The 144,179-nt window shown below is 42.9% G+C and overlaps 5 protein-coding genes across 5 annotated transcripts; 3 read left to right on the plus strand and 2 right to left on the minus strand.

Annotated features, from left to right (window-relative positions):
* Positions 1–454: 454 nt before the first annotated feature.
* LOC307054640 (dolichol kinase-like) lies at positions 455–2,443 on the plus strand (the record flags this gene model as incomplete). Its single annotated transcript, XM_079706441.1, is given in 3 exon segments — positions 455–574; positions 578–1,867; positions 2,093–2,443. Coding segments are annotated over 3 exon segments (1,614 nt in total). The 3' UTR covers positions 2,297–2,443.
* Positions 2,444–36,971: 34,528 nt separating this feature from the next.
* SLC31A2 (solute carrier family 31 member 2) lies at positions 36,972–41,349 on the plus strand (the record flags this gene model as incomplete). Its single annotated transcript, XM_079706534.1, has 3 exons — positions 36,972–37,038; positions 39,930–40,119; positions 41,181–41,349. The coding sequence occupies 3 exons, from the start codon at positions 36,972–36,974 to the stop codon at positions 41,347–41,349; spliced, it is 426 nt and encodes a 141-aa protein (XP_079562660.1).
* A 4,127-nt stretch (positions 41,350–45,476) lies between these two features.
* FKBP15 (FKBP prolyl isomerase family member 15) lies at positions 45,477–103,287 on the minus strand. The gene is made up of 28 exons (XM_079706883.1): positions 103,215–103,287; positions 94,179–94,294; positions 89,108–89,192; positions 88,589–88,658; positions 85,077–85,151; positions 84,500–84,598; positions 82,589–82,738; positions 81,632–81,700; positions 79,972–80,118; positions 77,352–77,494; positions 76,811–76,868; positions 71,252–71,359; positions 68,190–68,292; positions 67,598–67,704; positions 65,997–66,111; positions 64,052–64,161; positions 63,642–63,749; positions 63,033–63,127; positions 62,065–62,167; positions 58,926–59,097; positions 56,658–56,794; positions 52,786–52,941; positions 51,884–52,036; positions 50,774–50,902; positions 50,050–50,157; positions 49,094–49,737; positions 47,589–47,685; positions 45,477–46,126 (listed from the first exon to the last, which is right to left on the minus strand). Exons 1-28 carry the CDS (start codon positions 103,265–103,267, stop codon positions 46,049–46,051), a joined length of 3,588 nt encoding a protein of 1,195 aa, XP_079563009.1. The 5' UTR covers positions 103,268–103,287; the 3' UTR covers positions 45,477–46,048.
* Positions 103,288–125,980: 22,693 nt separating this feature from the next.
* SLC31A1 (solute carrier family 31 member 1) lies at positions 125,981–130,189 on the plus strand (the record flags this gene model as incomplete). Its single annotated transcript, XM_079706356.1, has 4 exons — positions 125,981–126,142; positions 126,651–126,723; positions 128,089–128,257; positions 129,988–130,189. Exons 1-4 carry the CDS (start codon positions 126,011–126,013, stop codon positions 130,187–130,189), a joined length of 576 nt encoding a protein of 191 aa, XP_079562482.1. The 5' UTR covers positions 125,981–126,010.
* Positions 130,190–135,477: 5,288 nt separating this feature from the next.
* Positions 135,478–141,487, minus strand: CDC26 (cell division cycle 26). Its single transcript, XM_079705759.1, has 2 exons — positions 141,371–141,487; positions 135,478–135,906 (listed from the first exon to the last, which is right to left on the minus strand). Exons 1-2 carry the CDS (start codon positions 141,449–141,451, stop codon positions 135,730–135,732), a joined length of 258 nt encoding a protein of 85 aa, XP_079561885.1. The 5' UTR covers positions 141,452–141,487; the 3' UTR covers positions 135,478–135,729.
* Between the last annotated feature and the right edge of the window lie 2,692 nt (positions 141,488–144,179).

The following is a 144,179-nucleotide window of genomic DNA, read 5'->3' on the forward strand; positions in this document are numbered from 1 at the left end:
ACGTAACATGCTCTTTCATCCTCTACAACGAGTGGGATAGACCCAAGCACTGGAGCCAGATTTGAAGCCATATGTTGACAATGGCAAATCCATAAAAAAGATGGTCCTGGGGTCCTGGATCATTGTTGGGAGAAAAGCCATAAGCAGAGTCACTTGATTTTGAAAGCCTACATTTAGGTGTTATATGAAGCAAACATAAGCTTGTATGGTGTTCAAACAATATTCACATGTTTTTCTGTTGCAGAAGCTAACTTCACCTTAACTGACAGAAGTCTGTACACCAAAGAAAGTTTTCCATAAAAAATATATATATTCCCTTCTCGCAGCTGGAGAATGGAGAGAGAAGGTGCTGGCTGGGCGAAGCTACCGCTCTCTGCCTGGCAGGGATTAAAGGGCCCAGAGTCCAGGGCGTTCCTAGTCACCCCAGTTTCCCCAGTGTCTCAGGTCTAAAGACATGACCCGAGAGTGCGCTTCCCCGGCCCCTGGGCCTGGGGCTCCGCTGAGCGGTTCGGTGCTGGCAGAGGCGGCAGTGGTGTTTGTAGTGGTGCTGAGCATCCACACAGCCATGTGGGATTGATACTCGTGGTGCGCCATGGCCCTCGCGGTGCAGGCCTTCTACGTCCAATACAAGTGGGACCGGCTGCTACAGCAGGGAAGTGCTGTCTTCCAGTTTCGAATGTCTGCAAACAGTGGCCTACTGCCTGCCTCGGTGGTCATGCCTTTGCTCGGGCTGGTTATGAAGGAGCGCTGCCAGGCTGAAGGGAACCCATACTTCGAGCGGTTTGGAATTGTGGTGGCGGCCACTGGCATGGCAGTGGCCCTCTTCTCATCAGTACTGGCACTGGGCATCACTCGCCCAGTGCCCACCAACACCTGTGTCATCTCGGGCTTGGCTGGAGGTGTCATCATTTATATCATGAAGCACTCGCTGAGTGTAGGCGAGGTGATCGAGGTCCTGGAGGTCCTGCTGATTTTCGTCTACCTCAACATGATCCTGCTGTATCTGCTGCCCCGCTGCTTCACCCCTGGAGAGGCTCTGCTGGTATTGGGTGGCATCAGCTTCATGCTCAACCAGCTCATCAAGCGCTCTCTGACTGTGGTGGAAAGCCAGGGGGACCCCTTGGACTTCTTCCCGCTGGTAGTGGTGGTAGGGATGGTGCTCATGGGCATCTTCTTCAGCACCCTCTTTGTTTTCATGGACTCAGGCACCTGGGCCTCTTCCATCTTCTTCCACCTCATGACCTGTGTACTGGGCCTTGGCGTGGTCCTGCCCTGGCTGCACTGGCTCATCCACAGGAACCCCCTGCTGTGGCTTTTTCAATTCCTCTTCCAGACAGAGACCCGAGTCTACCTCCTAGCCTACTGGTCTCTGCTGGCCACCTTTGCCTGCCTGGTGGTGCTATACCAGAATGCCAAGCGGTCATCTTCCGAGTCCAAGAAGCACCAGGCCCCCACTATTGCTCGGAAGTATTTCCACTTCATTGTGGTAGCCACCTACATCCCAGGTATCATCTTGGACCGGCCACTGCTCTACGTGGCCGCCACCGTATGTCTGGTGGTCTTCATCTTCCTAGAGTATGTGCGCTACTTCCGCATCAAGCCCCTGGGCCACACTCTGCAAAGCCTCCTGTCCCTCTTCCTGGATGAACGAGACAGTGGACCGCTCATCTTGACCCACATCTACCTGCTCCTAGGCATGTCTCTTCCCATTTGGTTAGTCCCCAGACACTGCACACAGAAGGGTAGCCTAGGGGGAGCCAGGGCCCTAGTCCCCTATGCAGGAGTCCTGGCCATCGGTGTGGGCGACACGGTGGCCTCCATATTCGGCAGCACCATGGGGGAGATTCGCTGGCCTGGAACTAAAAAGACTTTTTTTTTTTTTTTTTTTTTTTTGCGGTACGCGGGCTTCTCACTGCTGTGGCCTCTCCCGTTGCAGAGCACAGGCTCCGGACGCGCAGGCTCAGCGGCCATGGCTCACGGGCCCAGCCGCTCCGCGGCATGTGGGATCTTCCCAGACCGGGGCACGAACCCACGTCCCCTGCATCGGCAGGCGGACTCGCAACCACTGCGCCACCAGGGAAGCCCTAAAAAGACTTTTGAGGGGACCATGACATCTATATTTGCCCAGATCATTTCTGTAGCTCTGATCTTAATCTTCGACAGTGGAGTGGACTTAAACTACAGTTATGCTTGGATTTTGGGGTCCATCAGCACCGTGTCCCTCCCAGAAGCATACACTACGCAGATAGACAATCTCCTTTTGCCTCTCTACCTCCTGATATTGCTGACGGCCTAGCTGCTGTGCAGCAGCAATGAAGGAAACAGGGACATGGAGAAGACAAATGGTCCCCACAGCAGCCAGCCACTTGGGCTTGAAGAGCCAGGAGGGGAGAAGCAGATTTAATTTTTCAATTGATTCAGATTTAAAAAAAAAATCAAAGCACTCCCGGAAAAAAAAAAAAAAACCCCAGCAATCCCACTACTGGGCATATACCCTGAGAAAACCATAATTCAAAAAGAGTCATGTACCAAAATGTTCATAGCAGCCCTATTTACAATAGCCCGGAGATGGAAACAACCTAAGTGTCCATCATCGGATGAATGGATAAAGAAGATGTGGCACATATATACAATGGAATATTACTCAGCCATAAAAAGAAACGAAATTGAGCTATTTGTAAGGAGGTGGATGGACCTAGAGTCTGTCATACAGAGTGAAGTAAGTCAGAAAGAGAAAGACAAATACTGTATGCTGACACATATATATGGAATTTAAGAAAAAAAAATGTCATGAAGAACATAGGGGTAAGACAGGAATAAAGACACAGACCTACTAGAGAATGGACTTGAGGATATGGGGAGGGGGAAGGGTAAGCTGTGACAAAGCGAAAGAGCGGCATGGACATATATACACTACCAAACGTAAGGTAGATAGCTAGTGGTAAGCAGCTGCATAGCACAGGGAGATCAGCTCGGTGCTTTGTGACCGACTGGAGGGGTGGGATAGGGAGGGTGGGAGGGAGACGCAAAAGGGAGGGGATATGGGAACATATGTATATGTATAACTGATTAAATTTGTTATAAAGCAGAAAAAAAATCAAATTAAACTTATATATATATATATATATATATATATATATATATATATATATATATATGTATATTTCGAATTGGGGAAATATCAAAGACTCCCTGAAAATTTGCAAAACTAAATGATAAATGTAAATCATAAAGGTAATTATTTAAGGAATATAAATCATGTTCTCTCTAAACTTTTTTTTTGTGGAAATTGAAGATGTACAAGCATGATTTTGGTTTCTGGTATTTTAGATCTGATACAGAAATACAAGGGTAGATTGCCTTCTTGTACTTAGCAAACAATAATAAAATTAAGAGTGTTCCAATTTCACTTTCTTCTTTATTTCCTGATTTTTCATAGGGATTTGTTAAATGGGGGAAAAGCTCACTTCAATTTCCCCTCTGATAAGCTCCAAGGCACACTGGCTGAATGACCCCTGATTCAGAGAGCTACTGAGTTCTTGGAAGTTCCTCTGGACAATTCCAAGACAGGTACAAGCCTGAAGAGATTCTACCTTTATCTTCTGCTCCAGTTGTTCCTGATTGTGATCAAAGTTAGAGAGAGATTTATCAAGGAGGCTCTTATCTCAGGCTGCACTGTAGTCCTCTGTCAAGCAGGTTGAAAAGCGACGGATGGTCAAAACAGGTGCTTCGGTGCCTTTGGGGTTTTTTGGTTTTTTTTTTTTGGCTGTACGCGGGCCTCTCACTGTTGTGGCCTCTCCCGTTGCGGAGCACAGGCCCCGGACGCGCAGGCTCAGCGGCCATGGCTCACAGGCCCAGCCGCTCTGCGACATGTGGGATCCTCCCCGACCAGGGCACAAACCCGCGTCCCCTGCATCGGCAGGCGGACTCTCAACCACTGCACCACCAGGGAAGGCCCGCCTTTGGGCTTTTGATATCCCCTGTTCTTCTCCTAAAACTTGAAGTCAGTCCTGACATTATGGAATGACTTAGAAGAGATCCTTTCCAGATATCTTAAAGCCATGAAGATTTCCTTGCTCTCCAAGCTATGACACGAAGGCTTGTCCCAGGAAAGAGAACAGGTATGGCTAGAGCAGAGCATCTCCAGGGCCATCAACGAAAACCAGGGCCTCGAAAATTTCCGTGATTCTCCGAGATGGCCGCGAGGAGGCGCTTGGCTTTGTTCGCCACTCATCAACGGCCTGCAGAGGGCGCCCGACTCGCCCCGGGACCGATAGGCTCCTTAGTGGGTGCGGGATCCACGCCCTGGGTCCGGGATCCACGTCCTGAGTCCGGGAGATGTGGCGCCTTTTCCCGGACGAGAAACCCACTTACATTTATCGCAGGTCCGCCTGCGTGACCCCTGGGGGTTGCGGAAATAGTGAATAAAAAGTTGCTTTTCCCAGGCCCTGACTGCCAGGAGGAGCTCCGCCACGGAGATCTCTCGAGACTATTTTCTGAAAAAATGAGCACAGAACCTCCCGTTTTCCGCGCTTTCCCCATCTTTTTACTCTCAACTTTCTCGTATAACATTTTAGCGAGACTTATTTTACAAAAGTATCCATTCATTGAGGCATTTGGAGTATCCATTTGTTGAGACATTTAGAGGCTAGAAATCATCACGTGCTGTACTAATTTTTCCATATTCAGGGTTGTTTCTTGGGAGAGATCCCGACACAAATCCAGAGAAAGGGAAAACATATCCATGATCAGGGCAAAATATACAAATATTGGGGATTCCAGTTGAAAAAGCTGGGGCCAGTGCCCACAGAGTCATGTGACATAATCACTTTTTTGGTGGAAATAATGGATTTTACAACCTTGTGTGTACCTGTCACCACTGTTCCTTATATAGCTGATCACTAGCATTATGTCAAGATCATCTTTTTCTGTAGTATCAATGATTTCCTAAGCTAGATAATATCTAAATTTCTCTTTCATTTCAATAAAGTTAATAAATCTTTCTTCTGTTGTTATGACAGTATTCTTAAAGTGAACATGCCTTATAATCTGACATTTCTGCAGCAAGGAATGCATCTGTCATACAATTAAAAAATAAGTATAATATTTTGCGTCTTACTTTCTCCATGGTATTTCAGATCAAATGCGATTTCTTACCATTATAAATTCGTTTGGAATTTTATTACACAAATAAGGTGGGGGAAAGAAAGCAATACTAATGGAGAAACACATGTAATGGTCATAGCCTCCCGAAACAGGCTCATTCTAAGACTGAGATTTAATCAAAGGATTATAGAATGCTCCCCCTCCCCCCCAGTTTACCACCATACTAAAAGGAATTCAGTATAACAAGAGTGGATAACAGCTGAAAGAGCTACAAGACACAAACTCTCTCTGAGGAGGAGAATTTATGGAAGCCCAGAGTCCCAAGGGAATGAAAACAAGGACACTAGAGGTGTTTGAAGGCTCTAGAACCTCGAGTTACAACAAACATTAAGAACAGCTCAACTTCTAGCCCAGTTAACATAAATCTTCACACAAAAGGCCTATTTACCTCAGTTCATATGATTCAATACAACATGTCTGGCTTTCAACAAAAAAAATTACAAGGCATGCCAAAGGGATATTTTTTTAAGTCAATATCAGTAAGAACAGTGAGCTTTGTGGCATTTTAAATTGCCCTCTTCCATCCTTCTCTTCCCAGTTCCATGGCAGTTTGAAAATCAGCAGGTTCACAACCAAGGTAGCTGTGAAAAACAGCAGCCTACCCGCCACAGGAAGGGACAATTGGTTCAGGAGCTCCCCAAAGCCCCATCTCCGGAGAACTGTCACTATTTGAACTATTTTTCAGCTCCCCGAAGAGGCCTCATTCACAGGCTTGTCTTTATTTGACCCAACTCGGAACTCACTCCATGGGAGGAGCCCCTGTCCCCAGAGAGAGGATCTAAAACAGTCAGTGACAGTTGTTTAACACCACAGCTGCCTGAAGCATTGATACTGCTTGGGGCAAACAGAGGCCAGCCAAAAACATAAGGAAAACCTAAGGAATGAGATGCCCATAGGAGGGTTGAAATGCTCTCACATATTCTTGGGGATCTAAAAGGTTACGTGTGCGTGCAGGACTGTGCACACACCCAGGAAAGACCTAGGAAGGCCTAATCACTCACCTCTGGCTAACCTTGAGACTGTGCACGAAGAGCAAAGGCTAGGAGAGAATTAAAAATTGCTGGAGGATTGAAGACGCGCCCAGAAACACACAACAGACCCTCAGCAAAGACTATGAGACTTATTGGTTCAGTTAATTTAAGGAAATCTCTATCTAATAATTGGCAGACTACTAGGCTAACTGAGTACACACTTCAGTAGCCAACGTGATATAAAATACGAATGTTCAGCAGTAGCCCCAGAAAGTCACAAATCAAACAACAACAACAGCATCAATAACAAACCCTAAGGAGATCGAGTTCTGATTTCCAGACTTGTCACATTTTATTGTTTAAAATGCCTAGTTTTCAACAAAATAGTTAAAGACATGCAAAGAACCAGGAAAGTATGGCCCATACATAAGAAAAAAGCAGTCAAGGGACTTCCCTGGCGGTCCAGTGGTTAAGAATCCACCTTCCAATGCAGGGGACGTGGGCTCGATCCCTGGTCGGGCAACTAAGATCCCACATGCCGCGGGGCAACTAAGCCCGCACGCCACAACTACTGAGCATGCGAGCCACAACTAGAGAGCCCACATGACGCCCACGCACTCTGGAGCCCACACGCCACAGCTATGGAGCCCACACGCTCTGGAGCCTGTGCAGCAGAACTAGAGAGAAGCCCACGCCCCACAACGAAAGATCCCACATGCCGCAACGAAGATCCCGCATGCCGCAACTAAGACCCGGTGCAGCCAAAAATAAATAAATAAATAAATAAATAAATACTAAAAAAAGAAAAGAAAAAGCAGTCGAAGAACTATCCCTAAGGAAGCCCACACATTAGACTTATTAGACAAAGACTTTAAATCAGCTATTTTATATGATTAAGAACTCAGGAAAACCATGAATAACTAACTAAAGCAAAGTATGAGAATACTATCTCATAAAATAGAAAATATCAATAAAGAGATAGAAATTACATTTTTAAAAAAGATCCAAATAGAAATTCTAGATCAGCTACACTGGTGATCATTCATGTTTACATGACTGATCTCCAATAAAAACCTTTGACACCAAGGTTTAGGTGAGCTTTCCTAGTTGGAAATACTCCATGCATATTGCCAGACCCTGTTGCTGGGAGAAGTAAGCACAATCCACACAATCCACACAATCCCACTGGGAATGGACAACTGGAAGCTCATACCTGGCACTCTCCTGGACCATTCCCCATGTTTCTCTTCCTTTTGCTGATTTTAGTCTGTATCCTTTCACTGTAATAAACCATAACTGTGAGTATAACAACTTTTCATCAGGGTTCTCAATAATTGCTCTTAATTCTTTTAAAAAATTAACAATATATTTTTCCTAATTTAAACATAATGCTTGTTATACTAGATATTCATTGTAGTGTTATTTAAGGTCTTGACAAATTGGAACCAACCTAACTATCCAACAACGCAGAAATGGTGTCTCTCATAGATACAGAAAAAACATAGGTAGTTGCCAGAGGAAAGGGGGTGGAAGGAGCTGAAATAGGTGAAGGGCATTGAGAGGTACAAACCTGCAGTTAAAAAATAAATTAGCCATGGGGATGTAATATACAGCATAGGGACTATGGTCAATAATATTGTAGTAACTTTGTATGGGGACAGACAGTTACTAGACTTTTTTTTGGCTGTGTTGGGTCTTTTGCTGCACGCGGGCTTTCTCTAGTTACAGCAAGTGGGGGCTACTCTTCATTGAGGTGTGCGGGCTTCTCATTGCAGTGGCTTCTCTTGTTGTGGAGCACAGGCTCTAGGTGTGAAGGCTTCAGTAGTTGTGACTCACGGACTCTAGAGCGCAGGCTCAGTAGCTGTGGTGCACGGGCTTAGTTGCTCCGCGGCATATGGGATCTTCCCAGGCCAGGGCTCGAACCCGTGTCCCCTGCACTGGTAGGCAGATTCTTAACCACTGCGCCACCAGGGAAGTCCACTAGACTTATTATGGTGATCATTTCATAATGTATGCAAGTGTCAAATCACAATGGAGTACACCTGAAACTAACATAATATTGTACATCAACTATATTTCAATTAATTAATTAAGAAATGCCGTCTGTAACAGGCAGCCTCTAACATGCCCTACAGTGATCTCCACTTCCTGGTAGTCACACCCTTGTGTAGTCCCCCCCCACACTGCCCGAGGGAGGAGGAGAAGGCTGTGGACAAGAGAGGTGAGCATTATAGTAAGTCCCCTACATACGACCCTTCAAGTTGCAAACTTTCAAAGATGCGAACATGTGTTCGCATGTCCAATCATGTAAGTTAGTTCATGTGTATGGCATACATTGTCATGTGCGTGCATCCTCTACAAGTGGTTGTGCTTTTGTATACTTTACTATACAGTACTGTATAGAGTACACTAGCACAGTATCTTTATTTCAAACCCAGGATGTCTGGAAGCAAGCATAAAAGCAGCGGTATATAGCCGATTTTATTAGTTGGGTACCTAAGCTAACTGTGTTGGACTTATGAACAAATTGGACTTATGAATGTGCTCTCAAAATGGAACTCGTTCATATGTAGGAGACTTACTGTACATGTGGGAGGGTTGGGGGAAAGGGCAGAAAGCAGTGAGGAAGAAGAAGAGGCCAGATGGCACAGCTGAGGTAAAGGGTCCCTTCCAATCCTAAGGCAGTGTTTGGCCAGGATTGATCCCACGGCTTTCCTTTCTCTTTTCAGTTCTGTTTTCCCTGTCTGTTCTTTCCCAAGAAGAGAAGAAAATACCCAAATTAGAGGTGAGTCACGGCTGCCTTTTTCCTGAAATACCATCTCCAGTTTTAAAGATCTTTCTCTATCTCTCTTTTCAAGAATAGAATAATGGTATAACATATTCAAGAGAAGAATAATATAACAAATATCCATGCTGCTTCCACTGAGAATTGTCACCTCTTCCCTTCCATGGGGCTAGCGAGATCAACCATCATTAATTATCCATGTCAGGTTCTCTGTTAAACAGTTTACATCAATTACTCATTGAAGAGTATATGTATATGAGATGCAAGAGGGAGGAGATACGGGGATATATGTTTATGTATAGCTGATTCACTTTGTTATACAGCAGAAACTAACACACTATTGTAAAGCAATTATACTCCAATAAAGATGTTAAAAAAAATAAAGTTAAACTACAGATTAAAAAAAAAAGAGTATATGTATACGTAGCGGATAGTATTACCCCCATTTTCAAGATGATGTGAAAGACACAGACCCAAAGAAACTTCCAGGATCATAGAGATAGTAAGTGGCAGAGCCAAGACTGGAATGCAGCTCTCTCTGACCCTGCCACTGCACCATGCTGTCTCCTAGATCTGTGTCCAATTTACAATCCTATCATCACTGATTCCCCTCAGTGATGACAGGATTATAAATCCTACTGTTGGCAGTGAGACTATTTTTTTAACTCCTGATGTAAGAAGCAGAACATAAAGCCTTTTGTTTTGAATGACATATCTTTAAGTTACCCGGAATGATTTTACCCGTGTGTGTTAACTAGTTGTTAGTGTGTTTTTTCCTTTGTAAATTATATAGCCCATTTATTTTAAATCTTAGTGTTTATTTTCATCATCTATATGAAGCCTTGCCTTTCGATGTCTTATAAAAATTTTTAAAAATACAGCAGTTGGGCTTCCCTGGTGGCACAGTGGTTAAGAATCCACCTGCCAATGCAGGGGACACGGGTTCAAGCCCTGGTCCAGGAAGATCTCACATGCCGTGGAGCAACTAAGCCCGTGAGCCACAACTACTGAGCCTGCGCTCTAGAGATTGCGAGCCACAACTACTAAGCTCGCGCGCCTAGAGCCCGTGCTCCGCAACAAGAGAAGCCACTGCAACGAGAAGCCCGCGCACTGCACCGAAGAGTAGCCCTTGCTCGCCACAACTAGAGAAAGCCCGCATGCAACAAGGAAGACCCAACACAGCCAAAAATAAATTTATATATAAAAAATAATAACAATAGTTATGTGTGCCTTTTGGATAAAAGTTGTAATTACTCAAAAGTGTTTAACTGGAAGTCCAATACCCTCAGGCACTCGCGGGGTTTAAACTGTTTCTTCCATCCCTCCCTGTCCCCAGTGCTTGACTCTTAGAAATGCCAAGTCCAAGTGGCAGGAAGATCTCTGGGTCTGATAATAAGTAAAGACTCACCAAAGCCAAGGGCCTTCTAGCCTTAGAAGTGATCGCTAATGATAGGGAGTCTCTTTCCACTAGGAATGGTGGAGGGTCGTCCAAAGACTGCAGAGTCTGAGCAGGGCCCTTAGCTTGCCTTCATGTGGCTTAGAAATAGATGCTTCCCTGAGGAAGACCCAGTTTTTTGGGGGTGGCACATCTGAACACAACCTTACATTGAGCAAAAAATCTGGTGATAAATGAGATCAATTCCTCAGTCAACCAAGAGAGCTTGTTCTCCTTAGACTGGAGTGATGCTTGACAGGTCTTGGAGAGCAGTGACCAACCCCAAAGATTGATCAGACCCTTTCCAAAGTTTGAACTTCTTGCCTTATAAAGATGCTCAGGGACAAATTCTGCTGTTTCTTTCCTCCTTAAGGATTTTCTTCTCCAATCTTGAAAACATTGAAAATTCAATAACCTGAATCTGTTAACACTGTCTAGTAACTTTCATTTCTTCTTTTTCATTTGTTGTTCTAACAGCAGTGTGACCAACTTGGAAAATAATGAGTCAGTAATCTTTGTTTTCCACATTTGCCAAAATCATCACTTTGGTTTCATTCCTTAAGACTATAGAAAAGAGTTCAGAATTAGGAATTAGAGAACTCTCTTCTTGCTGATACACCTATAATGGATTTGATCATGGGAGAATGTCCCCATAACTGATTCATGTAGCTCCTCTGAATCTATTTAGTCAATGACATTTATTAAGTGTCTACTGTTTGTCAGGCAGCACCATGTTATTAACTGGGGGTATTCGACCTGGCCTTAAGGAAGTCTACAGTATAGCAGGGGAAGATGTAGAGACAAGGGCAACAAAGTATTATAGAGGCTGTGAAGTGTTTACAAGGTATGGTGTCAGGGGGTGGGGGGCAGAGGAGGGAGTGGTCAATTCCATTGGGAATAGAGTTTCTGGAAGTTCCTCATGGAAGATGTGATGCTTAAGCTTTGCTTGGAGAAGGCATTTGGTAAAGAGCAGACTTTGAAGCCAGTATCCTCAGTCCAACTGTGAAGCCTGAGATTTTCTAGCTGTGTAACACTGAGCAAGGGAACCTCTGAGCCTGCTTTCAGTTTCTGTAACATTAGGATCATAGTAATAATCTCATAGTGCAGTGGTGAAGTTTACCTTAAACATATATTTTGAACATTGTTGGTGGAGGAGATCAGCAGGGAAAGGGTATTCAGATCCAAACTACCAGGGCTGGAAGGAACTCCTCTGGGTCAATCTAGTGCCTGAAAAACTGTCTGCCCTGGGAGCTGTCTCTGGTGCTGATTTCACCAGGGCTTCACACTCATTATCTTGGGAAGACCTGCTCAGCACTCTGCCTGTGTCATTCTTCAGGGGTCTGAACTGCTGTCTCCATCTCAGCAGAAGCCTGGGCTCCAACAAGTGTGCAGACCCCACCTCCTCCCTGCCCATTCCCAGCCTGCCAGTTCAGCCCTTCTGTGAGCCTTGTGGAAGAAGGGCTGACTCAGAACCATATGATGGGATAGGGGTTCTCAGTATCCATACTCCTGGCTCTGTAGAGGTAGAATGGGGCAACTATATGGGTTTGTCCACATCCTCCACCTGTCTGAGAAGAGTGCCAGGCTCCAACTCTAAACTTCTGCAGAGGAAACTCACCACTCCCCGCCAAAGCCTAGGAAGTGTTTACCTCCTGCTAGAGCAATTGGGGAAAATTTTGTCCCTCGGGGGACACTTGGCAATGTCTAGAGATATTTTCAGATGTCACTACTCAGGGGTGGGGGCATTCATTACTGGCTTCTAGAGGATAGAAGCCAGGGATGCTGCTAAACATTCTACAATGCATAGGACAGTCCCCTACAACCAAGAATTATCTGGCCAATTAGGCCCAAAAACTAGTGCTGAGGTTGAGAAACCCTGCTCTAGGGTTTGAGCCAATTTGGTGTGGTGTCTAGAACCTTACTGGACATCAAGGTCTAGCTCAATGTTCTTTATTTACCAGCTATGACCTTAGATAAATCATTGAACTGCTCTGAGCCTCATCTTCTACATATGTATGTTTAGGTTCCTGGACTAGAAAGCCTCAAAGCCCATTCAAGTTCGAACTCAACATGTCTGCATAAATACTTGCTGAGTACACTGCTAGGAAGCAACATTCTGTGGTACTATGTACATAAAGTATCAGGAAATGCATAAAATATCAAAAGGAAAGGAACATAATTGGGGGAAGGTGAGAGCTGATAAAAGGTTACTACCCAAATATACACAGAATTTATGCAAATATAAGTGTTCAGATAAAATACAGGCTCTTAGGGGCTTCCCTGGTGGCGCAGTGGTTGAGAGTCCGCCTGCCGATGCAGGGGATACGGGTTCGTGCCCCGGTCTGGGAAGATCCCACATGCCGCGGAGCGGCTGGGCCCGTGAGCCATGGCCGCTGAGCCTGCGCGTCCGGAGCCTGTGCTCTGCAACGGGAGTGGCCACAACAGTGAGAGGCCCGCGTACCGCAAAAAAAAAAAAAAAAAAAAAAAAAAAAAAAAAAAAAAAAATACAGGCTCTTAAACTTCAGGTGGTGACAAAAAAATGACATCTTCACTAACAATTAAAGAGACACAAAATAAAATAACTATGCCATGTTTGCTAATCTTTTGAAAGAAACAACTCAAAGTGCTTAGGAATGCAAGGTAGTATATGTACTTAGATATTCCTCTGTTTCCCTCTGAACAAACCCTCAGCCTGGGACTATGAAATAGTAGCTACAGAACTGGTTATGCTGCACAATCAAATCATTCCATCATAAAGAGGATACTTAAAGTTTCTTTCTATATCTATAAAAATTTGTGCCAGCCTTTGGACAGTAACTGAAACATCAGTTCTCCTGGATTTCAGACCTTGAGACTCAGACTGGAACTACACCATCAGCCCTCCTGGGTCTCCAGCTTGCTGACTCACCTGCAGATCTTGGGACTTGTCAGTCTCCAAAATCGCGCGAGCCAGTTCCGTATAATAAATATCTTTCTGTATATATAAAAAATTAATGAGGGACTTCCCTGGCAGTCCAGTGGTTAAGCCTCTGTGCTTCCACTGCAGGGGACATGGGTTCCATCCCTGGTCAGGGGAACTAAGATCCTGCACACCACACGGCATGGCTAAAAAAAATAAAAATTAATTAATAGGAACTTAGCATTCTAAAGTAAAGAACAAGGTACTAGATTACCCTCCCCCCTCCTTATTCACCAAACAATAAAGCACTGGATTTAAAGAACTAATTTTCAGAATTAGGAATAAACCGCTTTATCACACCTTCCTTTCACCTCTTAATTATCTTGACTACCACCTTCAGAGTTAATGGAGCCGAAAAGGGTGTAGAGATCCCAGAAGGAAAGGACTGTGAGTGTACTCTTTAGGACAGGAAGATGTAAAGCTGCTGGTGTATCTCTTTCCATGTGGAAGTCCCTGTCTGAGGCAGTCAATGTGGATCTTCCTCATTTGTTCCCGTACAAGAGGCTCTTTTATAAGAAAGACCAGAAAGAGGTCGCTTCTAGAAATGGCACTTTCAAGCTGATGTAATTTAGAGATGGAGACCTCTATCACACTGGTTTCAGTCATTTGACAAGGATGGGCCACCCTAGCTGTGCCAAGAGGGAGAGGGCACACAGCACAGGAAACAACTTTAATTACCCTTCTTAAAACCATCTTTTCATGATCCTCCATTGCATCACTCTGAGTGTGAGGAAACAGACCTCTTCACTCTGCCTGTAGGTCAAGGAGAGAGAAGTAGCAGACACCTCCGAGGAAAAGGCACTACCAGAGGAATAAGCCTAGGAAGTACTCCTCTGCTGGATACAGAGTGAAGGTACAAAAGGTGCACATATTTGGGCCTCAGAGAGAGAATGCAGGCACTGCTGCTCACTGAGCAGTCCTTTATGTGGTACCGAGGACACCGCGTGACTTGGGAAGTGTCAGCTGGGAAGAGGCAGAAAAGCCTTACCAGCCAGCAAGGTGATGTGGCTTCCCAGTAAACTGTCAAAACCTGCCAGGGCTTAGGGCTTCACTCTCTGCCAGACTGTGAATTCATGTAGACAGGGAGCCATGAATGACTTGTTCACCACTGCCTCCTAAGCACAGCTCTGTGCTTGGCACATAGGTACGCTCCACAGATGCTTTAAAAAAAAAAAGGTTAAATATTTAATGGAATCTTTTAGGTGAACATTCACATGACATTGGAAAGCATGCACAGGAAGAGGAAATTCTGCTTCTGGAATAGCTATGGTATGATCATGGAATTTGGCCCTTTTAAAATCAATAAATGTGTCTTAAAATTGGGTGAAACTCTCTTATTAGGAAATTCAACTACTTTCTGCAGGAGCACAACTGTTGCACTTCTCATCAAAGTGCTTTCTTTGGTCCCTTACTTCAGTTATTTGATTTTTTTTAATGATGTAATACTTTGAAGGTTGACCAAAAAAAAAAAAAAAAAGGCTGATAAAACCTGTGACCTGGATACAATGTCATAATTAAACTGAGAAGTAAAATGTAGTAAAGGAATATGCTTTTATCACTTCACCTAATAGTCCAAAGAATAACTCTTAAGAATAAGGGAACTCAACTTAAACCACACATAGTCTAGCTCAATTTACCAACCACCACCAAGCAACATAGGTAAGTACTATAAAGGACTCACCCAACTCAACAAATCCACCTGCCAGTTTCTACTACATAATTCACTTAGGCTTTATACCCCTTAAATGCAAATGTTTCTGGAAGATGAAATACTAAAAACGCAATAATTAAAATCAAGCCCCATGAACTTCCCTGGTGGTGCAGTGGTTAAGAATCCGCCTGCCGATGCAGGGGACACAGGTTAGAGCCCTGGTCCATTAAGATCCCACATGCCGCGGAGCAACTAAGCCCGTGCGCCACAACTACTGAGCCTGCGCTCTAGAGCCTGTGAGCCACAACTACTGAGCCCGTGAGCCACAACTACTGAGCCTGCGCTCTAGAGCCCGTGAGCCACAACTACTGAGCCCGTGAGCCACAACTACTGAGCCCGCGTGCTACAACTACTGAAGCTCGCAAGCCTAGAGCCCCTGCTCCGCAACAGGAGAAGCCACCGCAGTGAGAAGCCCGCGCACCACAACGAAGAGTAGCCCCCGCTCAGTGCAAGCAGAGAAAGCCCGCGCGCAGCAACAAGGACCCAACGCAGCCAAAAATAAATAAATAAAATTACTAAAAAAAAAAAAAAAAAATCAAGCCCCATGATGTTCCCTCACCTTTTTTTTAGCTCCTTGATATTGTCCCCACCAGGAGCCTGTGATTTACTGCTAACTCCAACATTCTGGAAAACTACTAGATAATAAACACTGTGCAAGTCAATACTTAAAAGATGTCAAATTCATAAATCATCATGTGGCAGTCTCAGAATGAAGTTCACAAACAGAAATTCCTAAAATGCAACAGAGTCTAGAGAACTACAGGACAGGAGTAAAACTGACGATGCACCAATACGCCAGCTGACTTCGGGCACTGACCTTCCCCCTCTGATTCCAAGATCAGTACAGAATCCTAATGCACGCTGCAGACAGAAAAACACAGTCATTGCTTCACCTACCCCTCCTCTGAGAATCTGGAGAAATGTTTCTCTTCAGAAAAACAAAAACAAAAACCAAACAAACAAACAACCCCCCCCCCCACATTTCCAAATTCAATTAACCGGATAACCTGGCAGCAACCCCAGGCAAATTGCAGAGCTCCAAAACAACCCTCTCTCTGACGCCTGTCAACTTCACTGGGCAAAGGGAATCGGCAAACCCTGACTCTCCGGCTAGGTCGGGCCCCATCCAGGGAGGCTAAGCGCAAGGGGAGCTTCATACCAACCCGTCGGTGATAGTAGGCTGTGTGCCATTCATTGGGGCCCTTAGAGAGAGGTCCTCCTTTTATCTAATTTGCATCTTACAGCTGACACCACGCCACCCCCAGCGCTCCAGGACCAGGCTCAACTCTGTCAGGCATACAAGAGACCAACTCAAAACTCCATTCAGTCACCTAGAACGTCCGACTGGAAGAGGTCAAGGAAAGGAGATGTGGGTGGGAGCGAAGCAAGTTACCTCCCAAAGCGAACCAAGCAAGTCCGCCAGAAGGCGAGCCCTAGAGCTAGAGAGCGATCCTCCTCGGGAAGGCACAGGAGAAAACTTCGTCACGGAGGGAAGTCGGCGAGCCACGGGGAAGGGCGCCCGGGAGTCCCTCCGGGGCCAGGGCGGGATTGGCTCAGGGCTGGGTGTCGGCTCCTGCGCCGGGTATCGGGGGCCTGCAAGTCCCCGCCGCCGGGCCGGGCCCGCTAGGCTCCGCTCTCCATCTGGGGCTGCAGGCCGGTCGTGGCCGCAGCCTCGGCCGCGTCTCGGGTCGGACTCCACGCCGTCCCCGCCAGGTTCCGGGCGCCGGAACTAGCGCGGCTGCGGGAAACGGGGTTCCGACAGGCGGAAGTGACCGGAAGCTGTTCTCGCAGCGCGGCGGTATATTCCCTATGTCTCGGGGCCGCGGACTCTTCCGCTGTCTGCACCAGCGGCGGCGGCGGCGGCTCCTCCCACACATGCGGGTAGGCGGCGGTTGCCTCGAGGGGCGGGAGGTGCCCGTCCAGCCCCGCCTGGAAGCGCCTGCCTCGGAGACCGGCGGCGACGGCGGCGACTCGGAACGCACGGCCGGCTCCCCGGGTTCTCGGGCCCTCGCGGGAGCGCGCTCGGCGGGCGGAGGAGGCCGCCGGCGATGGGGGCCGCGCGACAATCCCATGGATGCTTTTCAAATATGTGAACCTATCATGTGAACTCTAAAGTAGTGTTGTAGAAATGAAAGACATTTTTACGCATAAAACTGAAAGTAGGTTCAGCTTAAACCATGATCTTACTTTGTCTTTTTATTTTCATAGGTGATATTCTTGAACCTCAGAGGTTCCTCAATATTAACTCCACCCAAGGTAGCGCGGTTGGACAGAAGATGAGCACCGTGGTTATCCTTCCAATCACTGGGCTTGCTCAACTGGTTTGGGGTAGATGCACCAGAGGGGTGGTTTAGTGGGAGGGAAAATTAGGTGGCCTGGGAGTTAGGAAACCTGTTTTCCAGGTGGCACCAGGAGCTGTGTGCGCTGTAGCAGGCCCAGCCCCAGGACACAGGATCCCTTTCCACCTTTCCCTCCCCACAGTGCCCATCCCCCTCCAGGAGCTCACACGCAATGACATCCCTGTACCAGGGCCACTTGCAACCCCTCTCCATGTACATGGGAGAGAATTGCTCAAAAAGAAAGCTGCCATGCTGGGCACTTTCAGGATCTGGCCCAGTGTGTTTCTGAACTCAAGGGTTCCAGATTTGTCAGCAGCAAGACTCTGGCGAAGGCAGGTCACTTCTTGGTATCTCTCCGTGAAAAGAAGAGCTGATTCAGCTCCAGAGTCTGGACAGAGAGGGCCAGCCACAGCACCAGGTAGGTCGGGGAGCCTGGGTCTCGGAGTTGGAGTTGAAAGAGCACTGAGCAGGCGTCGGGAGACCCGGAGACTGGTCGGTAAAAGCTGTGAGACCCGGACAAGCTGTTTAGTATCTCTGGACTGTCAGCTTTGGAAAAGTTGGTGAGATGATGTATATAAAAAGCACGTTCCTGCACGGCAAGGAAACAATCACCAAAATGAAAAGGCAGCCTATGGAATAGGAGAAAATATCTGCAAACCCTATATCTTATAAAGGATTAATAACCAAAATATATAAGGAACTCCTACAACTCAATAGCAAAAATCCAAATAACCTGATTTTTTAAATGGGCAAAGGATCTGAGGAGACATTTCTACAAAGAAGTCATACAAATGGCCAACAGGTATATGTAAAGGTGCTCAACATCACTAATCATCAGGGAAATGCAAATCAAAACCACACTGAGCTATCATCTCACACCTGGTAGGATGGTTATTATTTAAAAAAAAGGGGGGGGGGCTGTTGGTGAAGGTCTGGAGACCTTCACTAAGGTCTCCAGGGAACACTTGTACACTGTTGATGAGAATGGAAATTGGTGCAGCCATTATGGAAAGGAGTATGGAAGTTCCTCAAAAAATTAAAGTTAGAACTACCATATGATCCAGCAATCCTATTCCTGGGTATATATCCAAAGGAACTGAAATCATGATCTTGAAGAGATATCTGCATTCTCATGTTCATTGCAGCATTATTCACAATTATTATAGCCAAGATATAAAAAGAACTTAAGTGTCCATCAGTGGGTGAATCAATAAAGAAAATGTGGTATCTACATACAAAGGAATATTATTCAGCCTTAAAAGAGAAGGAAATCCTGCCATTTGCGACATCATGGATGAACCTGGAGGACATTATGTTAAGTAATATAAATCAGTCACAGAAGGACAAATACTACATGATATGAGGAATCTAAAATAATCAAATATACAGAAACAGAGTAGAATGGCGGTTGCCAGGGGCTATGGGGAGAGGGAAACAGGAAGGTGTTGGTTAGAGGATACAAAGTTTCAGTTATACACCATGAATATGTCCTAGAGATCTGCTGTACAGCTTAGTGTCCATAGTTAACAATACTGTATTGTATACTTAATATTTTGCTAAGAGGGTAGATCTTAAGTTATATTCATATCACAAAAAGTAATAACAAAGAGGACAGGAGGAAACTTTTGGATGTGTTTACGGCATAGATTGTGGTATTGGTTTAATGGCTGTATACTTATCCCCAAACTCACCAAGTTGTATACATTAAATATAGTCAGCCTTTTGTATGTCAGTCATACCTGAATATGGTATTGGTTGTTTTTTTAAAAAGCATGGTCCTTTACTAAACAATTGTCAAATCTTAAATATGCGTTGCCTTGCCATGAAGCCTATTTTTCCAATAAGTTCTACCAAGAACTTTATTCTTCCAAAGTTATTCTTTTCACAACCCCCTGAGTTCATTTATCCCCTTTGCACAGAGAACTTTAGTGCAGGAATTGTTACCATTTTCTTTTTTGTGAGTCTGATGGACTATGGCTTCTCTCTCCATAGAAATGCCCTGTGTGCTTGCATGCATAGACACACACACACACACACACACACACACACACACACTGTTTTGCATATAATTCCTGTGGCTTTTTGACACCCAGAAGTCCATGGATCTGAGTTTTAAAAATCCAGAAAAGGAATGTTTGAGTCCTAAAGTATCTCAGAATCCAGGATTATGATTCTTTTTTCATACTGGCCAAGCCAGTTTAGATAGTGTCAATATCCTGCTCTGCTTCTCAAGCCTGCTCCATCTCCAGGGAATGTTCACTTCAGACCTACTGAAGTTGACTGTCCTGCCAGAGGTCATACCTTCAAATATCTCTTCCCTCACCCTCCTTGTTCCTCAAACGTCCTCAGCTGGCCTTGGCTTATTGCACTGGTGTGCAATGGGGAAGCAGCTGGGGGCAGGTGGAAGCCTTCTCATGGTAAATCAGGGCTGGGCTACAGCTCATTTCTGCCTCCAGTGCTCCTGGGTCATAGACAAGCCTGCTTCCTAGATCCCTGGCCAGCACTCCTCCCTTCCTGTGCTCCACCCCTGCCCTGGGTCCACCTGCAGGGCCACACCTAGAGAGTCACGCTTGAGGAAATAGACTGCCTCCTAACAGTGGACTCAACTTGATCAGGGGCTCCCAGCAAACACAAGAAGCTCAGAGAATGGTCACAGTGCACATGGTAGGAACTCACACTGAGCTTTCTTTCACAGATGGTGGCAGGTGTTCTACATGACCCGTAAGTGGGAGAAGAATGGAAGTGATTCCCCCTCAGCCTTCCAAAAGTTGGGATCCAGAGTATTGCCCCCACTGTGGTGTCTTTTTGGTGTTTCAGATCTCATGCTAGATCAGTGTCTGAAAGGTAAGAAACTTAGAAGGACAGTGTTCCCAATAGATCAGAATGCAGACGCAGTACCGAGGCTGTGTGTGTTTCAGCCCTTCAATTCACACTTTTCATGCTGCCTCTAAAATGGGTAGGGATACCCAGATTCATGACCCATTCACTGGACTGTCTCAGCCTGAGAATAATGAAATTCCCATGGACTACTCTGTCTTAGGGTGAAACTAGGCAAACTCTATTTGTAGGCTTAGTCTTCTTAGATGCAAAGTACATTTGTAATGAATTTCTGTACTCCTCACCAGAGAGCAAAGAAAATATTAAAGCTTGTTTGCAAAGTTTACACAAGAAAGAGCCTAGTGGCTAAAATTCCAAAGACCTCGTGGTTAGCTAGAATTTCCTATCAGATTATTTAGCTTCTTTCCAAATGATTTTTCTTAAGAAATGGGTCACAGGTGTATATTCTGCCTTTTCCTAATAAAGCTTTGATAACATCGACTTGGATATCCAAACTCCTTTGTAAAATTCTGCACAAGTTTCTTGTAAGACAGCACCTCTCCTTGTGTAACCTGGAAGCCTGACAGGACTCGAGGGCATTTGGCTCCAACGGGCATCCCTACCCATCACCTGGCTCTGCTGAACTGCCCCGACGCCCCAGCCGCGTGTGAGAACTCAGCTACTGCGCTCTGGGAAGTCTGTGCCTAGGCTAGGCGGCAGTTCTTTGTAAGTGGGCCTTCTGAAGGAGGGGGAGGGGCAGGGGAAGGCAAGGACAGGGTAATAAATACCTTGCTTTGGCCTTACTCCTGTGTCTGAGTCTTTTCTCAAGTGCGGATCAAAACGGATAACAGCGCCACCCAGTGGCCAATCCCCAATAAAACAGCATCACGTCTCTCTCAAGCTGCAATTATCTAGTTCGACAGCCACTAGCCACACGTGACTATTAATTACTTGAAATGTGGCTAGACAGGAAGCAAACCCAGGCAGAGAGTGGGGCCCAGGGAGTGATGCAGCATTCTCTTCTGCAGGTGAGCATCTTGATGCTCCAGGAAGAACTGACCCGGCATCAGCGAGCCAGGGCTGCAAATTCCAGCTCTTCCTTTGCTCTCTAAGTGTCTTTGGAGAAAGCACTACCCTTGCTGGCATCAGTTTTCTCTTCTATCGAATGGAAAGTATTTAACAAGCTGATCTCAAGATCCTATCAGGGCAAAATGTCCCATAATCTCTGTTGTTTCTTCTATTCACTCCTGACCAAGTGAACGGGGAACCTGTAAGGAAGTGCCTGGTTTCCGGCTCATCACAGGTTCCCACCATTTCCTAAGGGCTCAGGGGCCCTGAGGAGACACACACGCAGTATCTCAGCACAGTTCCCTCTTCACAGGACGCTGTCACAGCAGCACCTAGCCAGGTGATGGTGGTTCTGCCCATTCTACAGATGAGAAAACAGTTTCAGAGGGGCTATCTGACTCATCCAGAGTCAGACACGGACTCACACGATGTTGATGCTGGAAAAGATGTCTAAAATTAAAGGGAGGTAGTCCTCACTGTCATTTTACTGGTAGGGAGACTGAGGCTCAAGATCATGTGACCTGGCAGCAGCCTTGGTAGTGACAACAATGGAATCCTCAGTTTCTAAGACTCCTAGTCCTACCTCATGCTCCTCATCTGTAAACTAAGGGTAATAATAGTGCCCAACTCATAAAATGGTTATGAGCACTTAGCACTCAGAGGTAGGTTCTCAATAAATACAGCTGGTATGTGATGTTGCCTGCATTCACCTTTTGTCTCCAGTTAAGATCTCTTCCTGAGGTCTTTGGCTAGAACTACCCCAGACAGACTTTCCATAAAATAGTCACCTTAGGTCATCTGCAGTGGTGGACCGAGAATGAGTTGGGTGATAAAGATCAGCGAGGGACAAAATTGTTGAAGACATACTGTGTGGAGGGCGGGGAGGTGGCTGTGATTCGGGGAACGATTTTCCCGCAGGTGTAAAGGAATAAAGAGCCTGACAGTCCCCCATTGCAGAGATGAACACAATGGAGAGAGGTATCTGGGTCCAGCTGGCAACTCACAAAGAGTTACTGTCACTGTGTGTCTGACCTTGCCCGCAGTCCCCTGAAAGAAGGGCATCTGAGTCCTCATGGCAATAAGTGCCAGTCATCGGAGCACAAAGCGAGCTCTGTGTGTGTTCCCGCTTCTCTCCACATGGTGCTATCTCACATTGCACAACACTTTACAGTTTATCAAGGTGAGACAGGTAGATTTTATCTTAGCTCATCCTTACAGCACCCCTGTGCAGGGGGCAGAGAATGTCTGTCTTTGTTTCACAAGGTTTTCCTCTCATTTTACAAGCTAGAAACTGAGATGCAGAGGTAGTTGTGCAACTTTGTATGAGGTCACACAGGTAGGACATGGCTTAGCCAACACCCAACATGTGGTCTGAGAACCTCTTAATCCTGTCGAAGTCTTTACTCCAAAGGTCTGCAACGACCAAGTGATTTTGCTCTGCTCAAACCATAAGTGCTCTGAGAAACTTCATACAGTTCTGTCAACAGGTCATACTCTTTCTTTGTTCTCTTTTTTCTGTGCCTACTCGGAGCCCTGAATATACTGCCTAGTGTGCCAATTAAAGGAACACAAAGCATTCATGCTCCAGGAAATCTCCAGGCCTTATGATGATGATGTGCCATTTTAAGTGGTCACATTTCTGAAAAATAATTTGTTTCTAACAATTACAAAGGACTCTGGGTATCAAAGAAAATAGCCTGACACAGCAATTCCACTTCTGGGTATTTACCCAAGAAAAATGAAATCATAAGCCTACAAAATCACTTGTACATGATAGTTCATGTACAACCCAAATTTATACTGACAGGAAATAATATATCCACACAGTGAATACTATTCAGCAATGAAAAGAATGAACTACAGACAATATCATGGATGAACTAGAGACATTAGGTTTACGAAAAGAGCCACATACAAAAGAGTATATACTGTATGATTCATTTAGATGAGGTTCTAGGACCGACAAACAAAACTATAGTGATAAAAATCAGAACAATTTTTGTAGAGGGCAAGGGGTGGGAAGAATTATCTAAAAAGGGACACAAAGTAACTTTTTAGGATGTTGGAAAAGTTTATATCTTCTTTGGGGTGATGGTTTTACAGGTGTATATATTTGTCAAAACTCATCAAAGTGTACATTATACCTCACTGAGTAAATTAATAATACCTTATTAAATTATACATTATTTCTGAAAGTCAAAATTGAGGAAAGACTGAGAGTTGCTTTAAGAAAAATGTGTTTTCCCCATAACTCTACTTACACATTTTGTTCTGCATGTATGATTCCACAGGTCAGTGGTTTTATATATGTTAATTATGTGGTCACTTTGGGGATATTTTCAGAAATCATCCTTGGCTTTTTGCTAGTCAGTCAAGCCAGTATCAACTGAGCACCTACCATATACCTAGAAACATCTAGGTAGTAGACTGGGAATAGAGAAGTAGGTAAGACACAGGTCCATCCTGGAGGAGCCCACAAAGGCATATAGGAAATAAGTCAGAGATCACTAAGGTAAGAATAAGGAAAAAGCACCAAAAATTGTTTAAAAAAAGGTATCCACAAGACAGTACTGTGTCCTTATTATGAGTCAGGGAAACCGAGCCCTGAAAAGGGATTAGGCAGACTGGGAAGGGGAGGGCATTCAGCTGCAGGGAACAGCTGCTTTCACTCAAACAATATTTAATCCTCATTTATTGAGCACTGTGATATGTCTCCTAAGGAAGGTGATTTTGTTTATGCCTAAGAAGGGGGCCTCTGGAATCAGACTGCTTGGGGTCTTCCCTTTACCAGCTGGATGCCCTGAGCAAGCTATTTGGCCTCTCTGAAAAGATGGGGATCATCATGGCATCCACATCATCAGTTATTGTGCAGATTAGAAAAGATAATCTGTGTGAAGTGGTCAGCATAGAACCAGGTACAGGAAATGTACAATAACTCTAGGTTCCATTATTGCTATTGCCATCCTTAAATATATGCCAGAAACTTAGGCAAGCCCTGGAAATACTGAAGAAAACTCCACATTTGCATTAGTCAGCTTGGGCTGCTTTAACAGAATACCATAGACTGGGTGACTTAACAACAGACTTTTATTTCTTGCAGTTCTGGAGACTGGGAAGTCCAAGATCAAGCCAGCAGATTTGGTTCCTGGTGAGAATACTCTTCCTGGTTTGCAGACAGCTGCCTTCTAGCTGTGTCCTCACATGGCAGAGAGACAGAGAGAGAGAGTGAGAGAGAGCGCGTGCAAGAGAGCTCCAGTCTCTCTTTCTCTTCTTATAATTACACTAATCCCATCATAGGGGCCTTACCCCATGACTTCATCTAAACCTACTTATCTCCCAAGGGCCCCATCTCCAAATACCATCATGTTGGGGGCTAAGGCTTCAACGTATGAATGGGGGTCAGGGGGACAGGAACAGTCCATTAGGTTTTAGTGGGGGAGACAGATAAGTTTACAGATCATTAAAATACCATGTGCTAACCACTTGGAAAAGAAGAAAATTTAGAGATTCTGTGTTGTATCTTTATTCCTACAGAGGCCCAGAGGAGGGAAATGACTTTCCTGAGTTACTAAGGCAATAGCACAGTCTGGAGTCAGGCCTCCTGGGTCTCAATTCAGGGGGGACATCCCTTACTGTTTATCCCTCTGAAAGAAAAAGACATATCCTTGCTCCTTCAAATTCCCTGGAGCTCTGATTATAGTTTTCTAGAGCCAGGTATCTCTCTGTGAATGGAGAGACCGGCCAGGTGACCTCTTTACCTGGTTCTTGTGCTCAACCCACTTATACAGAAGCAACTCTAGGCTGCTTTCTGGAAGGTGACAACCCCATCTCCCCCTCTGCAAACGAGGCAGGGGCCTGCAGATGGAGACAGTCTATCAAGGAGAGGTCTCAGGGCACAGAAAAATAAGAGGAGGCTTCAAATGCGAGTCTGAGAGTAGGAACCTGGACAGACTGGCCTTGGATCTAGAGAGGCACATTATAATCAACCCTGGCTCTAGCTGGAAACAGTGCCAGCCCTGGGGCTTTCCAAGTCAGGGACCAGGGAGGTGGTTTCCCATCAACCCTGCAGCATTCGTGTCCCAGGTTTACTTCCTGGGGGCTTTCTCATGGCCAACGGTGAGCATCCAGCCCTTCCTCCTTTCCCCCATCATTTGAAGTGCCTACATGTTCACACACACACACACACACACACACACACACATCAGTCCAACATTTCCCCACATTCTCAACTCACACATTAGCTCACACAAACTCAGACTTGCCACCCACACTGACTCACAAGTACAGAATCATAAATCTACCCAATGCACCTGCACAGTTACACATGTGCTCAATCACACGTACTCTGACATATACACACGCTCACCATACGCACATCCACGTCCTGATCCACGTACAGGTGGCCCCTCATCCTCTGCTGACCTCTCCCTGCCAATCACGTGTGATTTCTCAGAAGGGGACATTCAGGCATGTTTGGGAAAGCTGCCTGGATGTCTGTGTACTCACAGCAAAAAATCTCCCTGAACTGTAAACTTCCATGTGGTTCTTTGTTTTGCAATACCAAACCAAACAGTACAAGATGTCTGAGCAAACAAATAAAGTACCAACTGCTTATTATCTGATTTTTAGATTTGCCTCTGAGTCACTGTTGGGACATGACATCATGGGCTAACTTCAACTTGATGGAAAGTCTTCGGGGCCCCTCAGTCTTCCTGCAGGAGGCAGGTGTGCAGGGCCTGGGAGCCCTTGGCAGTTGGAGTGGACAACCTCATAGAGGTGTCAAAGGAGCCCATCAAGACAAGTCCAGGGTCCCTGTGAAGTTGGGCAGAGAGCCTGTGCCTAAGAATTCTTAGAGGTGTTACCTCCTCAACAGTGGCTTCAAGAATGAATACATTGGGACTTCCCTGCTGGTGCAGTGGTTAAGAATCCGCTTGCCAATGCAAGGGACACAGGTTTGAGCCCTAGTCTGGGAACATCCCACATGCTGCGGAGCAACTAAGCCTGTGCCCCACAGCTACTGAGCCTGCGCTCTAGAGCCTGCAAGCCACAACTACTGAGCCTGTGTGCCACAGCTACTGAAGCCCGTGCACCTAGACCCCATGCTACACAACAAGAGAAGCCACCACAATGAGAAGCCTGTGCACCACAACGAAGAGTAGCTCCCGCTCGTTGCAACTAGAGAAAACCCACACACAGCAACAAAGACCCAATGCAGCCAAAAAAAAAAAAAAAAAAAGAAAAAAGAAAGAAATACCACACAGTGAATGGTCACAACTGTGAAGAAAGGAAAGCCCTATCTAAGCAAGAGATGGCTAGTGCTTCATCCAGCCAAAGAGGTTGAAGTGGTTCTGGAAACTTTGGTGGTGGTCGTGGAAGTGGGATCATTGGTCGAGGTGGCTTTGGTGGCAGCCGCTGTGGTGGTGGCTATGGTGGCAGTGGGGACGGCTATAATGGATTCAGTAATGATGGAAGCAATTTTGGAGGTGGCGGAAGCTACAACCATTTTGGCAATTACAACAATCAATCTGCAAATTTTGGACCCATGAAAGGAGGAAACTTTGGAGGCCGAAGTTCTGGCCCCTATGGTAGTGGAGGCCAATACTTTGCCAAACCACGAAACCAAGGTAGCTATGGTGGTTCCGGCAGCAGCAATAGCTATAGCAGTGGCAGAAGGTTTTAATTGCAAAGCTGAGCAGGAGAGGAGAGCCAGACAAGTGACAGGGAAGCTACAGGTTACAACAGATTTGTGAACTCAGCCAAGCACAGTGGTGGCAGGGCCTAGCTGCTACAAAGAAGACATGTTTTAGACCATACTCATGTGTATGGACAAAAAAAACCCTCAAAGACTGTATTTGTGACTAATTGTATAACAGCTTATTTTAGTTTCTGTTCTGTGGAAAGAGCCAAACATTCCAGCAAAGGGTTTTAATGTAGATATTTTTTTTGCACCCATGCTGTTGATTGCTCAGTGTACTAGTCTGATCATGACACTGAATAAATGTGTCTTTTTTTTTTAATGTGCTGCATAAAGTTAGTCTACTCTGAGGCCATTTTGGTAAACTACCCCAACAGTGTGAACTAAGAATTCCTTCAGGGTTATGCCAGGTTCTATTACAACCTGCTTGGATGGAGAAGCCATTGTCTTCAGAAACCTAGGTATAGTTGAACTGAGAGTTACTGTGCTGTAACCTGGAGTTCACCATTAAAAGGGTCACCCAAGCAAAGTCATGGAGTTTTTTTGTTATTAATATGGTTGTTGGCACATCCCATGCAAACTATCTAAATTGAATTATGGTACCAGATAAAGTTATAGATGGGAATGAAGCTTGTGTATCATCCATTATCATGGGTAATCAGTAAACGATTTAGTACCCTCAAAAAACAAAACAGGGGCTTCCCTGGTGGCGCAGTGGTTGAGAGTCCGCCTGCCGATGCAGGGGACGCGGGTTCGTGCCCCGGTCTGGGAAGATCCCACATGCCGCGGAGCGGCTGGGCCCGTGAGCCATGGCCGCTGGGTCTGTGCGTCCGGAGCCTGTGCTCCGCAACGGGAGAGGCCACAACAGTGGGAGGCCCACATACCGCAAAAAAAAAAAAAAAAAAAAAAAAAAACAGGGGCTTCCCTGGTGGTGCAGTGGTTGAGAGTCCGCCTGCTGATGCAGGGGACACGGGTTTGTGCCCCGGTCCAGGAAGATCCCACATGCCGAGTGGCTGGGCCCATGAGCCATGGCCGCTGAGCCTGCGTGTCCGGAGCCTGTGCTCCGCAACGGGAGAGGCCACAGCAGTGAGAGGCCTGCGTACTGCAAAAAAAAAAAAAAAAAGGGGGTCACCCAAGCAAAGTCATGGAGTTTTTTTGTTATTAATATGATTGTTGGCACATCCCATGCAATCTATCTAAATTGAATTATGGTACCAGATAAAGTTATAGACGGGAATGAAGCTTGTGTATCATCCATTATCATGTGTAATCAATAAACGACTTAGTACCCTCAAAAAACAAAACAAACCAAAAAACATCGTGCAAGTAAAGCATGAGATCTTAAGGCCCTGTTTGGGGTTATCTCGGGAAGCATCTTAGGTACATTTGGGTAAAATGTGTGCACCTCTCCAGGGCCCCTTTTCCCACTGTAGTTGCGGGGAGTTCTCATCCTGCACATGCTAGTCTGAGGTTGTAACAGCTGCTCACAGCCTTCCACAGTTGGACACAGTGCTGGGCCAGGTGCAAGTTGGGGGGGTTTTGTCTGCCACTGACTCACTGTAGACCCTGGGAAGTCCTATCCTCTCTCTGGGTGGCCACGTCTGGCCTTCTGGCCCCTAGATTGCTGCAAAAATCCAGGTTAACAGCGAGAGCCTTTGCAAACAGAGAGAAAGTGATTGCAGGGGGACTTGCTCCATGTTTACCCAGGAGGAATCAGGCTGATCTAAATGCCTGAGGTGATCAGTGAAAGGGAGTCACAGCCCAGACATGAGCAAAGGAGAGGGCTGAAAGGTAGGGTGCCCTCCAGGGATCTGTCTCCCACCTGCCTGTCCTCTGTTTAAGTTTTCCTAAGACTTCACAACTCAAGACCAGGGCTTCCTAAAGAAGCGCTCATCTTTTTTTAACCCCCTCTAAACAGGTTGTATGTTTATTTGTATGATTGGTGGTCTCTCTACACCTGGTCCATGATTTTGGGAGGCAGGGCCACACTTGGGTTTGCTATCATTGTCCTGACTGCAAGGTCTCTTGACCTCTCAGTTGCTCCTTCCCCAAGCTGGGGCATGGCCCTCTGTCCTGTCTGTCGCCATTCCCTCCAGGGCCTTCCCCTGGTGATCCAGAGGCCCCTTGCTCCAGGCTCCCTCTTCTAGGCTGAGGTATTCTGTGGGTTGGGGAAGGGAACCCCGCTTTACCTCATGCTGCTCCACAAATTATTTTCTAACTTCTCCCACAAACCGCCCCAAAGCTGCCACACTCTCATGGAGGCTGCCTCTGTTTCTGCCACTTCCTTCCTCTGAAGCAATGACGCACAAGCGTGTGCCTGCTGGGGTTCATTCACTCATTCAGTGATTGTTAATGGACAGTCTGTGTTGTGACATGAACTATTTAAGGGACTGGGAGTGCCTTCTTGAATAAAAACACAGAAATCTCTCTTTTCCTTGAACTTCCATATGAGTGCAGAGAAAGGAAGAATGAATAACAAAATTAAACAGGATGCTACGCAGTGATGCATACCATGGAAAAACAACAAAGGAGAGTAAGCAGGGCGAAGGATACAAGAAGGATTGTAGCTTTAAATCAGGTGGTCAGGGTAGACCTCACTAAGAGAGTGACATTTGGGAAAGAAAAGGGAAACTGCAGGGAGAAAAACATACATTAAAAACACTTTGGTGGGCTTCCCTGGTGGCGCAGTGCTTGAGAGTCTGCCTGCTAATGCTAGGGGACACGGGTTCGAGCCCTGGTCTGGGAGGATCCCACATGCTGCGGAGCAACTAGGCCCGTGAGCCACAACTACTGAGCCTGCGCGTCTGGAGCCTGTGCTCCGCAACAAGAGAGGCCGCGATAGTAAGAAGCCCGTGCACCGTGATGAAAAGTGGCTCCCGCTCGCTGCAACTAGAGAAAGCCCTTGCACAGAAACGAAGACCCAACGCAGCAAAAATAAATAAATAAATTAATAAACTCCTACCCCCAACATCTTCTAAAAAAAAAAAAAAAAACATTTTGGTGATTCTCTGTCCCAGAATAAGTTCCCCACTTTACACGTGGCCTTCAGGTTGTCAGTGGCCTGGCTCCTGCTTTTCTCAACCTCACAAAGTCCATGCCACACACACACACACACACACACACACACACACACACACACACTCTGTCTCCACACTCTGATCAACCTCTGATGTGCATACTCTCCCTGTGCCACACACACCAGATGCATAATGCTGTGTTATGTATTATGTATGTATTATACATTATGCTACTCATAGTATAAATATAAAATAGTAGGTTTGGAACTTCCCTGGTGGTCCAGTGGTTAGGGCTCCATGCTTCCAATGTAGGGGGTGTGGGTTCGATCCCTGGTCGGGGAGCTAGGGATGCCACACAGCACAGCTGCCCCACAAAATAAATAAATAAATAAAATAAAGTAAAATAAAATAAAACAAAATAAAATAAAGTAAAATAAAATACTAGAGGTTTGTGGAAGAACGGGGGAGGTTAGCTGGATGGAGCTACATGGAAAACATGCAAAAATCCTAGCCATAGAGTGTTCAACCCCAAACTCAAGCTCACTTATAATTGCAGATCATCAGATGTGAAGAGGCATTTAGAGGTCATCCATTCCAGAGAGGCCCAGAGAGGGATAGTGGTGCCCATGGGGTCATACAGCCTTATCTGTGCATCAAGGCCAGATATTCTGCAGAAGTAATATTTTGTGCATGTAGGCTTTTCATGAAACCTCAAGTTCCTCTACTGAGCCTCAAAAGGAGAAATGACTCGTTGGATTTCCCCTCCACCAACTGACCACACATGAGCTGAGCACCCAATTTAAAGGGCCCCTGGCTGATCTCTGTGGCACCCAAGGCAGCACCATCTTTTCTGGCTGGGGATTCTGTTCTGTCCCAGGGCTCTGGGTGTGCACTGGAAAGACAAGGGCAGACTCTGTTGCTCCTCGGGAGAAGGGGAGTCTACAGGTTGTCAAGTACGGAACCTGGAAAGAATCTCTTGCCATGGACAAAGGCTTGGCCATCTGTGGTATTATCTTATGAGCTGGGATTCTGTTCCCTGCCTGAGAGGCAGAGGAGGGGAGTCTCTGGTGGCTCAGAAAGAAAAGGGGCACTTCAGAACTTTAGGACTGTTAGAATCCTAACACACACGAGGAAGTGAGAACAAAGTGTGAAGGTCATCAGACTGTAACAAAGCCAACAAAAAATAGTAAATGAATAAAGCTGTGTTGAAAATCCTTTGATGGGGGGTGGGGGAGTGGGAGAGTGCATGGGTGCCTGCCAGTGTGAAGGTCAAGTCTTCTTATTTCTGTTGCCCAGGTAAGACCCAGAGAGGTGAGAAGTTACACCCAAATCACCAAGCCCTTGGAGTCCAGATGCTTCAAGAATACCTCTTCTCCCCATTGCTTTCTCCGTGGCGCCTAGCACATCCCTGACAGCAGCAGCCCTCCCTCCCAGACCTCCTCACAGTGCTGGCCCTGTACTCTTTCCCTGAGGCTGCCCCAATCCCTGATTTCCCTCAACCCTCACTGTCTTTCAGACTGAGGTCCTTAAAAGCTGTGTGATCTTGAGCAAGTGGCTTGACCGTTGAAGTGGCTTCCTCTCTCAGTGTTGTTGAACCCAAGTTCGTGTGCCTGACGCACAGTGAGGCCAAACAAGCCAAAACGTCGGAGTTTGGAGCAGACCTAAGTTTACTGCAGGGCCGAGCAAGAAGAACAGGGCAACTCATGCTCAAAAGACCCAAAATCCCCGATGGGCTTCAGGGAAGCATTTTTAAAGGCAAGGTGAGGGAGGGGCATCGCAGGGTGTGTGATCAGCTGGTGCACAGTTCTCTGATTGGTTGATGGTGAGGTAACAGGTTGGTGTCACAGGGGTCTCAACATTATTAAGCCTCAGGCTCCAGTGGGTCTGAGGGTTACATGCTCATGATCATCTAGTGGTTAACTTCTTCCGTTTGTTGGGGTTTTAGCATCTGTAAAACAACTCAGGAAATTTGCATCAGATACTGTTATCTAGGAAACTTCAGGGAGGAATTAAAAAGATTCTGTGACTGCCACATGGCTGATTTACTGTTTAAATTCTTACCTGTTTCTCCTGGCCCAACTGCTATTTTTGTCACTACATGTTCACCCTTTCAATCACTAATTCTTGAGTCAGGGGAGGCTTAGGATAATGGCTATCATTTTTTGAGCAAGTTCCCACTGCCAGGTTCTATGCTGATAATTTAACACACAAGACTTCATTTAAGCCTTACAATACCTCTATGACATAGATTCTACTATTCTTTCCATTTTACTGACTGACCAGGAAACCAAGGCTCAAAATATAAAGCTGGAGGTCCCATAGCCAGTTCTTGCTGGCTCAGGATTTGAACTGAGGTCACACTCCAGGTTCAAGGTCTGCTAGTAAGGTTCAAGGTCTCTGGAAAGGTTTCTCTAAGAAGCCACTTTCCTCATAGAAGGACTGGCAAAGAGTTCTTCTAAATATATTTAGGATACTAAATATATTTTAAATTAAATACTGTTAAAAGTCCCTCATCCCCTGTAAAACTTCCCCCAAAAAACTGGATGGGTGAAATGGACAAACAATACAGAAAAATAGAAATACCAATAAGAAAAAAGTTTCCCATCCTAGTAATCAAAGCAATACAAATTAAATTTACAACTGTGTATTGCTTTTCACTTATCAGATTGGAAAAGAAAAAAAAAAAGAAGAATGGCTACATTAAAAGCCCAGGGCATAATTTCTTTAATTTACTTCTAATTTGTTTCTATTAAGTCCATAGGATGGACTCTTCAATATATAACTCAACATGTGTTAAGCTTCGCACGGTTTATTATAACAAGCAATAAGTCTTTTTATGATAATTGCGAAGACAAGTCAAGTGCAAAACAGAAAGGGGCCAAACGGAAGGCAGGAGGGAGTCCGCTGTGCTGGCGGCTCTGGCCCAGCGACCCGCTTGGCTTGGGACCTGGGGCTCGGCAGGGGCTCGGCAGGGGGTCCGGCACGTGGGTGCGCCCGAGGACGCGCTGAGTGGGGCGCGCCGCGGGGACCACAACTCCCAGGCGCCCGCGCGCGCCTTGCCCCGACCACGTGATCGCGCGGCCTCTGCTGCGTTCCCGGCGGCTGCGGGCGGGACTTGGAGCCCGGAGACCCGAAGACCCGAGCGAGCAGACGCGGCCCCGGCGCCCGGCCGCCCAGCCTGCTCACCATGGCGGTGAGTCCGGGCGCCGCCGAGAGGAGAGGACGCGGGGTGGGCGCTGGGGCGGGGTCCCAGGAGCAGCCGACCTCTGGCATCCCGAGGTGCCGCCGCCCCTGGCCAAGGGCCGGTGAGGGGGTGTGTTGGCAGCTTTGTCAACAGCGGGAACAGGGCTGGGGGCACGCGAGAGGCAGAGCCGGCCGCGTCTTTGGGGTTTCCTTTTTATTTGTCCCTCCTGCTGGGAGTCAGTCCGGCTCGACGAGCAGTCATTACGCGCAGCTGTGGGGCGGCTGAGGGTCGGGGCGCGGTGGGTGAAGACGGAGTCGAGGGTCCCCAGCTCTGGGCGCAGTGACTTGAGAAAGATTCTGGGAAGGTTCCCACGAAGAGGGAGTGCCGAGAGCATTTCAGCCTGAGGCCGGGCGCGCACACACCCCCGGGCTAGTTCCCTGTCTTGGCAAGTTCGTGGTCTGATTCTTTTGGGGAAAAAAACCCCAGACCCAGCTACTTTCCATCTTCCCTACACTTGTGTTAGAAATAGCGTTTCAGATAAACTAGTTTTCTTGGTAGAGTTCACCTGGGCTGGAGAGAATGACAGCTTGCAAACCTCTTTGGTCTTTGAATAAATCATATACGCAATTTTCTTCATCCCATGAAAAATGTCGTAGAATTGAAGATTCAGGAAGCCAACGCACGTCATTTAGTCAAACGCACACACCCACCTCCTGCAGGTCCTCTAAAAGGGGAAACGGATGGGAAGAGCTTATGTGAAAAGTTACCCAGGGACTTCCCTGGTGGTCCAGTGGTTGAGACTGCGCTTCCAATGCGGAGGACGTGGGTTCTGTCCCTGGCCGGGGAACTGAGATCCCACATGCCACTCTGCGCGGCCAAATAATTAAAAAAAAGAAAAAAATCCCCAGTCAGCGGCAGGACAGCGACCTTAATCTTCCCCTAAACTCTTCGGGTTATAACTGAGGGCACTTTTCTCAAAAGTGTAAGTAACCCCAAATGAGAAAATGAAGAAAGCAAGTCCCATGATTGCTCTCTTCTTCACCACAGCCCCTCCCTAGCAGGGTGGGGCCCTGAACAAGGCGCAGATAACTCAGCTACTGGAGGCTCGGATTTATCCTAAGCAGTGAAACAGGATGAGAGGCCCGCCCCTTGCATATCTGACCACGGGACTATTTAACTGAAAACTGCAGCTCCAAGTCAGGGTGTGCTGATTTGAATCTTTGTCTGCTGTGAAAAGGCAAGAGAGGTGAGTCTTTGTCCCTCCCTGGCTCCTTACTCCCCAGTGGGGTGGACACTCTGTATGGACACTTTCAGCTTGGAAATACTGGACTGTCCATCTTCCCCTAGCTGCCTCCTGCTTCTCCTGCTTCAGAAGATGTCCTAGCCACCTGCCTTACTGGATGGGTTAGGTGTCCCCCAGGGGTCTTCATCCCCAGTACCCCAGCTGGCTCCCCTGTGCCTCTCCCCCTTGCTGAATACATACACCCCGTTGTAATATCTGTTCACTCCCTCTCCCCTAACAGATGCTAGCTCCTTGGGGGCCAAGGACTTGTCTCATTTATCTCTCTATCTCCAGCACCTGCACCCCCAGCACAACAATGCTTATTGATTGAATTAATTGTACTGTTTGGTGGGTGTTCCGGTCTATTGCAAAAACTGTTTGGGGCCCCAGAGATACCTGGCTCAGGCCCAAGGATGACAGAAGGAACCCAGTTATGGAACCTCTCTGATTAATTAGCCACAGGGGACATTCCAGTCATGCCAACTGCTTTATCACGTGAACTCAGAGATGGGGTAGGCGCCTTTAGGCTCCACACCTCCCTCCACCCCACCTGCAGAGATGGTGCCAGAGGCTTCTGAAATTGAATGAGCGCACCTCCAGTATAAATGGAATTTCACAGGATTATTTGTACCTGTTTGTTTTTGCATATTAATCTTTTGTGAACATTTTGACACCTCAACTGATATTCTCTTTGAAATCTTAACACGGGATGTCTCTGGGTAGTAGGACTCAAAATTATTTTCACTTTCTTTTTGGTATTGTTTCAACTTTCTACATTGAGCAAGTACCACTTTCATACTAGGGAGATAAAAAGGTATTTTTAAAATTATTCAACATGATTTTTAAAAGACTGCCTAGGTTTCCATTTTTGTCTTATGAGGTCTCGGACAAATCCATTCCCCTATTGGGACTCCTTTTCCCCATCTGCAAATGAGAAGGGGTTAGAAAGGGACTAGAATTGGACTAGATCAATGTTTTCCACACTGAATTTCAGCAGAGCTCACATGTCTCTCCCCTCTTCACCCAGAGCCCTGCGTTTTATATAGTGGAGTTACAAGGAAGATTTTATTTGCTGGTGTTCCCGTGGAAAAAAAGTGAAAACCAGGGGACTAAAAATTCTCTGAGAAAATAATTAAGTCCTGGAGATGTAATGTAACAGCATGGTGACTAGTTAATAATACTGTATATTTGAAAGTTGCTGAGGGTAGATCTTCAAAGTTTTCATCATAAGAAAGAAAAATTGTAACTGTCTTGATGGATGTTAACTAGGCTTCCTGTGGTGATCATTTTGCAATATATACATATATCGAATCATGTTGTACACCTGAAAATAATGTTGTCAATTATATCTCAATTAAAAGAAAAACAACTTTCTGAAGACACTTCTAGCTCTGGCGTTTGAGTATTCTAATATTTGGCCTTTGTCTTTGAAGGCAAAGGCTTCCACCAACTGACCCCAACTCAGCCAGGATCTCCTCAGCTGGGTGAGCACTGACAGTGTTTCTAGAGCTGCTTCTGCTGGCTGAGGTCTTACCTTGTGACAAGAGGGAAACTTCTGTTCCTTGAGAGGGTGAACTGATTGATCTCTCTGGCTTTAATCTTGCCAAACATAGTCATTAAGCCTGGTGCAGGCATTTAGAATCACCATTCAGTTTCCATCTTGTTCTCCTTTCTTGGTCATTGAGAGGCAGCATAGATGGATAGGGCTTTGGCATCTAACCAGGCTCAAGTTTGAATCCCAGTTCTGCCAACTTGTTAGCTTTGTGACCTTCAGCAAATTACCTAACTTTTCAGAGTCTGGTTCCCCATTTTCCTTCCTGTAAGCTGGGTCTAATTGGCCCTGTCACACAGAAGACTGTGGTGAAATGAGATAATATATGAAAAGCCCTTGATGCCACCCTGAACACAGGGTGGACCAGCTGCTTTTCGAGAAGAGCTTTCAAACAGGTGCTATGTGCTCATTGCTTCTACCTTCATTCTATAAGACTGTGCGTTCATCAAGGGCAGAGACATTAACCTTTGTCCATAATGTTGGGGAGACAATTGGGCTCAGCAAATGTTTAGTGAATTTCAGGCGAACAGGTGGGCGGTACAGACTGAAGACAGCTGTCCCTGGGCCCTTCCATGATAAACACTGCTGGAGCAGAACAGCTGGGGCCCAGGGTGTAAGAAGAGGTAGTCATTCCTCAGCTAGTGCTTCTCCCATTGGCTTTGGAGGGCACAGGGGAGTCATCTCAGCATGACCTGAGAGCACTGTGACCCAACTGGCCCAGTGAGGATGGGCAACTCCCCACCAACACCTTACTTCTACCTGGAACAGGGCCAGCTCAACTATAGCTGTACTGCTGACCCACTGTGGGACCCTGGGCAAATCCCTGCCTTATCTGGCCTCATTTGGCCCTGATGACCCCTAACGGCCCTTCCAGCACTTAAGTCCAGTGACCTCATTTTCCTGGGCCTTTACAAGAGTTTGCTGGAGAGCATTAGGGAATACAGTTTCCACTGCCCTAAGCCCCCTGTGATGCAGTCCCTTCTCTTTCAGATGCATTTCATCTTCTCAGATGAGGTAGTGCTTCTCTTTGATTTCTGGAGTGTCCACAGTCCTGCAGGTAAGAATTGGGAAGCCTTGCACCTCCAGGCAGTGGGAACCTGGGTTCTCATTATTGTTATTCTCGGTGGACATTTTAGCAAGCCTGACTCCTCTTGCATAAACATTGAGCGGGAACTTTGCATTTATAATTCCATTTGGAACCACTGCCCTTCAGATTGCAAAGGGCTCTGTTATCTCACTGATGCTCACAAAGGCCCAGAGAGAGGCTATGGGGTGCAGCTTTCCCCTCTATTACAGGGGAGGGAACTGAAGCCCAGAGAGGGGAAAAGACTCGTCCAGGGTCACACAGAGTAAGCATCAGAGCCAGAACTAGATCAAGGCCTCTTGTTACCTCTTAGCACCTCCTTTATACAGGGTTCACTGTCCAGCATCAGATCAGAAGCCCAGAGCAGCTGCTGCAGCCATTGACCTCAAATGAGAAGAGTATTCCTTTAACTTGAAAAGGCAGAGTCGGGCACTAATTCATGATGGAGTTATATTCCCACTTAAGTACTTGCATTTTAAAAATAGACTGGTGAGACGAGAGCTTTCACTCCCATGATCCAGTTATCTCTGTTAGGAGCCCACATCTCCCATTTGCCCATTCTCTCCAATCCTTCTAGCTCTTTCTACTTTGTCCTCCTATATACCTTTAGACCCGATTCATATTTGTGTTCTTCCACGTGTCGCCATTTTTACTTTCTGGGTTTATAATCTCTGCTGGCAACCTATGGATGGAAATTGCATTGATCACAATATTCAATACACATCAGCCACCTACCAGGATCTCTAAAACCTGGGAATGGACTATGAAAGGCATTGTAACATAGTAGAAGGAACACAGGCATTAGAAACGGAGTAGGATATATTATTTCCTAGCTGAGTAGCTTTATCCAGTTACTTAGTGCATTGAAGTCTGTTATTACATCTGTTAATAGAAGTAATACATGTTTCTCAAGTTATTTTAAAATAGTACATGTGATTTTGTTAACTATAGCTTGCTAGGCAAATTGTAAAATAGAAGTGACTACAAGAGGACAGTCCTCTTGTTCTTAGATCAGTGATGATAGTGGCAAAGGCAAAGATTATGAATAATCCAATTCTACACAGCTGAGGTCCATTTAAAACAATTTAAAGACTGCAGTGTTTTGGAAGTGTTAATTCTTAGTTCTTAATTTATTCATTCAATAAATTTTGTTGAGTACCTTCAAAAAAATAAAATAAATAAAAATAGACTGGAAGCAGCCCAAATGTCCATCATTGCAGGTACTGATCAAATAAATTATGGCCCTCCCTACAATGTGTTACCACTCCAGTTATCTACTGTGGGGTAGACCTAGTGGCTTAAAACAACAGCAGTCATTTTATTATTCTTTCTCAAGGTTCTGAGTTGACTGGGCTCAGCTAAGCAGGCCTCACTCAAAGTCTCTCATGCAGGTATAATCAGACAGTGGCTGGAACTGGAGTCATCTTGAAGACTTACTCTCATGTCTACTGATTGATGCTGGTTGTAAGCTGGGACTCTCAGCAGGTGTTGTTAGCTGAGGTCCTTGTTGCAGGGTGGCTAGGTTCCAAGAGTGAATGAGTGTCCCAAGAGAAAAAGGTAGGGGAAAAAAAGAAGAGAGAGAACAAGGTAAAAAAAAAAAAAAGAACTCATGCCTAGTTTTTAAGACCTAGCCTTGGATTCAGAGAACATCACTTCCACCTTTACTGCTTGAGGCAGTCACAGAGGTCTTCTCAGGCTAAAGGGGAGGGAACATGGACCACACCACTTGATGGCAGGAGTGTTGACATTGTAAGATGAACGTGGGGTGAGATACAGTGAGGCAGCCATCTTTGGAGAATCTAATCTATCACAGATGTTATGAAGCCAGAGAATAAGGTAGATCTGTGCGAACTAAGGGGAACCCATGCACAATGTACAGTTGGATGACAATGTCAGATGCTGAAGAGTATGCACAGATAGGGTGCTGTCATTTAGACAAAGGTTTATATATACATTGAGTATCCCTGGAAAGCTATATACACAGAGGCTGCTTTAGACAGGGGCATTGGAGTTTTGGGAGACTAGGCTGGGAAGAATACTTACTTTTCACTGTATACCCTTTTGTACTGTTTGAATTTGTACCATGTGCATGCAATTACCTGTAATTTTATATTTCAAAAACCTGCATCTTTTGCAGATGATTTCCTCCTGGAGGCCGCCAAAAATACTATAGCTGGACCATTTAGTATCCCTCCACTTGTAAAAGAGAAGTAGCAGTTAGCAGTTAATTTTACACAGCAGTTCTAGTAAGCACTTAATGTTTTCTGTAAAATAGCTGATTGGTTTCTTCCCACTATTACAAAAGTAGTACACGGTAGAAACTTAGGGAAATTCGGTGAATAGAAAATAAAAAACTGTATCCTAATTTGCCGAGATAATTATGACTCCTTCATCGTATCTTCTTCCTTCCAGACTTTTCTGTATATGCACATGTAAACAGGAACTTGCTATACATGCTTCTCCCTTAACAAGAAGTCAGCACAGAGACTTGGGCTGCCTGCTGGGGCACAGCTGGGGCAGTGGGGCACAGATGGCTTCTCCCCCCACCAAGCCCCTCACCATGCCACCGCCAATCCCGCCCCCCCCCCCACCGGCCCCCGGCTTTGCCAGGCAGCTTCTCTTCGTGATCTCAAAGCCACACTCCTGTAGGCCACCCCCATCAAGAAAGGGCTGGAGGGGGAAAGAGACAGGAAGTTCTGAGCCCAGCAAGGGTGGGGAAGAAGATGAGAGAGGGAGGGAGGAATGGATTCACAGTGGCTGGGGGAGGTACCCTTTTGCCTCCTGTGCCAGTTCCCCGGGGAAGCTGCCAGAAGAGGAGCAGTGCTTGCCTGGCTGGGCCTCTGTAACTCAGCCTCCTTTGACAGGCATGGCCCTTTCGGTGTTGGTCATCTTGCTCCTGGCTGTGTTGTATGAAGGCATCAAGGTTGGCAAAGCCAGGCTGCTCCACCAGGCCCTGATGAGCCTGTCCATCTCTACCAGCCAGCAGCTCATTGAAGAGACAGACCAGAATTCTTCAAGCTCAGACTCCCCCCAAGTCAGCAGAGCCCACCTCAGGTAACAGGCTCGGGACGGCGGGGGTTGGGAAGGGGGAGGGCAGAGTCCTCACATTCACCCTGAGAGCTAGCCTGGGCCCACGGGGCACTTAGCCCCACTTCCCAGAAAGGAAATTGAGGCCCAGGGAAGGACCAGGACTTGCTGAAGTGCTTACGGTTAGTAAGTAGTGACGTGAGCTAGAGCCCAGGTCTCCTAACGCCCAGGCTGGAGCTCTCTGAACAGCCACGTGGGAGGCTCCAATCTTCAGGACTCTGGTGCAGGCCTCAGTCTAGCAACAGGGGTGTCCACCCAGCCCTCCCCCAAATCTCAGCAGGCTTCCTTAGGTCACTAAGGCTTCCACACCCAAGATGGGACCTGTGGCTGTCCCCACACAAATAAGAATTGCTGTCAGCAATGTATCCAGCTTGGTGGTGGAGGGCGGGGTGGCCTCTCTCTCCTTTCTTCCTGTTCTGATAGGACAGCCACTTAGGATCCCCCTTCTGCCCTCTCTGCAGCTCCAGCTGTGCTTAATGGGCCTGCCTGTTTCTTACATGAGTGCCTCAAATAGTCACAACCCCGCTGCAAGGGAGGTATTTTCTTATCTGTTTTACTGATGAGGAAATTTAAGTTTAAATAGGTTAAGACATTTGTGCTAAGCCACAGTTAGTAAGTGGCAGAGCTGGGAATTAATCTGTCAACAAAGTCCATGCTCTTTCCACTGTAATACTGCCTCTCACAGTAGATTCAGGAAAAAAAAAAATCTGCCTTACTGATGATTTTGTATTATCCCTTGTCAGATGTGACAGATTACACATCTCATTCTTCCTTTTTGACCTGGATACCAGGAAGCTCGGAGCTAAATGTGGTGGAGAAGTGATTATCCTAATCTCCTTGTACAGGTCCCTCTTCCCCTCTCAATCACTGGTTTCTGATATGTCTCTTTAAAAGAAACCTCTCCTGGGTTAAGCATACAAATTATAAATAAGCTCGTCCTGTAACTCAGTTGCTCTTTCTACTCCCTGACACCAACTCCTAGCTTCCAGCTCATTACCAGCATTAACTTGGCTCTCCTTTTTATCTAGGTGGTTCTTGTGTCACTTTGGCCAGTCTCTACTTCATGTCGCTCAGGTGGTCATCGGCTACTTCATGATGCTGGCTGTTATGTCCTACAACACCTGGATTTTCTTCAGCGTGGTCCTGGGCTCAGGTGTGGGCTACTACCTAGCCTCTCCACTTCTCAGCATGACTTAGCTGGTGACAGCTGTGCAGGCTCTGGGGGCTGGAGAGAGCTGGGGCCCCTCCTTCCAGACATTGAACTTCCAGCCCCACGTCTCCTTTTTCTTCTGTTGGCTGTTCTCACGGCATCCCCAGCTCCTGGAAACTTTCAGCTGAAGCCAGCACTTGCTCCCTGGAGTTGAGGCCACTGTAGCTCCTCAGCCAGGCTGCAGAGGGCCCAGGCATAGTCTTTCTGTGCCTTAAGAAGGGTGCTGTGACCAGAGGGTGGACGGAGAGACCAGAACCCGGAGGGCAGGTTCATGATGATGGCAGCATCTGTGGGACCTGTTTCCCTTTCTTGTGGGGAGAGTGACAGCAGACTAAAGGCAGAGAAGCAGGACTGTCAGCAAGGCTTTGACCTATCCTCCAAATAGAGTGAGCTCCTCCCATCAGACAGCACTGCCTGCAGGAAGATGATACTTTAATGGCTTTAGGTGTCAGGGAGCTCTTCATGGCCTTAATTCCCCCCTCTTATCCTGATCCTCCTTCTATGCAAAACCAAGAACTGCACTGAATAATATTCAATACAAATGTTCTTTATTTATTACTTACTGCTCACCCATAATGATCTGGTAGGGAAACATGATTTATCCTTTAAAATACTTAGTAAGCCACAGGGGGTACTGACTGAAGATGCAATAAGCAGTCAAACCAAAGCATTACACTAGTAGAGTTAGGTGGGGCTCTTCAGATATTTGAGCCTTTTCACTTTAAAGAAAAGGAAAGAATAGACCCAGGGAGAGAAAATCACTGCTGTATACTGTAATGTCTACATTCAAGTACCTCATGGGCTAGAGGAAAGATGGTCTGAAGCTTTGAGAATTTAAAAAGAAATATATTTTAATAAATATATATTTTTAAATAGTCCGTGACTGTTTTTCTGTTTCTCCTCATTCACACAGCAAGCTCATGTAACCCTGATAACAACTGCAGGAGCTGAGTGGGGCCAGTGGAGCTGGCAGTGCTGGCAGTAGGGCCGTCCAAAGACTGTCTGTCTGCTAAGAGGACAACTCTGTGCTCAGCGAAACCCAGCCCTGAAACACCATTCCCTCAGGCAGACACCCCCAATGCCAGCCTAGTCAACAAACTATTCTTTTGTGCATGTAACAGACATTGATGGTGAACCTGCTATGAGAAAAATAATTGTCACATGGACTATAAACGCTCACGTCAGCACAATTATTAGCACCTTCTCTCCCTGAGCGCAGAAGCAAAAATATATCAAAACCACTTTTAAAAATTTACAGTAAGAAAAGGGCTTCCCTGGTGGCGCAGTGGTTGAGAGTCCGCCTGCCGATGCAGGGGACACGGGTTCGTGCCCCGGTCCAGGAAGATCCCACATGCTGCCGAGCGGCTGGGCCTGTGAGCCATGGCCGCTGAGCCTGCGTGTCCGGAGCCTGTGCTCCGCAACGGGAGAGGCCACAAGAGTGACAGGCCTGCGTACCGCAAAAAAACAAAACCAAAAAAAAAAAAATTAAATTTGGGGCTTCCCTGGTGGCGCAGTGGTTGAGAGTCCGCCTGCCAATGCCGGACACACGGGTTCGAGCCCTGGTCTGGGAAGATCCCACATGCCACGGAGCAGCTGGCCCCGTGAGCCACAATTACTGAGCCTGCGCGTCTGGAGCCTGTGCTCCGCAACAAGAGAGGCCGCGATAGTGAGAGGCCCGCGCACCGCGATGAAGAGTCGCCCCCGCTTGCCACAACTAGAGAAAGCCCTCGCACAGAAACGAAGACCCAACACAGCCATTAAAAAAAAAAAAAAAAAAAAAAAAGAGCTGGTGACACGTATGTGCGCCGAGACAGCGCGAATTGGAGGAAAAAAAAAAAAAAAACCTCAATAGGTTACCAGAGTAATTCAAGGTAAACTACAAATAAAGGATAATTGAGACAGCACCCAATTTTTATTTTATTTATTTATTTTTTTTTTTTGCGGTACGCGGGCCTCTCACCGCCGTAGCCTCTCCCGTTGCGGAGCACAGGCTCCAGACGCGCAGGCCCAGCGGCCATGGCTCACGGGCCCAGCCGCTCCGCAGCATGTGGGATCCTCCCAGACTGCGGCACGAACCCGCGTCCCCCGCATCGGCAGGCGGACTCCCAACCACTGTGCCACCAGGGAAGCCCAGCACCCAATTTAAAAAAAAAAAATTTACAGTAAGAAATAGCTGTAACAGAAAGTATAGCATGTGACGCCTTCAGTATTGATCAGTCAGTGCATTCTCCCCACATAAGCAGGGAGTTAGAAAGCTGCTCAGCATCACAACAAGTGTAAGATTTCTTGTCTTGCTGATGGAGGCTCTGGCATCCACTTATGTGTCCTAACCAGCTAAGGCTCCACCCCTGCCCTGGGGCACTGCTGAGATAAGACTCTCCATAGGTGACCAGCAACCTCTTCAGTTTGAGTTTCTCTCTCTCTCTCTTTTTTTTAAATAAATTTATTTATTTTTGGCTGCGTTGGGTCTTCGTTGCTGTGTGCCGACTTTCTCTAGTTGCGGCGAGCGGGGGCTTCTTATTGCAGAGCACAGGCTCTAGGCGCGCGGGCTTCAGTAGTTGCGCACGCGCTTAGTTGCTCCGCGGCATGTGGCATCTTCCCGGACCAGGGCTCAAACCCATGTTCCCTGCGTTAGCAGGCAGAATCTTAACAACTGCGCCACCAGGGAAGTCCCTGATAGTCTCTTTAAATGTGGTAATACATCTGAGGCTTTCACAGCATGAAGGGCTTTTTTAAAAAATCTATGCTCTAGAGAAATGGACTATATGGCCAAGTTAAGTAGGCACTTCAACGTTCTTCAGAGCCAAATCACAAAAGGTGGTATTTTCTCTACCTGAATTTTTTTTTTAAATTTAACAAACACCTATATAGTGCATATTATGTGCCAGGCAGTGTTCTAAGCACTTTACAATATTAACTCATTTAATCCCCACAATAACGTAGAAACTATTTCGGTCCTTGTCTTACAGATGAGGAAGCTTAGGCACACAGAAGTTAAAGTCACCCAGCTAATAAGTGGCAGAGCTAGGATGCAGAGCCAGGCAGCCTGGCCTGGAGTCTGTTCACCAACTCAGATGAGGGTTGAGGCTGAGAGAGTAACTGGCTACGGCAGTGGAGACCGAAAAGTCTACGCTCTGTTTACCCTAATGGGGCAAAAATTCTGTTTCAGGAGATCTGGGGTGGGGCCCAGGAGCCTGTATTTCTGACAAACATCACTGCCCTCCTCCCTCAACCCTCAAGATGAATGCTGCTGGGGTGGCCAAGAGCCCTGGCTCCGGAATCCAATGACCAGGATTTGAATTCTTGTTCTGCTGCTTACTAGCTATGTAACTTTGGACAGGTTACTTTACCTCTCTAAGCCTCAGTCTCTCCTCTATAAAACAAGGACAACAGTGTCTCCTGCAAGGGTTGCTGGGGGTGAGACAGTCTGGGTAAAGTACTCCACAACAGTGCCTATTTGTTGAACAACAAAGTTTAGTAAATGGTAGTTTTTACTGCCTCCCAGGCCCACAAATGGGAGACACGCTCAAAGCTGTCATCAAAAAGGATGATGTCAGGTCAGATGGAGTGGAATTCAGGTTCCTATCTTATAAACATTTTAAATCAGGGAACATTTTTATTAAAATTATTCTACTTTTTGAAGACTGGCTGCATGGTCTTTAGAAAATCCTGGAATAAGTAAAATGACCACAGATATTTTCTCACTATTCCCTACATTAGTCCTGGGACTAAACTCAGAGGGAATGGAAGCTGCTCTCAAAGTGAAGACTCAATCTCTCAGGTGCCATCATGGATGACAAGAGAACACAGGGACCCTCCCACCTTCTCTGCATGGCTTCCTAGGGTGTAGGACTACACCTGCAGGAGCCAGTGGATGACAGGACTGGTTCTCAGACAACCCTGCTGCCCTGAGCCTTAAAGTAGCTGGGATGAGCTGGAATAGCAGAGTGGTGACCTTCTTTGAAAGCCTAAAAGTTCCAGGGTTAAGTACCAAAGGGAACATGTCACAATGCTTTCATGCATGTTAACCCAGATCTGTTACAACTCCTACCCTTAGATTCCCAGAGAGCACAGACTGCCCTCAGAACCAAATTCGATTTCACCCTGAGTCAAGTTTCACTGAACATTTATTTTAGTTTTGTTAATTTCAAATATTCATTGACCTCTTATATCAGCTTTAAGGCAGAGAAAAGATATATGTCAGAGAAAAGATATATGTCCCAGGACTGCAGGCAAGGCTGTTAACTGAACCGGGTTTAGATGGTATACTCCACCCTCGGTTCTACCAGGGAGACCTCACCCCAGGTGACAGTCCTGTTGCTGGGACACAGTTGAGTACTGAGAGGCAGATCAGTTTGAGAGTTCAGAGAATAAAAAGCTTGGGAGTGGGCAGGACTCTTGTAGGGACTGGCTGAAGGGGAGCCCCCCAGCCCTTCTTCCATGGGGGACTCTGAGGCAGGACCATAGCGGGCTGCTGACAACCCCAGCGTTCTGAAGACAGGTTCACACTCTGCTTCACCTGGCCAGGCGGGGGCTCAGAAATTGGCTAAGTCAGATATCTGAACTACTGTCCTCAGGATGCTCACCTTCACCTCACCCTGTGGCTCGTCTAGACCCAGGGCTGGCTGTGCAAAATCATGCTTAGGGAAAGGTTGGTAGAGGAACCTTTGCACGTTTCCTGGGTCTTCATCCCAGCCAGCCAATGTCATCGTCATCGTCATCATCTCCAAAAAGGGGTGTTGGAGGCGGGTGTCCCTTCATGCTCTGACAAAACAGGAAAGAGCAGTCAGTCCTCACTTGTCCCTGCACCAGATGTCCCTGCACTTGTCCCGCCTGGGCAAGGTGAAGCGACCAGCATCTGTTCCCGGCTCCAGGTTGGAAAGGAGCTTGCTGGTTAGGGTTTTACTGAAAGGACTAACCCTGAGGCCAGCAAACCCTAGGCTTCCGGAAAGGCTGAGACAAGCAGTCAGAGAAGGGAGGCAATCTTTCAACACAGAGACAAGAAGACCAACTTTGTTTGGCTAATTCTGTCATTTATTTGAGAAACGTGTACTGATTGGACAGGTTTCCTCTCATGTGGTAACTTACACATTTCCTGTCAGAAAGGAAGGGTCAAAGGGCAAAGTGGGAGTAGGATGAAGGAACAGAGAAGCAGAGCAGCCCTCAGGGAAGAGGATGCAGGAGGATGAAGGGAAGCAGGGAAGAATACAATCACATTTGAAAAAATGACGCTGTGGCCTGAGGCGGTCTGTCTGTCTCTGGATGCGGCCCCACCATCTGAGAGAGAGTCGAGTTCAGAGGCTTGGCCACACGACCAAGTGGAGAATCCCGAGATGAAGAAACCCCAGGAACCCAGGGCCACAGCCTCCTAGCCCTAGTCTCCCTCCCTCCCTCACACCCTCCAATCAGGTAGGAGGATAAGGGGGATCAACGGGCCTCCGAGGAAACTCTCCCCACTTCTCATGACTTGAGCCCCTGGCCTTTTTCTTCCGGATTGGCAGAGAACAGGTCCCACAGGGGCAGCGGGGATTGATGTTGGAGATAGGCACACTGAGTGTCCTCTACTAAGGTACCTTCTGCTCTGGTGGCCTTCCCTTTGGATGGTCCCGTGAAGACTGATCATGGGCCAGAGTAGTTCCCGAGAAGTGAGGCTACACTATCAGGGCTTAACCCATTTTCTGCCCAGGCATGTTGTGACGAAACAAGGCAGCTGACTGGAAAGCAGGCTGATGAAGCAGAAAATGCTTAGAAACGGGTGGTCTTAGTAGGAGCCTGGGGTTGTAGTGCTAGCTCTGCCCTTAACTCACTCTGTGGTTTTAGGTAAATCATCCTTCTGAGGCTCAGTCTGTTTATGAATGAGGATGCCAGACAAGATCATCAAAGTCCTTTCCAATTCTAAAATATAATCCCTTAGCAGAGCTGAGGAAACCTGAGGCTTTAGCACTCTAGTACAGGACGAAGCAGCCCAACTTTCTTTACTTAAAGTAGAAACCACTGCTGCATGAATGGAGACTGTGGTCCTTTGTCAAGAATAAAGTGGTATCTGACCATCCCCACCATGCTTACAGAGCTGCCCCCTCCCAACCCCAAGCCTGCTCCCACAGGGCCCTGAGCACAGAGCCCAGGGAGAGGGCCGCCAACAGACTCCATTCCTCTTCTCACAGCCAGCAGGGAAGGGCCCCCAGGGAGCAGTGTGAGGACTTGGCAGCGCCTGGGACTTCCTTACCACCTCGTCTTCATCCTCCTCCTCAGCCTGTGCTTTGGGCTTCGGAACTTTCAGAGTTGTCCCTTGAAACAGTTCATCCTCTTCATCCTCAGAGAGACTGAAAGAAAAATCAGGAAAATCAAGTCATAGGAAAATGTTGTTTCTGCTCCAGGCCACAATGCCCACAGGCTCTGGGGTAAGAATCCAACAGAATCCTGGGGTAATCACCCAGGAATTCCTCCCTCTCCACACTGGCCTCCCAGCACTCTTGACTCCCTCCATAACCTACAGAGCGATCTTTTTTTTTTAATATAATTTTTAAAATAGATTTATTTATTTTTATTTATTATTTATTTTTGGCTACAGTAGGTTTTCGCTGCTGTACGTGGGCTTCTCATTGGGGTGGCGGCTCTTGCTGCAGAGCACAGGCTTTAGGCGTGCGGGCTTCAGTAGTTGTAGCATGTGGGCTCAGTGGTTGTGGCTCTCGGGCTTAGTTGCTTCATGGCATGTGGGATCTTCCTGGACCAGGGCTCCAAACTGTCCCCTGCACTGGCAGGTGGATTCTTAACCACTGCACCACCAGGGAAGTCCCCAGAGCGATCTTTCAAAGCCGGTAAATCAGACCATGGCACCCTTCTGCTTAAATCCCTTTAATAGCTTTTCACTGCACTTAAAGTCCAAACTTCTAACAGTGACAACAAAATCTCACATGACTTGGCTCCTATTGAGTTTTCCAACCTCAGCATAATGCCACTCTCCTCCCACTCACTGTGCCTTCCTCCTTGATTGTGTCACGTCCCTCCTACCGCAGGGCCTTGCACGTGCTGTTCTTGCTTTCTGCAAATGCTTCTTCCCACTCTTGGCAGGGAAGGCTTCTATCCATCCTTCAGGTCTCAGCTTAAATGTTACCTTCTCAGAATCCTTCCCTAATCACTCTACCTAAAGTAGAATAATTCCTACTAATCACTCTATCTAAAATAGAATAAGCCCCTCTTATCACTCTGTCTAATGCAGAATAACTCTCTCTTTATTCTCTATTAGACACCCTGTTTTTATTTTTAAAGCAGCATTTGTCATGCATTTATAACATACAGTTGACCCTTGAAGAATACAGGTTTGAACTGCACAGGCCCACTTATGTGTAGACTTTTTTCAATGAATATGTACTAAAGTACTACACGACCCGCAGTTGGCTGAATCTGGGGATGAACCAACTGTAAAGTTACACACAGAAGGTCAGCACCCTTAACCCCTGCGCTGTTCGAGCTCAACTGTGTAAGAGTCTGTCTGTCTTTCCACCAGACTGTAAGCTCCTCAGCTCAGGAACTCTGCCTTGCCTCCCACACTACCACAGTGCCTGCCACAGAGCCTGTTACGAATACATGCATGCATGAATGAATGAATGAATGAATGAGTAAGCGAATCGGCCAGCCAGGTTCTGAGGATGAGTCACCAGCCCTGGAGAAACCAGAGACAACCTCCACACGCAGCCGCCTTGTTCCTGAAACTCTGCCCAGGGGACACACCTGGGATGCTGAGAACAGCGTTCGGGTCCAGGCACTGCTCCTACGGCTGCAGACGCTGCCTCTGTGCCGTGCGGCTCCTGGGAGGGAGCAGCGGAGCTAGTGCCATCCTCGTCTTCCTGGAGCTCTGGAGCCTGAGGCTCTCCTCCTGGACTTTCAGGCCCCACAGCCAGTGAGTCCACCTTCTCGGGGTCTGAAGTCAGGGGCAGTCTCGTGGAGCTTTCTTGCTCCCCGACACAGGCATCTCCCAATGGGCTGGCTGCCAGCGCCTCCTCACCCGCAGAGTCCACAGTCACAGGGCCTGGAGGCGCAGGGGGAATTGAAGTTGGGGGCCCCAGAGCTCTTCGGGAGGGGAGGCAAGCCGGTTCTTTTATCTCTGAGTGCGCCTCTGCTTCTGAGGGCTCCCCTTCCCTTCTCTGTGCATCATCCTGGGGAGTGGGGAGGGCCTGAGGAGGCAGCGGGGCAGCTTCCTGGACCACCTGCTCTGACGGCACCGTGGGGGGCTCCCGCCTCTCCCTGTTCAAGGGTGCCTGAGACGGTCCGGAAGCACTCTGAGGTCGCTCCTCTTCTTCTTCCTCTTCCTCTTCTTCATTGCTGCTCTCTCCCTTCTCTCGCTCGTGTTGGTTTAACAGCCGAAGAGTCACCATCTGTTCAAAAGCCAAGAAAGAGGAGAGGATCACTGACCGGAAACAGAGGCACTCCTAGGCACTCCTAGCTCTCCTATTAACACAACTGGTCATCTAGTTCAAGTGACTTGGTTTTTCAGTTAGTTTTTTTCAGTTCAAATGACTTTGTTTCCTCCTCTCAAAGGAGGCTGTCCATATCTGTGCAGGTAAGTCATTCCAGGCATCCTAGTTACTGATGAACAGCCTTGAATCATTTTTTTACTCAGGATCCCTTAGACGGTACTTAAGCAACAAGATACCCATCTCAGTGAAACAATCGAGAGCCAGCTGTACCTTGATAGTGTTCATGATGGTCCCCAGAATGGTCCTGCCATTGTAAGACTCCTCCAGCTCAAACTCTCCCCGCAAGGACTGAAACACCTGGTTCATGATCTTCTTGACCTGCGTGACGACATGAGGAGAGAAAAACAGTATCAAAATGTACACTGCCAAAATCAAGCGACTAAGGGATGCATGTTAACTTCCAGAGAGAGGTTTGGAAGGCTAAAATGAAGCCCTCTTAGAACTCTGCAGTGGGACACAGCTGGTCAGTGACTGAGACACCTAAGGCTGTCACTGTGGGGGGGACAATGTTAAATAATGAGCAGCACTTGAGAGGAGGGCTGTGAAGGATGGGTAAGCTGTGGCCTGTGTGCCCAAGACTGCTCAAAGACCACTCACTGATGCTTTCCTCCCACCGTGGCCACCACTAGAGCTGTCATGGGCTATGAGGATTAGTGGCTAGAAGATGCTGGGCACACTTCCCACTCCTCTCCTGTGATTTAGAAACATTTCCCTTATCTGTCAAAACCTCAGGATAAGGCCCTATGGGGGTTGCCACCAAAGAGATAGGTTCCAATGGGTTAACTGTGACTTAAGTCAGATAAATGGGAGATGGATAAAGTTAGGAAAAAAGCTAACAACACAACAAACTGACAAAAGTTCTTTCTGAACGCCTGATGTGCACATTCAACCCCCGGACATGACATGGCTCACTTCCCCGAAATCACCAGCTCACCTTCTCTGAGGGGTCCGCAGCAGCAGCAGCAGCTTCAACCCCAGACATCTGGGACTTGCTCTCCAGGTCCTTGATGTGCTGTGCATTTTGCTCTGTCAGGGCTGTGACTTGGGCCTGGAGGGCTAAACACTGCAAAACATACTGTGGCTGTGGCCTTGGAACCTGGACTTCCAGGTGAAGGTCAGGAAACCCAGGAGGAGGAGAACCATCCTAAGCTTCAAGTGTCAATCTCACTTCGGTCTGCTGACATCCACACCCTCCGCCCCTGCCCAGGCCTGCTGACTCAGGGCACTCCATTTCCTCATCACGCAATCTCAACTCACAACTTCATCTCCTCTTTACCAACGAGGTCACTTGCCTTGTTCCTCATCAGGTCAAGAATAAAATAAAAAGGTGGGGCAGGTGGGGGGCAGGGTTTCATAACCCTAGTCACACAGACATATGAACAGTGGACGTTAGAAGCAACCTATTCACCTACAAGATTGCCTTCCTCATCTCTGAGTCAGATTTTCAACTGGGTACTTTAAGAAACTGACCTCCAGATATGAGGACTTTGGTGCTAAGCCATCCCACTCTCTCTCTCGTTTTTATGCCAGATGATCCCACCACACCTGTGCTCCAGCCCACCTCAGGGCCTCTGCCCAGAGCCTCTGTCGCCTTCCCCACCTCACCGAAGCTCCTTGTCTTTCTTGGCTATGCTCCCCTAGGCACTTCCTCTTCTGGGTTTCACAGCATTTAATGCTTATCTCTGTTCCTTGGTCTCCCTTCCTTGATTGTGAGATTCTTGAGGAGAGTTCTTTGTAAGCCCTTTCCCTAACACAGTGTCTGGAACCCAACTGGCACTCAATAAATATTTGCTTAATAAATGAAGGATCAGATTATAATGGAAAACATGGTCCAGATTATGAATGCTGCTTTTTTTTTTTCTAGGTCACTGACCTGTCATCCCAAATGAGTATGTGAAAGATTACTGATAAACTGGAGAGCTGAGCAAGTATGATTCTGTTTTCAAGCTATTAACATCTTTCAGGTACAAAAGGATCTGCAAGACTTGAACAACCTGTTTGCCTCAAATTAACCAGGCTGTCGAAGTCCAGGGAAAACACCCACCTTCTCCTCAAGATGGAGCAGCTTCTGCTGCCTGGCATCTCTCTGTGCACACGCCTCCTGGTACTGCTGCAGGTGTTTATTCTTGGCAGAGGCCAACAGATGTTCACACTTGGCTTCCCACTGGGTCTGCAGCTCAGCCTGTACTAGAGACAGCTGCCAAGAGAAAGTAATCCCCATATGCTGGGCGGTCTAGTCACATCTAAAGAAGCCCATCTTCAACAAGGCAAAAAGAGTAAGCTAAGAGCCCAGATTTAGCAAGGAAACAACTGTTTGGAAGACCTTGGTTGCTAGGACTCTAAAAGGTACTCCAACCAGGTAAAGGTATGACTGTCTAGACAGGTCCCAGGAAGGCAGGGCCCTAGTATGATCATACTTTTCAGGATCCAGGCCCTTAAACTTCATGGGTTCAGAAGAAACTTATTTTTGTCCAAATTCCCAAAGGTGATCAAATTGAGGGCACCAATTCACTCTAATTAAAGAACATACAAACATGAATTTAGGAACTTACAAAAAGAAAGGCTGCTGTCAAATGGACTAGAGATCCAGCTGTGTACTGCCACTATCCCTGGTTTCCCTGCCTAATTACCTAAATAAGTCCCTTCTTTTCAAGGATGATAATGTGCCTGAAGGATGGTGTCTGGTGGGTGAGGACTTTGGCCTTATGTTTGGAATGTTTTTATAAAGAATTTTTTCCTTCATGTTTTACTTATAGTAAAATTCTCACTAAGCTTTAAAAAAGGAAGAAGATTCTCCATTCGATTCCTGGCTCTTCTTCCACCTTTGTCCAAAGTTAGCCCATCAACTATGAGAAATCTCATCCTAAAGGATAAAGAAGAAACTAGAAACTTTTCTGAGTCCTTCATGCTTCCTTTTATTTCCAAAGTGCTTCAGCTTCCCATTACCTGATCTGCAGCTGCTTGGTCCGTGGACACCCGAGCCTTTTTCAAGAGCTGTCGAAGTTTGTCCAATTCCTCCTGGTGTGATTTACGAATTTCATCTATCTCCTCCTCAGCCTGACAGCGCTCTTGAGCTGACTTCTTTTTCCTTTCTGAGAGGTTCTTAGGAACAAGAGAACCAACATCAGCTCTAGTTGTCTGATAGAGGATAAATGGAGATGGTGATGGTTGGTGGTGGTAGCTATTAACGTCACTGGGTCCTTACTTCGTTTCTGGAAACAATTCATTTTTCCAATTTAATTTCCCCTATATATTTAACATTCTTGGCTACTGGCAGAAAAAAATTGTGACAAGAAGAAGGAAAACAAGAAGAGCTTTATCTACCATTCTATGAAGAGATGGGGAATATCTTAACAGTGGTGAGGGTAGAGGGAAGTAGATACTTTCATAATCTACTAGTAGGAAAATCACAATCCTGTGAAAGGACTTTCAAAATATGCACACACACCCAGAATTTACACAAATTATAATTTAAGGAAGCAGTAGATCGTGTTCATAAAGATAATGTGCTACAAGGATGGTCACTGCAGTAGTATCTAGAACAATGAAAAACTGAAACAGCCGCCAAAATCACAAAGAACTGGTTTTTAAAAAACCTGATAAAATCATAGAAGAAACTGAAAATATAGACCAAGATTTATCCCCTAAAAAGGCACTAGGCCAAAAGGACTTTACTAGAGTTTTATTAAAACCTCAGAAAGAGGTTGTTGTTTTCATATTTAAACTGTTTCAGAGCATAGAAAAAGACAGAACTGTTCCCAATCCATTCAGTGGGGCTAGTATTACCCTGATATTAAATTTATAAAACATCAAAAGATACTATTAAATAAAGTTAAAAAACAGCAAACTAGAAAAATATTTGTAACATCTATGACTGACAAAGGATAGCACCTTTAACAGTGTTTCTAAATCAAACTAATATTACAATAGATAAAATACCAAAGGACATTAAAAAGAATTCACAGAATACAAATAGGCATTAAATATATGAAAGCTTTAATACTAACAAAAACACATATTAAGACAAGATAGTATATTTCACCTATCAGACTATAAAGATTAGAAAAATTGATATGTGCAGAGTTGGAAAAAGTATGGAGAAATGGGCTTGTTCACACAGTGCTGGAAATGTAAGCTAACAAACTCTTCAAGCATAATCTGGCAATATTTATTTCAAAAATTTAGATGTTAAGCATTCTTCTCTGATGCAGCAGTTCTTTTTTTTTTTAACATCTTTATTGGAGTAAAATTGCTTTACAATGGTGTGTTAGTTCCTGCTTTATAACAAAGTGAATCAGTTATACATATACATATGTTTCCATATCTCTTCCCTCTTGCATCTCCCTCCTAATGCAGCAATTCTAATTCGAGCGATCCATTTTATGGAAATGCTTAAATGAATTTGCAAAAATAGTTATATAGTACAAAGATGTCCACAACAGCAGTGCTTGAAATAGTGAAAAAAGAGAAACATAAATATCCATCAACAGGTGAATAGTTAAATAAACTATGGTACAACCTCACAGTAGACTACTATGTAGTAGTTATAAAGAATGAAAATTAAAGACCTAAATGTAAGACTGGACACTATAAAACTCTTAGAGGGGCTTCCCTGGTGGCGCAGTGGTTGAGAGTCCGCCTGCCGATGCAGGGGGACATGGGTTCGTGCCCGGGTCCGGGAAGATTCCACATGCCGCAGAGCGGCCGGGCCCATGAGCCATGGCCACTGAGCCTGCGCATCAGGAGCCTGTGCTCTGAAACGGGAGAGGCCACAACAGTGAGAGGCCTGTGTACCGCAAAAAAAAAAAAAGACTCTTAGAGGAAAACATAAGAAAGACACTCTTTGACATAAATCACAGATCTTTTTTGACCCAACTCCTAGAGTAACGGAAATTAAAACAAAAATAAACAAATGGGACCTGATTAAACTTAAAAGCTTTCACACAACAAAGAAAACCATAAACAAGATGAAAAGACAACACTCAGAATGGGAGAAAATATTTGCAAGCGAAGCAACTGGCAAGGGATTAATCTCCAAAATATACAAACAGCTCATGCAGCTCAATATCAAAAAAACAAACAAGCCAATCAAAAAATGGGCAGAAAACCTAAATAGACATTTCTCCAAAGAAGACATACAGATGGCCAAGAGGCACATGAAAAGATGCTTAACATCACTAATAATTAGAGAAATGAAGGTCAAAACTACAATGAGGTATCATCTCACACTGGTCATAATGGCCATCATCAAAAAATCTACAAACAATAAATGTTGGAGAGCGTGTTCAGAAAAGGAACCTTCTTGCACTGTTGGTGGGAATGTAAATTGATACAGCCACTATGGAAAACAGTATGGAGGTTCTTTAGAAAACTAAAAATAGAACTACCATACGACCCAGCAATCTCACTACTGGGCATATACCCTGAGAAAACGATAATTCAAAAAAGACACATGCACCCCAATGTTCACAGCAGCACTATTTACAATAGCCAGGAGATGGAAGCAACCTAAACGTCCATTGACAGATGAATGGATAAAGAAGATGTGGTACATATATACAATGGAATATTACTCAGCCATAAAAAGGCATGAAATTGGGTCATTTGCAGATACGTGGATGGACCTAGAGAATGTCATACAGAGTGAAGTAAGTCAGAAAGAGAGAAACAAATACCGTATATTAACGCATATATGTGGAATCTAGAAAAATGGTACAGATGAACCTATTTTCAGGGCAGGAATAGAGATGCAGATGTAGAGAACGGCCGTGTGGACACAGGGTGGAGGGGCGGGGTGGTGGGAGATTGGGACTGACATATATACACTACCATGTGTAAAGTGGATAGCTAGTGGGAACCTGCTGTATAGCACAGGGAGCTCAGCTTGGTGCTCTGTGTTGAACTAGATGGGTGGGATGGGGGTGGGTGGTGGGAGGTCCAGGAGGGAGGGGGTATATGTACACCTACAGCTGATTCACTTCCTGTACAGCAGAAACTAGCACCACTGTAAAGCAATTATACCCTAATTTAAATAAACAAATAAATAAAAATAATCAACACTGCAAAAAAAAAAAAAAGAATGAGAAAGTTCTCATTAGTATAATGGCCACAATACAATTTTTTTTTTAAGTATTAAATATGATCCCAGGGGCTTCCCTGGTGGTGCAGTGGTTAAGAATCTGCCTGCCAGTGCAGGGGACACAGGTTCAAGCCCTGGTCCGGGAAGATCCCACATGCCACGGAGCGACTAAGTCCGTGCACCACAACTACTGAGCCTGCGCTCTAGAGTCCGCATGCCACAACTATGAAGCCCACATGTCTAGAGCCCGTGCTCCGCAACAAGAGAAGCCACCGCAATGAGAAGCCCGCGCACCACAATGAGGAGTTGCCCCCACTTGCCATAACTAGAGAAAGCCCGCGCACAGCAACAAAGACCCAACGCAGCCAAAAATAAAAAATAAAAATAAATAAATAAATAAATAAATACGATCTCATTATTGTTAAAAATGTTATCAGCATACATACATGTATGTACATTTATTTTATACATACATGTATATACATATGTGTATGTATATATTATATACACAGAAAACAATCTGGAAGAATAATCATACACCTTTTATAGTTGTTGCCTCTAGTGTATGAGAGGGGGAAAAGATAAATTTTATTTTTTATTTTATATTTTTCTGTATTATTTGTATTTGTTACAATGAGCACATGCAACTGTAATTTTTAAAAGGAAAATAAAAATGTTTATTAAACAGCTAACCCTGGCCACTTGGGCCCAACAGAGAAACTTCAGATGTAGAACTTACCTTTTCCAGAGACTCCTTCTCAGCTCGAAGGTCAGTCAGCTCCTCCTCCAGGGACGTTACCCTGAGTTCCAGTTGTCTCCGGCTTTGCTTTTCACTCTTCAATTTGGACTGTGCTTGCTCAGAGGTTTCCTGGAGCTCTGGGATATGACAGCACAGAGACTTGGCTGCAGAACCAGAGCTGCAGTGGGCTGCATGGCATCCCAGCACCGCCTTCAAGGCTGCATCCCATCATCTCCCAACCCTACCACACGAGCCTCTTCCACTCACTTCTTCCAGCATCACCTCACTGACCAACAGCAGGTTTATCAAGCCATAAACTGACTCCCCCATCCATCCATATTTATCTCTGCACCTACGTGTCACCTTCGACACATACAAAATGGAAGAGAAATGTTCCAAGCGGTCAGAGACCACCTTCGGAATATTACCAGTCCCACAATTCCATTTCAGTCATCATCTCAACACACTGGACTCAACACATTGAGATCTTTGTTTAGTAGTGGTCCAGGCCCTTTCTCACTGCCTGGGTAAGATATTCTCAACTCTCTTGGTAGCTGGGAAATTCTACCAAGAGTCTGCTTTCAAAACATTCCTTCTCAAATAAAGCTATTTGGAATATTTCTTAAAAATGTAATGCATCGGGCCTCCCTGGTGGCGCAGCGGTTGAGAGTCCGCTTGCCGATGCAGGGGATACGGGTTCGTGCCCCGGTCCGGGAGGATCCCGTATGCCGGGGAGCGGCTGGGCCCATGAGCCATGGTCGCTGAGCCTGCGCATCCGGAGCCTGTGCTCCGCAATGGGAGAGGCCACAACAGTGAGAGGCCCGCGTACCGCAAAAAAAAAAAAAAAAAAAAAAAATGTAATGCATCAAACAACAAGGTCCTACTGTATAATACAGAGAGCTACATTCAATATCCTATGATGAACCATAATGGAAAAGAATATTAAAAAAAAGAATGTATATATATGTATAACTGAATCGCTTTGCTGTACAGTAGTAATTAACACATTGTAATCAACTATACATCAATAAAAAATAATAAAAATGTAATGCATCAAAATTAATTTTGTTGGAAGACTTTTGAGATCCTTATGGTGCCCTTAAGGTAACTGTCACAGAGCACCACAAAAACAGAAAAGAGGATATCTGTACGACATTCAAATCTAAGATTTTCCCTCAAGTGCGCCCAAGTGATGCTCTATAAAGGAAGGGATTTATCTTCAAGGTATCACTTCACCAACTGACATCAGTGTTTTTTAGCTTTCTTTTTGGGCAAGTTAATTTTGCTTTTTCCTAACTCTGCTGCTATTCCAGCCACACCCCACCCACTGGTCCCATCTGTGCCTTCCACATGTCTTTCTTTATACAAAGTGGTGGATGAATCAACACGCCAGTCTTCACAAATCTGCCTTTCAAGTCACCACGTCTTGAGCAGCACCATTGTGCCAGGCACTAAACTAATACTAAGGGAAGGACTTTACAAAGATGAGCAAGACACCATCCTTGCCCTTCAGAGGCTTGCATTCTAGAAGGGAAAACACATATAAGTAGTGCTGATCAAAGGTTATCTCTGACAATGGGCATAATAATGCACTCGGAGATGAAGGATTTTAAAGGAGATCAAATATTCTAGGGAAAAAAAGGGAAAGTTTCTGAAAGAGGCAGTTTTTGGAGAGAACTGGAGGCAAAACTTGGCGATGGTGGGCACACCAAGTCCAGAGAATAGCATGGATAAAAAGCAAGGCAAGAAATACAGGATGTGTTGAAGCAGCAGGCTGGCTAGTATGTCCAGAGCTATGTTGAACTGGGCAACATACAGGAAATAAGCCAAAGTGGAGGGGCCTTGAGTGCCAGGCTGAAGGACTGCAATCCATGTTCTAGGAAAGAGGCAATTGCAGCAGGAAGCACCTGCTTCTTAAGCTTCTGCTGAGTCACAAGTTAAAGGAACCCTTCAGTTAGATTAGTTAGTCACAAGTTAGATGAACTCTTCAAGGCCTATGAGGCCAATCTTAAGTACCAAGGATACTCAACACTCGCCCAAACAAAGCAGAACTGTGGCCACTGATCCACTCTAAACGGACAGTCAGTTCTTTTGCTGTCCTTTTTGCCAAACAATCATGTAATAGGTTTATACTGGTTCACCTTAACCTTTGGCTCTGTCCTTCACAAACTTCATTAGCATTGTGCCAAATGGACTGGGAGGAAGGAAACAGTGTAATTCTTTAAGTTTACATTGTCAAAATCCCAGCCCCCTCCAGCAAGGGCATACCTGAGAGCTCTGCCTGCAGTTTGGCGAGTTGGCCCCTAAGGAGGTCCGTCTCCTTCATGCTTTCTGTCAGCTGTACCTGCAACTCCGTTTCTTTCTTTTGGTGGGCGGACATTTTCAGGTGTAGATGAGAGACCTGTGCAGTGGCTGCTGCTAACTCTTCCGTCACCTTGGCCTGAACAGTAACAAAGTACGATGTCACGTTAAAGATGGTGATGGCCCAACCTCACATATTCTGTGCTGGCTGAACTGGTAGGAAGATAGCTAAGGCCACCTTCAACCTGAATTAAGCCCAAATCAAGCCCTCAAATGTGCAAGGTCTCTGACTCAGGAATGCCCTTGCAAAACTTTGTCCTTAGGAAATACTATGCAAGAACACAAAAAATTTGCTACAAGGATGACTGATGTAGCAGTTTATAGTTGCCAAACAATGGAAACACGAAATAATTTTTAAAAATGAGCTTAAGCCAACTGGTATATCTATCCTGTATGCAACTATTAAGAATAGTGTTATGAAAAAATACTCAGTGGCTTGGTATACAGTCACCACCTATTGTTAAATCTCACCAATCTGATACATGAGAAATGGTATTCCTGCCATTTTCTAAGTTTCCTATAATGAACAAGCATTTTTTTTTAACAAGAAAAGGGTATTTTAAATTTTAAATTGAATGCCTTTGATGGCAATCCACTTCTCAGGCTACAACTTCTCCCTAGCACTACTGTACTAATATTGGGTTGGCCAAGGAGTTCACTTGGGAATGAACTCTTTGGCCAACCCACAGTAGTACTATAAAGATCGGTCACGTGAGAGTAACTGCTCTGTGGGTTCTTTGAAGAACAGTGGTAATAAAAGAAGGGAACACTCCAACTTCTTTGACTGCTCAATGCATTTTATTTGTTTATTTATTTTTTCAATGCATTTTAAATGGTGCTCTGTACTGGCCAAACAGGAGCTAAATATTCTCAAGTAACATCCGATGAAGTCAAAATGACTACCCTGGAAAACTGTCTACAGATATTGTTTATGAAGGGCGATACTGAAAATGATAATTAAAAGGATGGTCAATGAAAAGGAATGGTAAACAAATGACAAATACTACATTCATTTCACCTGAATTGATGTGCTCCTGTAAAAAATAGGAGAAATCAGATGACAGGAAAGGCAGTGAGTGACTGCTCCGCTGGTTTTGATTTTTGGGCAGCAGCGTATTTACGGGGTTGGACCAACTCTCCTATACTATTACACTGCTACTACCATTACTCCTCCTACACCACTATACTTTACATGAATTCTTACTGCTGTCTACTTTCTTATTATCACTTGTCCCTTCTTAGGGTATTCACTGTGCCTACCTCAGTTTTAAACATTTATTCCAAAGGCTTCATCAGTTTTCTAGCTTACATTTAAAATCTGATATTTTGGCTCTCTTAAAGGTGGGGGAAATAAAACAAATTGTACATAAAATAAAAAGAAATAAGCTATGAATGAGTATCTGAGTATACGCTGGCAAAGGCTCTCTCCTTGATCACACTTCAAGTTAGGTTCCTCTAAGCCCATGACCTTGTTCTCCCCTCCTGTCTTTGGCCGGACCAGCCCAGTTTTAGCAAGAATCCCTGCTAAGTCAGTTTAGAGTGAATCTCTACCCTTGATATCTGATCAAAGTTCTCCATTCCAACCTTTGCTGTCTAAGTCCTTGGCCTGTCGTTAGCAAGAATCCCCCTATCCAGGATGTCTCCTCTTAGTAATTTTCCATCCACTGACCACCCCCCAACACTCTGCTCCTTGGCTGTAAATTCCCCACTTGCCTTCTTGGCCTTAACTGTATTTGGAGTTGAGCTCAACATTTCTTCCCTATTGCAATAGTCTTTTTATTTTATTTATTTTTTTGACCACACCTTGTGGCTTGTGAGATCTCAGTTCCCCAACCAGGGATTGAACCTGGGCCACAGCAGTGAAAGTCCAGAATCCTAACCACTAAGCCACCAGGGAACTCCCATCTATTGCAATAGTCTTGAATAAAATCTTCCTTACTATTTTAATAAGTGTCAGAATAAATTTTTTAGTAACATGCGACCTTTAGAGTGAGCTCTAAGATACTTATTTTTGCTGTTCAGCAGCCTTAGGTTTTCATCTGTTAAACTCAGAGGACAATGACAGTTTGGACTTCCAGGCAGAGGAGGAGTTTTCACCTGCTGCAAGTAGAATCGAAGTTTTACTCACTGTCCTGCCTCAACTGGCCTAACAGAAACTGAACTAACACAACGCTCAGAGGGCTTTGTGTCTATCATGGCTCCAGAGTTCACTGATATCAGAGGGAAGACCACTTGCACAGGGCCTTGCAGCAGCTAAGACCACTAGAGGGGATGAATTCCAGAGGAGAGGCAGTGGGGTGGATGGTCACTCTCACCAAAGAACAAGCAGAGTGGAAAATCACTCAAAAGCTCTTATCTCAAGTTATAAAGTGCATTCCATTCAATTTTCATGTTTTCAAAAAAATTCAAATACAAAATATAAAACACTTCTTAAATCTGAGAAAACAGCCGATGAAAGGGTTGCGATGTCCCAGCTGATGAGGGGGAGCCCAAACAAGAAGGAACTCATTTCAGAAAACCAGTGTCACTGGAGCAAAGACAGGAGGAGTGGGGCTTCAAAAGCAGTCATCTCAACCCAAGACCCACAACAGTCTTCCTTCCTTATAGCTACTTCAGAAACAGGTCAAAATACCTAATTCTGAACTGACTGAAGTCAAACAGCAAAACTTTAAAATGCTTTGGCAGACACAGATGAAGGAGCAAACTAAACAATCTCAAACTTCACGATAAATATTTGCTATGTGGCATAACAGAAATTGTCTGTTGATTTTTTCAGCAGAGTAGGATTAGTTTCTAATAAACTGTATAATCCTTACCTTAACCAGATTACTAACATCAGTGATTGTTTTTGAGTCAACTTATTGTAACGCATTTATACAACAGAAATCTGGATGTTGGATATATTAAAAATCTGTTGGAAGATTTCTAGTTCTCTTCTCAATGATGGCAAACATTCTGCTAAAAGGCAAACTGGGAAGGACGTACAGAGGACACTCCTTGGCTCCACACATCCTGACTTGGGCTTCTCTCTCTCCAGTTACTTTACCTTCTCTTGCTCAGCATGCAAAACTCTTGCCTGTGTGTTTTCTGTGGCAGTTTGAAGTGAGTTGTTCCTCTTCTCCATCATCAGATTACTCTGCTCAACATACCTGTGAAATAGACAGGGAAAAAGAAAACATTTATCAAGCACTCAATGCACACCAGGTATAACCCAATGTATCAATACATTCAGCTGACAGAGCATTGCTCTATACCTTCATCAGGAACAATCTGAAAGCATTTTGTTTTCCGAAGATCTACAGTAAGCAAGTTTGGAGGCAGGAACCTGGACCGGGGTGAATTGCTTTGAATTTAGAGAATGAAGAGGAGAGGAATTTGAACATGGGTGGTGAGGGGAAATAAGAGAGGAAAGAGACAGGAGTATGAAGGCTGCAAGGAGGGAAGAAAAGAAAGCTAATCCCCTTCCCCCTTCCATGTGGGAGACAAGAGACACTGGAGAAGAGAAATATGGGAGGATGATATTTTAAAGTGAAATGCTGCTGTAACATGTTCCCCTGACCCCTCCCCACAAAAAAAAATTTTCAGAAGGATCTAGAAAAATTATACAATGCTTGGGTTTTATATGGAAATCAGTGAAGTTCTGGTTGATAAAAGAAGAGTCAGCCCACACAGAAGAGAGAAGAGTTGACATCGGGAGTTCTCTAGGCACTAACACTGCTTTTACAGATGAGGAAACTAGAGCCGGTGGGAATAAATAAAACGCCCAAAGCCACACAACAAATGAGAAGCAGAGCCAGGATTCAAACGCAGGCGTGCATGACATCACAGCCTCCTGAGCCCTTTCTCCTGAAATCCCGTTCAGTCAACAAGCAGTAATTCACATGACAGGCAGGAAACAGAAAAGAGCAGAAATACACATAAACTTCTGTAAACAAACATGCTTATTTAACTTGGGCATTTACAAACTAAACCCTTTTCTGTCCATCCTAGCCAGTGCCCCGTACCTGTCATTACCTCTGATTTCGTTCAATTAGTTCACTAATCTTGTCATTCTGTTCTTCTATCCGACTGCTCTTTTCAAGGATCTCTTGCTTCAATCTTTCATTTTCCTAATTCAAAATATATGATGTTTAACTTAAGTGTTTAAGAGAAAAGCACCAGATAAAAGGGAATCAACTTGAACTGACAGGTGATAACTGTTACATAGCTGAGAGAAAAATCTAGAACTTATGTCCACGTAAATATAATACTTAAAACAATGTATCGAATTCTACGTGATGGATACAAATCACTACATCCAATAGACTAAATGTATAAATGGCTATAAAATGAAGCAGAAACTTTGGAATATGGTCAAAAAAGAAATGTTTCCTTCTGATAATAGAGTGATAAGTCACTTGGAGTAATTAAGCCATAATGGATTTTCCAGAATTTCCCAACTCCGTGTAGCATTTATCACATGCTCTTATTCCTGGAGTAGAGGTTTCAAACAGTAGTACATCTCCAGAGAGAGCAGGGGCAAGATCTCCAGGTTGAGAGCTCTGTTCTTTTTTACTGATATACTTTTTTTATTAGTTATCTATTTTATACATATTAGAGGGCTCTGCTCTTGATCACTCTCACCTGAATAATTCGTTGGATGTTGCTCATGATCATGCTTGTTTCCATTGTCACCGACATGCTAGGAAGGAGCAGGGAATTGCCAGTGCTACGTTTCTGTAACTCTTCAACCTACAAAAGGAGTGTCAGAAAGACTTTTCATGAAATTTTTAAAAGGAGAAATACAATTTACCCAAGGTCTGACTACTTGTTTGAGGTTAATAAGTTTCTGAGACAATCTCCAATGTAAGCAGGAGTTTTCTTCTGCTAACTGGATCCCCAAATAAAATGACCCTTCTAGGGAAGTAACTACTAACTACTATGAATACAGGAAACTAGGAGTTTACCTATTGCCCTGGTTGCTCCCTGTTTGTATCCCCTCTTTATACCCCCACTTTCAACACAGCCCCTTAGTCATGAGATGACTCAGTCACCTTAGTCATGAGATGATCCATTTTATCAGCCACTTTGCTGACTGCCATTCGAATTTCAGTGTTATGATGCCGGGCTTCAGTCATGAGAAATGAAGCCATGTCGCCTGATCCTGAACAGACACAAGCCAAAAAGAAACTTATGAAACTGTAGCAGAGGATACTGTATGAGGAAAAGCCAACAGCTCTATCAACAGAGGAAAGAAAGAAATGAACATTTCCAAATACTGGAAAATGCTGTAGGTGATTTACACTGTCAGGAGAAGATGGAGAGGGGTTAAAGACAAAATGGCTCCAATGCTAACAATAACCAGCTATCCTCCTGCAAAATGCATCAAGTGATACAGTCTGGTTCAAGGGCACAAGTAGTGCACTAGCAACTCAGATTGCTTCTCCATTCACCCAACTGCATGCCAGGTATTGGACCAGGTACCAAGGATACAGCAAGGAATGAAACATGGTTCCTGCCCTTGGCAAGGTCAGTCTGGTTGAGGAGACTCACGCGCAAACAGATCATTATAACAGAGTGTTGTAAGTGCAAAGAATGAACCATGTACGAGGTTACAAGGTACAAAAGAAGCACAGAGAAAAGCAATATTAACTCTTTGGTGACACACGTATACAGTTATGTCTCTGGAAGGAGAGGAGAGAGGATGGTAGCAGAGGAGAAGACAGATTCAGTGGTTTCCCAGATGGAGAAGGGCAGGGCTTCCAGACAAAGGATGCACCCAGGAAACCCTTACCACTCCAGGACCATAAATTTCATTGTGGGATATACTTGCTTCTTCCTACCACGGTCTTAATACCCAAAGTGATTACTGTACAAAAGACAAGCTGCAGAACAAGAAGGCAGGATACCATCCCAGCTGTGTGCATTTTATTTTGCTTTGTTTTTTACACTAGGCAACCACACTTGTACATGTATACAAGATATCTGAAAAGTTACCCAAGGGACTGTTTCCTAAGGTCAGGGGGGTTTAATGATGGAAAACAGTTAACTTCACTTCACACTTTTTTGTGTTGTTTGACCTTTTTATAGAAGTATATTCTTTTCACAACTTTAAAATTTTAAGAAAATAGCTTTCATCTGAGATACTGAACAGTCATCATGTTTTCTCCCAATTTCCTCCAATGTTTTACTCTTTTACTATTAGCTATGAACCCTACAGAGCAACTCTGAGAGAGGAATTAAAAAGGGCTGGCAGGGCTTCCCTGGTGGCGCAGTGGTTGAGAGTCCGCCTGCCGATGCAGGGGACACAGGTTCATGCCCTGGTCCGGGAAGATGGCCGCTGAGCCTGCGCGTCCAGAGCCTGTGCTCCACAATGGGAGAGGCCACAACAGTGAGAGGCCCACATACCGCAAAAAAAAAAAAAAAAAAAAAAAAAAGGGCTGGCAGGAGAAAATGCAAGAAACAAAACACAGAAAGTGGCCATGAGGGTTTTTGTGGGGATGATGTAAATGTTCTAAAGCTGGATTATGGTGATAGTTGCACAACTCTGTAAACATCCTTAAAAAACCCATTGAAGGGGCTTCCCTGGTGGCGCAGTGGTTGAGAGTCCGCCTGCCGATGCAGGGGACACGGGTTCGTGCCCCGATCCCGGAAGATCCCACATGCCGCGGAGTGGCTGGGCCCGCGAGCCATGGCCGCGGAGCCTGTGTGTGTCCGGAGCCTGTGCTCCGCAACGGGAGAGGCCACAGCAGTGAGAGGCCCACGTACAGAAAAAAAAAAAAAAAAAAAAAAAAAAAAAAAAAAAAAAAAAAAAAAAAAAAAAAAACCCATTGAATTGTACACTTAAAACGAGTGAATTGCACGGTATGTAAGTCATACCTCAACTAACTTGTTTAAAAAAAAGAAAAGAAAAAAAGGGCAGAGATCTACTGGAGTCAAAATGAAAAAGGGATGGGAGGGAGGAAAGCACAGCAAGAGCAGAAGATGAGAAACTCCTACCTTGAAAATGAGGAGACTGAGAGAGCGGTGCAGGGTACAAGGGCCGAACGGGCTGCAGCTGGGAAGCAACAGCTGGTGCCTGAGGATAAGCGTAGGCTTGCATACCTGTATAGGGCTGAGAAAATGCCAAGTTACAGATGGCTTATAAAACAGTCGTATCTCTCTTTTCTGCTTAATTTGTCTTGGATGGAATAAAGTAGCTAAACTGGAAGGAGACTCAAGCTTATTGAAGCTGGAGATGTATGAGACCAGGGTTTGGTATTGGGTAATAATTGCAGCAGAAGAGTCATGTATGTAATCCAGTGATGCCTGGTCACCAAAGTCATACCTAGAGAGTGAGGGAAGCGTGTCTCAGGTCACTCCCCAGTCCTCTTGTGATGATTTAATTAAGTAGGAATTCATCCCCCGGCCATTGGGCCTATTGATGGTCTAAAAAAATTTAAAACTAAGCAAACGATGCTTGGTTTCATTAAGGTAAAAGAAGAGGTGTTCACTGCGATTCCAAACTAAAACCACCAGTTTCCAAAGGATGCCTCTCCCCTTCTAGATTCTGATGCTTATCTGTATGACCAAGAGCTCTCATCTTCCTCTGAGCCTCAGCCATCTCAACTATAAAATGAAAATAATAATACCATTTCTTAGGGTTGTTGTGTGGATTAAATGAAGCGATATATAGGTAAAGTTCCTAACAGCTGGTAAGTAAGTGCCTGGAAGACAATAAATGCTCAATAAACAGCAGCTATCATTTTAGTGATGATGGTTGTTCTTCCTTGAATTAAGGAAATCCAGCTCATTTCCAGGGATTGGTATAACCGCCCATCCATTACTAAAAAAGAATCTTAGTCTATAGGATATAACTCTACATTAGGTCCATTCAGGAGTGGGGAGAGGGCCAGGTAGGACTTTTCTCAATTCTGATACACCCCTTCCTAATGGGGCATAGCTGGGCCACCATCACTCTGATCCTTCCATCAAGAATCACCAAGGAAGTGAGGGTCTGTTACCATGGGGAGTTAAGTCTAAGTCTTAACCATCAAATGTGTCAGGGCAAAAGAAAGAGTCCACTGTCCGGGCAAACAGTCAGCAAAGGCAGACAGGCTGTTGCCACTGCCTTCTGTGAAAACAGAAAAAACCCTACTTTTAAGAGCTCACTTTTGGAGGATAACTAGACAAAGAGTTCAGCTGTATTTTCTCACAGCCTCCATCCATTGACCCTCCACCACAGCCGTTCTGCTGAGTGGAGTGCAGAACCTTGGCCTATCAGCTGTTTGACAGAAGAGAACACAGAAGACTTGAATCTATAGCCCTCAATTAGACATATGTGAAAAGGAAAACAAACAAACATTGCTTGGGCTTTTACTATGTGCCAGGCCTTGTGCCAGGTGCTTTGCTTGTTCTTGCACGAAATCTTTACAACCACCTATAAGGTAGGTAATCCTTTGCTTGTTTAGACATGAGAAAGTAGGGGTTCAGGAAGGAGAAAAATTATAAACTCTGTGAGGAACTGGTACAGTACAAGTCGTGCAAGAAGAAGAAAAGAGACTGACTAGAACCATAATCAATTATAGCTTATAACTGATATGGTTTAAAAATGTTGTTACCTGAAAGGACTGGGCGTTTCCAGATACAGCTGAGTGGGAATCATGAGATGCAACTTGCATCAAGGCAGCAGACGGTGCTTGGAGCCCAGAAACAGATGGCTGAGGTGCTAAGATAAAGCAAGAAGTTTTCACTGTTATCCATCCCTTGCTTCTTGGTACAAGTCTGGACTATCACCTTTCACACCACCACTCTTCAGACTTGACCACTTCTCTCACCTAGTCTCCTAAAATCAGTTCTACTGGAGTCTCAGCAATGGGCTAGTGGAAGGAAATTGGGCATGCTCAGGTGCACGTGACTCAGACCTATGACGCCATCAGCTGACACAAAGTGCAGAATTACACACAGGGAGATGGCTCATTAGCTGAGTGCCGATTTCCAAAACCGACAATGCAACACAGCAGAAGACACAGCAAGCAGACCAAATACATCTCCAGGTCTGAAAATGCCCTACCCAGGGACAAACTGACAAGTTTTATACTCTAGTTCAGTTCTCAATACTAAAACAATGCAGCCTAACATTTTAAGGAACAATGATGACAACTTTGGTCCCGACCCAATTCAAGGCCACAGAGCCTCAGAGAGGTTCCTTACCTTGTGAGGTCATCTGTGGTAGCACTGGATGGGCTGGCTGAAGAGAGGGCTGGATGGACGGAGTCACCATAGGCTGCCCAGCTCCTCGAAGAGCATTCACGTCCTGCAACAGCATGAGCATTTTGGTTACTGTGTCTATGGGTCCTTAATTGAAGACTGAGGGTGACTGTCCACCCTAAACCTGCTTACAACCAGTGCTTTTAGGCAAAGAAGAGGAAGGAAAGGCAAGCAGAAAGGCAAGAGTTTAAGGTGTGGGCTATGGGAAGAAAGCACTCTATTATATACTGGAGTAGGATCCCTTCTCCCTGTAAATTATATCAAATAATCATAGTTAATTTCCAGTATAAGTTGTTGATGTTATTTTGTCTGAAGCAGCTAGAGTGACTGCTCCCCATAATGTATCATTTTGCAAACCAGCAGCTAGCTACCTTCAGAGTGACCTAGTCTGTTTCCACAGAATTAGGGCCTCTTACAAGGAAACCCAGGGAATAATGCAGCCTTTCTCTGCTGCCAAATAATATACACAGACCTCAAGGTACTCAAAGAAAATCAGAGTAGGGTTCACTGTGCCTCATTACGATGCTGTTTTTGACAATATAGTTTTAGAGTGTTTTCCCCTCATTCTTTCTCTTCATAAAAGCAAAGCAATGTTGGTCCCTACTATAATTCTAAACAAAGTTAACATACAAACATTTTCCTGATTCGTTCAAGGAAAAGAAAAACTTGAGGCACAATATACAGTGACTGTGATCTGCTATGCTACAGTTCAAGGGGTGAAATCTCTTTGACATTCTTTTACTTCAGAACTTCCTCTTGTTTCCCAATATTCTCAGAAATGTATTATGCATTTCTGGAAAGGCATCCCAGTTTTACATCATTACATATATCAACCTAAATGTCTAACAACAGAGTAAAAGGAATCATGATAAATCAATGTAACAGAGCACTGGATTATCTTTAAAGGTGATAAAGCTTTGTTTTATTTATTTACTTTTTTTATATTACTGATATTAACATAAATGTTCGTGATATAACATTAAGTTAAAAAATCAGATTATGAAACAACATATAAAGAATGTCCTTTTTGGGCTTCCCTGGTGGCGCAGCAGTTGAGAGTCCGCCTGCCGATGCAGGGGACACGGGTTCGTGCCCCGGTCTGGGAAGATCCCATATGCCGCAGAGTGGCTGGGCCTGTGAGCCATGGCCGCTGAGCCTGCGCGTCCGGAGCCTGTGCTCCGCAACGGGAGAGGCCACAACAGTGAGAGGCCCGCGTACCGCAAAAAAAAAAAAAAAAAAAAAAAAAAAAATGTCCTTTTTGTTAAATATGTTTCCTCTTTTTAATTTACATTACTCTACAATGAATAATTAGCACCTAAAAATTTTAGTAAGAATATTATCTTGGGCTTCCCTGGTGGCGCAGTGGTTGAGAATCTGCCTGCTAATGCAGGGGACACGGGTTTGAGCCCTGGTCTGGGAAGATCCCATATGCCACGGAACAATTAAGCCCGTGAGCCACAACTACCGAGCCTGCGTGTCTGGAGCCTGTACTCCTCAACGGGAGAGGCTGCGATGGTGACAGGCCCACGCACCATGATGAAGAGTGGCCCCTGCTTGCCACAACTAGAGAAAGCCCTCACACGGAGGCGAAGACCCAACACAGCCAAAAAATAAATAAATAAATAAATTTATAAAAAAAAAAAAAAAGAATATTATCTTATCCAAATTTCATTTCCAGAAACCAGGTAAAAATCAATCCTGTAACAGGTCCCAGAAATCCTATCTTCCTTTAAAATGTTAAATCTACACAGAGCTTTTCCATGAAGAAATAAAACAAAATTGTGAAAAAAAGCCTATTTTGAAAATTTTTTTCCTCAAAAGCATCACGCTTGCTTTGTTTTACATCAGTATCAAAGAATCCTAAAAATTAATCACTGTTAAGTGTTTCAATTCAGTTGAGAAAGAATTATTTTATTCAATAAGGAACTAACCAATGGGAAAAGAACTTAGTTGGAATTAAGTTACTTCTCACCACTCACCAAATTCCAGATAGATTAAATATGAAATAATAGATCTAAACATATAATAATAAATATTTTAAAAGGACATGTGATGTTTACAGTATCTGAAAGTGGGAAGGCTTTCTAAGCATAATGTCAAAAGCAAAAAACAAAGGGAAAAATTGATAGAGCTGATTGCAATAAAATTTTTGAACTTCAGAAAAATCATGCCACAGGGGACTTCCCTGGTGGTCCAGTGATTAAGAATCCGCCTTCCAGTGCAGGGGACATGGGTTTGATCCCTGGTCGGGGAACTAAGATCCCACATGCCGCGGGGCAACTGAGCCTGTGCACCCCAACTGCTGAGCCCGCGCACTCCAACTACTGAGCCTACGCGCTCTGGAACCCGCGCCACAACTAGAGAGAAGCCTGTGCACTGCAATGGGAGATCCTGCACGCCGCAACTAAGACCCAATGCAGTAAAAAAAAAAAATTAATTAAAAAAAATCATGCCACATACAAAGCCAAAAGATACAACAGTGGGTTTTTTTGGCTGCACCTCATGGCTTGTGGGATCTTAGTTCCCCAACCAGGGATTGAACCCCTGCCCTTGGCAGTGACAGTGCTGAGTTCTAACCACTAGACTGCCAGGGAATTCCTACAACAGTGTGATCTTCATATTAAATTACATCAGTGGAAAAATCAACATTTCCCAAGATAATCTAAACATTCAATCAACAAATATGAATTCATTCTTTTATGGGTCAGGCATCATGCTGCCTAAAGGCTTATGTTTGCTGACAACAGAGATTCTAGTAGAAAGCTAAATTAACTACTTAAAACTGCCCAGTTCTTGTGGCAGATATACAGAATTGCTTCCATTTCTCAGGGGAAGTGATAATTATAGCACAAACACATATACCAATACCAACCTGTATCATTTTGAATATAAGCTCTCTAAATAATGATTCTGGGTTAGAGGTAGAAGAAGCAATAATTTCAGTTAAAAGAACAGAAGACAGCAACATCTGCACTATTCATTCTAAGACAGCCAGTGGGACATACTTCAATTTCTGAATCATTGGAATCCAGCTGTGGTGGAAGAATGGGCAGCATGGGCTGGCCCATTTTAGCCATCCGAGAGATCAACTTGGCCTTGACTGTATCAGGATTCTAAAAGGAGAGGAAAGTCACAAAAATCACTGTAATCAAGGTTCATTACCTTCAGTCAACTCTACGTCTTTTGGCTCTTATATCAAATCTTTCAATAAGTCCCCCCTGCCTTATCTATTTGAAACTATCTTCTAGAAAATGAGAATTAAAGATTTCTTGCCTAGATACATACATGGGTCACAATTAATAACAGTAGGAAAAATAATTCCCTATATGTTGGAATGGACAAAGTGATTTCATCTATATTCCTTCACTGCAATCAAGTCTCCCTACCAGGCATAAGTATTCTCATTTTACAGATAAAAAACTAAAGTATAGATGAAGGGAGGGAGGCATTTTAGATAATAGTAACCTCTCAAAAGCCCAAGAGCAACTCAGCAGCTAAATATTCAGAAGAGATTTAGGGCAAAAAGAAAACAGGAGCTCTGTGTTCTAAATTTAGGTTCATTTAACACTGACTTGGCACTGATGACATACTAGTCCCTGAGCTAGACGCCTCTGTATGCATTAACTGGTTCAAAGTGCAGCCTTTAGAGCAGAGTGTATACTCCTAAGGGTGCATAAGATGATCTAATGAGTGTAAAAAGAAATGACCATGACCTTTATTTTAAAATTATTTTTAAGCTACAGTAAACATCAGACATTAAACTTGTTTACAGGGATGGAGAGTACTTTATGTATATAATTTGTAAACAGACATATACTGAGAGGGTGTATCATTTTTTCTTAACTAATGGAGACACATAATCAAAAAACGTTGGGTCTATCAAAAGAGGACGAGTTATATAAACCAATATTCACACAATGGAATCTTGTGATCTAAAGATAAAAAAAAATGAGGACGCTTTCTATATACTAACATGGAAAGATACTGTTATTATAAAAAGCAAGGTAGATAATATATATGCTATTTTTTTGTGAAGGGGGGAAAATAAAATATACATTCCTATTTGCTTGCATCTGCATAAAGAAACATTGAATACATAAGAAACTAATAAAAGCAGTTACCCAAGGTTGGGGATGAGATAAAATAGGGTACATGGGGGCAGGGGTAGGAATGAGTCTTCTCAATGTATATCTTGTTATATTGTTTTGCTAACTGTGCCATATGAATGTAATTACCTATTCAAAACAAAAAACAAAAACTTAAATGTAAAAAGAACCAAAAGATGGTTAATTTTATATTATGTGAACTTTGCCTCAATTAAAAAACCAAAACTGTAAAAAAAGAAAAGAAAAAAAAAGGTTGGAGAGCATTAGTCTACCAAAAGTTACTGAAGCTTAGAAATAGGTGACAAAAGTAGCTGTGCCTTGAGATTACAAAAGAACTAATACTGAACAATTGTTGTGGCTATTCAAAGATCTGAGATTATAAACTGTTTTTCAATTTTCTTGATTCTCTGGCTTAACCTTCTGGGTTTAGATCACTTTTTACACATATCAGATCAATTATTTGCTTAATTAATTCCTGCTTTGGACTGAATATAAGCAAATAAACTAGTGTTGGAGAGAAATTAATCATCAATTTCACTCCATACAATTATCCTGTTTCCCAATGTGGCAGGTGCAAGCCACAGAGCTTTAGAACTTGAAGCACTTCAGCTATCATCTCATCCACATGTAGCAAACTCAGATGCCTTCACGGACCAGGCAGAGCAGAAGCAAACACAGTGTACATCTTCTAAAGGTCTTCAAATCCAAATTTTACTACAACAGTATGCTAGTCTTCTCATGTTACAGTTGGGGAAACACAGAGGCCCAGAAACCTGATAGAAGTCAACTAATTGGTGAATTAGTGTAGAATTCCTCTGAGAGAATGAAAGTATGAAGATATGTAGCATTACCAGTAATTATGATAACAGAGCTAATGTTAATTGAGCTCTTACAATATGCCAGACACAATACTAAAAATTCCATAGGCATCATTTCATTTAAACCCCATAAAAATCTCGAGAGATTACTGAAGGCAAGCTCTATGTAGGCTTTGAGCTTAGTGCTTTATAAACATATCACAGGAACACTTAGAGGGGCTGTGAGAATTATTTCCTTTTTTTGTTTTTTATTTATTTTTAAAATAGATCTTTATTAGAGTATAATTGCTTCACAATACTGTGTTACTTTCTGTTGTACACCGAAGTGAATCAGCCATATGCATACATATGTCCCCATATCCCCTCCCTTGAGCCTCCCTCCCATCCTCCCTATCCCACCCCTCTAGGTCACGGCAAAGCACCGAGCTGATCTCGCTGTGCTATGCTTCTGCTTCCCACTAGCTAATTATTTTACATTTGGTAGTGTATATATGTCGATGCTACTCTCAGTTTGCCCCAGCTTTCCCATCCCACCCCGTGTCCTCAAGTCCATTCTCTATGCCTACATCTTTATTCCTGCCCTGCAACTAGGTTCATCAGTACCATTTTTTTTTTTTTTAGATTCCATGTATATGCATTAGCATACGGTATTTGTTTTTCTCTTTCTGACTTACTTCACTCTGTATAACAGAATCTAGGTCCATCCACCTCACTACAAATAACTCAATTTCATTTCATTTTATGGCTGAGTAATATTCCATTGTATATATGTGCCACATCTTCTTTATCCATTCATTTATTGACAGACACTTAGGTTGCTTCCATGTCCTGGCTATTGTAAATAGAGCTGCAATGAACACTGTGGTACATGACTCTTTTTGAATTATGGTTTTCTCAGGGTATAAGCCCAGTAGTGGGATTGCTCGGTCATATGGTAGTTCTATTTTTAGTTTTTTAAGGAACCTCCATACTGTTATCCATAGTGGTTGTATCAATTTAGATTTCCACCAACAGTGCAGGAGGGTTCCCTTTTCACCACACCCTTTCCAGCATTTATTGTTTCTAGATTTCTTGATAATGGCCATTCTGACCGGCGTGAGGTGATACCTCGTTGTAGTTTTGATTTGCATTTCTCTAATAATTAGTGATGTTGAGCATCTTTTTTTTTTTTTTTTTCACGTTTTATTTTTTATTTTTATTTTTTTTATTAGTTTCTGCTTTATAACAAAGTGAATCAGTCATACATATACATCTGTTCCCACATCCCCTCCCTCATGCATCTCCCTCCCTCCCACCCTCCCCATCCCACCCCTCCAGGCGGTCACAAAGCACCGAGCTGATCTCCCTGTGCTCTGCGGCTGCTTCCCACTATCTATCTACCTTACGTTTGGTAGTGTATATATGTCCATGCCTCTCTTTCCCTTTGTCACAGCTTACCCTTCCCCTTCCCCATATCCTCAAGTCCATTCTCAAGTAGGTCTGTGTCTTTATTCCCGTTTTACCCCTAGGTTCTTCATGACATTTTTTTTTTTTAAATTCCATATATATGTGTTAGCATACGGTATTTGTCTTTCTCTTTCTGACTTACTTCACTCTGTATGACAGACTCTAGGTCTATCCACCTCATTACAAATAGCTCAGTTTCGTTTCTTTTTATGGCTGAGTAATATTCCATTGTATATATGTGCCACATCTTCTTTATCCATTCATCCGATGATGGACACTTAGGTTGTTTCCAGCTCCGGGCTATTGTGAATAGAGCTGCAATGAACATTTTGGTACATGTCTCTTTTTGAATTATGGTTTTCTCAGGGTATATGCCTAGTAGTGGGATTGCTGGGTCATATGGTAGTTCTATTTTTAGTTTTTTAAGGAACCTCCATACTGTTCTCCATAGTGGCTGTACCAATTCACATTCCCACCAGCAGTGCAAGAGTGTTCCCTTTTCTCCACACCCTCTCCAGCATTTATTGTTTCTAGATTTCTTGATGATGGCCATTCTGACTGGTGTGAGATGATATCTCATTGTAGTTTTGATTTGCATTTCTCTAATGATTAATGATGTTGAGCATTCTTTCATGTGTTTGTTGGCAGTCTGTATATCTTCTTTGGAGAAATGCCTATTTAAGTCTTCTGCCCATTTTTGGATTGGGTTGTTTGTTTTTTTGCTATTGAGCTGCATGAGCTGTTTATAAATTTTGGAGATTAATCCTTTGTCAGTTGCTTCATTTGCAAATATTTTCTCCCATTCTGAGGGTTGTCTTTTGGTCTTGTTTATGGTTTCCTTTGCTGTGCAAAAGCTTTGAAGTTTCATTAGGTCCCATTTGTTTATCTTTGTTTTTAGTTCCATTTCTCTAGGAGGTGGGTCCAAAAGGATCTTGCTGTGATTTATGTCATAGAGTGTTCTACCTATGTTTTCCTCTAAGAGTTTGATAGTTTCTGGCCTTACATTTAGGTCTTTAATCCATTTTGAGCTTATTTTTGTGTATGGTGTTAGGGAATGATCTAATCTCATACTTTTACATGTCCCTATCCAGTTTTCCCAGCACCACTTATTGAAGAGGCTGTCCTTTCTCCACTGTACATTCCTGCCTCCTTTATCAAAGATAAGTTGGCCATATGTGCGTGGGTTTATCTCTGGGCTTTCTATCCTGATCCACTGATCTATCTTTCTGTTTTTATGCCAGTACCATACTGTCTTGATTACTGTAGTTTTGTGGTATAGTTTGAAGTTAGGGAGCCTGATTCCTCCATCTCCATTTTTCTTTCTCAAGACTGCTTTGGCTATTCGGGGCCTTTTGTGTTTCCATACGAATTGTAAAATTTTTTGCTCTAATTCTGTGAAGAATGCCATTGGTAGTTTGACAGGGATTGCACTGAATCTATATATTGCTTTGGGTAGTATAGTCATTTTCACAATATTGATTCTTCCAATCCAAGAACATGGTATATTTCTCTATCTGTTTATGTCATCTTTGATTTCTTTCATCAGTGTTTTATAGTTTTCTGAGTACAAGTCTTTTGCCTCCTTAGGCAGGTTTATTCCTAGGTATTTTATTCTTTTTGTTGCAGTGGTAAATGGGAGTGTTTCCTTAATTTCTCTTTCTGATTTTTTGTTATTGGTGTATAAGAATACCAGAGATTTCTGTGCATTAATTCTGTATCCTGCAACCTTACCAAATTCATTGATTAGTTCTAGTAGTTTTCTGGTAGCATCGTTAGGATTTTCTATGTATAGTATCATGTCATCTGCAAACAGTGACAGTCTTACTTCTCCTTTTCCAGTTTGTATTCCTTTTATTTCTTTTTCTTCTCTGATTGCCGTGGCTAGGACTTCCAAAACTATGTTGAATAAGAGCGGCAAGAGTGGACATATGAAGAAGCTGAAGACCAGAGAAGTCAGGTAATTTCCTCAAAGCCACATGTTTATAAGAATAAAGATTTGAATCCAAGTCTGTTGATGCAGAAGCCCAAGCTAATTTATACTGACTCTCAAGTAAGGGAAAATGAATAAAGTAACCACTGATTTCTAGCCTAAATCAACATTTTTCAACATTTTTTTTTCTCTAACCTACTATACCCTAGGCACATGAAACCCTTCTAGCCAACTGGGGATGAGGAGATAGACTTATATACTCACTGTATTTCCTGTAAGCTGTTCACTGAGGGAGTTAGATTTGGAACGAAGAACTGACTCCCTGAAAGCAAATAAGACATATCCTGAGATAAAAACAAAATCCATAATCATGAGTCTAGATTATACTGTATAAACAAATTGTTTTTTTAAATGTTTGCCAATTTAATCGCTGTAAAACAGAGTTTTAACTCTTCTTTAGTTTGTATAATTTCTGAAAGCTAGTGAAGATGGACAATTTTCCATTCAAATGCTTATCATTTACATTTCTTTCCTTGGATATATATTTTGTGTTTATGCCTTCTGCCCAATTTTCTTCCAGAGTTTGGCAGGTATTCTTTTATATCTAAGTTAGTGCTTTTATAGAGTATGAATATTAATCCTTTGTCAGAAAATCTGATGCAATTACTTTCCCCATTTCCCTCATCCCATTTTTTCCCAATTATTTAAAATTATTTTAGTTTTCAACTATGTCCCTATTTCTGAACCCCTCTAAGAATCATTTACATGGACAATAAAAGAGCTTTATACAACTCCAGTATCTTACCCTGATTTGAAAGGAACAGATGTGGACAGTGACACAACAGGATCAGCAGAGAGGTTGTCAGCCCCAGGTATGGGTGAAGGGGCTGCAGAATCCCGGGAACTAACACTGTGCCCATCAGAGCCAGAATCTCTAGCAAATTTGACCTAGGGAAAGATCAACCACAGATGGAACAGGCTAATAAACCACAAAAAAAGGCATGCTTCCCCCTCCATTCTCCTTTCATTTTACTTATTCTTCATTATACAAGTCATTACCTATTCACTGTAGGCAAATCAGAAAATGTAGATAAGCCAAAAGAGAAAAAAAAGGTAACAATCACCTGCAATTCAACCACTAAGCAATAACGTTGTTAGAATTTTGGATGTAATATTTTGCACTTATATTATCTGTGTATGTGTGTAAGTGCGTGTGTTTTACAACAATGGGGCCATATTGTTTTGTACCCTGCTTTGCTCACTCACTGATATATTAACATATTTCCACGTTAACTAAATTATTAATCGACAACATCCTTTTTAACTACTGAAGAGTATGTCTAAGGGTCATGCCTTTAACTGCTATCATCTACAGGAAAAAGTCTCCAAAGGATTTTGGGAACACAAGTCATAAATATGTTATCATAAAATATATTTCACCAATTCCTATATGTTGGATATTCAATTTATTTCTAATTTTTTCTATACAAACAATACTTCTAAGAATAGCTTTATCTCTCTTCGCACATAATCATTTCCAAAATACAAATTCCCAGAAGTGAAATTGTTAGATAAAAGGTATGCTTATTTTTAAAACTTTTGATATATACCACTAAATTTCACACCGTAAAGGGTGAACTACTTTATACTCCGTAAGTAGTATATAAATCTTTCTTAACACTCTTGTCACATTGGGTATTATCGTTCTGTATCAGCCCTGTCAGTTGTTTTTTTTTTTTTTTTTTTTTTTTTTTTGGCCACGTCTTACGGCTTGCGGGATCTCAGTTCCCCGACCAGGGACTGAATGTGAGCCACGGCAGTGAAAGCCAGAATCCTAACCACTAGGCCACCAGGGAACTCCCCCAGCCTTGTCAGTTTAATAATCAATTTGTAATTCTTTGATTATTGGTAAAATAGGGTATTTTTTTCTTATGTTTACAAAATGTCGGTCTTAATGGATTCAAAATGGTTTGTTATCTATTACCACCCTTGACTTCCTCAAACTCAAAGGAAAATTGAGAAAGAATATAAAAGCTATGAAAAAGGCAGCTGGAAGCACGTCAGTCAAAGAGGGCTGGAATGCCCACCAGAGATAAGGGTGTCCAATTAGGAAAGAGTCATTAATAAAAAATGCATATCCTTTGTTGCAGCAGGAATAACCACCACAATGAGGATGGTCATAATATTTATTTGCATTGTACTTTATAGTTTATAGTCACAAACATTATCACATTCAGACCTAATAATCACAGTATAAAGCAAACAGAGCCTTTTTTTTGGCGGGGGGGGGGACATTAATTAACCGCAATTTGTTACAAACTTTATTATAGAAATTATTCTTGATAAAATTTTTAAATGGTACAAAGGGTAGAATGTAAAAAAGTAGAAGTATCTGAACTCCATTTCCATTCTCCAGAGAAAATCATTTCATTTCTTTTAATGCCTCCAGAAATTTTATATGAATATATGGGCATATGCATATATTCATTTGTAGACACACAGACACACAGACACACAAACACAAGATCATACTACCCATACTGTTTTGTTTGTTTGTTTGTTTGAATTTATTTTTGGCTACATCGGGTCTTAGTCGTGGCATGCAGGATCTTCACTGAGGCATGCGGGATCTTTCGCTGCAAGGCGCAGGCTCTTTGTTGTGGTGCGCAGTTTTCTCCCTAGTCGTGGCGTGTGGGTTTTCTCTAGTTGTGGAGTGCGGGTTCCAGGGTGCGTGGGCTCTGTAGTTTGCGGCATGAGGGTTGTCTCGTGGCACACGGGCTTAGTTGCCCCGCGGCATGTGGGATCTTAGTTCCCTGACCAGGGATCGAACCCACGTCCCCTGCATTGTAAGGCGGATTCTTTACCACTGGACCACCAGGGAAGTCCCCCCATACTGTTTAGCAACTTGCTTCTTTCACTTAAAAATAGATTTTGGATATTCTTTAAGAACTACATAGAAGTCCACTCTATGAAGAACCATAATTTAACCAGTCTCATAATAATAGACACTTAAGCTGTTTCCAGTTTTTTACTATCACAATGTGGCAGAGGGAGGAAAATATGTATCTATCTGTATTTATCTATCTATATACAGGTATCTTTGCACTCTTATGTAAATATATTGATAGCATACACTTGTAGCCATAGAATTACTAAATCAAAAGGTGTGAACATTGGGCAGGAATCACTATTTTACAGCTTAAATAAAAAGAAGGTTAGTGTAGAGAAGTGACTATGAATACAGAGCCAAGAAGGACATAAACCTTGGCCTTTAGATTCCAAAGCTGTTGTTCTTTCCAACTATACCATTTCTACTTAAAAAAAAAAAAGATATCTTCAGAATCTTTTTCGACACATTTATTTATTCATTTTACTTAACTAGCAAAGAGGACTCATCAAACACAACACAGCACAATTTCACTCACCCGCCTAATCTCCACCTCGAACACCAGGATCGAGTCTGTTGATGGAGTCCATCCTATTACCCCTTCAGAGCCAGCAGCGCAGGCTGGAGGGATGATGAGCAACCGCTTCCCTCCTTTTCTCATGCCCACCATTCCATCCTCCCAGCTCTTTAGGAATCAGAGAAGAGGAAAAGCTCATCAGATACAAATCTTTTCATAAGACAAAACAAAGTACAGGATCATCGGGTTTATATTCCCCCCTCCCAACTGGTTATAAGAACATCTGCTTCTCAATTCACTTGTAAAAGCCAGCATATCCGGGGCTGTATGAAATACACTTACCTTAGATGATGAGAGAAATTGGAACAGAAGAATGGCATTAAAATAGAAATAAAAGCTATCACTTTTTTTTTTTTCGGTATGCGGGCCTCTCACTGTTGTGGCCTCTCTCGTTGCGGAGTACAGGCTCCGGACGCGCAGGCTCAGTGGCCATGGCTCACGGGCCCAGCCGCTCTGCGGCATGTGGGATCCTCCTGGACCGGGGCATGAACCCGTGTCCCCTGCACCAGCAGGCGGACTCTCAACCACTGCGCCACCAGGGAAGCCCAAAAATTATCACTTATTAAACACATTTTTCTAAGTGCTTTACTTCCATTACGTTGTTTAATCCCTAAAATAACTTCATAAGGTTAATAGCAATATCTCCATTTTACAGAAGAGAAAATTGAGGCTTAAGGAGATTAAGTAACTAGCCCAAGATCAGTTAGTAAATTGTTAAGCCAAGATTTCAACACCAGATGAGTCTAACTTTAAGGGTCATGCCCCAACTGCTATGATCTACAGGAAAAAGTTTCCAAAGGATTCTGGGAAAAGGAGTCATAAACAAAGCTATGGAGAAAACCATTCTGCCACATGGATAAATGAGTACTTCACAATGTATCAGTATGTCCTGACACAATGATACCCCACATGTGTAAAATACTCTTTTTTAAAAAAAATATTTATTTATTTGGCTGCGCCAGGTCTTAGTTGCAGCACACGGGATCTTTGTTGCCACGTGCCGGATCTTTAGTTGCGGCATGCAGGCTCTTAGCTGCAGCATGCGGGATCTAGTTCCTTGACCAGGGATTGAACCCAGGGCCCCTGCATTGGGAGTGTGGAGTCTTGACCACTGGGCCACCAGGGAAGTCCCTAAAATACTCTTTACTTTATAAAATACTTCCACAGTTGCTAACGAAGAAATTCACAACATGAACCCAGGTCCTCAGACTCCAATCCCAGTGTTCCTCCTGCTATGATGTATTTGCTTCTCACCATGATTTAAAGCATCCCAGACAGATCAGAATCACCCATTATGATACACTTCTAGAAGAAACAGTTTCACCTCTTTCTCAATTAGGCGATAGGAAGAATTTAATAGTTCCCTCAGAACCACGGGATGAAAAATAAAATGTAGGGACTAGAGAAAAGAAATGTACCCTTCTTCAATATATTGTTTCACAGGTAAAAATTTCCCAAATGTAGGTAACATAGCACATTTTTCTCTTCCTATTTTTTTAACCAAGCCTTTCCAGATTCTCCAAAAATATACCCAGGTTAGAAATTTTACAAAATTCACTCTAAATTAAGCCCGCTGCAACTGATAAACCCATATATAATAATAACATAGTTAAGCCTTTACCTTGATGACTTTTCCTGATCCTAATTTCAGGCGAAGCAGCTTATCTTTGTTAGCAGTGGAGTCAAAAACCTCAAAGTTGATCAAAATAAACAAGATTAGCCAATTTCAAAAATAATAATAATCATTATGATATTCAACTTAATACACACCAGCACAGTACTTCTGAAATAGGTAATGTCAAGTAAACTGGAAAAATACTTCTTAAAAGACCTGAAAAGAAGAGACCACATCATAGCTAAAGGTGTTATCACACTGAATATCACTGAGGCAAGGATTTTCCAGGTTTAGAAAAAAATAAACTTCTCCTACCAAGTGTTTAAAAATATTTTCATCTATAAAGAATTTTCAAATAAATTATCTCATTTGATGCCAACAGCCATCCTGCCAAGAAAGCAGGGTGAGCACCACTAAGCTCCATTCACAGGAAAAAAAATTAAGAGCTTAAATGACTCGACAAAGTCAAGTTAGGATAAAATTGGGACCCGAATCCACATTTTTTGGACTCATAGTCGAAAGCTCTTTCTATCATACCACACTACTTTTGAGGGCTTAATAATATAAATACAAAACAAGCCCAATCTATTCACAGTATCCAGTATAAGAAAAACGGAGAAACAACTGTGAGGAAAGTCTAAAAAGTTTTAAGACCTAATCCCATAAGAATATATTCAAGTTTAAAACTGGTATAGGAAGAGACATACATATGAACAATTACCAAAAATGATACTTGCAAAACTGGTTTCCTTTCTCTAAGTAGAAGAGACATAGTGGCACTGAGCAGATTTTATACATTAGCATTTCATGGCTATGCCCCAAAAGCAGTTGTAGAGACTAAAGCAGGGCTCCTAAAAGATTTCTATTTGCCAAAAGCACCAATTCATAGTAATAATACCTTACATTTGAATAGCTCTCATGCTATTTAAATTACAAAAGAACTTGCAGGGTACATTTTCTTACCTGGCCCAGTCCGTGATTCTGAAAGAGCCAGCTGGTATAGGCCACTTCCAAAGAATCTCCAACTTCTACAGCAGGGCCTTCTACTACAATAAGGTCCTGTGACAGCACTGAATCCAGGGAAGAGGTGCTGTTGCACTTGGCGATGCATACCTGTGCGATGAAATCAAAGGAGCATAAACTTAGTTTAAGCTCAGTAAGTACTCACTCAGTTATTGCTAATGTTCTTTTCCAAACAGTGGCACCCACTAGCAAAACATATTACATGTTTAGAAGTAAACCATTCCAAAGTCAGTAATCTTGCCAGGAATCAAAGTGCCTAAGAAGTATGGTTTTGGAGTCAGACTGTCTGGGTACAGATCTGGGCACTGTCACTTATTAACTTGTGACCTCAGTCAAATAACTTAACTCCTGTGAACCTTATTTCAGAGTTTTTTTTTTGTAAGATGGAGATAAAAGCTTTGCGTATTTCCTAGGGCAGTTATGAAGACTGAGCTAATACAAGTAGAGTACTTGGCACAGTGCCTGGCAAATAACAGTAAGTACACGATAAACATTAGCTATCATTACTATACTGATTTACTGCTTCAGTGTTTGGGAACCTGTGAAAGCTAGGGGAGCCTCTAAAAAATTTCAAAATGCATTTCTAAAGACAATAAAATAAAGGCCCTTTACAAAACCATGCTGTATTCCCAGAATTCATATCTCTACCACCTACAGATTTACCCATATTACCTTAGCACAGATTCTAGGCAAGGAAGTCAGATACATCTTTAGGAATAATTTTTCTATAGTCAATGTTTAAACATAGTACACCTTAGAAACTTGCTACTTATTTTGTTTAAAAAATTTCATTATCGCAATCACATAAATGCTAACTAAAACAATGAGAAGTCATTTTTTATCAAGCAAATAAGACTAAGAAGGAAAAAAGTAATTCTAAATGTTGGCAAAGGCATAGTGAGAGAACTGATAGGGATGTAAAATAGTACAATCTCTCTGAAAAGCAGTGTGCCAAAGTGTATACAGAACCTAAAAATATATGAACCCTTTGATTCAATCTTTCACTTCTTCTAGCCTAAGAAATAATGAGAGGGGAAAAAAAAAGACAGATTTGTATACAAAGATGCTCACTACAGTATCATTTATCTCAGAGACTGAAAATAATCTAACTGCCTAAAAGAAAGGGAATGATTAAATAAATTAAGGAACATTCATGTTATGCAGCTTTCAAAAATGTTTCTAAATAATTTTTCATGAGGTGGGGAAAGATGCATTTTACATCATTAAATAAAATAAGCAAGAGCTCTTAAAAGACTATAACTACTTATGTAACTCATGAATAGAAAAAAAAGAAACATGACATATTAACAGTGATTACTTTGGGTAGTAAGATTATGAATGATTCTTTTTAAAAAAATGCTTTTCTAAATTTTCTATAATGACCATGAAATAACTTTTAAAAATTCTCTTAGGGCTTCCCTGGTGGCGCAGCGGTTGAGAGTCTGCCTGCCGATGCAGGGGATGCAGGTTCGTGCCCCGATCTGGGAAGATCCCGCATGCTGCGGAGCGGCTGGGCCTGTGAGCCATGGCCACTGAGCCTGCGCGTCTGGAGCCTGTGCTCCTCAACGGGAGGGGCCACAACAGTGAGAGGCCCGCGTACTGCCAAAAAAAAAAAAATTCTCTAAAAACACTATTTTGAAAAGATAGTTGTGTTTATTCCTTAAGATAATTTATGAAGTGGAAAGTGTTTTAAAGATGTAAGTTTACATTTAGCCATTTTTTTCTCCTTAAAGTCTCATTTTCAAGCAATTTCAATAAGTATTCTTATTATTTCCCTAAAATACAGTAAGCTCAACTGATGAATTTAGTGGGTTTTTTAATGTTTGTCACTAAAAAATATATAGATATTACCTGTTTATTGAACTCCACAGCAGCCTTTTCAGACTCAAACATGATGGACCAGTTTTGTCTCTGATCATCATAAAAGGTGCTATAGTTATTGGGCCGAACCTGGGGAAAGGAGAAATGTTGGGTTAACTCAACTGCAGGCAGCGTAGCAGATAAATCTGGCTGCCTAAGCTCATGTAGAAGGGCCTTGACTCAGGTGGACCCAAAGAGAGCTATCAGGGAACTTTCTTCTTCCCTCCCACCCTCCACCAATCACCCCTTAGTCCACATTCCCAGAAGGCAGCCAAGAGACCTATCCAAGAGGCTCTGTTAAGATATCCACTCTGGGGAATTCCCTGGCAGTTCAGTGGTTAGGACTTGGTGCTCTCACTGCTGGGGCCCCGGATTTAATCCCTGGTTGGGGAACTAAGATCCCCGCAAGCCACAAAGCACAGCCAAAAAAAGGAAAAAAAAAAAAAAGCTATCCACTCTGCTCTCCAGAGCAGAAGTAGTGGACCTAGTTCCCACCAGGTACGCACACATCAATCTCTCCTATAAACCAATCCCAAAGGACGGATGATTCCAATACAGGAAGTCTTACCATTAGCTCAAAGTTCAGATGAATCCTGGCAACAGTAACTGGCTGTTGCTGACTGATATAAAGAAGAATCCTATACTGTACTCAAGCAAAGATGGGCAGGAAAAAAAGAGAGAACAGAAATTAAAAGGCAATACAAAATCAGCAGTAAGATGTCAGGAGTCATGCTTCATACAGGCATAAAACTCAAAACTCAGTTCATCCCTTAAAGCTTAGAGTTTAAATTACATCTTCTCACCATCCACTTTAATCTCTTCTCATTTTGACCCTACTTTTTAACTATAGTTAGCTATGTCTTTATTTTGTTGGTGTTTTTATTTGTATGAGAGGTGACTACAAGATATACAAATGGCCAACAGGTACATGAAAAGATGTTCAACATCATTAGGCATTAGGGTAATGCAAATTAAAACCACTATAAGGTACCACTTCACACTTATTAGAATGGCTATAAAAAAAAGGAAAAATAATAAAGTGTTGGCAGGGTAGTAGAGAAACTGGAACCCTCATATATTGCTTGTGGGAATGTAAAACAGTATGGATGCTGTAGAAACAGTCTGGTGGTTCCTCAAAAGGCTAAACAAGGAATTACCATATGACACAGCAATTTCACTCCTAGTATACATGCCAAAGAACTGAAAACAGGGACTCAAACATACACTTATACATCAATGTTCACTGCCTGTTATTCACAATAGTCAAAAGGTGGAAACAACCAAGTGTCCATCAAATGATGAATGGATAAATAAAATGTGTTATATACATACAATAGAATATTATTCAGGCATAAAAAATAATGAAGTTCTGATACATGTTACAACATGGATGAATCTTGAGAAAACATTCTGCTAAGTGAAATAAGCCAGACAAACATTATATGATTCCACTTACATGAAATACCTGGGGTAGGCAAATTCATAGAGATAGAAAGTAGATTAGAGGTTACCAGGGAATAAGGGAAGGGGGACGGGGAGTTATTGCTTCGTGATTACAGATTTTCTGTTTGGGGTGACAAAAAAGTGGAAATAGTGGTGATGGTTGCTCAATACTGTAAATGTAATTTATGCAACTGAACTGTACACTTAAAAATGGTTAAAATGGCAAATTTTATGTCTCCTATATATTTACTACACACACACACACACACACACACACACACACACAGAGAAATTAAAATTCAACCCCAGAAGGCAGGGAGGGACTCACTACGGGGGCTCATATACAATCTTGCACCAGAAAGGACTTTCTTTACCCTATGTGAAGCAGATAGAGTGAGGAGCTAATCTTATAGACTGAGCTGCTCAGGAAAGGATCACAGATTTATTAAGAGTTGGTCCATTTCTGGTTGTCCCTACTCTCGAGCACTATCTTCGTAGGCTGTTGATTAAGAGTCTGGAAGGTCTCTGACTCCTCAGTCTTGACTTTTCTGCCCATCAGAGATTCTGAGCTGAGATTCTTTAGCCTCCTCCTCATGAAGTTCAAAATCTAGCAAATGTATTGAGAGGAAGGTTGTTGCTTTCCCACGCTACAGTAGGATTTTATCTCCTATGCCCCACAAGATTGCAGAAGTTTCCCTCTGCCTTTCTGGCACAGCCCTTGGACTTCCACACCACCCCCAAACTCATTAAATGTCCCATGGGGAAAAACTGATCTTGTGTTTGGAGCTCCTCTAGTTTTTACCAATGTCTCCTTCCCCCAGTAGTCTCTCTTTGTTTGGGACATACCTGATGTTTAGTCTACTCCTAAGCATCAGCAAAGATCCCAAGGGAAGAGGAAACACTCAGCTCATTGGCTCTTTCCTCTAAAAATTTTAGTTCATCTAGTCCTCATAATTTCCATAGCTAACGAATTTTAAAATATAATTTTTGCAATTTATCTGTCTTTTTATAATGGTCACAGTGGGAATGTTGCCTGCCACAACATGCTACATCCTATCTAGAGGTGAAGGGTGATGAAGTCCCAATACCAGATTTTTGAAATCCAAATGGCAACCCCTAATGAATTAATAGATGTAGATAATAATCAACAATGGCTGCTAACATAACAAAATGAGAGACAATCAGACATTATTTACCTCCCAATGGGAGAATGAGAGATTTCAGGAACACAGTAACCAACTACAATGCATGGACCTTATTAGATTAAAACAAACTGTTTTAAAAAAAGAGAGAGAGAGAGATAATCAGGGAAATTGAATGCTAACTGGTAGTGAATGAGATCAAAGAATTTTTGTAGGTTTTGTTTAGGTGCGATAATGGCGTAGTGGTTGTGTTTTTAAAAATCCTTACCTTGTAGAGATACATACTAAAATATTTATAGCTAAAAGTGTATGCTGGAGATTTATTCAAAATAATCTGAGCAGGGGAAGAAGGAAAACAGGCTGCAGTTCAGATGAAACAAGATTAATAACTGCTAGAGTCTGGTAATGGGTATCTGGGTGTTTGTTATTCTAGACCCACTATTTTTATAGGTGTTTCCAAATTTCCAAAATTAAGCTTTTTGTTTGTTTGTTTTTAATACAAATGAGTGTTGTCCATTATGTTAGTTACCCTGAACAGGTCATCTTCTCTCTCAGTGTCTCAGAGTCTCTGAGGTGCATGGACTCCATGTTACCTGGACCTCTGAAATTCTATTATTTCTTTTTTTTAAAATAGATTTATTTTATTTATTTATTTGTTTGTTTGTTTATTTACTTTTTGGCTGCATTGGGTCTTCATTGCTATGCACGGGCTTTCTCTAGTTGCGGCGAGCGGGGGCTACTCTTCGTTGCGGTGCAAGGGCTTCTCATTGCAGTGGCTTCTCTTGTTGCGGAGCACGGGGTCCAGGCACGCAGGCTTCAGTAGTTGTGGCTTGCGGGCTCTAGAGCACGGGCTCAGTAATTGTGGTGCATGGGCTTAGTTGCTCCATGGCATGTGGGATCTTCCCGGACCAGGGCTCGAACGCATGTCCCCTGCATTGGCAGGCGGATTCTTAACCACTGAGCCACCAGGGAAGCCCTCTATTATTTCTTATGCGTATTTCAACAATGTTCAAAACCTTCTGGAGCAGAATTTGAAGCTAGATACAACCCACACAAGGAAATCAGTCTCCGCACTTCTATCCACATCTTTTTGACTCAAACCAATATTTTGCTGTGTGATCGACTACCCAACTCATCAAACTTTCAAAGGATAAATGGTGGTCATGCTCTAAGTGGTACACTCAATGTTGTTCACTGCCTAAAAAAAGGATGTCCTCGGTAAATGGTTTACTCTGAAACTCTCCAAATTCTTAAGCTAGATCCATTTCACAAAGGTCAAACTTACTGACTTTGAGCGGTTGAATTTGTTTTAATGCACAACAGTAAGCAAAATGTGACTATAAATGTTATTATATACCTAACATTAAAAATTCACATTCAGTACAATCAATCTAATCCTCTGATATGTAAGACATCAGAGAAGTCCCGATAAAAACCAGCTCACTGATATGATTTGGGACATGTGAATATACATGAGACAAGGAGACAACCTTACCTCTCTGGCTGTGTGATTTCCCAGGACTGCAGCACCAAATTTGCCCTGCTTTACATACTGACCATTTGTGCTACAGAAGCAAGGAAAACAGGTATTAATACTTCCTTCAACTAAGTAGAACCAGCTTTCTTTTCTGCCATATAAAGTGGGGAATCTAGTCATTCAGCCTCTAGAAAGGGACAGAGGTGAGCAGTTTATAAGTTAAAACTCATATACAACTTCTTTACTCTTTAAACATCTACTATTCATGATATCTCAGTGGAGTGGCTTTCTTTGAGCACTTAAAAAGGCAGTTGTTGAGGGTATAAGCAGTTTCTGGAGAGAGTACACAAGATAATGGCTCTTCAAAGTTTTGTGTGCAAAATTCTCCAAATGAAACATTAAAAAGCATGACTGATACTTTGTCTACGGCAGGACTGAGTAGCGACTTTGCAATGAACAGAAAGGCTTACTGCAAAAAGCAGGAGCTTAACCCACACCCCCACCAACTTTATAAAGAGTTCCTTCTCAGCTACTTACTAGCGATATGCATGGACTGCTGTTGCAACCAATACCATGGAAGTGCCTGTTGTGGTGGGTGCTGTTTTTGGTGTCACCTGGTTTCCTGAAGACGAAGAGATGAAGCAGAAAACAAAGCTGTCATTCATTTCTTGCTTGAAACTGATTTTTAACCCTTAAAGCAGCTTCAAAGTTCTTCTTTAACCTTGTGGTTGTGTTACGATGCTTTCATGACCACTGTCCTCATTTGATCCACAAAATGGCCCTACGGCCGTGTCTGGGGATGAGGAAACTGAGGCTCTAAGCCCCCCAAGTGCCTTACACGATGACAGTAGCAAGCCTAGGACTAGAACGCAGGATTCTGGCTCCACTCCAAACAAGTCTTTGGGCTGGACGAGAAGCACTGTCTAGAAAACAAGGTCACATTCCATATTCCTTTTCTCCTTCTAATATTTTTTTTTTTTTTTTTTTTTTGCTGTAGGTGGGCCTCTCACTGTTGTGGCCTCTCCCCCTGCGGAGCACAGGCTCCGGACGCGCAGGCTCAGCGGCCATGGCTCACGGGCCCAGCCGCTCCGCGGCATGTGGGATCCTCCCAGACCGGGGCACGAACCCGTGTCCCCTGCATCGGCAGGCGGACTCCCAACCACTGCGCCACCAGGGAAGCCCCTCCTTCTAATATTTTGACAGCTATAATAAATAAAAATGAAGTTGTTTCCCCTTCCCTTACTTCTGGGGTAGAAAACTTATGATATTCAGATTACATCCATTACTTTACTTTCTCAGTGGCATAAAGTAACACTAACATTTAAAAATAGTGTATTTAGGGTAAATCACATATTCACACTCACCACATGAATCTGTTGAGAACACAGGCATGGCCATAGCAATCAAGAACTTATTTTCAAAAGTATCCTTGTTTGATTCTTTTTGTTGTTATTAAAAACAAGACAACAGGCCCCAAATGGAGTCACTTAGCCTAAGACCCACCCCACCAAACAGAGATTCAACATAATTACAGTTTTGGCTCCCCCAGAAATGGAATCTTAAACCAGAATGATCTGATCAGCACTAGTTAGGTAATCTGTTTGATAGACCTCTGCTATCCCCTAAAGGAAAGTAACCTTGTAATAAGCAACCCACTTTTTTGCCTAGTGTTACGCTAGACTCCCCCTTCTGCCTGGTTCCTGCTCCCTTCTGCCTATAAAAGACTTTCATTTTGTCAGAGCCCCTATCTACTAGATTGGATGCTGCTCAATTCGTGAATTGCTGAATACAGCCAATAAGATCTTTAAAATTTACTCAGTTGAATTTTGTTAACAGTACTGAAATAACTTTTTCTGGTTATAGAGTACAACTGTAGAAAACTTAGCAAATACAGAAACACATAAAAAAATGACCTATAATCTCACCACCCAAAAATGAACATTAATAATATGATGTATTTAGTCATAGTCCTTTTTCTATACACATAAACTTCCCAGCTTTATTATCTTTTTTTAAAGAAAATTAATGATTTGACAATCTCCTTTTTTCACTTAGTGTAAGCATTTCCTTATACTTTTCAAAACAGTCTCCAAAACACAAAATAGTCCTAAAAACACTTTTTGATGGTTAAATACCATGTTGACTCTACTAGAATTCATCCAATTTCCTATTGTTTGACATTTCTTTGGGCTGTTTCCAATTTTTCTCTATGATAAATAACACTGTGATGAGCATCCTTAAAACGCACATTTTTGTATGTACCTCTAATTACTTTCTTAGAATTAATTCCCAAAAATGGAATTATCACATCCAAGAGTGTGAAAATTTTTAAGGTTTTGTTACAACCTGCCCAAATGCCCTTGAGAAATGCCATTACCAGTTTACACTCCCACCAGCAGTATGAGTAGGCCAGCTTTGCATCCCTGCCAGCAAGAGGAGATATTCTTTCTAAATCTTTACCAATGGGATACCAGTGGCATCAGGGAAAGGGGAATGCCACCTCACTGTTGTTTTCATTTGCATTTATTGATTACAGGGAAGGAGAAATTTAACATTTTCTCTAGACTTGTATTGGCCATTTACTTTGTTTTATTTTGATGAATTGCCCATTTTATGTTGTTGGCTTATTTTCCTAGTCTGGGTTGTTCTTGTTTTCCTTATTCTTTTGTAAAAACCTACAACATAGTTTTAAATTCAATCAGTACTTTCCAGTTGTATGTAATGCTACAATAAAACTTTTCTCCTGAGAAGCAGTGAATACCAAAAAAAGGAGGAACTAAGGCCTCAGTTATCAGGCCAAGTCTGAAACACAGAAAAATTACTGTCTCCCCAAGGTCAGCCTAGCATCCTCCTTCAGGTCAGTTCAACTTTTCCCAGTACACTCTCATCTCCCTCCTTAACGCCCTTGTTCATGGATTTGCTAGAGGGGTAAGTGAGTCAGATGCCACAATCATGTGATCTTCTCATTGGTTAAGCATTTCCTCTCGGAAATCAATACTGTACAGATTCTTGAATTCCCTGCTCATGAGGACTGCTTTTAATATGTATTTTCAAATCTTTTTTTATTCCCAAGGAAAATTTTCTTGAATTATAGTTTTAGGTGCCTGTTTTCCCCCTCCTATTTTTTTTTTAAATTCTTCAGGGAATATACATATGTATATTCCACATGTTGGAAGTTCTTTGCTATCTTCAATATTGGTCACTTTCCTTTCAAAACTTTTTATCTCTTAAATTTTTTAATTCTTATTTTAAAAATGTCCTCCTGTTAACCTTCTATTTCTCTTAAGGCATAATCTGTTGTGTTTATTCATTCTTGTGTTCCTTCTAGTTTAGTCTTCATTTCTAAAATAATTTTTCTGACATCTCTAATTCTTGCCTAAGTCCTGTCACTTACTTCTGAGATTTTAAAATTCTCACTTATGTTCTCATTTCATGTCTTATGTTATTTTCTTAATGGTAATAGGTGGTTGTAGTTTTGATCTATTCAGTAAGAAACATTCTCAGAGTAGAGCTCTCACTGTAGGGATGCTATTCTGTTCCTTGCTCTTATAATAACTTTGCATGGAGTTTGACTCTGATACTTTTCTATTGTTCATTTTTATGTGAAATTTGCTTTTCTGAACTTTTAGACAGAGGCATGGCTCAGGGTGGCTTTCCTAACTTCATTGAACTCACTGTTCTGTTGCCATACAGAGTTCAAAAAAGCGGGAAGAGGGGGCTTCCTCCTGAGACTTCCTGATTCTATTCTAGAGGTACTTTTATCTGGATCTTTTCTTCTTCACTTTTAATATCCCTATCCTCCTTCATTTTAATTCCACTCTCAGCAGGTCCTACTCAGGGTGGGGACCTCTCCTGGAAGGTCACCATAGTGGATGAGTTTCAACACCTCATAGGAGCAAGACTGCTCCTGTTCTAGTCACCATCATCACCCCCTTGTACTTACCCATAACTAAAATGGGCAAAATGCTTTGCAGTTCCAGCTTGGCCTGCCACATTTCCCATGAACACCTGTTGGCTACTTTGGGTTCACCCATTCTCAGATTCAAATATTCTCCCATTGCTTCCTTGTTTTCTCCCATGCAAATGTTGACACCATGCAAGCCTTGTGTCCATACCTGCTTGTATTGGGGGAGGTCCATAAGGATATCTTTTCAATTGGTTTTATTGTAAATATTATCCAAGGTTTGTCCAGTTGCTCTGTTTTTCTAGAGATCTTAAGAGATTCAAGAACTATGCTGCAGCCACCTCCTTTCCCAAAAAGACTTGTTATATAAATACTCCTTGAACAGAGAGCGTCTCCTGTATTGCAAGTTTTTATTTTATTTGTAAATGCCTAAATAAGACAGTAGTATAGGTAATTTTTAAGTTGAAATGCCTCTATAATTCCTCTTTAAAAGTATAATTAACTCATAGTTGTTGTTTTCTAATTTTAAAAAGCAAGTTATTTCATTGGGTGGGGACTGAGATTGTTTGTTTTTATCCACGTTCATTAACTCAACCACTTTAAACTGAGTTAGAAGTACACTGCTGAGAAGAGATGTGCCACAGGAAATGTAAAAGCACAGCCTACTAGAAATCTGGCCAGGTTATGGCTTGGAGAACAGGGCCAGCAATCTACAGCAAAGCTGCCAAAAGTGACAGGTAAGACTTAGAGCAGGGGTCAGCAAACATTGTATGTAAAGGGCCAAACAGTAAATATTTTAGGCTATGGGCCATAACAGTATCTCTTGCAACTGTTCAACTCTAAATATCGTAACAACATCCTCAGTGTTGGCATTGTGCCTAGCACATAAAAGACATTCAATACTTTCTTCTTCATTCAACAAATATTTAATTTAATGTCCCTTACCCCCGGTTCTGCTCTGGGCTATTTCTATCAGTCCCTCACTCCTCTTCAGATTCTTACACAAAGACAGCAAAGTGTAGAGGATGGTAGACAAGCTTTGGAGTGAGTCAGATCAGGGTTCAAATTTCAACTCTGTCACTTACTGCTGTATGACCTTAACCATGTGCCTAAACCTCTCTGAGCCTCTAAAATGGTGGTAGTCTCACCTATTTCACAGAATTGTTGTGAGAATTAAATAAGACAATCTAGGTGAAGCACCTGAGACCAAACACATAGCAGGTTTTCTAGAAATATTAGTCCCCCCTTTTTTCCTTTCGTTCAACAAATTTTCATTCAATATGTCTTGTGTTCATCCTGATGAAATGTTCAGGGGATACAGCATTGAGCATCATTCTCTAGTTGGGAAAAATTCACTGTCAGCATACATCTAACCCACCCAGGTGAAAGATGGGAAAAGCAGCTCTTCCTTCTTGCCAAAATACTGGACGGCGCCTACGCAGAGCACCCCGGGCAAAGTTTTGGAGAGTGGTGTCCACACGGGGCAGAAGAGCATGCCTGTGACCTTCCTCCATCAGTTTCCAAAAAACAGCATACTACCTAGCCGCCGGAATTCGGGATCTCAGAGCTCAGAGCAGCATGCACCTCACTGGTGGTGAGCTTGGCCAGACTGATCAAGGAGGGATGACCTGGCATGTCACTTTTAGAAGGTTGTTTATCATTCCAACCGACCTGTCAGGGGCCAATCCTAATCTCGTAACTTACCTGTTGGTGCTGTTCCCTGGCCTTTCTTAGGCTGCTTTGGGGCTGTGTAGTGGAAGAATTCATTTCCATGGCCAGCAGCTGTCTGATCCAGTCCGAAAAGAGAGGCCAATCTGGTACTGTTAGTAGAAAATGAAAATGACATTTCATTTGACATATCTCAAACCTGGAATCATTATAAAAGCTGCTCATGCTCCTACCTCGAACAAATACCTCCTTGACTATATATCCCACCACTCAGTATCAAAAGTGGCAACTAAGTCTCTTCGAAATCAAGATTGTATCTCTGATATGAACAGCATCAAATGACCTTGCCCGTCCACAGGACTTTGGTCAAGGCATCTCTTCTTTCTGGACCTCAGTTTCTGCATCTGTAAAGTAAGGTGATTAGTCCAGGTGCTCTCTATGGTCTCCTCAAACTGTACATTCTTGCCTTTACCAAGTCATAGTTTCCTATTTTTCACTAGTTTATTACATTGAAGTAAAACTGTATTACAGGGAATTCCCTGGTGGTCCAGTGGTTAGGACTCCACGCTTTCAAAAAATAAAAAAGAAAGAAAGAAAATCACCACCTTTAAAAAAAAACATATTACAAACTTACTGCATCACACATAGTCCCATATATGATTTCATCTTTTATCTTTCCCAGCAGAACCATTCTTTCATCATCCCTTGTGATGAATCTTATGCTCCAACTATTCCACTGAAACTGCTGTTACTAAAATCACCAACAACCTCTTTGTTAATAAACAGTTTATCAGTCCTTATCTTATTTGGCTTTCGTGCTGCCTTTTTACACTGTCAACTAACTTGTTCTTCTTTAAACAAACTCTTCTTTTGACTTCTGTGGGGATACCTGCAGGGGTGTGAGGAGGGACCAGCCCAAATAAGACATCAATAAATGCTAATGGGATCCCTCTCTTACTGTCTTTCCATCTCTCTGGCTCCTCATTTAACTCCTTGGACTCTTCTACTATTGCCCAACCTTTAAATATCCATGTCCCCAAGATTTCATACTCTCTCTCCCTTGGCAATCTAATTTATTTACCTTGATATCAGTGCTATTCAAATTCTGATGGTGCTCAAATCTGTATTCCTAGCCCAGAATTTGTTCCTGAGTGCAGACAACACAGATATCCCACAGGGAACACAAATGCAACATGTCCAAACCAGGACTCATATCTTCCAATGCCCACTGCCCAGCAAAACCTGTTCTTACTCTTGTGCTCCCTCTCTTGATGAATGACATTTTGTGTCAGGATCCTCAAGACTGCCCCCAGGCTCAGTGATTTGCTAGAAGGACTCAATGGACTTACCATACAATTATAGCATAATATATAATATACATATATATATATATATATATATATACATATAATATATATATACTCAGGGCTAAGGTCTATTACAAGGAAGTGATACACACCAAAATCAGCAAAGGGAAAAGGCACACTGGAGCAAAGTCCAGAGGAAACCAGGAACAAAATTCTAAGAGTCCTCTTCCAGTGGAGTAACACAGGACATGTTACATTCCTCCAGCAATAAGTTGTAACAACGTGTGTGAGAGTGGTCTGCCAGGAAAGCTCATTAGACACTCAGTGCCCAAGGTTTTTTATTGTGGGCTAGTCACACAGAAACCTTCTACCATGTACCAAAATTCTAGACTCCCAGAAGGAAGACAAGGTTCAGTAATAAACCATATCGTCTGTACAAACAGTTTAGGCACAGTGAGCTGCTCTTATCATTTGTGGAAAGCTTTAGTGTGGGGAACTGTTTACCAATCGAGTTTCCAGCTGCCAGCCAACCCCGTAAGCAAGACTTTCTAAGGATAACGGTCTTAGGTCTACTATGTTAACCCTTTTCTGCAAACATCCACAACCAAAACTGAAATCTGGGCATCGACCTTGACTTTTCTTTCCCCTGGTGTTCACGATCAATCCTCAAGTCCATCTGATCTTACTTGCTATTTCTTGAACTCGTTCACTTCTCCCCAGCCTCACTGACACTTCCCTACTTCAGACCACCATCACATCTACAGAGCTTGAATTCCTGCAGCCACCTCCTGTCTCATCTCCCTACCCTGGTCGTGTCTGCTTCTTATCCATCCTTCCCACTACACCCACAGTGACCTTTCTCAAAACCAAATTTGACCAAGTCTCTTTCCTCCTTAAAACTCTCAATGACACCTCAATATTACCAAGATAAAAGTCCAAACTCCATAAGACAGTTTTACAAGCCCTTTCAAGACCACACCTCTCCTTACCTCCCCAGCTTCCTATCTGACCATTTCTCATCTCCAACTGCGTGCTACAGTCACACTGTGGAACTTTTTTTTTTTTTTTTTTTTTTTTGCGGTACGCGGGCCTCTCACTGTTGTGGCCTCTCCTGTTGCGGAGCACAGGCTTCGGACGCGCAGGCTCAGCGGCCATGGCTCACAGGCCCAGCCGCTCCGCGGCATGTGGGATATTCCCGGACCGGGGCACGAACCCGTGTCCCCTGCATCAGCAGGCGGACTCTCAACCACTGCGCCACCAGGGAAGCCCACACTGTGGAACTTTTAATTTCTCACATAAGGCAAGATCTTTCTAATCTCCAGCCTTTGGATATGCTGTTCTCTCTGCCTGAAACATTCTTCCCCTGGAAGCTGACCCTTAATCTCAAAGTCTAGGTTAGGTGATCTTCCTTGGGGCTCCCACAGAACTCTATACTTCATTCATTCAAGAAATATGCATCAGACACTGTGTTAAGTGCTGGGTATACGTTGGTGAGCAAAACTCGGTTCTATTTTCAAGTAGCTTATATACTCTAACAAGGGAATTAGGTATATACTATATAATTGCAAACTATAACATGAGATATATAACAAGCAGCTGTTATATGGAGTTACACTCCATAGAGATTAATAAAACTTATTCAGTCTTTATCATCTAACATGGTAATTGGTTACTGTTAAATATTGAAACATCCCAACAACTTTTTTTGGTCTTTTTTCCCCTGATAATTTTAATGTATAATACATACTAGCATTTTGCAAAATAAATTTAATATGATTTGAAACTATTACCTTGTTTTCTCAAGGTAGTGTTGTTTCCTGTAAATGGGGCCAACAATGCCTAATTTAAAGGACCAAGAAGTTTAAATGATATTGCAATTGTAGAGAGCAGTGCTGGCCTACATTAAGACATCAACAAATGCTAATGAAATTTAGAAAAGACCAAGAGTTCTCCTTTTACCCAGGGCAATCTGAGCAGATTCCCTAAAAGAATAAGATTCTAGGAAGTTGAGCAATGCCTTTAACCTTGTGAAAAATTTGCAAAGCTTAGAACCTAGTTAAGATTAACAGATTATGCACAAATCATTGATAAGAAAGAATGTCCTTGGTAGCTTCAGTAAACTATGGGTATTGGATTTGCTGTTTTAATTTTGCAGGTGCGTTTTGTTTTTTTTTTCAATGGAAAGACAAAAGTGTTGTAGGTAAACTAAGTTTCCACAGGTGCCCTAAAGGCCAGCCAATTGATGATTGCAAAATCAATCCAAAAGCCAGGTCAACCTAATTATCGTTCAGATTAGTTCTATTTTCTATTATTATTTTTATTTATTTATTTTTTTGCGGTACACGGGCCTCTCACTGCTGTGGCCTCTCCCATTGCGGTGCACAGGCTCCAGACGCACAGGCTCAGCGGCCATGGCTCACGGGCCCAGCTGCTCCACGGCACGTGGGATCTTCCCGGACTGGGGCACGAACCCGTGTCCCCTGCATCGGCAGGTGGACTCTCAACCACTGTGCCACCAGGGAGGCCCTATTAATTTTTTAAAATGAACTCTACACAGACTTAGGGGCATAGGTTTTTTGTAAATTATTACACTTTCCACTTCTGAAGTGTTTTCAAATGTACACATCTCCCTAACTATGTTAGCAAGAATGAGCTTGCTAACTCTGGACTTTAGTCTCTATGTTTATAATTCATAGGAAAAGTCATTCCAGCATTAATCACATTTTAAAAATAAATGTTGGACTTTCCTGGTGGCACAGTGGTTGGGAGTCTGCATGCCAATGCAGGGGACACGGGTTCGATCCCTGGTCCAGGAAGATCCCACATGCCGCGAAGCAACTGAGCCCGTGTGCCACAACTACTGAGCCTGCGCTCTAGAGGCCGCGAGCCACAACTACTGAAGGCTGCATGTCGTAGAGCCTGCACCCTGCAACGACTGAGCCCATGAGCCGCAACTACTGAAGACCTCACACTCTAGGGCCTGAGTGCCACAACTACTGAGCCTGCAACTACTGAAGCACACACACCTAAAGCCTGTGTTCCTCAACAAGAGAAGGCACCACAATGAGAAGCCCATGCACTGCAACGAAGAGTAGTCCCCACTTGCCGCAACTAGAGAAAGCCTGTGTGCAGCAACAATGACTCAACACAGCCAAAAAATAAAAAAGATTTGTTTAATTTTAAAAATTTAAAAAATAAATGTTAGCCTGTGCATTTAGTTATCAAAGTCTTATCTAACCTTAATTTTATACTCCTTTTCTTTTCTCATTAAAAACAGTAATACAGGACTTCCCTGGTGGTGCAGTGGTTAAGAATCCACCTGCCAATGCAGTGGACCCGGGTTCGAGCCCTGGTCCGGGAGGATCCCACATGCCGCAGAGCAACTAAGCCCATGTGCCACAACTACTGAGCCTGCGCTCTAGAGCCCACAAGCCACAACTACAGAGCCTGCATGCCACAACTACTGAAGCCCGCAAGCCTAGAGCCCATGCTCTGCAACAAGAGAAGCCACCACAACGAGAAGCCCACGCACCACAACAAAGAGTAGCCCCCGCTCACCACAGCTAGAGAAAGCCCGCGCGCAGCAATGAAGACCCACGCAGCCAAAAATGAAAAACAAAACAACGAAACAGTAATACATGCATTTATGACGTATCAACGTATTTTAATAAACGGGGACTCTTTTGGTTGTTCAAGTACTTCTTTTCCAAACTGTGGTATCAAACATTAACTTCTATAATAATAATAAGGCATACAGGCAGTCTGGTGGAAATCTGCTTGCCTGATTTCAAATCTAGGTTCTTTTACTTTTTAGCCGTTTGACCTTGAGCAACTTTCCTCAGCCTTAATTTCCCATTTGCAAAATGAGTATAATATTAGTAAAAACTGCCTCAGAGAGTAGTAGAAAGAAATTAATACATACTGTATATATAGTACTTAGTACAGTACCTTGCACAGAGTAAGTACACAATATGTTTTATACACATGTGTACACATCCTATTACCTTAAAATGTCAATTCAACTCAGATACCCCTAGAAGGAAGAAACCATGCTTGATCAGTGCACAAACTGACCTGCAACTATAAGCTGATATTAGCATAGATACAAACTACAGGATTGGGAAAAGTCTCAAAGATCACCTAGAGCAACCCCATTATTTAACAGACTGGGGAATGGAGAGTCAAGGATGGTAAGTGAGTTGTCCATAAAGTCACACTCCTAACTGGGGGCAGAATCAACATCAGAATCTAGGCTTTTCTGTATCTTTTACAGAACTTAAAAATGCTTTCTGATGATCAGTTCCAGATTTCTTTTTTCTACCTCTACACTGGTGATTTATCATCATTATGCTAATCAGATTTGCCTACATATAACTTTTTTTTTTTTTTTTTTTTGCAGTGCCGCAGCATGTGGGATCTTAGTTCCCCAACCAGGGATCGAACCCACGCCCCCTGCATTGGAAGCATGGAGTCTTAACCACTGGACCACCAGGGAAGTCCCTACCTAGATATAACTTTTATATAATCTACAACGTAAGTATATACATTACTGGCCCCTTAAGAATGCTTTTTGATTATCATTATTGGATTGTTTTATTCTACTACTAAACTGGAAGTTTCTTAGGGGCAGGAACTGTTCCTTATTCCTATCTATATTAGCTGAAGCGAAGTACCATACCTTTAGTAGACATTCACATATTTCTTCATTTCAAAGTCTCAACGGAAAGAATGGGCTAAGACCAAAAAAAAAAAAAAAAAAAAAAAAAAAAAAAAACCACAAACCTCCTGATTACCACTTTACTATTGCTAGGTTAACCATGGACCAAGAGGCCTGGAAATTTGGAACACAGATTATCAATCATCTAGACAGCCATCCTAGGCACTAATACTCTCACTTCTATTAGGCTTGACTATCTTTTTTTTTTTTAATTTTATTTATTTATTTTTGGCTGTGTTGGGTCTTCATTGCTGCGTGCGGGCTTTCTCTAGTTGCGGCGAGCAGGGGCCACCCTTCGCTGCGGTGTGTGGGCCTCTCATTGCAGTGGCTTCTCCCGTTGCAGAGCACAGGCTCTAGGCGCACGGGCTCAGCAGTTGTGGCATGTGGACTCAGTAGTGGCACGTGGGCTCAGCAGTTGTGGCTCATGGGCTCAGTAGTTGTGGCTCGCGGGCTTTAGAGCACAGGCTAAGTAGCCGTGGCGCACGGGCCTAGTTGCTCCGCAGCACGTGGGATCCTCCCCAACCAGGGCTCGAACCCATGTCCCCAGCACTGGCAGGCGGATTCTCAACCACTGCGCCACTAGGGAAGCCCAGGCTTGACTATCTTAAGTGGAATAAAGTAAGTCACACATTTAAGTCAAGATACTTAAAAAATAATAATCAAGTAACATTTACAGTAAATTACAGTTGTACAAGAGGAACTGAAAAGCAGCCGCAGTACTCACTGTCATATGTTTTACTTCCTTAGGGCAAACTGACAAAGGAATAGCTGAATCAGGGAATGTTGGTGAAACTTTCTGTATTCTCAATCTTAAACTTGATTTAGTTTTTCTGGTTATTAAGGGGAACAAAAATAAGTTACCTGTATAACTTTGTTTACTAAACCTTTTATCATTCAATTAGCTGTTGTCTGTGTTTAGGAGTACAGTCTCCTGCCTAGAACTAGTTTCTCAGGTCCTTGAGGAGCCTGCACAGGAAATCAGCATAGCTGAGCCACCAAGAACTTATCTCAGGCCAGGAACCTGGAGAAGAGCACATGACTGTCGTCATCTACCCGGGAATTTTCAGTCAGCAGTGTACTGCTTGTTGCATCAAAGCTGGAAGCCCTAAACTCTACTCAATATTCTTTAATAATCTATATGGAAAAGAATCTGAAAAAGAATGGATATATATATGTATAACTGAAACACTCTGCTGTTCACCTGAAACTAACACAACATTGTAAATCAACTATACTCCAATATAAAATAAAAATTAAATTAAAAATAAAGTTGGGAGCCATAACATTCATTTACAGACTTCCCTCAAAGACTTTCACCTAGTGAAGAATGTGAATTTAAAGTATATATTGTGGGCTTCCCTGATGGCACAGTGGTTAAGAATCCACCTCCCAACGCAAGGGACACGGGTTCGAGCCCTGATCCGGGAAGATCTTACATGCCACGGAGCAACTAAGCCTGTGTGACACAACTACTGAGCCTGCGCTCTAGAGCCCGTGAGCCACAACTACTGAGCAAGGCCGCATTCCGCAACAAGAGTAGCCTCCGCTCGCCGCAACTACAGAAAGCCCGCGCACAGCAACGAAGACCCAACATAGCCAAAAATAAGTAAATAAATAAATTTATTAAAAATAAATAAATAAAGTATATCTTGTAAACTTTCAAAAGGCACAGCCATTAACAAAACAGGTTTGTCTGAAAAAACATTAATTCAAATGGCTGACTACATAGTCAACAGCAACAGACTGGATGTGTGAAAACAGTGAATGTTTTGGGTGGAGCAGGGAAAAAAGGAACCAAAGCACTGCTTAACTCTAAAATAATTGAGCAACTGAAAGAACTCAAGGGGGAACTAAGTGGATGTAGGACGTCCAAAGTGAGGGTAGGGGTGGAACAGGGCAGTGAGAGTGAAAAGAGGACTTAGGATGGCTAACGTAGAGCTGATCACAGTGGAAGTCAAAAGATCCTATTAAAGACCAAAAGAGAGCCAGTGTCATTTTAGGTCAATCACGTACTGAACTCTCCACCAGGACTAGAAGCAACCTGAGACCAGAGAGACCAGAGACCAGAGAGAGAAACTTAATCATTTTTGTAACCTCTAAGTATTTAGTAGAATGAGGAGTATATATTGGTGTATTCATCATTCTTCGGTACATTCTTAAATTGGTTAACCAGATGTTCAAAGAAAGAGTCTGCAAGGATCAGAACTTGGCAGCTCACAAGTTTGTTGTGTCGATGGACACAACATAAGGGAAAAGGCTAAACTGATTAGTGGAAGAGAGAAAACCCTGCCTCTTGAAGACCTGTACCCCAGGCTAGTTTATATAGTGACTGGGAACAGGGGACAGCAACTGCAGTTTCTTACACTGGTTTTAAGCTTTACAGTGCAATTTCACAGTCGTTATTCACTCAACAGGCACCTCCTGAGCACTCACTATGTGCCAGGAACGGTGAACCGTGCCGAGCGCAGAACAACGTAAACAGTTCTCGTCCTGTCAGGGCTCAAAATCTAGTAGGTTCTGTGTACAAAGATAAAGGTAAACACACCTAGTTGTGGGAATAAGTAAGAGAAAGCAATTTATTCTCCCTGGGGCCGTGGGAGAAAGGAAAGCACCAAAAAGGTGACACCCGAGCTAGGCCTTGAAGGATGCTGAAGCCGACCCACCAGCGCCAATTCTGAAGTGTCACCGCCTTGTCCACGGAGAAGAGAAAGTCTCATATAGGCACCAGCTGACTCATAAAAACTCTGAGACAGGTATTTTCATCAATAATCACTCCCATTTCACAGAAGGAGAAACTGTGACCCAGAAAGCAAAAGTCGAACCCCAGGGTCCTACCGCGCGTCAGGGGAGATGCCAGGTCCAGAATCCAGGTGGACAGACGCAGCACAGCTTCGAGCTGTGCCTGGATTCTGAGACCTGTGGAGCACCGGAATGTGGCAAGGGTCTGGACCCGGAAGTTGGGAAGAGGTCTGATAAGAGAGCGGCCCCTCCAACCGTACGGCCAGGCTCTCTCAGCCACGCCCTCTGCCCCACGCGTGTGTCACTCACCCGCCGCTAGGCGAGAGGAAGTCCGTGTCGTCTTCGTCGCCCGCACCGAACATCGCGCAGCCTTTCGCCCCGTTTCGGGGAGGAAGTCGGAGGGTTTCCAGAGCCTTTCACCGCCGACGTCGTAAAACGCCGCCGCGCCGTGCTGTTTTCCGGCAGGACGAACTCTCGCACGGTGACTCGGCCAGGAGGAGACTAGATTCTGGAGAAGGTGGAGCAAAGGCAAATGAGAGGACCTGGAGGGGGAGGCACGCCGCGTGACGAAAGGCTTCTCTGGTCCTCAGAGGCGGCGAGACGCACAGGCGCTCCGAAACCCTGCGCGGCGATTGGCCGGAGAGGCAGGGGGCGGGGTAGGGGCGGGAATCGGCGCTTCGGTGGCGGTCTTGGACACGTCGAGAGGGTCAGAAGTGGAGGGGGCTTCTGAAGAGTCCTGGGGGTGTGACAGAATAAGGTTCTGAGAGGGAGGCGCCGGTGGCTCGACCCGATCTGGGAAGGTAAGGCCTCTCCCGCCCCTCTCGCAACCCTGGCACGAGCACAGTTCTTTCCCCTCCGAGACGAGGACCTCCACGCCACTCTTCTCAGCTCGGCGAAAGGAAAAAGGGCCCGGAACTGGAGGTCTGGAGACCTGAGCTTTCGGCCCGGCCTCCATAGTAACATAGCCGGAGTAACCTTGGGGCAAGGTATTCCGTGCCTCAGTTTCCCCGTCTGTAAAACCAGCCTGATCCCTCTGCCACTTGTCCCCTGTGGCCGCCCTCGCTATTTATTCAACGGGCTATTTGTCCAGTGCTTCCGTGTGCCGACTGGTCAAGAAGCTTTAAGATCTCAGAGGTCATCGAATTCAATCCCAGCCTCCTCATAATCCCAGACTTTACAGATAGGGAAAGAGAGGAACTAAGCACTTGGATGACTAGTCCGAGGTCACACAGAGTAAAGGGCAGACTGGGGCTGGACCCCTAGTCTCTTGATTCGGGAATTAGCGGGCTGCCGGGTCAACAAGAACCTTACCAGTCCTTAAGCACTGTATTCTCTCACAGAGTGGTTATTGCTCCACTGTGGCATACATCTGGAGAGAAGTCCCCTCCCTAGAGTCCACCTATGCAGGTGATGAGCAGGAGAGCTGGAATGTTCTGGGGGTGGGTGATGGAAAAGAGGAAACTTCAGAAGCTGAAAACCCCCAGCACCAACCTTGGCCTGGGTTTCGCTTAGTCTTCTTGCCACAGACCTAAGACAACATCAGTTGCTGTCGACTTCTCTGCCTCCGGTTTCCACCCTCTCTGTATCTTATATAAGCATTTCTTTGGTTAACGTAGGGTCATTCTTGGAACAATCTCGGGGTAGGCCTGGCTTGGCGGAGGTGTGGATAAGCAGATCATGTCCCAATGTAGCTTCTGTTTCCATAGATCTCAGGAGTGCTTTCACTCTGGGCTTCTCCTCTCAATCAGATTAGTACAACAGGTGTCCCTTACCTGAATGTTTTAATCTGTTAGCATGAAATCAAAGGGAAGTGGTTGGTAGCGCCTTCCCAGAGATTTTATACCTCTTGGCACTTGCCTTCTTCTGCTTCTTCTTATAGTTTGTGTGCTTCTACTAAATTGTAAGCTCCTCAAGGACGATGACAGTTTTATTCATCTTGGTGTCTCCTGTGTCACAGAGCACTACGCCTTCTTGCCCGTAGTGGGTCCTCATTAATTCTTTGTTAGACCAAGTAGTGGAATTCATCCTTGTTTCCTTATTCCTTAATTTATTCTCTTAGGATATTTTTTTCCGTGTGACCCAGAGAGCCCAGCAATGGCTCTTGCCTTTTATAGGTAGCTTCCAGAAAGATAAAAACGCTGTACTAGCTGTGAACTGTCTGGGTTGCTTAGTCTCTTGTGTCAATTGAAGATGATTTTCCTATTGTTTAAAGCTCTAGGGGAGGAGAAAGAGAAATAGGATAGCTAAAAATATTATATGTAGGTCTAATTTTTGTTAGTAAAGTATTCCTCTGTTACACTGAAGGATAGGGCTGTTGTCTGCTTCCTGTGTTTATTGTACAGATTAAGATGGTTAAGCAGTGAAGGCTGACAATGTTAAAGCAATGATGCAACTGGAATCTAAGCACTGGAACTGGAACCCTTTGTGGTAGCTCTCTGTTAAATGTGAGCTTGGCTACTCTCAGGAAAAAAAAAAAAAAGAATAAGCTGCATGAGTAACAGCTCTTTCTTACCCCTCTCCCCAGTACGGGTCATTGTCATTCCAGCACCACATCTGAAGAGTGCTTCGTAAAAATGCTAAAGGGGGGAAAAATGCTAAGTGGGATCATTGAGCACTTACTTTGCATTCTTGAGTTGGGAGTGTTTTTATCCAGGGTGTTTAAGTCGCCTTTCTAGATAGGCTGGAATCCTAAAATCTGGATCAGCCTTTTTGGTGATGGAAACACCACAAATATGGGTGCCCAGATTGCCACTGTGGGACACAGCTGCTGGTTCTGATTGGCAGTATGAGGAAGGGGAAGATAGTGGTGAGGATTCCTCAGTCTTCCAGGCTTTGAACTGCAGGACTGAGTGTACCTAAAAAGCCACTGTCTTCCTGAAGTAGAATATTGGACTAGGAATCAGGAAACCTGAATTCCTGTCCCAGCCCTTCTAACTCACTCTGAGCTTGGGCCAGGCTCCCTAGACACTCCCAGATATCTATCAAATAGTACTGCTGGAAGGTAAATAGGCACAACCCTGTCTCAAGTTTGAATAAAGCATTTTCGTTTGTTCGTTTTGCTTAAGTATACGGCTTTTAGATGTGTTTATAAAATGTATTGACCCCCTGAAGATTAACCAGAAAGCATCAATTTTAACAGTTCCTTTAGAATTATCAGCAATTTTGCTACAATTTAGATGACAGTTTTTATATACAGGTACACCTATATTAATCTGTTCTGGTGGATGCATTTTAAAATTAATAGTTTAAAATTATAACCAAGTTAGATCTTAGGTGTGGTGTTAGGGATATGAATTGAACGTAGGTTTGGGGGGGTATAGTGTTCTTTCTGTTCAGTCACTGAAACAGAAGAATGTCAGAACACAATTCAGGAAACATCACCTGAAAACCTGCTATGTATACACGCTGTGCTGGGTGTTGCCTGGGATGAGAAAACGAGTAAGTCATTGTTCCCGTCCTCAAAGTGCTTATACTTGAATAATGGCGATAATTGAAGTATACAAATAGCCATAGTAGAAGATATAGCAAAGTAAGTCTCATAAGTAGAAATGAATGATTGTAGGATATCAAAGGAAGAAGAGATCAAATCTACATAGTTTGGAGGAAGGTGTGGGTTAGATAATGGGCTTTGAAGATGAGTGGGATTCCAAGTGGAAGTAAGGAAGTAAGGCTTTCCAGGTTGAAGGGAAAAGTAAAAAAAGTAAGTCAAAGCAGGGAATCATACAGATATTAGTTACCCATAGATCTTAAACATTTTATTTTAACTTAAAACTTAAACATCTTTTTGCCATTCTTTTGACATAAGCCTTTTCTTGGAGTGTGGGTCTCAGGGATCTCCAAACTACAGTGTGAGGGCTAAATCTTTTCCTAGCCTGATGCCTTTTCTGTAAATAAAGTTTTATTGGAACACAGCCTTGCTCACTTGTTTATGTATTATCTGTGGCTACTTTCACATACAAGGTAGAGTGGAGTATAGTTATGTGTATCTTTATCTAGTCTTTCCTAAGCTTTCAACTTGTATAGCATAGTAGTTAAAGCTCTGGAGCCAGATTGTTTTGCCATTTTTGAGTTGTATAGGCCTTGGGCATGTTGTTCAATCTCCTCCTTTGTAAAATAGGGACAATAATAGTATGTAGTTCCCAAGCTTCTTATGAAGATTATATGAGTTAATTCACGTAAAACACTTAGAACAGTGCCTGGCAGGTAGTAAGTACTCAGTTAATATTAGCTGCTGCTGTTGTTTTCCTCTTCTCATTTATACTTCATTGCTTTATATAATACTTTATTAAATTATATATTTAGAATAATAAACACAATCGGCATAAATTGTTTTGTGAATAAACACAACTGATACCCTCAATAAGCACATAATTTCACCGACAGGGAGAGCAGAAGTGTTGCTCCCATGATACTGAAGAATAGCCTAGCTAATGTGTGATCAGTTAAATTGGTTAAGAGAGTTCTGTGCAATAGTTTGCTAATAGTTTACTGTTGTCTTAAACAGTATACATAGGGAAACAGTGGATTAAAGCTGAAAAGGAGACCAGGGCCATATTTGTCAAATACCTTGAAGGCCAAGCTAACAAGTTTGTACTTAGCCCAGTAGGAAATGGAATTTTTTATTTTAAATGACCTCAATCCAGTTTTCCTTTTGATTATAATCTCAATTTTGAATTGAGAAAAATAAATGTTCTAGACTGAATGTGAATAAAATTAAATGACTTCTCTAAAGGTAACAATTTATACCATACTCTTAAGAGTCTCTGATTCTTAAGTCTGTTCCTCTCCTTGTTCCAGTTTACCTCTGTTGTTGATTCTTCTTTTTGCCTTCCTCACCAGACATGCCTCAAAAGAGAAAAAGATGACATAGTTATCCCTGAAAAAGTAAATGTGTACAGCGACACGATGACTTCAACTAGTGGAAGATGTCAGATAAGTCAATAACCAGGCAGCACCCAGATAACTCTGCCATTTAAAGTTGGCAAGCCAGGCATGGTTGGGGAAAAGGGAGGGAAGAGAGAGGGCAGGTTGCTGATTGATGCCTGCACCCCCACATGCAGCTTTTAGCATAAAAAAGCTATTAAAAAAATCAGAAGTTTTCTGTAGTTTGTGACTAAGTATGAGAAGTCAGCAAGGGTCTGATACTTAATCCATTAAAGTGAGCAGTTTATGCCAAAAGAAATCTTAGAGTAGGCACTGGGAAGGAAATGCTTTTGAAGTTCCATTGCTTTGAGTAATACCATTTCATGATTTAGGTAACATCCCCAAGCAGGGGGCGGGGGGGCATCCTTAGGAATACAAAGCCCTGCAGAGAAGGAAAGGGTTGAGAAGGGTCCACCCTACCTCTTTTCCTTTGCACAAAGGCCCTAGGCTTTTGTATACAACCTGCTTTTGTAGGCTGAGGACATTGTGCAATACAGCATAATGAGATAGAAACCTGCATGACAAAAGTAAATAAGAGAAATGATTTGGGGGGAACACATAAAGAGCAAAACTTTAGCAACCAGTGAAACGTTAGCGGGACCTTTTTTTAGCCAGTTTGAGTCTTTCCCTAAATAGGTAGTAGAGTTATTATAGAACTATACAGAGTATTTGTATAATTTTGAACAGTTTAGAGCATCTAGAATGTATCCGTTCAGTTTACTGCTGCTAAGTGTACCTGTAGGCACCTATTCCTGTCTCCTACCTTTTCTAATGGCTTTTTATCAGTTCCCACACAACCCTGTGCATAATCTATATCTTAGTACATCTCATACTGTATTTTAATTATTTGTATATTTCCCTTCTCCATCAGACTGTGCTTCTTGAGGATAGGGTTTCATCATAGTACCTTCACTCAGTAGGTACACAATAAATTTGAATGAATGAACGAACAAATGAATGAATGAATGAATGAAGAGACTTAGTTCCTCCTGTCACACAGATAATAAACCCCTAGAGCCAGATATAGAACCCAGGTCTCCTGATTCCTAGCTCAGTACTTTTCTACCATGCCATGCAGCCTCTATCTGAGGTTTTGAACAACTTTTCTCTCAGAGGGAGGGAGGAGTAAAAAAGGAAAAGGTAAAATGTTTTCTAGTTTCTGCCTCACACCAAATTAATTCCCAGCATTCTCCACAGGCAAACCAACAACACTGTGATATAGATGATTGAAATCCCGTATAATATAACTAAATGGAAGGTTTAGCAAGGGGGACCTTTGTCTGCCTTTGATTATAACAAAGAGGCATTTAAAACAATGCTTTGCCAACCTATACATATCTGACTAGCTAGTGTTCTTTAAATCAGGCTATAAGAGTCTGTGTGTTTTAAGTGACATGAAAGTGAGCCCTATGTGTGACTTGGACGTCTCATTTCAGAGATTAATTTTGTCCTCTAATGAGAAAGCAAGCTACCATTAATAATATCTCATATTTACTGTACCTTAGAATTAGGAAGTATTTTGACATATTTTATTTGATCCTCACAACCTGTGAGATTGGCAGGGTGGGTATTTTTATATCCATTTTGTAATAAATGAACTAGTACATGTTGAGTTCAGGTGATTTGCTTAATGTCACATAGCTAATGTATGGCAAACTTATGTCTATAGTTCAGAGTCTCTGATGCCTAGTCCAGGGCTGTCTCTACTCTTATCACACTTTTTATAAAACACTCAGATCTTTACATAAATCATACTTAAGCATTCATGGTTAGCATGGTGGAAATGTGTCAAGACTACAAAAGGATCCAGTAAGAGGGGTATGAAAGGGTGCATCTCGGGATTGCTTTATTCCAGGATGTGGCTTAAAAAACAACAAAAGGTATCAGAGAAGTAGAGTATAGTAACTGGGAGATCCACTCCCCATTGGACTTAGGCCCTTCTATCATTGCATAACTAAAAGACCTTTTCAGTTTGTTTGTTTGACATATCAAATTTGAGTTGTCCTATTCGGACCAGGCAAATAAAAGCTTTTCCAAAGGCCTTTGTGAAGAATGTAGTTGTACACTTGATCTTCTTTGTACAGAAAGGTGAGAGTGGGCAAGAGAAACAGGAACTTCTATATTATTTGCCACTAAAACAGGATATATAAAGCTCAGAAACCCCTCCTACTTAGCTGCTTCCCGACAAACTATCTGGAGAAATGGGAGGGTTGGAGAAAGTAGCTAGCCTAGTGTTACAGAAGCAACGTACGAGAAGCAGATGTTATAGGTTCAGTTGACTAAAGAGTATATTAGCATCATTATTCAATGACCTAGGCCTCAGTTTCCCCATCTGTAAAATAAAGGAGTTGGACTTGATAATTTAATTTTTTAGTAGGAAATATATTCACATGGTTCACAATTCAAAAGGTACACAAGGATAAGTAATGAAAAATGTTGCTTCTAATCCAGCCCACATCTGACCAGTTGCCTTCCTAGGGATCACAATGTTACTGCCTTCTTATTCCCCCATGCGCAGAGGTAGTATAGGTGTTTACAAATAATATGTATATACTTTTTTCCCTTTCAAAACTTTTTACAAATGATAGCATATAGTGCTCCTTCTTTTTTCATCTCATAAGGTACCTTGGAGATCATTATCACTATACAAAGAGCTTCCTCATTCTTGTTTATGGCTGCAAAGTAGTCCACGGCACATCTTATAATGTATGTATTTTCATTGCAAGATGGCGCTTTGAGCATATCTCGTTTCCTTCTCAAAATCCTAATGAAATGACTTTAGAAATATAAAAATAAGAAAAAGTATGATATTGTGATTTACAATGAATATATATTTGGTCTTCATCCCATTTCTGGCTCAGAGCTAACACCCTTGGAATTTCCTAAGTGCCTAGAGCTATAAAGGTGTCTTTTGTTAATAAGGTGACTTCTGTGAGGATGGGGGCTAGTTGCCTGTGAAGCCAACCAAAGTGACTGGAGGGTTGGAACTTTCAGCCCCTGACTTCCTGGGAGACGGGAGGGGCTGGAGGTTGAGTTTCATCAACAGTGGCCAAATTGAATCAATCACGCCCATGTAACGAAGCCTCCATAAAAACCCAAAAGGACAGGGTTCCGAGAGCTTTTGGTTTGGGGAACCAGAACGCTTCCAAGTGCCACCATGCCGGCCCCAACCTACAAGGACAGAAGCTACTTTGTTCAGGACCTCACTATATAGATCTCTTCATCTGGCTGTTGATTTGTCTCCTTTAATATACTTTGTAATAAATCAGTAATCTAGTGGGTAAATGGATTTCCTTAGTTCTGTGAGTCACTCTAGCAAATTTGTAGAACTCAAGAAGAGGGGACTGTGGGAGCCTCTGATTTATAGCCAGCTGATCACAAGCACAGGCTTGCAATTGGCATCTGAAGTGAAGAGCAGTCTTGTAGGACTGGGTCCTAAATCTGTGTAATCTAATGCTATCTCTGGGAAGATAGTGTCAGAATTGAGTTGAACTGTAGGACACCCAGCTGGTGTTGGAGAATTGTTTGGCAGTGGGGAAACCACCCGTAAGAAAAGTGTCCTTTATCATTAGAAAACAGAGAGAAAGAAGCCTGAAACTTCGAGATATTTCAAAGAATATAAATGCAGACTGGAATCAAATTGAAACAAATTACTGACCACCTGATTCATTATAGGTGAAGAACATCCCTCCCTGTGAAGTGAAGTGGATAGAGTTCACTAGCACATTCTGAAAACTCCTAAAATGAGAACAGCAAAGGTTAGAAAGAAAGGTTAGCTATGGAGCAATGGGTGAAGGACAAATCAAAGGATTTGGAGGATTATACCTATGCCAAGTTTAGAAAGAACAGTAGATTAAGAAGTAACGGTAATGACTATTTATCGAGGGCTTACTGTGTTTAGGCACTGTGCTAAGTTGGTGTTTAAATGCACACTGTCACGAGGTAGGTGCTACTGTCATCCCTATATTAGAGGAAACTAACTTACCCTCTTAACCACTATGCTGTTGCCTCAATGAACTCTTTGTAACAATCCTGTGAGGGAGGCTACTTTTTTTTTTTTTTTTTTTTTTTGCGGTACGCGGGCCTCTCAGTGCTGTGGCCTCTCCCGTTGCGGAGCACAGGCTCAGCGGCCATGGCTCATGGGCCCAGCCGCTCCGCGGCATGTGGGATCTTCCCAGACCGGGGCATGAACCCATGTCCCTTGCATCGGCAGGTGGACTCTCAACCACTGCGCCACCAGGGAAGCCCAAGGGAGGCTACTTTTATTACCTGATTTTAGAGCTGAGGCCCAGAGATATTAAGTAATTTGCCCAAGGGCCCACAACCAGAAGGTACAGTTTTACCAGTTAGAGAATAACTTCCTTGCATACTTGGAAAGCTGCCATAAAAAAGAAAGAAAATATCTCTTCTGCCCGCGGCTTCCTCCTCATGTTTTTTTTTGTTTGTTTGTTTTTAGTGGCCTACTCAGGATCTCTAACTGAACTCCCATTCTCAGGAATGCAGGAGTTGATGGTTAGGGACAGGCCCTGGAGTGCTCAGCTGGGAACAAATCTTAACGTCATTAATCATGTTGGGAACTATATACAACATTTTCTTCACACAGAAGGTTTTTTGTTGTCTTATTAGTCAGCAATAAAGTCTGTTAGTTCAATTCCTGTATTTCAAAACTAATCTAGAAAAATAGAACTGTAGAAGATATATAACTTCCCCTTCATCTGGAACTCAGATTTTATTCACACAGTGGGTGAAAGAAACCTCTCTCAAATCCCAAAGATGAGCCATTTGGTATTAAATTTAGTATTAGCCCAGAAAGTTCTTTGATTAGTAGGTGGTGGTGTGTGTAAATTCTAAGTGAGACTGGGCAAGCTTTGTGCCCTTTTGGAATATCAGAATAAACAAGTGTTTTATTTTAGTTCCTGGTTGAATCGTGACTTTATTTTCTTTTTTTTTTTTTTAGCTTCCTCTTCTTAAACATACAGTCCTTAGAGCCTGTGTACTATATCTATGTTGTACATCTCTGTAATTCAGAACTTTGGTTCTCAAATTTTAGAGCACATAAGAATTGCCTATATATCTGGATATATACCTAGAGTCTGAGACCCCATTCCCTGAGAGGAGATTCAGTAGTCTGGAGTGGGGTCCGTAATTTTCATTTTTAGCCAAACATCTCAAATAATTCTGATTCAGGCGGTCCTTGGACCATACTTTGAGAAACGCTTGAGTTAGGAGGGAAGCAATTAACATTTATTATTTACTATGTATGTTATTAATGTGCCAGTCGCTTTCATATGTATTTTTACATTTGATGCTCAAAAAAATTGTGAGATTTTATTAACCCAGGTTTATTTGTATGTATTACCCCCACAAAGTTTTAGTAACTTGTTCTGAACTCCAAAGATGGCATTGCATTATGACAGTCAGCAGTCTGACTCCAAGAACCAGAAGGGCTGTTGCTCTTAGTATTTCTGCTTTAGGTATTTCTCAGAAGAAATGATTGTATAAGATTGGTGAATTGGAATATATTAGAAAGTGATATGAACAGTCTGTTAAGTTAAAGCCACTGAAATGTTGGAATGTCTAAAGCATATCATCTAATATTCAGAATGTTCCTAGAAAAGACAAGTATGCATTTGTTCTTTGAAATGATATTATACACACCTAAACTTTTCTAATTGAAATAGGCTCTAAAGATGAGTTATTCTATTTCTTCACTAAGGAAATTGTGACCATAAAGATTAAATTGCTTAGTATAATGGAAACACCCGGGCTAGAACCCGGGTCTTACTTTCTTTCAAGTTGTAATAATTATAAAGGTTAAGGTAGGCTACAACCCATACGTTGCCTGAGAATTACTCAGAAGACTATTGAATCAATGGTTGAGAGTGATGACTCTTTGTGACATTCACCATTTGAAAGTTCACACAGAGGCATAATAATTAAATGTGTTCTGGTATTTTAAAGGAGTAGAATAAATGGTGACTTTTTTTAACGGTGACATTTTTATGAGTTATTCTTTATAAGTTCTGTTTCTGACACTGAAAATATATAGTAGAATGGCATTTGGGGCTTTTGTGAATTTTAATGGAATGCTGAAATGTGGCCTGGAGCTCAGGCTATGTGGAAGTCCATTCTCACTTAGAGCTACAGAGGCAGAGCAGCCAAGAATACTGCAGGCAATAGTTTTAACCCAAATTGTAGGCCATAGCAAGGTGTAAAGTGTTGCAAGACACAACTACTCTGGAGGTAGATAACAACTAGATTTAGCTCCTCCTGGACAACTTAATGGGGTTTATAGACTTGACAGTGCCCTTGGATAACTTGATCTTTGTTTACCCCAAATGTAGGGAATATTCACTTGTGCCTCCCAATAGAAATAGGTCTACATTTCTTTCTAAGCTCCCTAAAAACTATAACTCTGTTTCCTTATCTCAGTTTTTCAGAATTGCCCCCATAAAGTAAAATAGCTGCCTTTGTGTTAAGAGACAGGGACGCAAATAGTTGGGTAGAAGTACAATGATACAAGTAATAGGTCACCGGACTTGAGGTCAGAATCTGCATTCTAATTGCAGACTGCCTCGAGACTGACTGACACGTGACCTTGGCTAGTCAGTTAACCTCGTGTACCTCAGTTTTCCAGCTGTAAAATAAGTAGCCATTCTTGTTTAATCCAGGCCTGTCCTTCATGTGGAGTTAGGTCTAGAAACATACTACATTGTAGTAGCTCAGCAGAAAAACCTGAGAACATGCCAGAAGAGAAAATGAAGTTACTACTGGGCCCAGACTTAAAATCATTCAATCAACAAATATTTATTGAATACAAATGTAAAAGGTGTATTAGATTGCACATAGCCTAACGTAGGCCTTACAATGCATTCCATAAACAAGATGTGAGTAGTTTTCTTCAGCCTTGTTTTTGAGCACTCAGAGAACATAATAATAACAATAACTCACAGAGTAATAATAATGCTTTTATGTATGTTATACGGTCTTTTTTTCTCTCTCAGTATTTCTTCCCATTCATTATCTTTTTTTTTTTTTTTTTTGCGGTACGCGGGCCTCTCACTGTTGTGGCCTCTCCCGTTGCGGAGCACAGGCTCTGGACACGCAGGCTCAGCCGCCATGGCTCACGGGCGCAGCCACTCCGCGGCATGTGGGATCTTCCCCGACCGGGGCATGAACCCGCATCCCCTGCATCGGCAGGTGGACTCTCAACCACTGCGCCACCAGGGAAGCCCCCCATTCATTATCTTATTTGAATCATACAATAACCCTAAAGGAGAACAAGACAGATGTTATCTCATTCCCCTGAGTTTCGGATGAGAGGCTAAAACTCAGAGATCAATAGTGGCTCTCAAAGAAGTAGGGTGATTCTGCCCCCCCCCCCAGGGGATGTTTGGCAAAGTCTGGAGACATTTTGGATTGTCACACATGGGACAGTGCTACTGTCATTCAGTGAGTAAAGGCTAGGGATACTTACTGTTAAACATCCTACAGCGCACAGGACAGCTCATACAGCAAAGAGTTATCCAGCCCCAAATGTCAATAAGGCTAAAATTGAGAAACTGACATTGGTGTTTTATCCAAAAGAATACAAAGTGACAGAGTTGGATGAACCAGAATCCAGATCTTGGACTCAGTCTTGTGTATTCTCCACTGCCCTTAGCATTAAAAACTGCAGTCACATAAATTCTGGATTTATTGCTAATGTTTCGTGGAGGTGTGAGTGAAAAGTGGGGTTTGTCATATATCACTGTTAAAGGTTTCCATGTATAGTACAGATTGTATAATCCAATAAAAATCTACTAAACATTTGCTGTATGTCTTACAGTCTGCTGTCCATGTCCCCACAGGGAGCTTAATCTACCTTCATCATATTTTTTAACTTATTGAACAACTACCAAATTTGAGTAATTTACCCAAATGGTATTGAAATCTGGATATGGCCCCTTTAGCAGCCTCTATGCATAGTACCTACTGCCAACCTAACGACTCATGGGACTTTTATAGGAAATGTCACCAAGATGCTCAGAGAGAAATTAGCAGAGCCAAGATTTGGATCTTATCTGACTCCAAACTCATGCTCTTAACCATATTCAGTAAGCTTAACTCTCTCCTATGAAAGGTGATGTGTGACTTTACAAGCTTTTACAACCCAGGACAGTCCTTGTAGAATATCCTTCAGTTTTGCCCCTCAAACCATTAAATAACCCAGAAATTAGAAGGTTCTTCTAATCCTTCGAAAGTTTTAACAGATGTCTTTCTGGATTCTGGCAAATTAAAGGATTATGGCCCATGGCTCTGTAAGGAATTTTTTTTTTCCATCTGTGAATGCCTCACAGAAAACTTGAGCAGGAAATATTATTAGGGAAGAACAAATAAAGGCCAGTTATTCTACACAGCAAAGTATTCTGTTAAAATATAAATCTGGTCACATCACTCCCCTGCTTATTACGCCTAAATAGCTTCCAGTTGCCCTTGGAATAAAATTTAGTCTCCTTTAAATGACCTATAAGGCCTTCTTCAGTATACCCCTTCTGCCTCTTTCTTCAACCTCATTGGCCTCTCTTCTCACTCAATGTGTTCTATTCATACTGACCTTGAATGACTTTGATTCTTTTCTTGCCTCAAGGGTGCTATTCTCTGCCCTTCTACCCAACTCCAGTAATTTATCAGTCTGTTTAAATGTTACCTCCTTAGAGAGGGCTTCTCTCTTCTCTCTCCACCTAACCGCCTCCATCTAAATTAGTTCTTTTACTGTTATTCTCCTATCACAGTACCATGTTTACTTCCTTCATATTACTTATCACAATTTATAATTATATATACGTATACATATTTATTTGTTTCCATATTTAATGAGGATTCCTCCTCTAGAGTAGGTTCCGTAAAGGCAAGAATCTTGTCTTTTGCAGCTGGCTCCTTGTAAGGAGATATGAAACCTACATGGGTTTTGTAAGAATTAAATACATTTTGAGTGAGTGAATATTTGTCCAGTGTTCTTCCAGGTGCAGTAAGGAGGTATAAATTAGTTACTTGCCCTCTAAGAACTTGCTGTGTATATATGGTATTTTTTATCTCGTATTTTAAGAACTTAAGTCAAATTTTCCATAAGAGAAGATTGCTAGAAAAATTCAGAAAAGAGAGAGAGATTTCTTCTGTCAAGAATTCAAGGAAAACCTCATAGGAGAGGTGGCATTTTAACTCAGCCTTAAAGAATGAACTAGATTGTAAACTCAAAAGATCAGGGGCCGTATTTTAACTTTATCCTACTTCTGACACATTTTAAGTGCACTGTAAATGTTGAATAAATAATGATAGGATTTGCTCATATTCAGAAAATCGGGGGGGGGGGGGGGGCGGGGACTACAGAGAATGACATGGCCAAAAAGGCATACAAGTGTCAAAGTACTAAATTTATTCAGGGAAATTGAGTAAATCAATTTCAGTGGAATATTTGAATGTGAAGAGGATGAGATTGGGATAAGGCTGGAAAGTAAATCTGTAACAGAGACATAAATGCCACGTAGTGAACATAAAATAAGTGTATCAATATGAGAAGTTGGAGGTGAGGATACTTATGTGTCTCTTTGCAGAGAGATTAGTTTCTGGGAGTACAACCTAAAATGCAAATTACAGCTTGAGAAATACATGCAAAGGGTATCTGGACACTAGTTTAGGTGGGAGTACTGGTTCTATTATCAACACCATCACCAAAAAATAGCAAAATGCAGGCTCCTCTGAACCATCTCCTGTACTTGGCTTGGCTGGAAAGACAGTGTTTGTTTCCTTATATTTCTGGAAGGGAAACATCCCAAGGGATGTGTTTGTGTTTTTTACGGTTTTTTTCCCTGTAATTGATTTCTAATCTCCTAGCGTTGTGGTCAGAAAAGATGCTTGATATGATTTCAATTTTCTTACATTTACTGAGGCTTGATTTGTGACCCAAGATGTGATCTATCCTGGAGAATGTTCCATGCGCACTTGAGAAGAAAGTGTAATCTGCTGTTTTTGGATGGAATGTCCTATAAATATCAATTAAATCTATCTGGTCTATAGTGTCATTTGAAGCTTGTGTTTCCTTATTAATTTTCTGTTTGGATGATCTGTCCATTGGTGTAAGTGAGGTGTTAAAGTCCCCCACTATTATTGTGTTACTGTCGATTTCCTCTTTTATAGCTGTTAGCAGTTGCCTTATGTATTGAGGTGGTCCTATTTTGGGTGCATTTATAATTGTTATATCTTCTTGGATTGATCCCTTGATCATTATGTAGTGTCCTTCCTTGTCTCTTGTAACATTCTTTATTTTAAAGTCTATTTTATCTGATATGAGTATTGCTGCTCTAGCTTTCTTTTGATTTCCCCTGGGTCCCGATGCGCACACTACTTTTTGCGTGCCCTCCAAGAGTGGAGTCTCTGTTTCCCCTAGTCCTGTCGAAGTCCTGCAATCAAATCCCGCTAGCCTTCAAAGTCTGATTCTCTAGGAATTCCTCCTCCCGTTGCCGGACCCCCAGGTTGGGAAGCCTGACGTGGGGCTCAGAACCTTCACTCCAGTGGGTGGACTTCTGTGGTATAAGTGTTCTCCAGTTTGTGAGTCACCCACCCAAAAGTTATGGGATTTGATTTTATTGTGATTGCGCCCCTCCTACCGTCTTACTGTGGCTTCTCCTTTGTCTTTGGATGTGAGGTATCTTTTTCGGTGAGTTCCAGTGTCTTCCAGTCGATGACTGTTCAGCAGTTAGTTAGTTGTGATTCCGGTGCTCTCACAAGAGGGAGTGACGTCTTTCTACTCCTCCATCTTGAACCAATCCTCCTGTTTCTTATATTGTAGTAGCCTGGTCCATTCATGTTTGCCTGGAAGGCATAGATGATTTAGAGATTGGAAACTGGGTATTTAAAAAATTGAGTTTGTCCTTAGCATGCTTTCTCTTAAAAATGATAGCCCTCCATTATTATACATATAATTCTCCATGTAATCAGTTCCTCCAAGACAAACAGGCTTCTCATCTCCTTTGCTCAGCCTGAGCAGCTTAATAAGGTGGAGTGGACATATGGAAAGATAAAATTTTTGGTAGAAGGGGGTGACCTTGAACCACTATCTGGAAGCAAAGCCTTTCTTCGTCTTATTCTGATTAGAATCGAATCACAGGTTTGCTTTCTGTCTTTTCTGTGGACAGTTAGAAAGAGATTCTCAGGGCAGCTCCTGAGTTATCATCTTTTTTACTAAAATAGGTATCCTTAGCCAAGAACTTCTATGTTAAAGAGCTACTCTCACTAATTTATAGCTGCTCTTTTATTCTTCTAAAAACTTGTCAGTCCATGGAGCATTTCTTGTTTGCCTAGATCATTGGCCATTCATAAATGAAGGCCCTTTAAGTTTTAAGTGTAACTGTTTGAAGTAGTTTTCCCCTTTATGTCTCTGGCAGTTGGTTACTTTTGATGCATCCCATTAGTCTGTTGTATGAGTAATACAGCCACATAGACTCTGCTTATTACTTGAATATGTAGACTGTGCATAGGTTGGTTTCTTTCCACAAAAAGTGCTTTCAAGGAATCCTGCAACTGGTTTATAATCTTTGCTATTGTTACTTCTCTTGCCTGATAAACAGTCATTTGTTCTTATGTTCCCTTAAGGTCATTATTACTGAGACCTTTTCAAGGGCAAGCATGGTAGCCAGGCTTAGATGACAAGATGGCTTTGGCCTAAAATGGCTTCTCTTATATCAGAAAGCTATATCTGGCTCTTTTCTCCGGGGACTCCCTACACTATCTGCTTACAGTAGAGCTCGCTTTAGTATATGGTGAGGAAAGAGAAAATAATATTGAAATCTGCAAGTAATCACTAAATTAATTCTCTGCCAAGTCTATCAACATCTTTCTCATCTCAACCCAACCACTGACACAAAGAAAAGCAAGTGAGAATTTGTTGTTGTTGTAGATGATCCCTTGGAATTATTTTTATTATCAACAAAGGCACAAAGTTAGAAGAGAAAATGGTAGCCTTAGTTTTATTGAAGGATTTTTAAAAGGATAAAATCTAAGTTTTCTTTCTTTTTTACTTTTTTTGGTGGTAGTGGTAGTGATGGTGGTGGGGTTTTGGCAGTTATTCTCCAGAGTCCTGTCTTTATAAACCTGCAATTGTAGCAAGTGCCCTATCAACTCCTATCACCTGCCACATTTAGTCTGGGGAGAACTCTGTGTGTGTGATTTTTAAGGTCTTTTCCATTTCCTTTTTTCTTATTGGCCTGACTTATCTTCTCAGTACCTCTACTGCCTCATTTTACTGAACTGTTTTTAGTACAGTGATATGGCAGAACTTTGGGAGTCAAAAGTTTTTGCCAGTTCTGGCTAGAACCTGTGTAAACCTATGATTTTCTCAGCCTGATACCTTTTGGAAATGAAACTGGTGTAAGTATCCTTATGATTACTGCACCTCAAGAAGGACACAGGCCAAGGAAAGGCAGCTAAAATATCCAAAGCATGGTGTTGTTATATTCGAACAATTATGACCACTTTTCTGCCAGTCAATTTGCAGTAAGAATATGAGGCCAGGGCCTAGAGGATGAGTGGAACAACATCATAGCCATCAACGGGAAGGGTCTTCCCCATATATATTCATCAAATTGTATTTCCCTTCCCTGGGAACTACTACATTTTTTTCTAAACAACTCCAGTGTATTGGCCTGGAATGCCAAGTTTTGGAGAGGCACCTAAGCCCTATTTGTTATTGCATTATGTCAAAGTCTCCCCTTTATTCCTGCATCTCCTTTACCACCTCCCTCCCCCAAAGAACAACATAAGTGCAGAATTCATAAAGCCATAGGAGAATTTCAAAGTTCACCTATAGAGGCACTTGAAACAAAGCCAGAGCCATATCTCAGAATATCTGCTGGCCCCATACAGGTCATAAAAAGGCAGGATTAGTCCAGTGAAACTTGTTGCTTGATCACATGAACATAGCCCATAACCATGAATCCCTGTTTATGGTAGTATATTATCTTTGACCTTGAATTTCCCCTATCTGTGCTTGCCAAAATCTTTTGTCATCAATCATAAATAATGACTACAGAAAGCAGAAGAGTGACTAGATAGATTTCCCTTTGCTTAATATTTTTAAAAATCCAAAAAGGAACATGACCCTAATCATTTTTTAAAAATATTTATTTAGTTAGTTAGTTAGTTGCGCCAGGTCCTAGATGCGTCAGGCAGCCTCCTTAGTTGCAGCACGTGGGCTCCTTAGTTGTGGCTCGCCTGCTCCTTAGCTGTGGCATGCGAACTCTTAGTTGTGGCATGCATGTGGGATCCAGTTCCCTGACCAGGGATCGAACCTGGGCCCCCTGCATTGGGAGCACGGAGTCTTATCCACTGCGTCACCAGGGAAGTCCCGACCCTAATCATTTTAAGAATAAAAACTTTCTTCCTTATCATTGAAGTCAGGAAAGACTGGAGGCAGTCTCCAAAAGAATTATGAGACTCCAGATTACATCTGTCTGAGCTGGAGGAGAGGGCCCATGTGGCAGATGTATGACTACTTCTGTGTAGTCTTTTTGTGGGGTCTAATCTCCATAGTCCCTATGGATTATTGTTTCTTATTCATCATTGTGCAATACCAGGAAAATAAAAGAGAATTTGAAGTTTAGACTAAACCTGTTAGAAGTAAGGTCAGTGCTAAGACTCAGAATGGGTATCAGAATTTAGCCTTCTTGCTAATTCTCTAACTTCTGTCTATAAATGGATATTCATTTTTCTAGAGATGCTAGATTTTGCAAAGAATCTGGCCCTCTAGTTAAGCTTTAAAATGCGTGTGTTGGGGGGGAGTGTTGGCAGGAACAGAGGAAACTTCTTTTTCATGATCCTCAGAAGTAGACTGAGAAGGAATTAGACCCTTGAATACAAGGAAGTTTTGAAACCTATTTTTATAAATACTGCGCCATACTTACTAAATGGAGGAAAGGGGAAGGCAGAAAGAAGTGCAAAGCTATATGGCATTCAATGTAGAATGTGCCATTTCATTTTCCATATCTAATAGTATTCAGGGCAATACAAACAAGTTGGCATATAGCCAACTTCAAGTACCCAGCTGAAGTTAAATGTTCCCTAAAAACTGAATAGTGTAAAGCCTTCCTAAGAAATAAACCTCTCACCTATTTCGTATGAACAAATTTCCATAGAAATTCATACTTGATTTTTTTCTATAGCCAACTCCTAGACCATTGCTATTCTATTTCCTTAAAAATCAAAGAAGTTTTCTATGCTAGAAGAAGGAGCTATTATGAACTATCCACATGTGTCGATAGTCACTTTGTGGTCTCAGGAGACAGGATAGGCAGAAAGGGGCTTGAAAGTGGTCTTGGCTGGCATACTCTGCAGGAGAGAAGCTAACAGAAAACTGACATTTGCCTAGGATTCTGTTATAAGAAATCCATTGTCGGGAATTCTCCGGCGGTCCAATGGTTAGGACTCCTTGCTTCCACTGTAGGGGACCCAGGTTCAATCCCTGGTCAAGGAACTAAGATCTCACAAGCCGCATGGCACGGCCAAAAAGAAATTAAGATAAAGGCTTTTTGTTTTTTGTTTTGTTTTGTTTTTGCCGCAGGGCATGCAGGATCTTAGTTCCCTGACCAGGGATCGAACCAGTGCCCCCTGCAGTGGAAGCACGGAATTTTAACCACTGGACCACCGAGGAAGTCCCCTGATAAAGGTTTTTTTTAAAAAAAATAAAAAGAAGAAAGAAATCCACTGTCCATCTGCAATGAAAGGAAATAGATTCTATTCCTGCTGTATTTCCTAGTATATTTCAATGTGAAATATATTCTACAAGATGACACTTCAAAATAGGTGCATACTTTGAAAGGCCTTCTTGAGATTCGGGCATATGAATTACTGGGTCACTGATATGTCTAAAGAGATTTGATTACGGATCTTCACTGAGTGGGTGTCTCTGATTGGTAATGAGGTGCCTGAACAATTAGGAACCTTGGGTCTTCAAAAAAACCTGTTGATGGGCTTCCCTGGTGGCGCAGTGGTTGAGAGTCCACCTGCCGATGCAGGGGACACGGGTTCGTACCCCAGTCCGGGAAGATCCCACATGCTGCGGAGCGGCTGGGCCCGTGAGCCATGGCCGCTGAGCCTGTGCATCCGGAGCCTGTGCTCCGCGACGGGAGAGGCCACAACAGTGAGAGGCCCACGTACCGCAATAAAAAAAACAAAAAAAACCAAAAAAAACAAAAAAACAAAAACCTGTTGATGGGGAGACTATAAAAGTTTATCAGGGAAATCAAGGGTACAAATCTTAAGTAGTTTCTGGTGCTGTGTTCTTGCTTTTTTAATTGGCCTTTGCGTTTCATCTTATGCCCCAAAATGAAAATTATGACTGTTCAGTTTCCCTTTCTAGCTTTTAGCCTTGAAGCTCCACGAGGAAAGAGTCTATGTCTGGTTCATCTCTGTATGTCCCTCAGTCTCTTACACCAAAAGGCACTCCACCAATATTCACCGAATCAAAGGCCAGGATTCAGGTTTATAACATGAAATGAAATTATCCTTTATGGTTTTCTTATGATATAATCATTTTCTAGACCCTTATTGGAAGAGAACAAAACTTGTGACTTCTACTCTTCATGAGGATGTGCTATCAATTTTCTTGGCAGGCAAAAGCCTTTTCATTCTTATTTCACTTCATTTGCTTGGTTCAACATCATAATTTATGATCACTCAGATACCAGTGATCTCTCCATCCTACTATGTTTCTTTATCTGAAAACTGCTGTCCTCTTACCATTTGTTCCATCATTGAAACTTTGTGTGTGCTCTCACTTGTTGATTATTTTTGTGTGTATTTTCTTTTTTTTTTTTTGCTGTTCACTATAAAACCTTTGTGGACAAAGATCTTATTATGTCTCTCTTTGTACCTCCAATCTAGTCCCTTTATGGCGATGATACCAGCTTGTCCAGCTCCCCAATTATGAAGTAATAAAGTGTCTGGCATGAAAGTTATTTAAATTCAGAGTTGAATTTTGATTATTGGTAACTGATGCTTTGCCTTTTCCTTTGCTGGAAATAAGAACCTATTTTTAAAATTAATTAATTTACTTATATGTTGGCTGTGTTGGGTCTTTGTTGCTGCGCACGGGCTTTCTTTTTAGTTGCAGGAAGTGCGGGCTTCTCATTGCGGTGGCTTCTCTCGTTGCTGAGCACTGGCTGTAGGCACGTGGGCTTCACAACTAGGCACGCCACAACTCCAGTAGTTGTGGCACTCGGGCTCAGTAGGTGTGGCTCGTGGGCTCTAGAGTGCAGGCTCAGTAGTTGTGGTGCACGGGCTTAGTTGCTCCGAGGCATGTGGGATCTTCCCGGACCAGGGCTCGAACCCGTGTCCCCTGCATTGGCAGGCAGATTCTTAACCACTGCACCACCAGGGAAGTCCCAATAAGAACCTATTTTTTAAGCTTGCTGTCATAGTATCATAGGATAGGAGTTGAAGAGGGGAAAATAGATGGCTGAATATTTGTGCTTTTGATTAGATATCCAAGACTCCCTGAATCTGTATAAATTTCCTATCTAAAGTATGCTTCTTTTCAACCTCTTAGTAATACTACCATATTACCCTGTTTCTTTCCATCACAGCACTAATCGCCTCATGAAAGTGTTCTGTTTACTTTATTGTTTCTCCATCCTGTACCTTGTTTGTCTTATTCACTGTTGAATTACTAGCACTTAGCTCAGGGTTTGGTGCGTGTAAGAGCTTGATAATTAATAATAAGAGGCACACTTAGGCTCATGAACATGAATATCTACTTGGAATTTCTAAAGCACTCTTTCCTCCACAAACTGGAGTTGAGGGACACTAAGAGAATCCACCAACACCTCCCCCTCCACCTTCCTCAACTTCCCACTCCCCACCCCAGCTATAGGAGTTTTTGCTCCTTGGATTATGTCTCAGATGGACTTTTGCAGTAAAATCGTGAAGTGGTAGTAAAGACACAAGACTGAATGTGCAGGTTGTCTAGACTTAATTTAATAGCGAATTTAATTTAATAGCGAATATCCAATTTATACCTTGTTTTCAGTGTTCTCAGCTCTAATGCCCTGCTGGGATTGATACTATATCTAAATTCAGAGCACACTGCTTGCCTAGAGCAGCAATAGACCTTTTCTTCTAATTTAAATTAGCTGAAGGCTGGTTGTCCTATATGTGAAAATGTTTTCTTAATATCCTGATTGAACACAGGCCATCCAATTAGGTGAATTATCTTGAAATACTTGCTTTTTATCTACTGACATTTATGATTAGAAAAGCAGTTAAATTTCATTAATGGCATCAATTTGTCCATTATTACAAATTGTTTCCTGCAACCCGAAGAAGCTACTTTTCTTCTCCTTATCTCACATTTAAATTTGAACATACATTGAACATATCTAGTAAAGGAACAATTCTGCAGAATAAGAGTTAGGTTTCTGATAATGTATAACTGATTCACTTTGCCGTACAGCAGAAACTAACACAACATTGTAAAGCAACTATACTCCAATAAAAATTAATTAAAAATAAAAGAGTTAGGGGCTTCCCTGGTGGCGCAGTGGTTGAGAGTCCGCCTGCCTATGCAGGGGACACGGGTTCGTGCCCCGGTCCGGGAAGATCCCGCATGCCGCGGAGCGGCTGGGCCCGTGAGCCATGGCCGCTGAGCCTGCGCGTCCGGAGCCTGTGCTCCGCAACGAGAGAGGCCACAGCAGTGAGAGGCCCGCGTACCACACACAAAAAAAAAAGAGTTAGGTTTCTGAAACCCTACGTGCAAATCCCTTTTGCCGCAGTCTCCAGAGGTGATCCCTATTATACAGTTACTTCTTTTTCCATCTGTAGATTATAAAAAATAATTCTGAATAAAGAGGCTAGGAGAGCATGTATTCACTGGCTGAAATCCCACACAGACAAAGTATTTATCAAGAATCAAGATTTGGGGACTTGCCTGGTAGTCCAGTGGTTAGGACTCCGTGCTTGCACTGCAGGGGGCACAGGTTCGATCCCTGGTTGGGCAACTAATATCCTGCATGCCGTGCGGCTTGGCCAAAAAAAAGGACAAGATAAAACATCGTGAAGATTTTTTTTAAAAATCAAGATTTTGTATTTTTAATTATTATATATAATTCTTTTTCTTAAAAGAATCTTCTGCTGACTCAACTTTTCCCAGAAAAATGGGCCATTTCCACCACATGGGGATGAGCATGGGGATGAGCAGTGGGGACGACAACAGTACCATGGCACCTTCTCACCATCACCCGACCTCTTCAGCCTCCCACTCCCATGATCACATGATGATGATGATGGTAAGTGCCACAGGAGAGGCAGCCCAGGCCCTTTCCCACCCACTTGGGGAATAGAAATAATCCAACTTTAGGACTGGAAGATGATTATCTTTAAAGATCAATTTACCAATGAGAAAAAACTAAGGTAGACCTAGAGAAGTCAAGTGATTTGCCCAAGATTATGTGGCAGGTTAGTTTCAGAGCCACACCAGAACCAAGATTTCTATGGTTCTTTCTTCAGTATTCCTTTCTGTCAAAATTGACCTTTTTCTGGATTAAGTTCTGGTCTTTTACACTTTGTGTAGAAAAGAGAAAAAGACAAAAGTTGACGGTGGGGACAAAGGAGAATACATGTGGAGAAGTGCCTGTGGTTAATACTATACTATGATGAGGGAGAAAGCCTCCCACTTCAGTGAATGCCTCTTATTACCCAGAACTGCTACTTTTAAATGTTCTAAGCTTCTTGACCTGAAATTCTCATGTAGAAGCTTCAGTTGTTTCTAATTGACATGTTTTGGTTTCCTGGCAGCCTATGACCTTCTACTTTGGCTTTAAGAACGTGGAACTATTGTTCTCTGGTTTGGTGATCAATACAGCTGGAGGTGAGTAAGCCATCAGGTTTTGTTTGAAGGTGACACTCACATGACAGTGACAAAGAATCTGGAAACCCAACACCTCTTCCTGCCATAATTACTGAGTCATTATGGTTATGATCGTAACCATCTTGCTTCCTATTTCCTACCTGGAAGGTAAGGATACATGGTGCTTATTTTGGTCCTACAGTAAACCTCCCTTAAATAGCATGTGTATGTCGTAGAATTTCTGAAACATAATTTAGATAACAGGTAGGAGTCTTTTGCAGACCATTTCCTTTCATCTTTTTCCAGAATGTTTCCTTGTTTGATAAATTATTGATCTTGGATATAAGACTATAGTCAAAGTTCAAATGACATAAAAAGCATTATATATATACATACCACAAAATAACCCTAGCTTGAAAACTATTAATCAAGTACAATCCTTTCAGTTTACAGATAAATTAAGCTTCAAATAGTGAAATGATTAGCCCTAAATCCCATAAAGTTAGTATGTCAGAGCTAGGACAGGGACCTAGGGCTTCTATTGCTGCCTAATCCAGTGCTCTTTCTAGCTTACCAAACTGGTATACATCATTCCTGACTCTTGGCCCATCTTAGGGGCAGTCCTAGTTTTGGGGTAGCTAATCGCCCATTTTTTGTGTCTATAACGTTGAGTTGGTGTGCCTTAAATTCAAATTGCACAAGTTCAGTAGTCAGGTGGACCACTTTAGGTTACAAGATAAATCTCTGGACCCACAAAATCAATTTGTTTTGGGAAGAAGGGAAGCACTGAATTCAGGTAGTATGTTAAATCAGTTTGACTACATTCGTATTGTTACCAATGCTTCACAGTGTGAAAGACTTAGATTGAAACGCCCATTCAAGAAATGGTCAGCACTTTAAAATAAGTTGTTTTCTTCCTCTTTTGCATATTCTACATTGTGTGTTTCAGTGTGACAAGCTAATTTAATGACATCAAGCAGCCAGACCAAAAGGTTATTGTTGTTCATTTTTTTGTATCTTAATCAGAAAATGAGTATGATCTGCAGTAGAGGCAGTAGTCCTCACTAACACCATCTTCGTTCTTCTCTTCCATCTGTATGATTGAAGAGGTAACAATATAACATACTCTGAAATTAAGAGTAGAGAGTAGCAGTTTTTCAAAATTCCCTGGCAGTCCAGTGGTTAGGACTCGGTGCTTTCACTGCCGTGCGCCCAGTTTCAATGCCTGGTCGGGGAACTAAGACCCCCACAAGCCACGTGGCATAACCGCCCCCCCCAAAAAAAAAGAGTAGCAGTTTTTCTATGTTGTCTTTCTAGCTTGGAGAGCACACCAGCTAATGATTTTGCATGTTTGACATTACCGCCATCTTTTCCCTCCCTACTTAGAAATGGCTGGAGCTTTTGTGGCAGTGTTTTTACTAGCCATGTTCTACGAAGGACTCAAGATAGCCCGAGAGGGCCTCCTGCGCAAGTCACAAGTCAACATTCGGTACAATTCCATGCCTGTCCCAGGACCGAATGGAACCATCCTTATGGAGACCCACAAAACTGTTGGGTAAGAAGATTGAACAGATCCAGATGGAAGTTCTGGAGAGCTGAATTAGCTAAATAGGAAAGCAGCTATTTTATTAGCAACAGCCCTCTTCTTGAGTTAATGATTCTATGTGACCTTAATCAAAACTGTTTTGGGGGCTTCCCTGGTGGCGCAGTGGTTGAGAGTCCTCCTGCCGATGCAGGGGACACGGGTTCGTGCCCCGGTCCGGGAAGATCCCACATGCCGCGGAGCGGCTGGGCCCGTGAGCCATGGCCGCTGAGCCTGCGTGTCCGGAGGCTGTGCTCCGCAACGGGAGAGGCCACAGCAGTGAGAGGCCCGCGTACCGCAAAAAAAAACCAAAAAAAAAACCCCTGTTTTTGGAGGCTTGGGGTTGTGGGTCATTAGCAGGCCAAAAGAGGAATGATAGGAACCCTTCTGCTAATATGAACATTTATTCCAAATTTTAAGTTTGATCACTTTAGAAGAAGGAAAAGAATCCATATTTTAACATATTAGCCAACATAATAATAAACAAGTTAAGAAATTTCAAGTCAGGGTATAGAAGAATGGCAGAAGCCAATTCATTCCTTTCTATAAAAAGTTGTACCTGCCCAGCTCTAGTCTCATTTTGTTACAATGTAAGACTGTACTAATGTCTGTATTCCACCTAAGAAAGTATATGGATGACTATTGGTTTTTCCCACAGATTGGCAAATGCTTTAAGATTTAGTTATAATAGAAATGTAGGTCTTAAAGCTAAACTGGAATTCAAGGAATCCTATAGACCGATGTCCTGCTTTCAAGTAAGCACAATATTATTTATTCCAATTGTACCAGTGATTGGGCTTATTGAGGGCCAAACATTGTGACTTAACTAAGGTGAGAGAACTAGTTAGTGACAAAGGGGATAAACAGCCGGGTCTCCTGATCCCTAATTAAAAACTTTCTACTGTACCACCCAACCCTCAATTCTATTTCCAATTTTTTTTTTTTTGGCTGCATTGGGTCTTCATTGCTCCACGCTGGCTTTCTCTAGTTGCGGTGAGCAGGGGCTACTCTTTGTTGTGGTGCGCGGGCTTCTCACTGCAGTGGCTTCTCTTGTTGCGGAGCACGGGCTCTAGGCGCACGGGTTTCAGTAGCTGCAGCACGCGGGCTCAGTAGTTGTGGCACGCAGGGCCTAGAGCACGCAGGCTTCAGTAGTTGTGGTGTGTGAGCTCAGTAGTTGCGGCGTGCCTGCTCTAGGGTGCTTGGGCTCCAGTAGTTGTGGCGTGCAGGCTCAGTAGTTGCGGCGCACGGGCTTAGTTGCTCCACGGCATGTGGGATCTTCCTGGACCAGGGCTCGAACCCGTGTCCCCTACATAGAGTATGAACTCTGCAAAGGTGGAAGGCCTGAGAAAGTTCAGGCAAATAAGTATGGAAGGGTGTGGGTCATCCCTTTCAGTATCCAAGGTGGAGGTAAGTCAGCTTACTCCTCCTTCCTCTCCCCTCCTCCTGAAGAGCATTCCTTCTGCTGCCATATAATCATATCTGGCCGATGCTTATTAACCTCACAACCCTATCATGTTTCATTTCCAAGGACAATAAACAACCTGCAGAGACACGAGTACCCGTGGGTTGCCAGGGTGGCTATGAGAGAGTCCACCTCAAGCTGAGCTCATGACTACAACTGTTGCCCCTTTCTCCTGATCTGCATGCAGAGCTGCCTGAGCACTCCCGGGGCCCTGACTGTTGTGTCCCTGTTTACTCTCCAGGCAACAGATGCTGAGCTTTCCTCACCTTCTGCAAACAGTGCTGCACATCATCCAGGTGGTCATCAGCTACTTCCTCATGCTCATCTTCATGACCTACAACGGCTACCTCTGCATTGCTGTAGCGGCAGGGGCTGGCATGGGGTACTTTCTCTTCAGCTGGAAGAAGGCAGTGGTAGTGGACATCACAGAACATTGCCATTAACGTCTAACTCTATGGTGTGGCCTTATCGATTGCAGTGGAAAGCAGTTCAAGACTGGAAGACAGGATTCCAATCTTCTCTTCTTGCTCCTTATCTACACACACACACACGCACGCACGCACGCACGCACGCACGCACGCACGCACCGCGCCTGCGCGCTCAACAGAGGTTTAGCTTACAGTCTCTGAGCTAAAGTGGTAACCTCCCTGCCTTTTTTCCCTAATGAGCTGAGTTTCCCATTTCTCTTGAGGTGAAGCCACCCATGAGATGTCCTTTCCTCCCCCATTATCTTAGATCCAAGTTATATGTTCTTCTCTAATCCAGGTAGCTTTCTATTCGATGGCTTGATTACCTGCTTCCTTTTTAAGTCTTCTGTTCTTTTTTTTTTTTTTTAACAGTTTGCGAATTTGGTGGGTTTTTCCTGGGTCAGTGATGGAAATGGATTAACTTTAGCCAGGATTGATGGCAGGTGAGGAAGGGTCTTGCCCAGCTAAGCCCAGAACCCAAACTTAACATTTAAAAGTACGTTCTAGTCTTTGGGCTCAATGAGTGGGAGACAGATTGTGCCTTTCCCTAGGTGTGACGTGTTGAACTGAAATCTCTGTAGGGGGCAGAGAGGTGGTTTGAGCCTGTATAAATACAGGCCCAGACCTTGCAGGGAGTGTGCATTCTTGGGAGGCTGACTCATCAACTTGTGTTCCCACTTAACATTTTGATTAGATTGAACTTGTCAATCAAAAAAAAAGATGACAATCAATTTGAGAAAATAGATATTTTAAAATGAAACCACTGACATTTTACTTTGACTTGGTACCTTCGTATGTCACAGCTGAAGTAAGCATTTAAATAATTTTCTCCCATTATTGTTTTCATGTGTCTGCCTCTAAACCAGTGGTTTTCAAGCTTCAGCATGCATCAGAATCACCTGGAGAGCTTGTTAAAGCCCTGATTGCTGGGCCTCCACCCAGAGCCCCCAAATTGCTATTTTTAACAAGCTCCCAGGTGATGCTCCTACTGATGATCAGGGGACCACACTTTGAGCATCTCTGCTTTAAACTGAGGGAGTATCACCTGGTGGGTGAGCTACCTGGTACTGGGCACAGGAATTTGACTTGTTATTCGTTGGTGGTGTTTCTGGGCTTAACTCCTGTACCTAATGCTGCTGGTCAATACTTAATCATTCCACAAACATTTATTCAGCCCCAACTGTGTTTTTGTGCCCAGGCACAAAAGCACAAAGGGCTGTAGCCAAAGTAACTTTTATTAGCATGTATGAAATCACTAGTCCTTATTCTTAAAGATCTGTAATTTCTTGGAAATGGCTTGAAGGTTGAGAATCTTTGATCTGCAATGTAAATCAGCCAGTCATGGGTTGGAGGGGCAAAAGCCCAGCCCTCTCTTTGGAGAGGCCTAGGGTGTGGTCGGCTGATGGGCATCCATGCCCACACCAAGCAGATCCTCACTCTCTGCATGACCATCTTTGTTACTCTCGGGGGGACTTAATTAGATCACAAGTGGCCAAAAATACTTTCCTCAGTAAGAATCACATTGGATTTTTATTCTGTTGTTAGTCTATGCCGCAGTCTTGTTCCCAGTCCAACCTACCTCTGTAAAGTGACTCTTCCTGTGCCGGTATATTAAATCCTGCCCTCCTTGGTGCTAGACTCCAGTTGTGCCTCAGGGCAGGAGAGACAAAACACAGCTATCCTGTTGGCCTCTTGTGGTTTTGAAGTTTGTACTTTCTTTGTTGGTGCCAGTTAAATATTGGAGGGCGAGAAATGTGTACTTCTGTGGCTTTGAACCAAGAGAGGGTTATGAGCTTACTGGATCGAGGTTAAAATCTAAGAACCAACATTTTATGTTTTCCTCTCATTCCAACCCCTTGTAGTGCTGATACTTAGCATAAGTAAAGGGAATGACAGGTACTGATAAAAATCCAACATTAAGGTACAAATAGCCTGTTATTGCCTCAGAAGCCAAGGAATAATAAAACCCTGAGAAATCAATGTTTAGTAGTGACCCGGGTACTCTCTAGAAATCTTGACATGATCTGTTATAAAATACTCTTTCAGGAACAGGACCTTATCAGTAAGGTAAGAAAAATCAAGGCCAGTTTAGACAAAATGCTGTGAATTTCAAACTCTCAGAGAGAAACATCAGTTTGGGATAAGTCTTCGGGTATTCAAGATAGAGTCTCATGAAAAACCTGAATTGTAGTGATCTTGAGCTAGGTTGCCAAAGGAAGAAACTAGCGAGGAAAAGAAAAAAAGTAAAGCTTAAATTCTATCTTTCTTGAGCTCTTGGATTGTGATAATATAATGATCTTGTTGACTTTCATTTCTGTAACCCTGTTCATTTAGAATTTACTGCCTAACTTCTTTGTTCCTTTTGAATCCAAATTTCTCTTCCTCCTGTTCACAACTAGAAGCTGTATCCCCATATCTTTGGCCCCTTATTCTGCTCTCCTTTTCCCTTTCTTTCAGTTTTTTATCCCATGAGTCTGGTTTATTAAATCTCCCTCACCCTCCTGATGCAGTGGATAATGCTGTGCAGTAGATGTGGATATAGATACCAGCCAGAAGTTTTAAAACTTGATAGAGACCCTAGGCACACTTTGAGGAGCAATTGTCCCACTGGAATTTCTATAAGGCTGAGTAAGGGGCTACCTGGTACCATCCACAAAGTTACAGCATCTTAGGTGCTGTCTCCAATCTATGCTGGAAGAACACTCAGCCCCACACTGCCCACAAACAGAGTCCTCTCTGTCCACCAGGGAATTAGAGATGAAGGTTTCTTCACTACTTCTATGGTAGGGTTGTCTGGAATTCCCTCTTAGGCTGTGGGGTACTGGTTTTGGGTTCTAGCCACAGGGGTTCCTTGTAGAAGCTGGAAAGGGAGTTAGCAGGGAGTACACTTTCATGTCATTTAATGTTGATCCTGCCCTCTCCAGCTGCTTCCTTCAGAAGATACACCTAAAGATACAGAGTCCGCATTTGATATAATGCCTTAATCATTGGGTCTACAATTAATGTTGACTGTTTTAGATTGTAAGCTCCTGGAGGGCAGTATTGCTGTAGTAGGAATGTTTTAACAGTGTCATGTGCAAAAGAACAAATAAATATTTTGATTTTGTGATTCTATGCATGTCTTCTACCCAGAGTGACATCAGAATAAGTGGTCTCATCATTGTCCACATGGAGTCTGGCTGGTCATTATCATCGGTTTTTAAGATGTCCACCTTTTAGGTGGCGTGATCCCTTTATGTTTTCATCTCACTCTCCTCCTACTCTCCTACTCTACATGACAAGCCTTGTACATGCCAGAAGATCTACATGACCTTTTGCACAGGATACAGGGTCTTCATGAAGCTGCAGTATCTCAGTATACCAAGGATTCCTGAATTTAAAAGCGAACTTGTCATATGATCGCTTCCCTGTGTTTCTGCTATCAGGCGAGAGGCTAGGAGTTGGCCCTGCCTGTCCGCTTTGTGCCAGAATGGTGGTGTTTTGTCCCTTTCCTGTTGGCCCCCAGACGGGCATCTTGCCATTCAGCACCACTCCTAGACTGTAGTGTGATGAGCATGGGCTTTGGAGTCAGGTACACCTGGCTTTGACTCCTAGCTCCACCACTTACTAGAAGTGTGACCTTAGGCAAGTTATTTTAATAATCCCTAAGCCTTAGTTTTCTCATTTATAAAAAGGCAATAATAGTACCTATTTTAATTAATCTCCTGATTATTGTCACTCCAGCTTTCAGGAAAATGAAAGGTATGTGCTTCTGGCTGCAGTTGGTATCTCTTGACCATCTTCTTGGGTTTGGGCAACCCAGAAATGAACACTAGGACCTAAGAAATAAAGAATCAATACATGTGATTTCAGTGGTGTCAAAAAAGATTTACAGGGAATTCCCTGGTGGTCCAGTAGTTAGGACTCTGCGCTTCCAGTGCAGGGGGCACAGGTTCGATCCCTGGTTGGGGAACTAAGATCCCACGTGCCACGTGCCATGGCCAAAAAAATAAAACGATTTATAGCTGCTCAGATTTATTACTAATCTGGTAATTGCCTCATTCTTTATAAATAAAATAGCATGGATATTTCCTGAGAACTGAAACAGCAACCTCCCACTCTACCCCGAGGGAGTGAGACCTACTAGTGGGAGACCAGGAAAGCAGTGTAGCAAGGAGGTTTAGAAGCACAGGTTCAAAAATCATTCTGCCCAGGTTCAAATCTCAGCTCTATCCCTTAACAGCTGAGAATTAGTTTTGCCTTTATAAAATTAGGTTAAAGTACTCACCTCGTAAGAGTTAAAGATTAAATGAGATAATCTTAAAAAAATTTTAAATAAAAAATAAATGAGATAATCTGCATAAAGCACTTGGTACAGTGTCTTCCACCCAGACTCCTCTTGAGTATTGGTATCAGGAGGCACCATGGTTTCATGCTTCTGTGCCTGTTCATGCTGGGAAGTCACAGTGACATGTTGAAGCAGTCTTACTTGATCCTTTTCTTTTTTCTTTTGCCCTTCCAGACTGAATTTTGTAGGATTCAAAATAATCAAACTCAATTTCCTTATCTGGAGCCCATTCTTGCTGTGTTTTCAAGATTGAATGGAAGGTCCCAGATAAAACTGGAAGAACAGGTTTTGTAAGAATGGTTGGAGGAAGAAGGGAAACTATACATCCTCTATTCCTGCCTCTCTCCCACATTCTTACTTCGCAGACTTAAACTGCCCCAGAAAGGCTGGGTAAAATCCTGCTAACAGGTCTCTTTGGAACTGATGATTCCAGAGGTTCTTGCTACCACAGTTAGCAGTTCCCAGCAGTTGAATTAAACAGTGAGAACAATAAGACATGATTCTAAATTGGCCTCTGAGGTGCCTCGCAGATTGGCTCATCAGAAAAACTTAGGCGATTTGGGAAAGGAAAGAAAACTGGAATGACGGTAATACTGATACTCCACTGTCTGTCCTCCCAAAATTACACCCAAACTGGTTACAAAGCCATTCTGTAAAGATACTGGAAGTCCACAACTTGATCGAGTTTATACAAAATCATGAGAATCTAATCTCCACAAGGGCAGGGATCTTTGATTTGTTCACTGATGTTGCCAAGTGCCTAGAATGGTACCTGGCACTCTCAATAAATACTTGTTGAATAAATGAGTTAAACAAAAATTAGTGACAGGGATCAACTGGAAGTGTTCTGTTTAGGGTCTTTTAATAAAGATGGGAAAAATGATGTAGCAATTTAACGGTGCTATTATACTTCATTAAGGATGTTGCACACTTTTCCAAAAATATATTTATTTTTAAAAACAAAAATCAGACAAGTTTTATCGAGTCAGATTTTCCAGAGACAAACCACAGTTTGAATTTCAGCTTTCAGAGTGAAAGTTAAGCATCAGCAATCTCATGCAGAAGTATCTCTCTCTGCAGGACGTAAAATATTCGGCTTGACTGCAAGCACTCAATTCTCTAAATCTTGTTTGTATTTCTGCCATCATTTTACTCCATTCCAGGGCTCTGCACACAAGATAATCCACCTCTAAAATTCAAAACTTCCAAATTGAGATGAACGATTGTTGGGCTTGGGTTGGGGTTTATAACCAATTCGATCATTAATCATTTGTTCCCTGCCCTTGGGGTCACTGCCGAGCCCAATGGCACCTTCTCCATCACTGCCTCCTACAACATCCACATCTTCCTTTTGTTTCTTACGGGTCTGAAAGTATAAAAGTTTTAGTATTAAGGCAATATTCTATTCATTAACAAACATTTATTTAGCATCTACCATGTATTAGGCACAGGGTAAAGGATAGGGTTTGGGTCTACAGAACAATAAACTGAAATCCTAGGTTTAGATGGTTAGGGGCACAAGGGGGATACACGGATATAGCGATAAAAGATGTAACCTCTACCTGCCAGGATGTCACAGTCTAATAGGGAAACAGGTAAATAGACCATTACAACACAGGGTGATCAGGGCTATGACACAGGAATGTCCACACAAGAGATGGAAAAATAAAGCGACCAGTAAAACAATAACCACCAGAAATTAACAGCTTAGCTAACACCATGAGATTAAATGTAATGCAGGAAAAGAAGGTTTTGTGCTATCTTATCATGAGGCCTGATTTGGGGAATTCATTTTGTTTTCAGATAAAAGGTTTGGCTCTTAAGCCACAAGTAACTGCAGAATTCACAAAGTCTGTCTCAGTTTGCTCATTTTCAAAGAGACAAACTAACACCCCGCAACTACCACTACCTGAGAGTTCCTTACCAGAAGAATGGCTCCACTACACTAATCCCTGGAATCACTGCTATTCTTCACCACTTACTGCTGAACTGTGAGCATTTAAATGCCAGTGTCAAAGTATTATAGTGAATAAGTGAGGTATTACTTTTTATATATACACAAACATAATGACCTTCCTGAGTTACTCTCGAGGCTACATTACCCAATAAATAACATTAGAGAGTTCTCCTCAAACACCTTTGTGAAAACAAGTTCTAAAAGGCACAGGATGATATCGTTTCATCTTATAAGCCATGAGAAAGTCGGAATATCCAAGTAGAATGAAATCATTTAAAAGGCTTCCCACTATGAACAACTGCTGACTGTTTCAAAATCAAGAGTCGGGCTTCCCTGGTGGCGCAGTGGTTGGGAGTCCGCCTGCCGATGTAGGGGACACGGGTTCGTGTCCCGGTCCAGAAGGATCCCACATGCCGCGGAGCGGCTGGGCCCGTGAGCCATGGATGCTGAGCCTGCGCGTCCGAAGCCTGTTGCTCCGCGGCGGGAGAGGCCACAGCAGTGACAGGCCCGTGTACCGCAAAAAAAAAAAAAAAAGAAGTCCAGAGTCAGGGCTTCCCTGGTGGCTCAGCAGTTAAGAATCCGCCTGCCAATGCAGGGGACACAGGTTCAAGCCCTGGTCCAGGAAAATCCCACATGCCACGGAGCAACTAAGCCCATGTGCCACAACTACTGAGCCTGCGCTCTAGAGCCCGTGAGCCACAACTACTGAGCCCACGTGCCACAACTACTGAAGCCCATGTGCCTAGAGCCCATGCTCCGCAACAAGAGAAGCCGCCACAATGAGAATCCCGTGCACGCAAGAAAGAGGAGCCCCAGCTCGCCGCAGCTAGAGAAAGCCCGTGCGCAGCAACGAAGACCCAACGCAGCCAAAAAAAAAAAAAATAATAACCAGAGTCATCAAAATGTAATCAAACTAATTTCAGTAACAAATGAAATACCAGTTTTCTACTGTTTTTATTTTAGTGCAGGGCAAAAACTATCCCTCTCTCCTAAGTTGCTCTAAAATGGGTGAAACCCATTGGATAACTGCCTTTAGTAGAAAGACGAAAAACAACAAAAATACCTAGGAATAAATTTATACCTAGAAATAAATTTAACTAAGAAGGTGAAAAGACCTGTACACTTAAAACTATGAGATATTGTTGAAAGAAATTGAAGAAGATACAAAGGAATGAAAAGGTATTCCATGCTCATGGATAGGAAGATTTAACAGTTAAAATGTCTATAACTACCTAAAGCAATCTACAGATTCAATGCAATCCCCATCAAAATCCCAACAACATTTTTCACAGATATAGAACAAAAATTCCTAAAATTTGTATGGGACCACAGAAAACCCCGAGTAGCCAAAGCAATCTTGGAAAAAAAAAACCAAAGCTGGAGGTATCACACTCCCTGATTTCAAATTATACTACAAAGCCACAGTAATCAAAACAGCATGGTAGGGCTTCCCTGGTGGCGCAGTGGTTGAGAGTCCGCCTGCTGATGCAGGGGACGCGGGTTCGTGCCCCGGTCCGGGAAGATCCCACATGCCGCGAAGCGGCTGGGCCCGTGAGCCGTGGCCGCTGAGCCTGCACGTCCGGAGCCTGTGCTCCGCAACGGGAGAGGCCACAACAGTGAGAGGCCCGTGTACCACAAAAAAAAAAAAAAAAAAACAGCATGGTATTAGCAGAAAAAGAGACACACAGATCAATGGAACAGAACTGAGAGCCCAGAAATAAACCCTCGCACGTATGGATAATAGATTTATGACAAAGTAGCAAAGAACATACAATGGAGAAAGGACAGTCTCTTCAATAAATGCTGTTGAGAAAACTGAACAGCCACATGCAAAACAATGAAGCTAGACCACTATCTTACACCATACACAAAAATTAACTCAAAATGGATTAAAGACTTGAATGTAAGACCTGAAACCATAAAACTCCTAGAAGAAAACATAGGCAGTATGCTATTTGACATTGGTCTTAGCAGTATCTTTCTGAGTATGTCTCCTCAGGCAAGGGAAACAAAAGCAAAAATAAACAAATGGGACTATATCAAACTAAAAAGCTTCTACTCAGCAAAGGAAACCATCAACAAAATGAAAAGACAGCCTAACAAATGGGAAAAGATATTTGCAAACAATTTATCTGATAAGGGGTTAATACCCAAAATATCTAAAGAATTCATACAACTCAACAACAAAAAACAGACAACCCAAGAATCTGAATAACCATTTTTCCAAAGAAGACATACAGATGGCCAACAGGCATATGAAAAGATGTTCAACATCACTAATTATCAGGGAAATGCAAATCAGAACCACAATGAAATATCATCTCATGCCCATTAGAATGGCTATTATCAAAAAGACAAGAAATAATAAGTGTTGGAGAGGATGTGGAGAAAAGGAAATCCTCACACACTGTTGGTGAGAATGTAAACTGGTGCAGCCACTATGGAAAACTGTATGGAGGTTTCTCAAAAAATAAAGAGTAGAACTACCATATGATCCAGCAATTCCACTCCTGGGTATATATCCAAAGAAAACACTAATTCAAAAGGGTAAGTGCACCACCATGTTTATCGCAGCATTATTTACAATAGCCAACATATGGAAACGTAAGTGTCCCTTGACAGATGAATGGATAAAGAAAATGTGGTGTATATATACACACACACACACATATACACACAATGGAATACTACTCAGTCATAAAAATTACTTCAATTTAAAAAAAAAGTAACTCAGTAGTGAGCTGACTGCAGAGTCAAAGTTCAGTATAAGACTAACACTTTATGAGACTCATTACAACTTAAGTGTGAGCCATAAAGGGCACTTCAGGAAAAGAGCAGAGTGTGCATAGGCACTGAGATTAAAGATAGCTCAGCAGTGGAAGATAAAGTGGAGAGATGACCAAGGACCAGATCACAAAGGGCCTTCCATGCCATCCTAAGGAATTTGGACTTTATTCTGAAGGCCAATAAAAGAATTTAAGTCTTGTCAATGGACATCTAATACCGTGGCATAAGGCTATACTTAAAAATACATATTGGGGCTTCCCTGGAGGCGCAGTGGTTAAGAATCCACCTGCCAATGCAGGGGACACAAGTTCGAGCCCTGGTCTGGGAGGATCCCACATGCCGTGGAGCAACTAGGCCCGTGTGCCACAAATACTGAGCCCGTGCTCTAGAGTCCACGAGCCACGACTACTGAGCCCACGTGCCACAACTACTGAAGCCCACGCGCCTGGAGCCTGTGCTCTGCAACAAGAGAGGCCACCACAGTGAGAAGCCCATGCACCGCTTCTCACTGTGGTTCCTGCTTGCCGCAACTAGAGAAAGCCCGTGCGCAGCAACAAAGACCCAGTGCAGCCAAAAGTTAATTAATTAATTAATTAATTAAAAAAAATACATATTGAACTCCTACTATGTACTAGATGCTGGGAACTCAACGGTGGAGAAGACAGACATGATTTCTACAATCAGGGTTCCTAATGTAAATGATTTTACAATAAACAAACAAATCATTATAATTTATAATAAGTGCTATGAAATAAAAGAATAAAGTGCTTTGAGAGACCCTAATGAGATGGAGGCAGCATGGGTAGGAATGATACACCTAAGTTGGATAGGGTCAGAAGAGGCCTTTCAGACTGAGGAAGTGACATTCAAACTGAGACATGAAGAAACAGGAAGCACTCCAGGCAGAGGAAAATAATATGTGCAAAGGCCATGAGTTATAAATAGTTTGGCATATTCAAGGAAATAAAAGAAAACCAATGTGCCTAGGGTACAGAGGGCAAGGCAAAGAGTGACAGAAGGTGAAAGAACATTTAAAAGCTTGTAGGCCATGATAAGGAACTGAGGTTTTATTCCAAGTGCAGGAAACCACTGAGGAGTTTTAAGCATGAGAATGACATGATCTGAAATTTTTTAAAGATCATTCTAGACACCTGATGGAGAATGGATTGAAGACACAAAAATGGAAGTAGAGAGACAACTTGGGATGCTACTGAAATTGTACAGAGTGAGTTGATGGTTATTTGGACTAGGGTTCTAATGGTGGAGATGAAAAGGTATGGGTAGGTTCTAGAAATATTCTGGAGGTAGAGCTGAAGGATTTATGGACAGATTGAATAGAAAAGGTGAGGGAAAGGGAGAACTCAAGATTGACTCTTAGGTTTCTGGCTTGAGCAACTACTTAGATACTGACATAGGGAACTCTGAGGTGAAACTGGTTTGAGGAAGAAATCAAGAGTGTTTTAACATGTTAAGTATGGTTTGCTGAATAATGACCTCCAAAGCTATCAGGTCCTAATCCTTGGATACTGTAATTGTTGCCCTGTATGTGAAAAGGGTCTTTGCAGATGTGATTAAATTAAGGATGTTGTGATGGGGACATTATCCCGGATTATCTGGGTGGGCCCTTAATGCCAGCACAGGTATCCTTATAAGAGGAGGCAGAGGGAGACTTCACAGACAGAAGAGGAGAAGGCAATGTGATCACGGAGGCAGACACTGGAGTGATATGGCCACAAGTCAAGGAATGCCAGCAGCCACCAAATACTGCAATAGTCAAGGAATAGATTCTTCCCTAGAGCCTCTGGAGGGAGCGTGGTCCTGCTGACACCCTGATTTTGGATCAGTGATACCGATTTCAGATTTCTGGTCTACAGAACTGTGAAAGCATAAATTTCTGTTGCTTTAAACCACCAAGTTTGTGGTAATTTGTTACAGCAGCCACAGGAAACTAATACATTATGCTTAAGCTGCCTGTAAAGCATCCAAATAGAGATTCCGAATAAGCTGTTGGTATAAGAATCTGGAGTCCAAAAGTTAAGAGTTATTGTTTTAAATATTCCTAACGGTTTGAAAGTTGCACTCTTACCTCCAGGTCCTTTCGAATGCTTTCAAACTCCTCAATGTCATCAAGCTTCAGCTCCAGACGGGTTGGTTTTCGTCTCAGCATAATGAAACCAACACTAAGGGACAGACCCAGTGAACTATCAGCTGTTAAAAATGGCAGAGAGGAGGAAAAATTGGAAGGGATAAATCTCAGCTACAAATATGTTCAATTTGTAAGCATGCACACTAAAACGAATGGTGATACAAAAGACTCATTTGGATCCACACGTTGACTTCTAAGTCTTTAAGTGTATAATTATTACAACTTTATTACGTGATGGAGATTGACCACTCTGTAATTCCCAAAAGCTTTCTTCCAGAACTTAAAATAGCAAGGTGCCTGTAAAAGAGGATTCTAGGCAACAATCACTTTAATCTCATGCTCCATTCACAAAGAAATATTCTAGCTAAGAGAATAAAGTTAAAATATCACATTTTAATTCGGTATAGTTAGTAGGAGAGTATACAAACCATTAAATTTGATCAACAACAGTACGTGGGAATTATGAGAGATTTGTGATCACTCCCGAATGCTAAAATCAGTTTACTAAGTCTTATGAAAACTCCCTCTAACTCACCAATTCACAGGGTTATCCTCAGGGTCTAAATAGGTCCTAAATGGATAGGTCATTCATTAAACAAACAGTTCTTATGCTCCAGCTACAGAGTTAAGAGGCATAGTCACAGTCTGTGGGGAAAACAAACACAAAAATGGAAAATTGAAGTATACTGTAATAAGAACTCTGATGTGGGTAATGCAATGGCATCACACAGACACGCAATCCAGTGGGGTGAACAGGGATGTGGAAGACTTCCTAGAGGAGATGATGTCTTAGTTGCCTTGTGAAGGGCAGGCAGAGAGGATTAAAGGCATCCCAGGCAGAGAGAACAAGTACGCACAGAAGCTCAAGAGAACACTCTAGAATCTGAAAACCCAAAGTAATGCTTATGCTTTAAAAAAAAAAAAAAAAGAAGAAGAGCTGGGGTTTTTTTGTTTTGTTTTGTTTTTTGCAGTACGCGGGCCTCTCACTGTTGTGGCCTCTCCCGTTGCGGAGCACAGGCTCCGGACGCGCAAGCTCAGCAGCCATGGCTCACGGGCCCAGCCGCTCCACGGCATGTGGGATCCTCCCGGACCGGGGCACGAACCCGCGTCCCCTGCATCGGCAGGTGAACTCTCAACCACTGCGCCACCAGGGAAGCCCAGAGCTGGGTTTTTTAGAAGAAAATAAAACTCCCCAACTGAGTTTAAAAGCTGCTGAAGGCATCATCTTTATATTTTCACAGCATCCAGTAGAGAATGTCTGCAATAACCAGCCATTAAATGTTCTGTTGAATAAACTGGCTACACTCTTCTTCCACTGCAGGGGGCACGGGTTTGATCCCTCTCCAGGGAACTAAGATCCCACATGCCGCAGCAGAGCAACCAAAAACAAACGTCAGCCTCCTGTGAAAATTATATATAGGTCACATGGTGAGGATTAAATGAAAATGATGTAAGTGAAGGCTCCTTTAAAATATGTACAGATATAAATTATTATTACATGTATCTAGGATATAGCTAGAGACTGCGAAGTATACAAAGGAAGAAATGTCTCCTCCTTCTACCACGAAGCTTGGGACAGATACAAGTGATGTTATCAACACGAAACAATGACACATTACATTTCAAATTGCTTTGTACTAAATCAGATACTATCTTTTTTTTTCTTTTATTATTTTTTTATTGGAGTATAATTGCTTTACAATGTTGTGTTAGTTTCTGCCGCACAGCGAAGTGAATCAGATATACGCATACACATATCCCCTCCCTCTTAGACCTCCCTCCCCCCCAACCACCCAACTAGGCCATCACAGAGCACGGAACTGAGCTCCCTGTGCTATACAGCAGGTTCCCACTAGCTATCTATTTTACACATGGTACTGTATTTATGTCAAACCTAATCTCCCAATTCATCCCACCCTCCCCTTCCCCCCCATGTCCACACGTCCATTCTCTACGTTTGCCTTTCTATTCTTGCCCTGCAAATAGGTTCATCTGTACCATTTTTCTAGCTTCCACGTATATGCGTTAATATACAATATTTGTTTTTCTCTTTCTGACTTACTTCACTCTGTATGACAGACTCTAGTTCCATCCACATCTCTACAAATAACCCAATTTCATTTCTTTTTATGGCCGAGTAATATTCCATTATATATATGTACAACACCTTCTTCATCCATTCATCTGTCGATGGACATATAGGTTGTTTCCATGTCCTGGCTATGGTAAATAGTGCTGCACTGTTGGTGAGAATGTAAATTGATACAGATACTATCTTGATTCCAAAGTAGACAAAAGGTAGAGGAAGCCAAGTTCCAAGGGGGGAGAATGCTTAAAAGAAAAAACGGGGACTTCCCTCGTGGCACAGTGGTTAAGAATCTGCCTGCCAATGCAGGGGACAAGGGTTCGATCCCTGGTCCGGGAAGATCCCACATGCCGCGGAGCAACTAAACCGGTGCGCCACAACTACTGAGCCCACGTGTCACAACAACTGAAGCCCACGCGCCTAGAGCCTGAGCTCCGCAACAAGAGAAGCCACCGCAATGAGAAGCCCACGCACCACAACGAAAAGTAGCCCCTGCTCGCCGCAACTAGAGAAAGCCCACCCAGCAACGAAGACCCAACGCAGCCAAAAAATAATTAATTATTTTTAAAAAGGGAAAAGAAAAAACAACTGTGATACATTTTAACTTTTCTGCAAACTACGAAAAGATCGCCACTAGGGAGCAGTATAGAGTAATGGGTAAAA

The sequence above is a fragment of the Hyperoodon ampullatus genome (genome assembly GCF_949752795.1).
Source record: "Hyperoodon ampullatus genome assembly, chromosome: 6".
In the NCBI taxonomy this organism is placed as follows: Eukaryota; Metazoa; Chordata; class Mammalia; order Artiodactyla; family Ziphiidae; genus Hyperoodon; species Hyperoodon ampullatus.

Bases quoted from the DNA above. Each gene is read 5' to 3' on its own strand.
- CDC26 (XM_079705759.1), bottom strand. From the start codon at position 141,451: ATGCTGAGACGAAAACCAACCCGTCTGGAGCTGAAGCTTGATGACATT. The intron at 135,907-141,370 runs GTAAGAGTGCAA...TTATACTTTCAG, and splicing joins GCATTCGAAAGGACCTGGAG to ACCCGTAAGAAACAAAAGGA.
- FKBP15 (XM_079706883.1), bottom strand. From the start codon at position 103,267: ATGTTCGGTGCGGGCGACGAAGACGACACGGACTTCCTCTCGCCTAGC. The intron at 66,112-67,597 runs GTAACAACATTT...GCATTTTCTCAG, and splicing joins GAAACGCCCAGTCCTTTCAG to CCCTATACAGGTATGCAAGC. The intron at 50,158-50,773 runs GTGAGCTGGTGA...GTCGTCACGCAG, and splicing joins CTGCGGACCCCTCAGAGAAG to GTCAAGAAGATCATGAACCA.